This window comes from Bubalus kerabau, chromosome 9 (assembly GCF_029407905.1).
Source record: "Bubalus kerabau isolate K-KA32 ecotype Philippines breed swamp buffalo chromosome 9, PCC_UOA_SB_1v2, whole genome shotgun sequence".
Lineage (NCBI taxonomy): Eukaryota > Metazoa > Chordata > Mammalia > Artiodactyla > Bovidae > Bubalus > Bubalus kerabau.
In genome coordinates this window covers 65330128-65474306 of record NC_073632.1, presented here as the reverse complement: position 1 = coordinate 65474306, position 144179 = coordinate 65330128, and the positions used below count along the sequence as shown (strand labels likewise).

At 36.7% G+C, this 144179-nt stretch overlaps 1 protein-coding gene across 1 annotated transcript; it reads right to left on the bottom strand.

Moving 5' to 3' along the window:
• Positions 1 to 30253: 30253 nt before the first annotated feature.
• Positions 30254 to 143114, bottom strand: LOC129659890 (craniofacial development protein 2-like). Its single transcript, XM_055591419.1, has 4 exons — positions 143109 to 143114; positions 56806 to 57857; positions 31714 to 31799; positions 30254 to 30414 (listed from the first exon to the last, which is right to left on the bottom strand). The coding sequence occupies exons 1-4, from the start codon at positions 143112 to 143114 to the stop codon at positions 30254 to 30256; spliced, it is 1305 nt and encodes a 434-aa protein (XP_055447394.1).
• Positions 143115 to 144179: the final 1065 nt, after the last annotated feature.

Below are 144179 nucleotides of genomic sequence, written 5' to 3'. Positions count from 1 at the left end.
TCAGTTGCCCCTCTGGAAAATGGCATGGAATTAAATAAACACACTCTTCAAAAAGAAAGAAGAGTTTCATGACTAAATAAAGAATTTGGATGGTATAAGCAGAGCCTCTTTAACATCAGAGTCTTGCCAGATTTATCAATGAAAATATGCTAATAATGATTTTAATGTACACTTGAAGTCAAAGTATATATATGCCTAAGTAACAACTTTAAGTTTAATTCTAAAAGAGGAAACAAATACAAACTCAGAAATGGATGCAAGTCTTTTAAATAGACATCACTTGCCCATTAGCTTGTATATTCACAGACAGAGATGTCCAGTGACAACAAGCAGCTTGTGCATCAAATAGCTGGTGTGGTCAAGTGAAAACCATATCCAGTTGAAATTTGGGGAAAATGATTAAACATCTTCTCTCTACAGAGAAGATTAAGAGTCAGATGGCTGAAAGCCAGTCAGTCATTCAATCTGATATTGTCAGAGTGTCTAGACTATTCTGTTGGGTGATCTGAATATTGGACATACCTTTGTTTTCTGGTCACAGATGAAGACTCTATGTGGACTAGAGCTGGGAGTAGGGGCTGTGGGTTTTCTAGCTTCTGCTGGAAGTTAGGCATACCTGCCATGTTGCTCTAGCTCACTTACTTGAGCACTGAAATGATATGTTCCTAATAGTATAAGTTGATTCCACCTCCCTATGCCTACTTTCTTCCCTCCACCTCAAATATTCTGCAAAAGTTGTGGCCTGCTGCAAAGGCTGATGCCATTGACTGGGCAGACCTTTGTGCCAACATTCACTCTCCTGGAATTCTGTTAAGGAAGCACTGGGCTGAGCAAGCCAAGCCAGATAGTTCTGAGAAAACATACAATGTGTATGGAGTTTGTCCTCATTTTGCCACTTTACTGGCTCTGTTACCTAGAGTTATCATTTGACCTTGCTGAACTCAAATTTCATCATCTGTAAAACAAAGATGATAATAGTAACTACCTAATAGTGTTGTGCAGATGAAATAATGTTATGCATATTAAATGCTTGGATCGTGTCTGGAAGAGAGGAAGTTCGCAATAAATTGTAGCTAACATCTTCCAGCAAAATAAAAACCCCTACCTCAGCAGTTCTCTTACATATCTTCTTCTCCAGTCCAATGACCCAGGTACATAATGTTTTCATGTTTTTGCTACAAAATGAGTTGATAAACAAGGAGCAGAGTCCTTATCTGACCTCAGGATAGTTACACCAAGGGAATGTTTTTTAAAATATTGTTAATTTTTGTACATTTCTTTCCAAAGATGAAACATGTTTCTCATTTTCTTTAACCAGAAGAAAACATAAGCTAGAATCAGAGCCTGTCTGGCATTTTTTTTAAAGGCATAAACATGTTTACTATTGTGTAGAACAGCTGTAATTTGACTGCAGTAGACTAATTCTGATTATGTTTGGTTTATGTCCTTCAAGAGCAGTCACAGAGAATTTACTTATTTGCCTTTCTACATCATTTTAAAAATTATCCTCACAAAGCCATTATGTGTGGAAATTTTCCCCTTCCTTTTACCTTCATTATTGTTTAGAAAAGCAATTGTATCATTTAAAGTGGTTATTGAGTCTATAATCTACCAAATTCATGGAGATGATATTATAATGTTTTAGAATATGCCAAAATTCAGAAGTAAATTAACACTTTGAATCATCATTTCATAGCTATTTTAGTGCATTTATAAGGATCTACTAATGTTTCTGATGCTATAAATATATAATGTGACAAATATTATTTCAACATTAAAAGAAAATTAAAGAACTTAGTAAATCAGAATGAGTCAAAAGAGACTGCTAAGAAAAGAATATATACAAGAATCATTTTCAGATTTTTTCCCCTTAATATCTTCTCCCTCATTCTCTTCTCCCTTGGATTTTTTTTATCCCAACATCTTTTTATTTCTTTTTTAAAATCCTTAGAGATCAGTAATTTGAAAAAAAAAAAAAAAGGTAAGCTGACACTTTAGTAGGGCTTTGAGAACAATTAAAATATAAATGCAATTGAGTCATTTGCACTGATGTGGATGAATCTTAAGACTGTTATACAGAGTGAAGTAAGTCAGAAAGAGAAAACAAATACCATATATTAATGCATATATATAGAATCTAGAAAAGTAGCACAGATGAACCTATTTTCAGGGCAGGAGTAGAGACACAGGGGTATAAAACAGACTTGGGGACACAGTGGGGAAAGGAGAGGGTGGGACAAACCAAGAGAGCAGCACTGACATATGTACACTACCATATGTAAAACAGATAGCTAGTGGGAACCTGCTGTATAGCACAGAGAACTCAGCTCAGTGCTCTGTGACAACCTGGAGGAGTGGGATGGGACGCCGTGAGAAGGAGGCTTAAAGGGAGGGGACATATGCATACACACGGCTGATTCACACTGTTGTATAGCAGAAATTAGCACGACATTGTAAAATAATTTTACCTCCATTTTTAAAAAAGATAAATGTACACAATGGTATTTTGATGACTTTTATGATTATTTTCTATTAGAGAAATACGTTTTCATAAAGAATGCATTGTGTTGGTCAGGCTACTGATGAATTCTGGGTGAACTCCTCATGAGGAAAGCAGCAAAGAGAAAGAGAGATTGTGGGGTGTATACCACAACTTAGGGTACACAGGGTCAATTACGAGGGGATAAAAGATGATGCTGCAATGCTACTCATGAAAGGAGGATTCTTGGGTAGCTTTCAAATTAATATGCCTGTCCAGATTTTTTTGGCATAACGAGAACATCTTTTATGTGTCAGAACAGATTTTGATTATAACTAAATAACTGAAAGCTCAGATATATTGATAAGGTGACCTTTATCATAAAGTTTCAGATTAATTGTCTAAAGTACTTTTACAGAAGGCAAAAGCTGAATAGGAATAAAGTGAGTCATAGGGCTACCTGACCATATAATTCACATGTTTATGTCTGAATAAACGTTGTAATTTCAAATAGAAATAAACAATAGTCTACTTAAATGAGATGCTTACATCATAACTTAATGCCTTTTCCCCCTCTACCAAGAATAATCAAAATTACTTTTTGGCTAAGTCAGTCCTTATGCCCACAAATATTTTGCCCAGTAAGAATTTAGGACATTTGGAAACACTCTTGTTAAGATGGCTTATAGCTATCTCAAAGAAAGCACTCTTTCTTTTATTGCTTACTCTTATTTTTATGAAATCACTCTTTTAAACAAAAAGCTATTGTATTTTGCAAAATCCTCATAAGCATGAAATCAAAGTGGGTTTATTTGTATATTTTGGTCAGATTTAGAGGACTGCATTCAGTGTTTGGTGCCATATTTAGTGTGGGGTGTTTCCAAAGTAGGCTGTGTCCCAGAGACGTTGTACTTATGCTCCTTTCAAAGGATAGGAAATGGTCATAGAAAACAGTTCTACTTTAAAGTTTATATACTGAAAACTCCTTTATCTGCCTATTATTGGACATAGTTTTGTGGGTGATATAGTGAAGAATTTGGCATTGGCCTCATAACTTTTGGGGGGAGGACTACATCTACAATTCTTTTTTTCATGTCTTCATGTTTCTGTCTTCCTAGTACATGTTTTTCCTCCGACTTTTCCCTCATCACCTCTTTCCCTTCTCCAAAGTCTGTCATTCTTTAAAGCCAAATTCCAATGTAATCTTTTTCATAAAAACTTATGAACCTACTTCAGCCATATATTTCTTTAAAATTATTCACAGGAATTTTGCCATAACTCTCTTAGAGCACCTATTACTCTCATATGAGCCATCTGAGTGCCTTCTAAGATTGTAAGATCTTATTGAAGTGACAGGTAATGATCTGGTATCTTGATATGGTAATTACTAAAGCAATATGTGATCTAGAGATGTTGCCTGAATATAGCAATTTCCTAATACATAATAATAAAAACCAATTGCATGCATGTATATATATCTGCTGGATAGTTATTTACTTTGGTCACTGCAACTGATAAAATTACTAATTGCCACTATTTGGTCATTTTATTCATACTAATATGAATAGTTTGCATAATGATCAAGTTTGTTTAAGAAGGACAAACATGATCAATAATAAAATCCAGTCTTGCCAAGTTAATGAACATCAGAAAGATGGTGCCAAACAACCTATGACAACTAAACAGTCATCAAGAAGAACCTTACTTTAGGTCTTGTAAGTAGTATGCTATGGGGCCTGACCCAAAATTTGCAAAGGTTTCACGTAAATAGAAGTGGAAAAAGTAAAACAAAAAAGAATGCATGTGAAAGTCACTCAGTCATATCTGATTCTTTGTAACCCCTATACAGCCCATGGAATTCTCCAGGCCAGAATTCTGGAGTGGATAGCCATTCTCCTCTCCAGGAGATCTTTCCAAACCAGGGATCAAACCCAGATCTCCCATACTTCAGGTGGATTCTTTCCCATCTGAGCCACCAGGGAAGCATGTGATGTACCAGAATTTTTAAAATTAATACTCATACACAACCATACTTACTGAGAGTTATGAATCAAGGAAAACCCACTTTAAACTTACATAAAACTTTGGAAATTTCAACATCAAGTCTTCATCATAAATGAGATATTGAGATTCCTTCTTTGGACATAGTCTCTCATTGCTACAGCAATAGTTTAATCATATATAGTCACAGAATATAACTTTATTTCTGTGGGGAAATGACAACTAACTCCATTATGCTTGTATGGGAAATCCCATGGGCAGAGGAGTCTGGTGGGCTACAGTCCATGGGGCTGTAAGAGTCGGGCACGTCTGAACACACACAAGCACACACACATACACACACACACACACACACACACACACACGGGGCTACCTCTTTAATCCATTCTCCATTTTTACCAAGTAATCAAAGAAAATACCAGACCATAATGAGATAAAATTTTAATGAAAGAATATGATGCAAGAATCCAAGAACTATGATTCTCAGAGTTATCTGAAGTCACAGAGTGGTATCAATTCTGTAACACACAGAAGCTGAAATGCTGAGAATGTTTCCTGTTACCAACAGAAAATCTACATCATCTGTGCTCAATAAATGCTGACTTGAATTATTATTTTATTTTTTCCTTATGACAAATATACTTAAGTAATTGGATGTTTCCATCTTATGGAACTGGGGATTTTACTCATACTGAAATTCACAATCATGGATTTTCATATGGAAATGTGTATTCCTCAAGTACACCAGGATAAAAATCTAGCTTTTACTACTTCAAACTTTGTAATGGAAGACCAAATCTTGCTGTTACATAATGTATAATACATAGTTTGTGAGCATTTATCAGATTATAAGGAAGATTTATTTACCACAAATATGATGATGGTTCCTTTGAAAAGAAGTACATTATTTTAAAGTTGAATCATGATGGATCTGAATATTTATAAAGAATATCTTAAGTAATATACTGAGTGCCTAGAGGATATATTGCATATAAATACATATTTAGGCAATAATTTTTGTACTCTGTGGATTTCATATCTTACTAATATTTTTAATTTATCTCTTGACATGTAAGCAAACTTAGGATATCCCTTTATCCTGGATAGCACATTTGCCACACTGTCTCAAAATTCTATTAACTATTTATACTACTGAAGTGAGGAAGTAATAAACAATAAAGAATAGCAAGCTTACCTTTGTAATTGTTTTGTAACTTTGTATTTTCTCATTACACATTGATTCATAAACACTCAACAGAGTAGGAAATGGCAACCCACTGCAGTATTCTTGCTTGGAAAATTTCATGGACAGTGAGCTGGGCAGGCTGTCCATGGAGCTGGCAAAGAGTCAGACACAACTGAATACGCACACACATAAACATTCAAAATCATATCACAGAATTATTGGGATGAAAGGACAATTAAAAGTCATCTAGCCCTGTGAGTTATAACTTTATTTTACCAAGAGAACTCTTTTTTTCCAAATAGCATTGTATGTGGAACCCCAAAATTTGAAACAGATACAAAGTGTAGCAGCTCTGGTTTAAGACAGGTATTCTTGGCCTCAATCCTCTGAAGCAGAGCTCTGAGGTCCCTCAAACCACAGTTTGAGGACAACTGATCTGGGTAATTTGCCCAATTGACTCAAGAGACTTTTTAAAACATTTTTTGCTAGATAATCATAGTGTCACTTCTGTAATACTTCCAGGGACACGATACAATTTCTGGAAATGTATCAATCATCATGAAATAATAGTATCCCCTATATTAAGCCTCCAAGTAACATTTCCCATTATCTAATTCTTGTTGTCTTTGATGATTATTTTATATAATAACCCTTCAGATATTTGAAGACAATATGGATCTATATCAATCTGGGCAAAAATAAACTTGGCTAAAAGTGTTTACATTTCCCATCTAGGGGAATGAAGTACATACTGGCCTCTGCTTTGATCTCCTTGCCCTTTGGTTACAGTCACGAGCAAAAAAAAGGGATCATATAATGAAATCTAGATGGAGTTTGGGTTCTGATTAAAGCAGTCCTTAAAAAATGTAAGGAGTCTAATATTTTCAAGACCTTGGGATCAGGGAGGTATCAAAATTCAGTCTCAAAGCAAAGGGGACTATAATGAGTAATTAGACAAGACAGATGAAAATAGTTTGGGAAATAGAAAATAGATTCAAAGCTGAAACCTTAGGCTGAAGGCAAAGAACATTTTATGGAAGAGTTTATCTCATATGCAGGGAATGCACTAATTAAATATGATAAATGTTTATGTGTTTCACCTACTCTGAGAGCCATCAATCTAACTATAGGAGCTTAATGGAATCTTCCAGGTCCATATTACTGTCAATAGCTATACCTGTCATCCATTTATTAATATTTGGGATAGTAACTCTGACATTTGAATTCCCAATCCAATATTTTTCCATTGTTTTTTTCAATCTGTAGTAGCTACATTGCTGCAAGTTGAATACTACCCATTTATCTCCTTCTGGCCCTCACTTCTTATAGATTTTTCAATCTGTTTAGCAGGTTCAAGTTCTGTTCTATTTATTTTCCATTATGCCATCATTGTTTTTCTCAGGAAGTGGTGTTGGAAGTTTGGGGAGCTAGATTCTCAATGTTTAAGAATGAGTAAACAGAAAAAAAAGTCAACAAGAAAAAATCCAGAAGCATTAAGATTACTGAGAGACACTGAAACATAGGAATACAAACAAAGCACAGAGGAGGGTGTAGAAGAGCACCTCATCATCAGTGTTACCATCAATATCACATGCACAAACATTATGGAGTACCTACACCTGCCTGGTTTGGCCCCAACACTTTGACTTACAATACCTAAAGCAATTATTTAGTATTTTATATATAAATAAATAAGTGAAAAGTTCAGTGTTACATAATTAGCAAGTGTTAAAGCCAAGATTTGAAAATAAACCGTCTGACTTTGGAAGTCAAACTTCTTATTAAATAGCTTTACTGAGGTATATTAATAATTTATACATTTCAATTCAGAGAACTACACTATTTTCTTTCCTACAGCCAGATGAGTCTGGATATATGAATACACTTGTGATATCATCACCACTATCAAGGAAAAAGACATATCCAACATCTCCTAAAGCTTCCTGTGTCTCTTATGTGTGTGTGGTAAGCACACTTAACATGAGATTTATCCTCTTAACAAACTCAGAAGTACACAACATCTTATTGTTAACCACAGGCATTATGGTGCTGGGAAACCTGGATAACCACCTGCAAAATAGTAAATTTGAACTATTAACTGAGACCATACAGAGAATCAACTCAAAGTGGATAAACGCTTAAACTGTGTACCTCCTAGAATAAAACATAAAGAAAAATGTCTGACATTGGTAATGATTTCATGGATATGATAGCAAAAGCACAGGCAACAAACTCCAAAATAGACAAGAGGGACTATATCAAACTAAAAAGTTTCTTCAAAACAAAGGAAAATATCAACATAACGAAAAGGCAATCTACAGAATAGGAGGATACTTGCAAATCATGTATCTGAACTTAGGTTAATTTCCAAAATGTATAAGGAACTCCTTCAATTCAACAGCAAAATGAACAACCCAATCTAAAAAATGGATAAAAGTCTTACATGTTTCTCCAAAGAAGATATCAAATACCAAAAACATACTATATGAAAATAGGTTCAACATTATTAATGATTGCTGCTGCTGCTAAGTCGCTTCAGTGGTGTTCAACTCTTAGTGACCCCATGGACTGCAGGCTCCTCCATCCATGGGATTTCCCAGGCAAGAGTACTGGAGTGGGGTGCCATTGCCTTCTCCGTATTAATGATTAGGAGAATACAAATCAAAACCACAATGAGTTATCACTTCACACTGGCTAGAACAATTATCATCAAAAAGTCAAAAGATAGCAAATTTTGCAAAGGATGTGGAGGAATAAAAAGCCCCTTGTATACCTTTAGCAGCAATGCAAATTGGTATAAGATACTTTGGAAAACAGTATGAAATTTCTCCCAACAATTAAATGCAATACTACGATATGATCTAGCTATTCCATTTCTGGGCATATCCAAAATAATTGAAATTAGGATCCTGGAGAGCTATCTGTACTCCCATGCTCATTGCAGCACTACTCACAATAGCCAAGCTATGGAAACAAAGCAAACAGAGAAAATGGGAGCTGAAGGAGAGGGAGGAAAAAAACAAAATGAAGAGAATATATAAGTACAGGACACACAATTTTTTAAAAAAGCTCAATTACTGACCTGTTGACTACATTCAGTTCAGTTCAGTTGCTCAGCCATGTCCAACTCTTTGAGACCCCATGAACTGCAGCACACCAGGCCTCCCTGTCCATCACCAACCCCCAGAGTTCAAACAACAGACTGGTTCCAAATAGGAAAAGGAGTACGTCAAGGCTGTATACTGTCACCCTGCTTATTTAACTTCTATGCAGAGTACATCATAAGAAACACTGGGCTGGAAGAAGCACAAGCTGGAATCAAGATTGCCAGGAGAAATATCAATAACCTCAGATATGCAGATGACACCACCCTTATGGCAGAAAGTGAAGAGGAACTCAAAAGCCTCTTGATGAAACTGAAAGAGGAGAGTGAAAAAGTTGGCTTAAAGCTCAACATTCAGAAAACTAAGATCATGGCATCTGGTCTCATCACTTCATGGGAAATAGATGGGGAAACAGTGGAAACAATGTCAGACTTTATTTTTGGGGGCTCCAAAATCACTGAAGATGGTGACTGCAGCCATGAAATTAAAAGACGCTTACTCCTTGGAAGGAAAGTTATGACCAACCTAGATAGCATATTCAAAAGCAGAGACATTACTTTGCCAACAAAGGTTCGTCCAGTCAAGGCTATGGTTTTTCCTGTGGTCATGTATGGATGTGAGAGCTGGACTGTGAAGAAGGCTGAGTGCCGAAGAATTGATGCTTTTGAACTGTGGTGTTGGAAAAGACTCGTGAGAGTCCCTTGGACTGCAAGGAGATCCAACCAGTGCATTCTGAAGGAGATCAGCCCTGGGATTTCTTTGGAAGGAATGATGCTAATGCTGAAACTCCAGTACTTTGGCCACCTCATGCAAAGAGTTAACTCATTGGAAAAGACTCTGATGCTGGGAGGGACTGGGGGCAGGAGGAGAAGAGGACGACAGGATGAGATGGCTGGATGGCATCACCAACTTGATGGATGTGAGTTTGAGTGAACTCCGGGAGTTGGTGATGGACAGGGAAGGGATTGTTAAATCAGAATTGACATGCATAAACTTAAATATATGCTGAAGAGAGCTGGGAGGATATCCTAGGGTGTGGAAGATAGGGAAAAGTTGGAAAAAAATCAAAGGTGAAGAGAAGAAGGTACACAGATTAATCAACACTAGTATAATTTCTACACTCGACAAGAGCAAACAGAACAGAAATGATAATCAAGAACATTATGGGAGGGTATTGGGAGGGAGGAGGGAGGAAGATTCAGGATGGGGAACACAGGTATACCTGTGGTGGATTCATTTCAATATTTGGCAAAACTAATACAATATTGTAAAGTTTAAAAATAAAATAAAATTAAAAAAAAAAATAAAAGCAATCTGTTTTTCAAAAAAAAAAAAAAAAAAAAGAACATTATAGGAGGGTTCTCTCCTGAAATGAAAAAAATTAAGTGATCAGATACACATTCTTCATTATATACCATCAAATGAAATTAAATGAGATAGGAATTTAGACATCCCAGAATGAAATATTTCAATCAAGTCATTCAGAAATGTACAAAAATTAGACTTTCATTTAAAAATGAAAAACTTTTGAGGTATATAACAAAGAGTTATATAATAAACACTAATTGTCATTCATATAGGAGAGCAAAGAAAGATAACAGTAGATGGGCAAGAGCTGAAAAAAGTTACCGTTAATCACAGAGGTTTCCTGGAAGGAGTGTTTTTTAGTCAGAACTAAAGTAAAGGCATTAGGAGCAGGTGAGTCACTGCACATAGGATCAATAGCGAGAACCGAAATAATTTAAGGCAAAATTGAAGGTAGTTTATTAAAAAAAAAAAAAAGATGAAAGTAGGATGTCATTTGTCACAAGTATATTTATTGAATAAATAAATGAATAGAATTAGATTATACATTTCCAGATTTGGGCTAAAACATCTGAAATCCAGAAAATCTGTTGTATCCAAAGGACAACTACATTCTCAGATTTGCTAGCAGAAAATAAGTTGATATTACTTATGTTTTGATGCTGATATTTTTAAAAAATATAGATGTAAGTATATGTGTTTTAAACCTCTATTAAGGAAGACGATAATTGAATTAAATAGGTAAGCATGTATACCTCCTTAATCACTAGAAAAAAATTAAAAAAAAGGAAAGGAGGTTGAGAACTAATGCCATGTAATAATAATGATAAAAAATGCATAGAGTCATAAAAATCAAAATAAATGAAAACGAAATTCCATACATTATATTCAAGTTTAAAAAACACAGTCTCACAGCAAAAGAGACACTGATGTGTAGAACAGTCTTTTGGTCTCTGTGGGAGAGGGAAAGGGTGGGATGATTTGGGAGAATGGCATTGAAACATGTATAATGTATATGAAACGAGTCGCCAGTCCAGGTTCGATGCACGATACTGGATGCTTGGGGCTGGTGCACTGGGATGACTCAGAGAGATGGTATGGGGAGGGAGGAGGGAGGAGGGTTCAGGATGGGGAACACATGTATACCTGTGGCGGATTCATTTTGATATATGGCAAAACCAATACAATATTGTAAAATTTAAAAAAAACAAAAAAACACAGTCTCAGACTTGGTAAAAAAAAAAAAAGTAAATTGAAAAGAAAAATAAACTAGAGAGGTTTAACAGCAGAAAGGTGGCTAATAACAAGACAAGTAAATATTTTGTTTTAAAATGGTCATGTCCAATATTGGCCAAAGTGCTCAAAAGTGAACACTGTCATGTAATCTTTGTGTATTGGTTAGGTTTTTCTTGTCTGGGTTTTGGCAACAACATCAAAATGTCAACAGATTACAAAATTCATATTATTTGTGAACTAGGCTTCTCTTCTTCTCCATTTGACTTCTTCATTCTGCAATACAGGATGAAGTAGCAGACATTGTCGGGTACTTGTTCATGTGCTAGAAGGAACAGGTGACAAAAAAGCAAGGTAATAACTCGTAAAGCTTTTGCTCAGCACTTAACGTTCACATTTGACTGACCAAAGTAAGTTATATGTCTAAGTCTGAGGTCAATGAGTTGGAAATTACATACTTTCCACTGGAGGGGACACTGCACATAAAAAAAACAAAAATTAACAAAAATATAAATATCCATTGGTAAGTACAAAAATCATGGTAATATTCAAAACAGAAGCACACATATGCACACTTTTAATAATGGAGATCATGGGACACCTCACTGCATAAGACATGGCAATGTCAAAGGGTATAGAATCCTCTTACCTAAGAGACCAAATAATTTGGGGTAGTCATGAAATCTCCCACACTAGTAAGAATGTAAATAAAGGCAGACTTTATAGAAGTTTAGTTATCAATACAGACTAAAGTCCTTCCAGTGACTTTGTTTCTTCCCCTAATACACAGTTATTTTCTTAGAACTTTATTCTAAAACCATTGCACAGACAGGTCAGATTAAAAAAAAAAAAACAAATTCATCATAATTTACGGATATATGGGGTCTTCCCTGGTGGCTCAGACAGTAAAGAATCTGTGTAATGAAGAAACCTTGGGTTTGATCCCTGGGTCAGGAAGATTCCCTGGAAAAGGAAACGGTTACGCATTCCAGGATTCTTGCCTGGAGAACTCCATAGACAGAGGAGCCTGGTGGGCTATAGTCCATGGGGTTGCAAAAGAGCTGGACACCACTGAGAGACTAACACTTTCACTTATGGATATATTAAATAATATCAATAGTAATAGATCCTTAAGTAAATTACATCTTTATAGGCCTATATGGTCTTTATTTAAAATCATGCAAAATCCTTATATAAATATATGTGATAAAAACCTATAATGTGCCATTATTTCCATGATTAAAGCTTGTGTGTATGTGTATCACCATGATATTAGGGTTTTTCAATGCACAGTTGAATTTTGGGTGATTCTTGTTTTCTCATCAGTGATCTTCTTAGTGGACTATATTTTGCTTTTCAATTTTAGATTTAGCAAATAACAGTCTTATAGTAGTCATTCAATAAGTACTTGAATAAATGAAGGAATGAATAAATGAAAATGTAATGTCACTGTATTGTATTTAAGAATCATCTAAGTTCATGCTTAAAATGCAAAAAACATCTGCTCACTACAAACCATCATGAAACAGAATGCGATTCAGATATCAATAGTTAAAGGACTACACTAGAATACACTAGACTACACTATAGTTTCAGATCATGTAATATAACAACAATTACTGATCTTTATGCTTTCCATTTGCCTGGCATTATGTTAGTATCTTCATAGATAATATCTCATTTAAGCTTCTTACCAATCCTATGTGTTAGGTATTTCTATCATAACTCTCTTAACAGCCAAATTGAGGAAGCTCAGTCTCCCAGAGTTTCACATTTCATGACAAAGTAAGGATTGAAACCCAGGCAGTCTGACACCAAAGAATCACTGTTAATACTACCTTAGAATTTACTCATATTCAAGGGACAACTCCCGATTCACTGAATCTTTGTATTTTTTTTTTTTAACTCTACAGGTACATTTTCTGTGGTAGCTTCTTATGAGTAAGTAATCTCAATTAAATATATTTTTTCTAATTTTATACTTTAAAGATACTTTTAACATTTTAAATTTAAGAGGGCCTTGCTGTCAGACATACATACGTGACTCACACACTATTTCATCAGTTCCCACCTCTCACACCCTACTTTTGATTACTGTTTTATTTTAATTTAAAGATATTCTTCAACCATACTTAGAAATCAAAGAGGAAAGACTAGAGAGAATAAACTAACAGCTTTGTATTTTACCTCGAGATTTCTGTTTCTATGTTCTCTCTTAATTTTAGTGTCTAAGTTTCTGATGATTAACAAATGAAAGAACTGGAAATGAACTCACTAAGGTCTCCATCTCATGGAAACTTAGGCATGGTTTCACAAAACTGTTACTTCTGGGGAACCTGGCTGACTATATGAAAAAACCCACTGTGCCTTCTTTTTTTAATTTAGTTATGCCAGAGGTTGTTGAAATATCTTCATTATGGTATCCAGTGATTTTTTTTTTTCAAAAGCTTTACTTATATAGTGGAAATAAAAGCAATAAGTTGAGTCAACCAATTCGACAGGTAGTTTTGAGTTCATACAGATGGAACAACTAGTTAATTGACTATATCATTCATTTTCATCCAATTGTTTTGGCATTGAAAAGTCATAGCCTAGGCTTTTCGAAAGCAACATATGCTTTCCTATGTTATGAGTGAACTTTTATCTTTCAAATTAGAAACAACAACAACAAAAAGAAAATATTTCTTTCAGTCTACTCCATATGGGCAACTGATATTATCACAGCTAGAGTTGAGCAGTCTAGAATATGCAATTTCTTTTTGTAAAAAATATTTTCATCTTGGGGAAAAGCAGTATTTGGCAATGCATCAATTCCACTGGTTTTGTTCATCATTTGTCTGAACAAAAGTAATTATGCTAACAACAAATAAGCATCAGAATTTTTCTTTGTTTTCGGATAGTGTATTTTACATTTAACTACCAGTTATATCATTAAATATGTCTGGTTTTAATTATTTTCATGAGAAGAGCAACATTCATTTTTAAAAATTTGGTATAGCACATCCAAGTTTTTTATTTATGCTGAAAACTAGTAACTCTTATACTAAAAGAGTCTATACAAATCCCTCAAAAACAAATTATTAAATACTTAAAAATATTGATTTTTAGGTAAATTTTAAATGAGCAAACCTTTAATGAATATTGAGCAAATTTTAATTGAATACATTAAAAGTAGCAAAATTAATTCTTTGCCACCAAACTTTAGCATCAAACTGAACTTAACATTTTCCAAATGATAGATGCCATCTATAAGTGTCTCATGAACCCTGAAAAATTCAAGTGTTTCTCAGGCATGCCTCATGGCCAAAATATGTGATACAGGATGACAAGCTTTTAAAATTCATATTTTGTTGATCAACTGCTACTGATTTTTCCATTGTCACTTTACAACAAACAGATTAAAAATTTCTAAATTTCATTTTGAGAAACAAGTACAAATTCAAATCTAAATGTTGAGGATTAGGTCAATCATAATCTTTTTCTTAAACTTTTACCAAGCTAACAAACACAATGAGACTCATTTTTCATTATGGTATCCATGGGGAACTGGTTCCAGGCCCCCACTCCCTGCAGATACCTAAAGCTATGGGCACTCAAGGTCCTCGTATAAATGACGTAGCATTTGCCTGTAACCCGTGCATGTTCTCCTTTATAAATTAAATTCTCTGGATTACTTGTAATACCTAATACAATGTAAATACTCTGCTGTAAATACAATGTAAATATTTGCTGCCATGTAGCAAATTCAAGTTTTATTCTTTGGAGATTTCTGGAAATTTCTTTTTGAATGTTTTTGACCCTTAGTTGTTTGAACCCATGGATGCAGAGGGCCAAGTGTATTTGACTTATAAAGTCTCAGTTTTATTTACAATGAAATTACCAGCGTTTAAAAGAAGAGGTAATTTTCCCATGTTCAATTATTCTACAGGGCATTATAAAAAGGTAATACATCATGTATCCATTATGAAACTGCTTCACATAAATTATTTACTATATCTCAGTTTTCTTAAGAGATAGAACATAAAATGATAGCACCTTCCTTTATTTAAAGGGGTTCATTTTACTTATTTGTTTGGTGTTGTTTTGTGAGATTTTGTCATTATTTTTATGTGATATGCTCTAGAATCTGATTATGAAGAATAATCTTGGCTGCTAAACTACATAATATATTAAATATAAATATTCTTTAAAAAATTAATTAGGGATTTCAGAGCTACTGAGAAGAAAGTATAGAGCTCTCATCTATAACTTTAGCCCTCATAAATAATCTCCCCAACTATTACCATCTGATACTACAGAAGTACATTTGTTACAGTCAATCTACAGTGATGCATCATTATTGCCCAAAGGTCATAATTGATATTAGGATTAACTTTTGGTGTTGTATACTCTGCTTTTTAACAAATGTATAATGACATGTATCAAATATTGTAGTATCATAAAGAATACTATACTGCCCTAAAAATTCTCAGTGTTCTGACTATTTATGGCTCCCTTCTCTCTAATCCTTGATAACCACTAGTCTTTTTTGGGTCTCCATCAGTTCAGTTCACTCAGTCATGTCTGACTCTTGAGACCCCATGGACTGCAGCATTCCAGGCTTCCCTGTCCATCACCAGTTCCTAGAGTTTGCTCAAATTCATGTCTATCAAGTCAGTGTTGCCATCCAACCATCTCATCCTCCATTGTCTCCTTCTCCTCCTGCCTTCATTCTTTCCCAGCATCAGGGTATTTCCAATGAGTAAGTTCTTCACATCAGGTTGCAAAAGTATGGAGCTTCAGCTTCAGTATCAGTCCTTCCAATGAATATTCAGGACTGATTTCCTTTAGGATTGACTGGTTGGATATCCTTGCAGTCCAAGGGACTCTCAAGAGTCTTCTCAAACACCACAGTTCAAAAGCATCAATTCTTCAGCACTCATCTTCCTTTATGGAACAACTAACATCCATACATGACTACTGGAAAAACCATAGTTTTGACTATATGGACCTTTGTTAGCAAAGTAATGTCTCTGCTTTTTAATATCTTGTTTACATTAGTCATAACTTTTCTTACAAGGAGCAAGCACCTTTCAATTTCATGACTGCAGTCACCATCTGCACTGATTTTGGAGCCCAAGAAAATAAAATTTCCATTGTTTCCCCATTTATTTGCCATGAAGTGATGGGACTGGATGCCATGATCTTAGTTTTCTGAATGTTGAGTTTTAAGCCAACTTTTTCACTCTCCTCTTTCAGTTTCATCAAGAGGTTCTTTGGTTCCTCTTTGCTTTGTGCCATAAGGGTGGTAGTCTCTGTATATCTGAGGTTATTCATATTTCTCCCAGCAATTTTAATTCCAGCTTGAGCTTCATCCAGCTCAGCATTTCACATGAGATACTCCACATGTAAGTTAAATAGGCAAGGTGACAATATACAGCTTTGACATACTCCTTTCCCAATTTGGAACCAGTCTGTTGTTCTATGTCCAGTTCTAATTGTTGCTTCTTGACCTGCATACAGATTTCTCAGGAGGCAGGTAGGTGGTCTTGCCCTGCCATCTCTTTAAGAATTTTCCACAGGTTTTTTTTTTGTGATCCACACAGTCAAAGGCTTTAATGTAGTCAGCAAAGCAGAAATAGATGTCTTTCTGGAACTTTCTTGCTTTTTTGATGATCCACAGATGTTGGCAATTTGATCTCTGGTTCCTCTGCCTTTTCTAAATCCAGCTTGAACACCTGGAAGTTCATGGTTCACGTACTGTTGAAACCTGGCTTGGAGAATTTTGAGCATTACTTTACTAGCATGTGAGATGAGTGCAATTGTGTGGTAGTTTGAGCATTCTTTGGCATTGCCTTTCTTTGGGACTGGAATGAAAACTCACCTTTTCCAGTCCTGTAGCCACTGCTGAGTTTTCCAAATTTGCTGGTATACTGAGTGCAGCACTTTCATAGCATCATCTTTCAGGATTTGAAATAGGTCAACTGGAATTCCATCTCCTCCACTAGCTTTGTTCATAGTGATGCTTCCTGATGCCCACTTGACTTCTCATTCCAGGATGTCTGGCTCTAGGTGAATGATCACACCATCGTGGTTATCTGGGTCATTAAGGCCTTTTTCTGGATAGTTCTTCTGTGTATTCTCACCATCACTAGTTTTTTCTTTTCCAGAATGTCATTTTTTTGGAATAACACAACATGTAGTCATTTTAGACTGGCTTCTTTCATGTTTAATGTACATTTAAGTTTCTTCCAAGTCTTTTCATGGATTCATAGCTCATTTTATTTTAGCACTGAATGATATTACATTATCTGAGTGTACCATAGCTTTATATTCACCTTCTTGAGGACATCTTGGAAGCTTTCAGCTATTGGTAATGATGAATAAAGCTTCTATAAACATCTGTGTGCAGGTTTTTATATATCATACTCTGATATAGTAGAGATGTTGGAATTACCAGACTAGGAATATAAGAAAACTATGTTTAATATGGATAAGAGAGACAGCACAAAGAACACATTGATAACGGAAGCACAGAGATGGAAATTCTAAGATAGAATGAGAAGAAATGCTAAAGATAAAAAACACTGTAGTAGAAACAAAGAATACTTTTGATGGGCTCCTTACTAGAGGAGATGTGGCTGAAAAGAATGTCTACCTTGAGAATATCTCAATAGAAACTTCCAAAATGGGAAAACAAAGAAAAGGAAGATTGAACCCCCTATCACCACCAAAACCCCCAGAATATCCAAGAACTGCAGGATAAATACAAAATTTGTAACATACATATAAGGAGAATACCAGGAGAGAAAGAGAAAGGAATGGAAGCAATATGTGAAGGAATAATGACTGAAAAATTTTCCCAAGTTAATGATACCAAACTACAGGCTCAAGAAGGTCAGAGAACATGTAAGTAAGAGAGCAAACTGAAATATTTAAAATGTGAGAGGAAAAAAAAAAAAACTATTAACCTAGAATTGTGTACCCTATGAAATTAGTCTTCAAAACAGGAGAAGTAAAGTTAGGGAGATAAACTTTAAGATCATTTCTCGCTATTAGACTTGACCTTAAAGAAACATAAAAGATCTTTAGAGAGAAGGAAGCTGATATAGGTAAAGAAAAAATCAGAAAGCAGAAGTGTATTTTGAACTTCCAAACAAATAAACAAGGTCATATTGAAGTTATATATTGGCAGATGTATAAATATTTGTGTGTGTATCTACATGTATATGAGTATCTATATGTATATGTGTGAATCTACATGTATACTTTCATATACCTACATAGATAGATGAATATATAGACACACTTTATATGTAATTATATACACTCAGGCTTCCTGGGTGGCTCAGCTGGTAAAGAATTCACCTACAATGCAAGAGACCACAGTTCAATGCCTGGGTCTTGAAGTTCTCCTGGAGAAGGTAGAGGGTACCCACTCCAGTATTCTTGGGCTTCCCTGGTGGCTCAGAAGGTATCTAACCTGGGTTAGATACTGGGTTGGGAAGATCCCCTGGAGGAGGGCATGGCAATCCACTCCAGTATTCTTACCTGGAGAATCCCCATGGACAGAGGAGCTTGGCAGGGCATAGTACATGGGGTCGTAAAGAATACAGACATGACTGAGCAAGTGCACAGCACATAAATCCAAAGTTGCTTCAGTTGTGTCCGACTCTTTTAGACCCCATGGACTGTAGCCTGCAAAGCCCCTTTGTTTATGGGACTCTCCAGGCAAGAATACTGGAGTGGGTTGCCATTTCCTTTCCAGTGTATCTTCCCAACTCAGGGATTGAACCCGCTTCTCATGTCCCCTGCATTGGCGAGTGGGTTCTTTACCACAAGCACCATACTATACAAATATTTTGGTTATAATATAAGACATTTTCTCCATTTCCCTATATTGCTTGTTATTTGGATGAAAGTATGAGATAGGAGTATATAAAGGGAGAAACTTCAAAAACAAATATCTGTACAAAGACTTTTTGGATTATGAGCCAAAATGTCTTTTTATTAAAAATCAGTTAGCATTTCAATGACAAACAATGCTCACTATGCTAATCAATTCCGATAATTCATAAAATCTAGTGTGGGATAAAAAAAGTATACCACCTACAATCCTGAGTGTGGGTTTTCTCTGTGTAGTTTAAATCACTTCAATAAACAAACATTATACAGGTAATTTTGTAAGTGATATGCCATGTACAACCTAATTTACAAATAATGAGAGCACAACAACCCATCTCAAAGGTGAATTTATTTGTCAGTAGCTGTGTTTCATGGCTTAGATAGAGTCTTACTATGGCAGGCATTACTGGTTCTTTTTGTTGTTAAGAATTCTAAAGCAGAATTGTACTTCATTTTTGTTCTAGTTCAAGAGGGTAACCAATTATGTGCCTTTGGAAGTATCAATTTGTTCGTGATTTCATCAACTTTATATCAATCTTTAAGTCTACGTATACAAATTTAAAAAGATACCACCTTTAACAAGAAATTAAGCATAAATTGCTATACGCACCAAAGTTTGTGAATAAAAAGCAAAAGTTCCTCTCACAATCAATTTAAGCTCTATAAGAGCAAAATATTTATAAACAAAATATCAGAATAAGTACAGAGGGAAATTGTACAAAATGTATTGAAAGTAAATATTTATTAGTGTATCAATTATCCACATGAGTAACTTTTTGTTCCATCTACTATTATAATGTAGCTTAAATCAGACTAACTCTCCTGCAGTGCTATTCAGAAAAAATAAAATAAATAAATAAAAGAGAGAGAGAGAGAAGTTATACATTTTTTAAAGAACACAAGCACATACTTTGAGCTCTGCATTCATCACAGCTTTTTATGTCAGGGTATTTTCCAAATAAAATCAGTAAAATAAAGCCCAAGTAAAAGCAGCAGTCTCAGTAAAAAGAGCATAGTGTTCAGGTCTGGCAAAGGGTCTGGGACTTGATAGGCAAATGCCCCCAACAAACAGACCAGTAGAAAAGAATCCCACAGATATCCCTAAAATCATTGCCGAGAGTCTAAATTGTACTCATGGGACCCAATAGAAAACATTTGTAATATCAGTGAGCTGAGCAATGATTTCAGCCGCTATGCATGTTAAGCAAAGATTCTGGAATTTGAACTCCAACAAGGTGGAGTAAACAGCTGAGGATTTCAGTTGAAATCTTAAAGGGCTCAGAGTTAGGAATAAAGGTTATATATACCCTAGGATGAGGAATAAGAATCCAAAGTAAGGGACATCATGCCTTAGGTGTACAGACAAAAATGAAATAGATCAGTTCTAACAAAGCCTAAAACCAACTCTTCACAGAATCAAGTTGTACTACCAGTATAATATCTGCCAGCCAAAAGGAAAATTAACCATCATCAAGAACCTCTTCAGATTTTATCCATGATGTCCAACAGCCAATAGAAATTTGACAGGTGTGCTAAATATCAGAAATACATAAATGAAATAAAATGAACTAAATTCAATAAAATGAAGTAGAGTGACTAAAATGAAATAAAATAGAAACTGGAAATAGATACTTGAGTTGACAGATAGAAACTTTAACCATGATTAATATGTTTGAGAAAATAAATAGAAAACATTATGTTGATGAAAAGATAATAAATTTCAATGGTATATTTAACTCTATAAAAAAGAATCAAATAGACATTCTAGAAATAAAACATGAAATTTCTGAAGTTAATGATCAGTTAGATGGGCTTAACAAAAGACTGAACACAGTTAAAGAGAGGATTAGTGAAAAGGAAAACCCTAAAAATATACCAACACTAAAATATAGAGGGAAAAGAGAATGGTAATAATAAAAAGAATACATGGAACCCAGTTAATAGTTCTAAAATAATAATCCCCTAGGCCCATGGAAAGAGCAGGAAAGAATGGGAATAAGCAATATCTGAAGAGATAGTAGCTATAAGTTTCCCTCCATTGATGAGATGCATCAGCATATGGAAATTTAAACTCACTGATTTAAGAAACTCTGACTCTAAGCAGAAAATACAAAAAGACAACCATATCTTGCAATTCATATTAAACTTCTGGAAAAAAATTAAGACAATGAAATGGAGACAAGCCAGACCACTTGTCAAAAGAAAAAACATATTACTTTCAAAGGAACAGGAGTAAAATGATCCTTGACTGTTCAATGAAAACTATGGAAACCATAAAACAAGAAACAGCATCTTTTAAATATTTTAAAGAAAAAATAAAAATGTTTTTCTTATCTAAAAGTCTACCCTGCAAACATCCTTCAAAAATGAAGGAAATATAAGGATATTTTCAGAAACACACAATCAGCAAAATTTATTACCAGCAAACTTGCAATCCAATAAATATCAGAGCTAGTTCTTCAAGTTGAAAGAAATGATATTAAACAGAAGCTAGGAATCACTGAAAAGACTTAAGAACACCAAGAAAGGTAATGATATAGGTAAAATAAATGTGTGTGTGTGTGTTTATGTGTGTGTGCGTGCACGCACTCAGTCATGTCTGCCTCTTTGCAACCCATGGACTGTAGCTCTCTAGGCTTCTCTGCCCATGGAATTTTCCAGGCAAGAATACTGGAGTGGGATGCCATTTGCTATTCCAGAGGGTCTTCCCTACCCAGGATTTGAACCCATATCTCTATGTCTCTTCATCGGCAGGTAGATTCTTTATTACTAGAACCACCTGGGAAGCCCAAATAAATACATATTGATGTTTAAAACAAAAATAATAATGTCCTGAGGGGTTTACAATATATATGAAGCAAAATAGGAAAGGATAAAATGTACTTAAATTCTTCTTAAATTAGTAAAGAACTAATTTAAGGTAGACTGTAATAAGTCAAGGATGTATATTGTAATCTCTAAGGTAACCATTAAAAGAATAATAAAAAATGATACCTAAAAGGCTGATAGAGGAGAAAAATGGAATAATTATTCATACTTGATAGTTTTTCAATTTAAATAGATGAACAATGGAAATACTTCATTGGTTTAATTGAGTAATGTATAAAATATAGTTTGTTCTTTTTGCTAATAAAAGAGCATTAAACTTCAGTAAAATTTTATACCAAAATTTTAACTGAAGCTATTTAAACCTTTTAAATGAATTCATTTAAAATATTGTATTTTCTATTAGAGCAAAGAGATTACCCTAATGCACATACTTTTATAATTAAATAGTACATTAAGTGTGCATATTAAATTGTATCTACATGCGTGAAAAAATATCAAACGTAACTAAAAGATCTGGCATCCTCTTTATTTATAGCCTTCTGTGAGGGAAAGTGTATTATAATATCTTTAACAGCAATTTACTTTCTTTTTTGGTGAACTAAAGATGTACCTGAATAAATAGAAGGAGATGACAAGTTAATGATGTTCATCAGGATAGGGGAAAGCAAGGATGAATCCATTAACTATAAAATGGTCAATTAACCCCAGTACTTAGTAATATGAAACCATCATCATACAGGTTTGCAATAACTAAGAAAAACATAAAATACTAAGAAGTAATAGCACAGTTTTGTGAAAAAGATAAAGCAAAATTCACTGCAAGGTTTATTTCAGTGAATTGTGCTCATTAACTTAATATTTCACAATTTATTGGCTTAAAACCAAAGTATACAAATCACAATAGTTTGAATCTTAACCAAAATTCATTTTCCTGAAATAAGTGTTTTCATCCAAAGCTAATGATAAGAAAACAAACAAAAAAAAAAACTCACTTTGGGGATCTAAATAGGAGTCAGGATTTGGGATTTCAACTCCAAACAACTCTAACTTTCTTAAATATTTATTTTTAAAAGATTTTTAAAAATCTTTAAGTCTCTCTAATATCAAAGGCAGTATAATCTTTCAATTCTGAACACAGTAGAGAATTACAGCTAATTGATGAAGCAGAAAAATGTCTATTTAAAAAGTAGGCAAATGAATCTCTTTTTCGAATTGGGATGAATAGGGAAATAAGCAAAGAGTATTAAATTAATATCATGAAAATGAATACTAATAAGGTATAAGTCTTGAAAGCAGGTCATAGGATGTTCAAATGGCCACTTATCATCAGAGAATTTACGCATGCAACGTATACTTGAGATAAACTACAGGGAAAGATTTAAGACACAGGCCAGGAATGGCAATAAGCCTATTTCCATAATTCTCAAAACATTATAGGGTATTTCTACTACCCTCTTTTCTAACTGGGGAAATTGAGCCTTAGAGAGATTCAATTAGTTATTCCAGTTTCCACAGCAAGTGAAAGCTCATGTGGGATCCCACGCAGGCCTTCTGAGGTCTTTCTATTATTCAACAAGGCAGAATTTATTTATTATTATTATTGAATCTATTATTATTCAACTTGGCAGAAATCATCCGGTTTCTTCCCAAATATTCTATTAAAAGAGAAACAATTCTAAGTCCCATGTACTAAGTGAAGTGAGAATAAAAGTACTAAACAGCTATACCCTTGCAACATATAAATATCACCTACATTTTCGGCTCCATCAATTCTGTTTCAGGCCTGTGAACAATACATTCAGTCTTTCCTATTCAGTACCACTGGCTTGCTTCCTTTGTTTACTGCCCAAGTGGTGATCTGTGCTTAGCTTTTTGACTCCGGCATTCAGCAGTGGCCATCCAGAGCAGGAGCTGAGAGTGAAAGTTCATCTCCTTCACCTTCCTACTGCATTGGCCACCTTCTTTTTTCACCAGTATTTTGGCAGAACCATTTGCCTTATTCTGATCATAAACTTTGCGGTGTACTTATTTTGGTTTTCTTGGATGGTGTTCAGAGACATCAGAAGCAATGCCTTTTACTCATCGGGATTCAGCAGACTATCAAAATGAAAAGCATTCATTTCCTGTTTGCTTGTGTTTCTATCCTCTAAGGTTTTCTGGCTGATATTCTTATAGTAGCTCTACACTATTTCTCAGAGCCCATTTTCCCTTTATGCCAGTGTAATTTATAAGCTCAGCCTAGTTCCAGTGTCTTTTCAGGATAATAAATGTGTTAAGAAAAGCATGGTAATTCCAGGATAGTGTATAATTCTGCATAAATATTCTCTCAAGAACCCCTGTGTCATTTACAATGGCCATGTTTGGCATTCTTCATCTCATGGCCAAGAAAATGAGATTGCTATTAGTATAAACAGAAATATAACTGTGATTCACAATTACATCATCTATACAGAAGCATTCTTTCTTTTTACATAATGTATTTGTTTTTTAATTCATTTCCTGATGCTATCACCTTCCTAGTTTATATTTATTCACATTGGCAATGTAGCAGATGCTGAAACAGGAGATTCTAGTCTCCTGGCCCCTGACCAAGTCTCATTATAAATATTGGGAGACATTGTAAGCCCAAATGTGATCAAACCTTTGGGTTTAGTAAACTATAAAAGCAAGTCATCACAGCACTTATTTTTAGTGAAGTACCATTAAAAATGTCTGATTAACCAGCAACTGGATTGTAATAAATTTATCATTATTTCTAAAGGATTATAACTTAAAAATAGTATTTAAGACTATTTCTATTTATCTCGTTGAAAATAACTTTGATTCAAATGTCGATACCATTTAAAATTTCAAGATAATGGACTGAATATATAATAAAAAGTCTGCCTTCCCATAGGAGCTATAGAAATATTAGAAAATATATTAAAGCTAATAAACGCATAACAATGTCAAAAACACTGTATAAGTAATTGAGACGTACTTAAAAGAATGAAGAAGGAAATGGAAAAGGAAATGGCAACCCACTCCAGTATTCTTGCCTGGAGAATCCCATGGACAGAGGAGCTTGGTGGCTACAGTCCACTGGTCGCAAAGAGTCGGACACAACTGAGCGACTTCACTTTCACTTTCACTTTCACTTAAAAGAATGAAGCAAAAGGAAAACCCATAACTGTAAGCCAAAATTAGAAGTATAAGCCAGAAAGCAAAAATTAGGAAAATATCAGGGAATCATTTTACTGAAGATAAAAACAGCATCAAAACTATTTACAGAAACAAAATTACATAAAAGATCTCAAAACCCAGGAAACAAAAAAATTGACTCCCACTAAAAGTTTACTAGAAAATCATAAAAAGGCATTAAAATAACCATTGTAAATATCACTGAGATAAAGGAGGTCACACGAAATGGGAACAACCATGAACATAAATCTGTTAGAGGTTTTGAGAAACATACTATGAATGAACACTCAAATGAATAAACACTCAAATGATGGCATGAAAAGCAGAAAAGACCCTCTTGAAGAACTCATTAGCAAGCTGGACTCTGAACCGAAGAATTTTTATAAGGTTACACGAATAAACAGAGACTAAGAGAAATGCAGAACAGATGTGAAGTTTCCACATCCTTCTCAGAGGGGATACAGAAAAGGAAGATGTAGGTATGAACACAGAGACAAAATTTAAAAAAAAAAAAAATTGACTAGACTTTCCTTGAACTTACCTTTCAGATGAGATGTTTAAGATTGTCTGGGCGAAGGGACGGCAGAAAAGTCCCTCCATCCTCGGCGCGGACCACACGGTAGACACCATTGCGCTGAGCCTCATCAGAGGTGCCAAGGCTGAGGCTCAGCACATGCTGACTAGCGTCCAAGCCTACCTGAACCTCTGCCGCTTTCGGGCTAGGGGCTGTCAGACCACCCACTCCAGCCGAGCAGTGCTGCGGAGCTGTTCTCTTTGCCACCAAGCCCTCATCCTGAGAGCTGGCCTGGTGGACCTGGCTTGGTGGTCACAGCGCGTTTTGATGTCCATGGACTCTGGCTCTCTCTGAGCCCTGGGATTTCGTCCAACCTAACCCTGCGTGGTCAAGGAGGGGGCCGTGGTGAGGGGGTGGGCCAGCCACACTAGGAAAGGTGAGGCCGAGCTCCTGCAGATCCTGCTGGAAGCCTGCAGGCTGTGAAAGAAGATTCCCGAGGCCCTTGGGGAAGTCCACACCAGCCACAGCAGCAATGAGGTAGGCTTTGGGTGCGCCTTTATGGAGGCCTGGCTTTGGCTGAAGCCGTCATTGAGATGAGCGTGCCCAGTGGCCTGGCCCACCGCCCTGCAGCCCAGACCCTGCTGTGGACAGCCAGAAGGCTTCTGCATAAGGGGCAGCACCCGGCTCAGCTATGGAGAGATGTGTGCATGCCATCTGGCAGCACCTCCACCCACAGGCTCCCGTCCACAGGCTCCACGTGTCAAAGCTGGCCGAGGGAGATCAGCACGGGAAATAGGGCGCAGGCCACAGACCCCAAGTGCTATCCCCTCCCCCTCCTCCCTTCCTGGTCCCTCTCTGAGGACTCGGGTTCCCTCCAGCCTGCAGGCTAGTCGGGGAGCTGCTTGAGGTCTGTGAGAATGGGTGGACAGGTCTTGGCCAGTGGGGAACAGGAGCCAACTCTAAGCTGCTAATGGAGCTGGCAGGTAGAGCTGGTCCTAATGACCCTTCCCAGGGTCAAGAGACCTGGAGGGCTCCTTGGCCTAGCCTCTGATTCCAGGATTCAGTTCTTTAGCAAATCCATGAAGGGACCAACAGATCAGGAAAGCTAGGAATGTAGGGCCATAAGCAAGGACCTGGGGCCTTTGGGTTGGTGTAGGCTGCCTGCAGTCCATGGCTCACATGGGCCTCCTCTCCAATGCATCCCTGAGTGTTGGAGCCCCCTCCTTCTACCCACCAGTGGGGGCTTGAGGCAGAGAGATCTCCCATCTGTTAACAGGGCTAAGGCACCAGCATGGCTGCTGCACCATCACTCTCCGCACACCTGCATCCCTGCGCTGCTCTCTCTAGTGGTTGGCCCTCCGTTCACCCACCCACCCAACCCTGAGCACCTCCTCTCTACACAGCTGCTCACACACAAATACAACGTTCATTGCCCAGCTGGCCCTCAGCCAGCCATTGCTTAAATAAAGATGCTGGCCTATTAAAAAGTTAAAAATAAAGGATTCTAGGCATAGAGACACACTTAAAGGGGCAAAATATACCAGTGAAATACTAAAAAAGTTGATATAATAATACAGTACCAGAAAGATGAAATACAAAGTGAAAAATTCTTGAAAGAAATAAGAAAGGTATTTCATATTGATCAAAGGAATATAATTTAAAAGAATATAAAACAATTAACTAGATAACACATCATCAATATAACTTTAAAACTTATGAGACAAAAAGTTTGATACTAGCACAAGAAGAAATTGGCAAGTATACCCTCAGAAGGGAAGATTTTACACACTTCTCTCAGAAACCAAGTGAAGGAATGGAACTCCTCCTAAAATTAGGATACAGAAGAGTTGAATAACAAAGCAACAGCAGTATAGAATTCACTCAACAAAAAGAGCATGCTATTTTCAAGTACCTTTAGAGGATACCAAAAAAAAAAAAAAAATTGATCATAATTTTGCCTTAATGGACAGCTCAACAAATACAACAAAAACAACTAATAGGACACATTCTCCAACCATAATAGAAGACACTTGGAAATTGACAACAAAAATTTAGCCAAGAAACAAAACAAATCACACTTCCCCAACTGGGTAATTTCGAAGATGAAATCACAACAGAAATAACAGAAAAGTGACAAAAATTGTACTAAATATGACAAAACCTATGCATTCCAATTCAAACAACTCACAAAGGGAAATATAGAGTCTTCTTTCACTTTCTCAACATCTCCATTTTACTATAGGCCATTATCTGTCCAAGCCTTGAGGCGCTTATCACAAAATTGTGTTAGAGATGCCTCCATGTGAACCTGCCTAGATGTTAAACTCTCAGTCATTGTGAATGCATTTTGTATAGACTTCATGCATTTAAACAATACTGTGTTTCCTAGGAGACTGTCAATTGTGCATGTATTTATGTGCCTTGAAGCTTCTCTCAATTGACTCTTTTGAAACTTCAGAGAAAATAAATTGTCATCACCTTATCACCCTGTATTAATTCCCTAGGGCTGATGTAATAAATGACCACAGATTGGATGGCTTAAAACAACAGAAGTTTATAGCCTTGGCAATATGGATGCTGAAAGTCTTAAATCAAGGTGTTACAGGATCTCTTTCCCGCTAAAGACTCTCGGGAAGAATCCTCTCTTGCTCTTCCTGCTTCTCATGTCTCCAGGCATCCTGTGGCTTCTGGCTGCATCACTCTTAGTCTTCTTCCATCTGTGCATGACCTTTTTTTTGTGTGTCTCTTATATGGACACTTATCATTGAATTTAGGGTCCATCCATATAGTCCAAGGGCTTCCCTGATGGCTCAGTTGGTAAAGAATCTGCCTGCAATGCAGGCAATCCCAGTTCAATTCCTAGGTCAGGACAATCTACTGGAGAAGGGATAGGCTACCCACTCCAGTATTCTGGCCTGGAGAATTCCATGAACTGTATAGTCCATGGGGTCGCAAAGAGTTGCACACAACTGAGCGACTCTCACATAGAGTCCAGGATGATCTCATCTCCATATCCTTAATTATGTTTGCTAAGACCCTTTTTTCCACATAAGGTAATGTTTGTAGATTCCAGGAGTTAGGATGTGAGAATATCTTTTTGAGGGTCGCAGTTCAACTCACTACACACCCTTACATAACTCTCATTTTCAACACCTTTTATTATTTAATTTTTGAGTTCCAATCACATTAATTTTTTGACAAATTATGGAAACAAGCAGACTCAATTTCAGCATATGAAAGTGAATTATAAAAATATGTCACTCCTTGCATCCAGCCAACTGCCCTAATACGGTGTCGGTCTAGTTCAGTCACACAGTGCACAGGGCCTTAATTATTGTACAATTTCTGGCCCATCTGATTCAGAAATACTCTCTCTGATTTCCTTCAAAAGAACCAAAGTGGTAAATTTAGCCCATGAACCGTGAACCAAGTGAGAGTTGTCATTTAGTTGAGTCATTAGAAGGTACAGTCTCATAGCTTTTCACCAGACTACCCAAGTCAGATTTTCAGAGAAAGCTTGAAAATTAGCTTCAGCTCAATTTTCATTCTCAGAAGAAAAATATCTCTAGTCATTTCTCCCAACATTGCCCATCACTCATGCAAAAATGAGGGAAGATTAGCTAAGAGTGTTATTCTGTTCCTCTAAGATGTTCTTAAAAAACACAGTATTTAATTCTTTCCTGGTGTAGTCACTTACTTCCTGGCTTCTTTCTTTTGGCAACCATTTTTCCCTTTCTTTGGCTCATTCCTGGTTCAGCCACTCTCTCCCATAGTGAGATTTAAGTGAAGCATGGGTTAATAGTGATCCTTTTGCTGCAAAATCTCAGTGGACACTGTGAGGTGCCCTAGCTTACATACAGGGTCTTAGATGATTTAAAGCTATATAAACAGCATTTTGTGCTGAAATAGTCCTGTCAGCTAGGACCTACAAACTCAACCCAGACTCTGGCACTACAGGATTTGGTAACACAAAGGAAAGATTCTTAGAAATGGGAAAGTCAGAGAGTTGCAGCATCACTACCACCACCAAGAAAACTCTTTAAAGAAGATCCCCTCTCATTTACTTTCATGCTCACACCTTCACCGGATTGTGCAGCCAACCTCTTATTTCTTAATTTCATTTAAAGTTTCTTTAAAAATCACCACTGAGTATGATAAACAAAGTTACATTTACAAGCACAGCTGCCTCTTTTTAGCCCATTCCTTTAGAGCAGTCATTAGGAGGTGGGTATCTTGAACCAAGTAAACAGAGGTGAGTGTGCCAAAATGAAATATGACATGTTGTTCTAGTCTAATCATTTAATAATATCTAATCTCTATCAATTGGACTTCCCTGGTCCCTCAGGTGGTAAAGAATCTGCCTGCAATGCAGGAGACCTCGGTTTGATCCCTGGGACAGGAAGATCCCCCGGCCAAGGAAAGGGCAACCCACTCCAGTATTCTTACTTGGAGAATCCCTGAGCCTGGAGGACTACAGTCCATGGGGTCACAAAGCGTCAGACATGACTGAGCGATTAAGCACACATAATCTCTGTTGATTATCCACCTATTTCTCTACCTTTCTGGCCACTTATAACTTGAGCTTTTTCTCTTTGTAGCAATAGAGATACCACATTAAAGAAGAACTTATTTATTCTGGAAACATCTTTATTGTCCCTTTTCAGTTCCATAAATGTAAAACGAGGTAAACAGGGATATTCTGGATAAGAGAGCATAAAGCACAAGCTTTAGAAAAAACATATAAGAAGTGGATAAAAGAAGACAGTTCCATTTTACTCAGCATATTTCTTGTATGTGCACATTTATCTTGGGTGTCTCTGAAAGTATGGTGGAGACTAGTTCCCTTTGAGCTTCAATGCTTTAGACCATTTCTAAAGGAAGACGGAGAAACAGGACAAGAGTTCTCCACTCCCCAAGAAAACTTACCATAAAAGTCTGTTATGGTCTTCCTGATGTGTTCTAGGGTACAGGCTTTTGTAAATGAGAACTCCTTTTTATTAAGACTGAATCACTTTGGAACTTCTCCCAACCAAGCCATCCTGTGTGAGCCTTAGGGTAAATGACTGTGTGTACATGTGGTGCATATGGCAGGGGAGGCCAGCTACATGTCATGTGACCTGACTGTGTACCACACTGAGAAAGGAGGTCAACTCTCCCATTGAATTCCAAGAAACAAGTCTCACATCATTTTTCCAAATAGGCTTTCTTCTAACATCCCAACCTGCTTTTCTTTCCAATTTGTATGTATCTGTGTCTGCATGTACCATGAAACTAAAGAATCATATAGTACATACTTCAACTTAATACACGGAAAGTGTACTTGAGGGCAGAGGATGCATGCTGCTACTGCTGCTGCTGCTAAGTCACTTCAGTCGTGTCTGACTCTGTGCGACCCCATAGACGGCAGCCCACCAGGCTCCCCCATCCCTGGGATTTTCAAGGCAAGAACACTGGAGTGGGTTGCCATTTCCTTCTCCAATGCATGAAAATGAAAAGTGAAAGGGAAGTTGCTCAGTCGAGTCCGACTCTTCGCGACCAAATGGACTGCAGCCTGCCAGGCTCCTCCATCCATGGGATTTTCCAGGCAAGAGTACTGGAGTGGGGTGCCATCGCCTTCTCCAGACGCATGCTAGAAAGTTGTAAAGGAAAAATATGAATATACAGAATGAAGCCAAATGACAGATGACCTTGAAAAGAGAAGAGAAAATCTCAGTTTGGAAGCAGGCAACTGAACGCATCAGAGATGTATGAGGTGTATGAGATATGGCTAAAATCTGTTTAGGGAAGATTCATTTTGTGGTGATGCTAAGATTCTTTGAAAAGAAAATAACTTATCTAATCCCTGTATGCTTTAATGTCCTCATTAAAAAATGATGTATAATAATATCTCCTATTTCTTAAAGTTTGAGTGAGGATTAAGTGAATATTAATTCTAATATATTAATTCTAATATATTTAGAATACAGATATGTAAGGTGCTCAATAACATTATCATCACCATCTGCAACAGCCATCTCCACCATCCTCACCATCTTCAACAGTTTCTTCTCTTTCCCAAAAAGCACATACAGAAAGAAAAGATGCCTATAAAGAGAGAGATAATCCAGATTTAATGTTCTTAAAAAGCTTAAAAAATTGAGGCCAATTCCTGTATCCAGGAGTAGGGTGTGTTGGACAAGACAACATAGTGATGCCAACTATAATTTCACACACACAAAAATTGTCTTATATCTATCTTTCACATAGATACATATACAAATATAAAGCATTAAAATACAATATGAAGTTAAATCCTTTTACCTTTATGAGGCATTTTTTTCATATTACTTCTACCACCATGTCCTATAGAAACTTTATTTTTCCCTTTAAAATACAGACTTTTGGAAAAATATATTAATACTTAAGTCACTGTTAATTAATATAGTATGTATTTTATTTTTAATGACATTTAATGTTTTCTTTCTAGTATTCCAAGTAATTCATGTTCATTGCCGATAACTAGAAATACATAAATGTAAAAAGCAACAATTAATCACCCATTATCCCGAAACCTAAGAGACAACCGTCATTGCTATCGATGGTTAATATATCATTTTAAAACCTGATTCCTTCTAGGCTTTTCAAATTTAATTCCCAAATTCAAATCCTATCCTATCTCTTAACTGAAAATAAAAAAAGAAAACACTTGAGAACTAATCTTAAATGAAAATATGAATGGATGCGGAATTTTAGTTTTTTAAAATCAAAATAATATTCAGATACTCAGCTGGAAAGCCTCATGAGTGTGTGTGTGTGTGTGTGTGTATACCATACTCACTCCCAATTTCTTAAATTATAATGCAAATGTTACTTTGCCATAAAATACTTCAAATGTTGAAAAATATTTAAGAAAGACTTTATTGTATATCACTTGTATTTATAGCAGGAGTTTCAGAGATTTTTATCTTTCTAAATATCCATTTACTTGAATTAATAAAATTACTCTCCTTCAATTGTATCCACATTCTTTACACAAAATAAATCCATAATTCTGCTTTTATAACTACTTAGTGTACAGTAAAAGAAATTAAAATACACTATCACATATCCAAACTCTTTTTCTAATTAACTGCCTAGCATACATATATCAGAAAAATTCATTATCAGGGTCACAGAACTCAGCTCCATCAGCCAATACCATTCTTCAGTCAAGCTCAACCGACCTTATTACCTAGATCTGGCTCTGTACCCTCAGACATATTATGAACCACATGAGCAGATGATTGAATGGGAAAAAAATATCTCCATTAAGAAAAAAATTGAGATTTTGGATTCGACTGCCTGTCCATTAGTGACATAAAGTGCTGACAAGCAGAACAAACAGTGAGCAATGTAATGTCAGGGCCTCTAGTGAAATGAAGTTTCATAACTTCACTAGGGTTGATGGATGGGTAATAATGACATTTTCAAGTATAGGAATATACTCTATTAGAAACATCATAGAATTTTTCTGCACAAAGTAGTTGTTACAGCTTGGTTGCTCAGGGAAGATGACTCTATAGAGTAAGAAAACAGTCAAGTGCTTATAAATGTTTAATCAGGTTAATACTCTGTTGCTCTTCACCATGCGGGGGAACGTCACTTATTTGAAGTGTAATAGTTTCAAATAGAAGTCTCTAAGACAGTCAAAGGATGGTAGAGAATTCTACAACATCAAATACTCAAATATTTGACATTAACAATGTTGTAAATCTGACATGAGCAATTTATCAATTTACTGGGAAACCGCAAAAATGCATTACTGAGTGTGTTATCTGAATAGTAAATAATCTTTTATGTCTTTGCAAAATGCACCTTATTCTTCATAGATTAAATCACAAATACAACTATCATCTTTCAGCCAGTCAACTGCAAAGGAACTGTATGTCACTAATTTATGTCTTATCCTCAAACTGGTTGCAGTAACATGAGGAATAAAATTGAATGATTTTTGTAGCTGTATTCACATTGATACCATTTGTTCTTTAAAAGTAAACCAGGGAATCTTCTTCTTCTTCAAAAGGAAGTCTTGCTGTCATCAAAACTCACTTCAGGATTCACAGAATCACATTTAAGTAAAAAAACAAAACAAAACAAAAAAACTCTTTCTAAAAAGCATAGAGTGCCTATATTTGAATTTGAATGTTTCTTTTTGTTGTTGTTGTTATTTATTTTTTTAAAATTTTATTTTATTTTTAAACTTTACATAATTGTATTAGTTTTGCCAAATATCAAAATGAATCCGCCACAGGTATACATGCGTTCCCCATTATTCAGATCTCCCTTGGATTATGAGTTCCAGGATCTTTAAAGACAATTTGGCCCTACCCAAATAATAAGGATAATTTGATAGGGAATTTCATTACAGTCTTAAATTTTACAAGTTAAGTGATGATTTTACTCTTAAACTTTCAGCAGATAATATTATGAAAATCATATATTATAGAAACTAAACAACTCAGTAAAATTCTGTTGCCACAAAATAACGTGTTCTAATTTATGTGCTTTTATTTTCTAAATAATTTAATTTTAAATTTAAAATAATCTTGTTTTAAATGTAAAGTGAGATTGTTCAACCACTTCACTTAGTTTATTTTTCAGCTAAAGAAAGAATAAACTCCAAAGCTGAAGAACTGAAGCAACCTAGGGCAGATAAGAGGGAAAGAAAGGAAGGAAGGAAGGATATGGTAAACAAAGAATCATGAGCTTAGAGAAAGATTTGCCTAAAGGCTTTTTGTAATCACACTTTTAGAGATGAGGATATTATGATGGAAACAATGACATTTTCCAAATATTTAACATGTGCCATGTACTGTACTAAATGGATGTGCCCTCAGTTGTGTTAGTCGTGTTCAACTCTTTGCAGCCCCATGGACTGTAGCCTGCCAGGTTCCTCTGTCTGTGGGTTTCTCCAGGCAAGAATTCTCCAGTGGGTAGCCATTCCTTCTCCAAGGGATCTTCCTGATCCAGGGATCGAACCTGGGTTTCCTGCACTGCAGTTAGATTCTTCACCACCTGAGCCACCAGGGAAGTCCTGTACTAAATATATACCCATATAAGCATCATAATAATTTCTAGAATGTGGATACTACTATTATATCCTTTGCATTGGAAAGAAGCAAGCAAGAGACAAAGGAAGGGGGGAGGGGCGCAGAGGGAGGGAGAGAGGAAACTCAAGAACTAGAACATTCTTTTCTTTCCACCTCATTTTCTTCTTTAATCCTGCTACTAACCTTCCTTCCTTCCTTCTTCAGTTTTTCGTTCATTCCTTTCTATTATGGGTACAATGTTCATTAGATAATGCCCTTAATGACACCACTACCCTGTAACAACAACAACAAAAAAGCTATCAATAGTATTTTGAGTTTTACTTGCACTATTCTATTTTGTATTTATGAAAGGCAGCTTCAGATTAAAGTCCAGTATCTTCTGCAATTTAAATTCATATTACATATTGATCCAGTGATGCTGTCTGACTCTGGTATGTATTTTTCCATATTACTGAACATGCCGACAATGCAGCATTTCTCAGCCTGAGCTGTATTCTCAGGAGGAATTCAGGGCAGGAATTGCCTGGAGTATTGCAGGCAAAGCATTCATTGAGAGGGAAATGAAGCAAAAACAGCTCCATTGCCTAAATAAATTAATTGATTTTAAGACATGAGAAGGAAGGCGGGGGCCAGGGGGTGGGGTAGAGGGCCTGGAGTGGAGAGGGGCGTTTTGTTTACTACCCATTATTTAATTCTATCTTGAAGAGTTAGGGTGGAGGTGGCAAGAAGCAAGTGTCTGAGCATTTTTATCGCATTTTGTTCATACCCCTACCCAGACCGATTAGTGTGAACTGCTCTGAGGTACACAGCTGGTTTCTCCCTGCTCAAGCAATCACATATGTTACAACATTTATTGCTGAAACTTCAAACTCTATTTCCTTAGCAGGATCCCTGGACTAACTTAGTGTTAGCTGTCCAGGCACTTCTATAGAAATAGCAATTGGATCTAGAGTTGGTTTTTGATATGACACGAAAATCACAAGGCATACCTTGGGGAAATATATCTTCTAAAAAATCTACAGGTATTGACCACATGTCTGCAGATGTCTTTTATGCTATTAGCTGCTTTTATATGTCTCTTATGAAATATTTTCAAACATTTTGAGCTATTCAGAGAAGGGGTAGGTTTAAATTGCCAGGAATTGCATGGTACTGGTGAAAATCTCTCCCTGTGAAAAGCTGGATGCAAAAATACAATGTCCCAGAACTGTCTTATACATGTCTGTGTATATACATACATACTTTAACATTCCTCATTCAAGCATTTAGTTCACTATGACAGTAAATTTTCATGATAATCATTGTTTTCTATATGTAAACAGGATACATGAAGATAACATATGCAAATAAAATCCTATATTTTCCAAAATAAGCCTTCATGTCTGTCTAAACTCTAAGTTGCATTGAAAGAAAGTTCAAATTCGTTCAACCTGGAAATGGAATATAACAACTTGCATAACTAAAAAGTACAGAAGTGACTATTTGGCATCAAGCATAGATGTTCATTTCTTTTCCATGGGGATGGTCTTGATTCCTGTCTCCTGTACAATGCACGAACCTCATTCCATAGTTCATCAGGCACTCTATCTATCAGATCTAGGCCCTTAAATCTATTTCTCACTTCCACTGTATAATCATAAGGGATTTGATTTAGGTCATACCTGAATGGTCTAGTGGTTTTCCCTACTTTCTTCAATTAGTCAGCTTCTGGTCTTGTTTTTGTTGACTGTATAGAGCTTCTCAATCTTTGGCTGCAAAGAATATAATCAATCTGATTTTGGTGTTGACTATCTGGTGATGTCCATGTGTAGAGTCTTCTCTTGTGTTGTTGGAAGAGGGTGTTTGCTATGACCAGTGCATTTTCTTGGCAAAACTCTATTAGCCTTTGCCCTGCTTCATTCCATATTCCAAGGCCAAATTTGCCTGTAAGTCCAGGTGTTTCTTGACTTCCTACTTTTGCATTCCAGTCCCCTATAATGAAAAGGACATCTTTTTTGGGTGTTAGTTCTAAAAGGTCTTGTAGGTCCTCATAGAACCATTCAACTTCAGCTTCTTCAGCATTATTGGTTGGGGCATAGACTTGGATTACTGTGATACGCATCTGAATGCAGAGTTCCAAAGAATAGCAAGAAGAGATAAGAAAGCCTTCCTCAGCGATCAATGCAAAGAAATAGAGGAAAACAACAGAATGGGAAAGACTAGAGATCTCTTCAAGAAAATTAGAGATACCAAGGGGATATTTCATGCAAAGATGGGCTTGATAAAGGACAGAAATGGTATGGACCTAACAGAAGCAGAAGATATTAAGAAGAGGTGGCAAGAATACACAGAAGAACTGTACAAAAAAGATCTTCACGACCCAGATAATCACAATGGTGTGATCACTGACCTAGAGCCAGACATCCTGGAATGTGAAGTCAAGTGGGCCTTAGAAAGCATCACTATGAACAAAGCTAATTCCAGTTGAGCTATTTCAAATCCTGAAAGATGATGCTGTGAAAGTGCTGCACTCAATATGCCAGCAAATTTGGAAAACTCAGTAGTGGCCACAGGACTGGAAAAGGTCAGTTTTCATTCCAATCTCAAAGAACGGCAATGCCAAAGAATGCTCTAACTACCACATAATTGTACTCATCTCACACGCTGGTAAAGTAATGTTCAAAATTCTCCAAGCCAGGCTTCAGCAAAATGTGAACCGTGAACTTCCTGATGTTCAAGCTGGTTTCAGAAAAGGCAGAGGAACCAGAGATCAAATTGCCAACATCCGCTGGATCATGGAAAAAGCAAGAGAGTTCCAGAAAAACATCTATTTCTGCCTTTATTGACTATGCCAAAGACTTCGACTGTGTGGATCACAATAAACTGTGGAAAATTCTGAAAGAGATGGGAATACCAGAACACCTGACCTGCCTATTGAGAAATCTAAATGCAGGTCAGGAAGCAACAGTTAGAACTGGACATGGAACAACAGACTGGTTCCAAATAGGAAAAGGAGTACGTCAAGGCTGTATATTATCACTCTGCTTATTTAACTTCTATGCAGAGTACATCATGAGAAATGCTGGACTGGAAGACACACAAGCTGGAATCAAGATTGCTGGGAGAAATATCAATAACCTCAGATATGCAGATGACACCACCCTTAGGGCAGAAAGTGAAAAGGAACTAAAAAGCCTCTTGATGAAAGTGAAAGTGGAGAGTGGAAAAGTTGGCTTAAAGCTCAACATTCAGAAAACAAAGATCATGGCACCTGGTCCCATCACTCCATGGGAAATAGATGGGGAAACAGTGGAAACAGTGTCAGACTTTATTTTTCTGGGCTCCAAAATCACTGCAGATGGTGACTGCAGCCATGAAATTAAAAGATGCTTACTCCTTGGAAGGAAAGTTATGACCAACCTAGATAGCATATTCAAAAGCAGAGACATTACTTTGCCAACAAAGGTTCGTCTAGTCAAGGCTATGTTTTTTCCTATGGTCATGTATGGATGTGAGAGTTGGACTGTGAAGAAAGCTGAGCGCTGAAGAATTGATGCTTTTGAACTGTGGTGTTGGAGAAGACTCTTGAGAGTCTCTTGGACTGCAAGGAGATCCAACCAGTCCATTCTGAAGGAGATCAGCCCTGGGATTTCTTTGGAAGGAATGGTACTGAAGCCTAAACTCCAGTCCTTTGGCCACCTCATGTGAAGAGTTGACTCATTGGAAAAGACTCTGATGCTGGGAGGGATTGGGGGCAGGAGGAGAAGGGGACGACAGAGGATGAGATGGCTGGATGGGATCACTGACTCGATGGACGTGAGTTTGAGGGAACTCCGGGAGTTGGTGATGGACAGGGAGGCCTGGCGTGCTGCGATTCATGGGGTCGCGAAGAGTCAGACACGACTGAACGACTGAATTGAATTGAACTGAACTGATAGATGTTCATTGGTAAACGTATCCTAATTCTCTTTTTGGAATCTCTCCCAAAACTCACAGAATTTTATTTATTTAATGTTTTAGAGTCAGCTATGATTGTTTAATATTATAGAAGAGGCATCCATTTCCTTCAGTTTTTTAAACTTATTTTCCTAAAAGTATAAATTTGATTTTGTGATTTTTTCACTTGCTGTGTTTCAAAGGTCACTATCTCCCTTTATTTCTCTCTCTTTTTTTTTTTTTTTTTGGTTTGTGTATTTCTCCTCTTATTTCTTACCAATTACTTTAATCAGTGGTTTTCTTATTTTGCTTGTTTTTCTAAAACTCAGCTTTTTAATTTATTTAATTTTTTCTGTTTTCGACCTGTTTAATCTCAGACTTTAAATCCTGACTCCTACTTACTTGGCTTTTTTCCTATCTTTTTGAGTTATATTTAATTTGTTATATTTAATCTGTTTATTTAAGTCTTATGTCTTTATTAATTACTTAAAATTCTATACATTTTCCTGTGAGCATTGCTCTAGCTGTTCCATGAAGGAGTGCACATGTAAATGAGTGCATGACAATTATTTTCAAGCAATTTTGGAAGTTTGACTTGTATTCTTCCTTGACCTACCAATGTTTAACAGATACTAGTTTTTTTTAAATTGTCAGATGAAAATATCTTTTTTAAATTTTGTTGTTAATTTCTAGTTTGAATTGCAATTAATGTTGCTTGTATGACTTCTGTACTGTAGACCTTATTGAAGTATTCTTTTTGTTATGACATAGATGTAGGTATATAGAACATTAAATAAGATTGATTTTCACAAATACTTCATGAAAACTTGAAAGATGTGTGTTCTCCAATAGTAGTAGTATATATGTGCTCATAAAAATCTTTCTCACTCATTGTGTTATTTAGGTCATTATGCTACTAGTTCTCCCATATGCCCCATCACGTTCACACACTTGTTTTACCTTAGATTGGGCTTCCCTGGTGGATCAGCTGGTAAAGAATCCGCCTGCAATGTGGGAGACCTGGGTTCTATCCCTGGGTTGGGAAGATACCCTGGAGAAGGGATGGGCTACCCACTCCAGTATTCTGGCCTGGAGAATTCCATGGACTAGTCTATGGGGTCACAAAGAGTCAGACACTACTGAGTGACTTTCACTTTTAACTTAGATTGAGAGAGGTATTTCAAAATTCTGTCTTAGTTTGTTTCCATTTTTCCTTGTCTCTCCTTTGGTTTCATTATTATTAATGTGACACCAAAAATCTATGTTATTTGTTGCATGGATAAGTCTTACATCTTCATGTTGAAATGAAGCTTTTTTCACATTATAAATAATCCTTTATCTTTTTTATTGCTCTTAGTGCTGCATTCTGCTATGTCAGATGTGAAGATCACAAGCCTTGGTTTCATTTCATCTCATTGTGAGTTCACTTCGACTCATTGATTCATTTCTAGGCTTTCGAAATCACTGTTAGATGTATTTATGGTATAAATCATACAGCTGTGTTCTGCTTTTTGACCCAATCTGAAATCCTTTACTTATTAGGTGTTTTAAGCCAGTTAAATCATTTATTTATTTATATTTATTTTTTTAAACTTTACAAAATTGTATTAGTTTTGCCTAATATCAAAATGAATCCACCACAGGTATACATGTGTTCCCCATCCTGAACCCTCCTCCCTCCTCCCTCCCCATACCATCCCTCTGGGTCGTCCCAGTGTACCAGCCCCAAGCATCCAATATCGTGCATCGAACCTGGACTGGCAACTCGTTTCATACATGATATTTTACATGTTTAAATGCCATTCTCCCAAATCTTCCCAACCTCTCCCTCTCCAACAGAGTCCATAAGGCTGTTCTATACATCAGTGTCTCTTTTGTTGTCTCGTACACAGGGTTATTGTTTCCATCTTTCTTAATTCCATATATATGCGTTAGTATACTGTATTGATGTTTTTCTTTCTGGTTTACTTCACTCTGTATAATAGGCTCCAGTTTCATCCACCTCATTAGAACTGATTCAAATGTATTCTTTTTAATGGCTGAATAATACTCCATTGTGTATATGTACCACTGCTTTCTTATCCATTCATCTGCTGATGGACATCTAGGTTGCTTCCATGTCCTGGCTATTATAAACAGTGCTGCGATGAACATTGGGGTACACGTGTCTCTTTCCCTTCTGGTTTCCTCAGTGTGTATGCCCAGCAGTGGGATTGCTGGATCATAAGGCAGGTCTATTTCCAGTTTTTTAAGGAATCTCCACACTGTTCTCCATAGTGGCTGTACTAGTTTGCATTCCCACCAACAGTGTAAGAGGGTTCCCTTTTCTCCACACGCTCTCCAGCATTTATTGCTTGTAGACTTTTGGATCGCAGCCATCCTGACTGGTGTGAAATGGTACCTCATAGTGGTTTTGATTTGCATTTCTCTGATAATGAGTGATGTTGAGCATCTTTTCATGTGTTTGTTAGCCATCTGTGTGTCTTCTTTGGAGAAATGTCTATTTAGTTCTTTGGCCCATTTTTTGATTGGGTCGTTTATTTTTCTGGAGTTGAGCTATAGGAGTCGCTTGTATATTTTTGAGATTAGTTGTTTGTCAGTTGCTTCATTTGCTATTATTCTCTCCCATTTATTTATTTATATAATGCATATGCTCAGCCTCAAGTTTTATTTTGCTCTTTCACACAATATTTACTTTGGTTCTCTGACTATGGGCTTATTTTCTCTGTTTTTTTGTTTCTTTTTTCTTTTTGATAAATGCCTTTAGTTTTCTTTGCATTTCTTTTGATTTTAAGAAAGTTAATATTTTGATTTTAATGTTACCTTTATATAATGTCATTACATAGAGCTTGTTGACCTCTTTACTTAGGCTTCTACTTCTTTTCTCAACTTTAAACTATTTCCTTTAATTTTCATCTTTTATCTCAGAGACAATATAGTTAATTCTGCTTTCCATTTCTTCTCTCTCCTCTTCCTTTTTTTTTTTTAATTGCAATATTTTTCTTAGATTATACAACTAATGGTCTTCCCTGGTGGCTCAGTGGGTAAAGAGTCTGCCTGCATTGCGGTAGACCTGGGTTCAGTCCCTGGGTCGGGAAGATCCCCTGGAGAAGGAAACGGCAACTCAATCCAGTATTCTTGCATGGAGAATTCCACAGACAGAGAAGCCTGGTGGGCTACAGTCCATGGGGTCACAAAGAGTCAGACACAACTGAGTGACTAACACTTTATACAACAAATTACATATTACTCTCCCATCCCCATACCAATGTTTATTTTAGTCTTAGATTCTCAACTAAACATTATTAATGCTTACTGCCAGCTTTTTTGTTGAAGTTGCCTCAACCATATCTTCATTGGATGAAGTTCATTCTGTATTCTGACATCCCTTCATATTTTGACATTTTGCTTTGTATTTGGGGTAGGGGCTGGGAGCACTAGGTTTTGTGTGTGTGTGTGTGTGTGTGTGTGTGTGTGTGTGTGTGTTTTACTTGCCAGTACTCACTTCTCTGTTCCATTGGGCCTCAAATGTGTTCCTCATACCTCTGCTCAAAATTGGGTCTTTCCTTCAGGGGTAGATTTAAATGAATATTATCTATGTTCTACCAACACTCAGATTCTGCTACAAGCTCTGGGGCAGTCCCTAAGGAGGAAGATTATTTTAAAAGATCATCTTTTTAGTCTCCTAAATTTCAGGCTGCTATAACCTATAAAACTCCCAACTTAAATATAAAAGTAATCTGTTATAAAGGCTTCCTTTTACCATAATGATTTTACAAAAATCTTAATTAACACAAGAAGAAAAATAGAAAGCACTAAAACTGCAATCACTTAAATTCAAAATGGTATAAATATGGTTGCTTTACAATATAAAATTTGATACTTTCAACAATTATTTATTTCCAAAGCACTCTTAGTGTTTCTGGCACCATCTGCTTACCTCAGGGAAGAAAAGTCCACAGTTTCTTGTGTTTAAATGCACAGTACACCAATTTAAAATGTGTGTCACAAAAATGACACTGGAGCATCCCAATTTATATTTACAGATACCTTACTCCCAAGTGTTTTTTAAATAAGTGTGAAGGGGGAAAGGCCAAAACTCAAGAAAAATAACCTCAGTGCTTCTTAATATAGACATGAGTCAGAATGATTTCAGTTCCTTAAGTTTTCAAGTTTTAGCTTAATTTTCTATTATACCCATTTTTCCTTTAAATATTAAAATTATTCCGAACACTTAAGATTCATATATCCACTAGGCATCTCCAGATTTGAAATGAAATAACAAAAATAATTCTGAAATCAGTGATGCTTAAAGTTGCCTAGTGACTCGGGAACAAAAAAAAAAACTCATTTATGTTAATGTTGGCAACTAGAAACCACTCCTTTCTTTTTACAATTTACATTTCATTCTTTAACATGGATATTAAGGAAATATGCACGTGTTGGGGGCTTCCTTGGTAGCATTAGCGGTAAAGAATCCACGTGCAATCAGGAAACATGGGTTCAGTCCCTGGGTCAGGAAGATCCCCTGAAGAAACAAATGGCAACTCACCCCAGTATTCTTGCTTGGAAAATTCCATGGACAGAAGAGCCTGGTGGACTACAGTCCATAGGGTTGCAAAAGTGTTAGACTCAACTTAGTGACTAAACACACACAAGTACACACATATGTGTCCAGAGTGTGTTTTCCTTTTGTTTGGAAGCTCAAAGTGAAGAGAAAACTATCAGCTTTGCTTTCCCCCTCTAAACTTAATAAATGAAACAAACAAAATATAAATACAAATAAAGTGGTTAAATATGCAGATGTCTAGTTTTTATTTTAATTTTGTAAAAGTAATTGCCGGCAAAGTGAATGCTGACATCTCAGTTAGTGACCCAGGTAGAATAGGTAATGTACAGGAAGAAGAACCCTGTACATTTCCCTTAATTCTACTGAGTTCTTAGCTGAGACCACCATAATTAAGGATATTCAGTTCAGTTCAGTTCAGTTGCTCAGTCGTGTCCAACTCTTTGCAATCCCGTGAACCGCAGCACAACAGGCCTCCCTGTCCATCACCAACTCCCCGAGTTTACCCAAACCCATGTCCACTGAGTTGGTGATACCATCCAACCATCCCATCCTCAACAAGAGGAAAACAAACAGAACTTTATTAACAAATACCCTGATCTGTACATGGGAGATAGGGAAAAATGAATAAATCTTTGAGGGACTTAGAATTCAGGATTAAGTACCAGTTTAAGAGGAAATATTGGGGTGACTGCATGCTTTTTAGGAAAATCAATGATTTTTAAGAAAGATGAAGGGGCCCTTAGAAGGTAGAAGGTAGGACAGTTTGTAATGAAGTTTGTCTAGATGTGATGTCAACTTGTAATCTCCTCTTCTCTGATCAGACTCTGTTGATACAACTCCCAAAGAGGGGAATAAAGACAACCAGTTCTTTTTAGAGGATCTGTCTTCAGGCCAATAAATAGAGTTCAGAAAAGGCCTTTTCCCTCATTTATTATTTTTCAAGAGCCTATAGCTCCAAATAATTAGTAAGTTAAAATATTATGGGGTGGCAGAGTCTGCTACTCTTCATATTCTAAAGACACGTTCCATGTGGGAGCGTGATCCATCAATCAGAATACTGTCTGATCCCAGATCAGCCCTTTGCCTTGCTGCAGGACCATAGGCCAGCCACCAAGTTCTCATGTCTGTTTCATCATCTCTGTTTTTATGACAGTACTGAGGCTGCCACATATTCTGCATGTCATAGTAAAATGTAAATAGAATGGCTGCTCTGAAAGTAATTTGAAAATTCAAAAGCCCTGCACAGATGCTCAGTCACGTATGCAGAGTCTTTGGTTTTATCTCTCAGTAGGAATTAATGGATAACACTATCCAGCCCCAGGACCTCTTTCTATATTTTGTTCTTTAAGTTTTTATATACAAAGGGATGCTTGGAATAATGTTCATATAATGTTAATGATAATTATCTCTGGATGGTGGGTTTATGGAATTTTTTGTTGTTGTTTTTCTTTCCTTTACATTTTCCTATAGAGTTTGAGTGGCTTTATATGAAAGCATAAATTATTTTACAAATATATATTTTTCTGAGGCAAAACTTAAGCACAAATTAAACACAAATGGGAAATTTCCAACATATTGCTATATCTATGATAAATTTTAATCATCGTAAAATATTCCTACATAGCAAAAACTTAAAGGGTATGCAAATTATCATAGAAATTATAAAATGCTTGCTTTTCTAGTAATCAAATAAATGCAAATCTTTTTTGAAAAAAAAATTGAAAACCAAAGTAAAAATGAAGATCTTCAGGCATTGGGGCTGTGTTGAGAGAGCATATTAACTCCAAAGTAGCAACAATAACAGAGCTGATTTCTCAACATAAACAGTAAAAGTCATAATAAGCTGATTCTAAAAGTCACCTAAAATATATAGAGACAACAATTACCAAGGCAATAGTGAAGAAAAAAGAACAAAACTTGAAGAATTATGCCCTAGGCATTCAGAATGATTTCCAGGATATATTAATTAGGACAGTAGAGTGCTAGTGCAAGGAGATAAAATAGACTAATGAAAAAGATAAAATAAGATAAAATAAAATAAGATCCATGTAAACAGTCTCCTTAGTTTCATTTTGTTCTTTGTTTTTTTTTTTTATTGAGTGCAGCTGTGATTCAGTAAGAAATGAATGGAACTTTATATAAATGATGCCAGTCCAACTTTAACATTTTAATCCCCACAATATCCTCCCTTATATAAAAAAAAAAATTAATCTTAAGCTACTCCATACAGTACAAAAAAAATAAGTTACATATAAATTAAATCTAACAAATTATATATAAACTACATTTAAAACTACCATGATTTTTTGAAGAAAACATAATGAATATATTTATGTACTGAAGTAGGTTAAGGTTTCTTAAGAGGGATCAAAAAAAAAAAAAAAGCAAGTCATAAAAAGTGACAGATATTTGCAAAACATAACTCACCTGATTCATATCTAGAGCATTTAATATGTTCCTATAAATCAATTTTAAAAGATAGGTAATCCAGTAGAGAAATGTGTTTGAACAGATGGTTCATACAAAAGAATATCCAAGTGTCCAATAAATACATTGAAATGTAGCTCACTTTCATTAATTATGGGATAGCTACATTAAAAAACACAAGGAGATGCCACATCACATGTGTGCCAGAATGTTTATATTGAATGTAATAACAATATTAGGTGATGACAAAGATATAGAACATGTGGAATCCTCATATACTGCTTATAGCTCTTTGAGAAACTGTTTGGCATTATTTAGTTTATCTGAATATACATGTAAACCATCACCCAGCAATCCTACTCTAAATATATACTAGTAGAAATGTATACATATGTTCATCAAATGACAAATATATGAGAGCACTCACAGAATCACAATTCTTTATAGACAGAATCTAGAAACAACACAAATGTCCAATAACAGATAAACTGTGTATTTTAATGCAAAGCAATTCTCTATGACTACATGTAACAATGTGGATGAATTTCTTAATTATAATGCTAGGTGAAATAAGCCAGACACCAATGAAAACACACTGTATGATTTCATCTTATATGACTTTTGATTCAACAGCAGTGGAGACTAATGGAGTTAGAAGTCAGAATAACCATTAGCTTTCAGGGGAGTAACTAGGAAATGGCAGCAAGAGACATCGGGATGCTAGCAATATTCTAACTCTTGATGTCCATAGAGGTTACACAGGTGTATTCACTTTATAAAACCCATGGAGTTATAAGCATATCATATACCATTTAAATTTAAAAAAGGAAAAACATTCAATGGAATACAATTTTCTAGCTATCAACTTAATTTTTTTAGGACAATATATGTAGTTAGAAATGAGAAAATATTTTATAATTTCACTTAAAGGAACAGAAATCGATGCTAATTTTCTGGAAACAATTGGATAATATCTATTAAAAAAGCTTTAAAAAGGAAATAAAATGTAAGTCACTCAGTCATATCCAACTCTTTGTGACCCCATGGGCTGTAGACTGTCAGGCTTCTTCTTTCATGGAATTCTATAGGCAAGAATACTGGAGTGGGTAGCCATTCCCTTCTCCAGGGGATTTTCCCTGGTGGCTCAGATAGTAAAGAATATGCCTGCAATGCAGGAGACTTGGGTTAGACCCTTGGATTGGGAAGATCCTCTAGAGAAGGGAATGTGCTGTGCTTAGTCGCTCAGTCGTGTCTGACTCTTTGTGACCCCATGGACTGCAGTCCACCAGGCTCCTCTGTCCATGGAGATTCTCCAGGCAAGAACACTGGTGTGGGTTGCCATGCCCTCCTCCAGGGGATCTTCCCAACCCAGGAACCTAACCCAGGTCTCCTGCATTGCAGGCAGATTCTTTACCACTTGAGCCAACTGGGAACTCCAAAGAAGGGAATGGCTATCAAGTATTCTTGCCTGGAACATCCCATGGACAGAGGAGCCTGGAGGGTTATAGTCTATTGGGTCTCAAAGAGTCCAACATGACTGAATAACTAACACACACATATAAAAAAGGATAACCTTTTATCAAATATTGCAGTTTCCAGGGTTTTCTCCTATAAAACTAATCAGAGATATGAAAATAACCTTATGTGAAAGAGCATTTCACGTAGCAATATTTCTTTATCTAGACATTAGAAACAAACTATTTAGGGATTAATTGTGTATATCATGATATTTTGAATTTTGATGGAGGGTTCAAAGCCATTTAAATTCAAACATTCATACAAAATTTTCTGACCAGTACAACCTTAAAATACTAAATGATAAGCTGGTTGCAAAGCAGTATACAAAGTCATTAAAATCATATTTCACATAAGAATGCATTTACTATACATGAAGGTAAACACCTCTTTCTCTGAGTAAGGAGTTGATTTTATGTATTATTTTTTCATGTATTCTTTTATTTTCCATTTCTAAAATTAGCATATATTAATTTAATAATGGAACACATCAGGTATATTTCCAAAAAAGCAAACTAGCAATACAAAAATAAAAGTCTAAAGAAGGCATCTACAAATATCTACAACACTTCCGCATCACATATTTTTTCCACTTTAAATGAACATATGCCTTCAAATTTTCAATCTGTTTTCATATTGTTGTACCATAAATTTACTAAGCTTTTCTTTATATCATTTGTTTTTCAAATTGTTTCCAATTTATTTTTGCAATTTCAGATAATACTGCAGTGAACATATTCCAGATAAAGCTTTTTGCTACTGTTAAATTAATTCCCTACTATAAAATCCTCAGTGTGATAATCCTAGGTCAAAAAATATAAACAAAATAGGCAGCAAAATTTAATTTACTAAACAATATATTTTTATTTATATACTATATAAATATATTTTATATAATATAAATATATATTATATTTATATTTTATAATTTACTAAACTATATATACTAAACTAACTACTTAAGAAAGTATTCAAGTCTCTCTTAGGCATACAGGGGAATTGAATATCTGGATGTTCACAATAATTCAAAGTTATCAGGGAGGGCTATGATCAAATTTCACCATGAATAGGTAAAACATACTTAGTGGAAGAGAATCCGATATTTGAAAGGGGAAAAAAAAGTGAACCTTTAATGAGTGTCATGTGATTAAGGCCCAGTCACAGCCACATGGCCCGTTGCTAGATCAAGCCCTAAATTATTGTTCTATACCTCTTGGATTCTACACACTTATTCCATATTTGTCTCGGTTGTTGGCTGAGACCTAATTCAGGTCAACACTTCAGACGCTGTGTACAGAAAGCTATTATCTTTAAATCTTGGTAGGATGTGCCTGCCTTTTGTAGCTCCAAATTGCACTGCCTTTATTGTCACCGTGCATCATGTTTGTATCAAATTTGGTATCTACTATTTTCACTGCTTCATCTATATCATCATGTATCTCCAGATTCAAGCCCCATTTGAGCTCTTTCTTGAGATTAGTTTTCCCCAAGTGTATTACCTTGTGTTTTCCAGGCTGTGTCTAATTTGGTTATGTTCTTTTATATCTCACACTTGCTGATTGCTCAATAAGTGTAACATAATTGTTTGAAATCTGTTGCTATACTTTGTTTTGGAATAGTTTCCTGAACTCTAAATACTTGAGCATGAAAATAATTAAGGTGAAGTATTGAATACAATTGAATTTTTTTGTAGAAACAAAATATTCAATATGCTCCTCAGATTTAGGGCACTTAAAAGGCTTCCCCTGGATGATATTAAAACTCATTTTGTTGTTTATGCACATCTGTAAATCGTACTGCTTACACATTTATTTCCATTGACAATAGTACAAATATATTCTGCTTACTATCCAAAATTCTATTTTTTTAAATTTTTAATTGGAGGATAATTGCTTTACAATATTGTGCTGGCTTCTGCCATCAAACTCTTTTAGATTACAACTAGTTTACCATTGTTTTTGCATAGTGAGTTTTGCTGAACACAATAGGGAGGAATTGGGAGGAAGAATAATATTTAACTGTATCACTGCAGAGGAAATCGGTATTTTCAGGGTCTATTCATGTAGCTGTCAAGGAGATCAATGTAACTCAACCAAAATTGATGGACTTATGATCCTGGACCAATTTATCTATCTTACACAAGGATGAGCAATTCAATTTTTGATACTGAAAAAAACAAGTAACATATCTGCCAGTTCTAAAACAATAGCATGATATTCCATATCAATTTATGATAAGCACAAATAACATATTTTTATAACATAACATTTTATTCAGTCTTAATAAAGTATCTGTTCTTTAGAGATACAGTCTTAATTTGAGACCAAATATTTTAATAGTTTAGATAAAATGGGACATTGTAATATAATGAACATTGTGATGAGCACTCCTCTCAAATCTCTCCTTCCAGAAATGTTCACATTATCTGTACCCATGATAAATACCTCCAATACTGTCTCACATTTCCCACAGCCAAAGAAACCTCCGACAAGAGAAAAAGGAAAAAGCAATTACTAGGAAAGGAGATCCTTGACCATGAAGAGAATTCTCACAGAGAACCCAACACTGTGCTCAAGCTATTTAAACTACATCTGCATATTTAACTTCAAAGTACAAATGAAATGGAGGAATTGAGCAACTCCTGTATGTTTATTTTTTATTCTTTTTAGGAACAAATGAGAGGCAAAAATTTTCTTAAATTAAAATCTTTTGGTTTTCTTTATTTGCATAATACCATAGAATTTGTTGTAAGACAGATATGTTTTCATATAAAGAAGGAAAGAAAATGATAAAATAAAATTAAAAAAACATATAATAATTAAGTGATTTCACCCAGAGCATCATTCCATATAAAGAAATATTAGGAAAAATATTTCAACATTCACTTTCAACAGAATAATTTCAAAAAGCTTTGCTATAATACTCTAATTTGAATTAAATATGTCAATCATCATAATTAATATAAGTGGTTTCTCTATTTGGAGCATCTGATGCCACAGAATTGCTGGTGTATTTAACTACATGTTTTATGCTCCTGAGATAGACAATATATTCACAGTTATTGCCTCATGTTTCATAAAGGTATAAGAAAAGTTAGGAATTGAAAATGGACAAAATTAATTTGGGTGAAGTTGTTGTTCAGTTGCTCAGTTGAGTCTGACTCTTTGAGACCCCATGGACTGCAGCTCACCAGGCTTTCCTCTCCTTCACTATCTCCCTGAGTTTGCTCAAATTCAGTGTCCATTCAGTCAGTGAGGCCATTCAACTATCTCATCCTCTGTTCCTTCCCTCAATCCTTCCCAGCATCATGGTCTTTTCCTAATAAGTCAGGTCTTCACATCAGGTGACCAAAGCATTGGAGCTTCAAATTCAGTGTCAGTCTATCAGTCCTACAGTGAATATTCAGGGTTGATTTTCTTTAGGATTGACTGGTTAGATCTCCTTGCACTCCAAGGGACTCTCAAGAGTCTTCTCCAACACCACCGTTCAAAAGCATCAATTCTTTGGTGCTCATTCTTTTTTTGGTCCAACTCTAACATCCCTGCATGACTACTGGAAAAACCATAGCTTTGACTATATGGACCTTTATCATGAAAGTGATGTCTCTGCTTTTTAATACATTGTATATGTTTGTCATAACTTTTCTTCCAAGGAGCAAATGTCTTTTAATTTCGTGGCTGCAATCACCATCTGCAGAGATTTTGGAGCCTGAGAAAATAAAGTCTGTCACTGTTTCCATTGTTTCCCCATATATTTGCCATGAAGTGATGGGACTGGATGCCATGATCTTAGTTTTCTGAATGTTGAATTTTAAGCCAGGCTTTTCACTCTCATCTTTCACCTTCATCAAGAGGTTTTTTAGTTCCTATTTCTGCCATAAGGGTGGTGTCATCTGCATATCTGAGTAATTTGATACAGATGAAGTAGTTTGATCTAAATGAAAGGTCATGCTTCACAGAGTGAAAAACACCACACTTTCTGCAGCTGTATATTTTTGATGGTCATTTAGACTGATCCTAAATTAACTACAGAGGATACCACATTAATGGCAGAAAGCAAAGAGAAACTAAAGAGCCTTTTGATGAGGGTTAAAGAGGACAATGAAAACAACTGGATTAAAACTCAACATTCAAAAAACTAAGATCTTGGCATCTGGTCCCATCACTTCACAGAAAATACATGAGAAAAAGTGGAAACAGTGACATATTTCATTTTCTTGGGCTCCAAAGGCACTGCAGATGGTTACTGCAGCCATGAAATTAACAGATGCTTACCCCTTGGAAGAAAAGCTATGACAAACCTAGACAGTGTATTAAAAAGCAGAGACATAACTTTGATGTCTATATATGTCTATATGATGTATAGTGAAAGCTATGGTTTTCCAGTAGTCATGTATGAATGTAAGAGTTGGACCATAAAGAAGGCTGAGCACCAAAGAATTGATGCTTTTGAACTGTGGTGCTAGAGAAGACTCCTAAGAGTCCCTTGAACTGCAAGGATATCAAACCAGTCAATCCTATAGGAAATCAACCCCTGAATACTCATTGGAATGATTGATGCTAAATTTGGAGCTCCAATACTTTGACCACCTGATGTGAAAAGTTGCATCATTAGGAAAATACCCTGATGCTGGGAAAGATTGAGGGAAGTAGGAGAAGGAGGCAACAGAAGACGAGATGGTTGGAGGGCATCACTGACTCAATGGTCATGAATTTGAGCAAACTCAGGGAGATAGTGAAGGACAGGGAAGCCTGGAGTGCTGCAGTTCAGGGGTCACAAAGAATCAGACATGACTTGGCAACTGAAAAACAACTACAGTAACGACTAACTTTTAGGGTAGGGTTGCTTCTATTTTTATAAAATTTTTGTATTCTGAGTATACTGTGCTCAGCAATATCAACATGAACTTGCTAGAAGCCTGATCAGCTTCTACTTCACACATGCCTTCAACCAGTGATTGTTTTACAACTCACTCTCCTGGCAGCCTTCTTGCATCTCTCCAGCACGGCATGGGTCATAGAATTATCGGTCAGTATTTCAAGTGACTGACAGGGACAGCAGTGTCTAATGCTTCTCCCATCATCATCTGCATTAGAGCTGACTCTCTGTAACCGCTGCTGTTCAAGGGCCACTCATTTTATCAGTGTACACTTTACAGTGCTGTCATTGAAGGGAAAAGTTAGATATACTACATTTGGAAAGTACTGGAGAGAAACTGGCTAATGCTAATTGTCTTTCAGATTTAATCATGTGTCAGAGTAAGCATTCGATTTTTGCACATGTGTTTGCATATGTTAATAGAAATGACCACATCAGAAACTGAAAATATAAAATACCAGACCAATTTTGATACACCTCCATAAAGCTATTAATAAATTTAAAAACATGAAAAATCTAGACCAAAGATAAAAAAATAGGAAACCTTAACTATAAACACAAAATGAGACTGCCCTGGGAAAATAAGACCTATGTTTACCAATGCTGATGAAGCTTAGGGTTTAAGTAAATATTGATCTTCCTCTAAGACACGTTCTATCTAATATGACCTCCATTCTGCTTTCCCAGTCACCTGTGATCACTGGCCCCTGAAATTTTTTTCCCCATCTTCTACACATCTTCATTCTCCAAAACTATTGTCCTGTGCTCTTTGAAATGTACAGTTAATACTTAAACTCTTCCCTGTTTATTTCACATTGTTGCCATGACATAAACCTGGCTGCTTCCCAGTGAGATTATTTCCCTTGAAATCTCCCAGAGTAAGGCTCTTTTACTCCTCCTTTCCCAAACAGAGAAATTAAAAATCTGCAGTGGAAAGTACTGTCTTTTGCTTCTTTCAAACCATTTTCCAGCAACTTTCCTCAAAAAAAAAAAAAAAAACCCTTCAAATTTTCAAAGTCCATGACATCAAACCACTTACTTTCTTTTCTTGTGGTCTTGGATGTACCTCCTTCACTGGTGACTTGATATTGAATCAACACCAACCTAAGAGCCCTGAAAGAATCATGCATGCATCTGTAAAGGATAACTTGACCCAGACATCCCAAATACCTTTGCTTAAAAACAGAATAAGAAATTGGGATAAAGAATTTTGCACTTTAATTTCTTTGAACTTTAACTCATAAGAACAACAGTGTATGATTTCAGACTTTAATACCTTTGATTTTAAGGTTTTTGGATGTTAACTGAAAAGAATTTAATTTCTGAACTTTATTTTCTTTCTGGAATTAATTTGAGGACATTACATTTGAATTTGAAGCAATCTACTTTGTTAGCACTTTATTATTGAAGACCCTTTATACATTTGGACTGTATTAATGTTGTCATTTAATTTCACTTTAGTATCTCTGAGAGGTTCTATCAGTTAACATGACTGGGTACAATTTGTGATGAGACATATAATAGGGAATGGATTTTCAGCCTTGGGTAATTTAATTAACACTATATTTTTGACCCATAGAGAAGCCTCCTAAGGCCAAAATCCATACAGCCTCAATATCACTGAACAAGAAATAGTTGGTATTAGGGAAGCACTTTGTGGAAGTGGAAAAATGGCTTCCCCTGCACTTTGTTGATTTTCTCCTTTCAGAATGAGGACACACAGCTGTCATTGTCCTCAACTTAGTGGTGAAGTTCAAGTTGATAAGACAATATAAAGCTGGAAATGTTTGCAAACACTTAATCTTCTTTCTTCATAATTCCTTTTGTGGGTAGGGATATGCATGTCACAACATCCCTGGACTCTTCCTACCCTTCTATTCACTAAGGTTTAGTGAGTGTTATATGCCAGGGACTATTCTGAGTGCTTTACATGAATTAACCCATGTGAAACCCATGAGGTACTTAGATGTCAACAATATTTTGTGTCAATAACAGAACATTATTGCTTCTATACTACAGTGGGTCAATGAGACACAGAGAGGTTAATAATGTGTCCAAGGTCACTAGTGACTATTATATTGCCAAATCAAATATCAAATTCTCAGTCTCCTCTACAGTCAGTGTTTCAAGAGCCTGCAAAACTAGTTGTACACTATCTGCTTCTGGAAACTTTATATCACAGATTTCTGTTACATGCCCAACTTCTGATTGGCCTATTTTCCCAGTGGCCAGTCCCTTTAGGCCCCCTTTAGTAGGTTTTACTTCTCTGCCTGATCTATTTATATTGAAGTTCACTGGAGCTCTGTCATGCATCTCACTCTTGTCTGTATCTACATTCCTTCTCAGAGTAAACGCATCTGAGACCAGGGCTTTATATAGCATCCAAATGCTAATAATGTAAATATTTATATCACTGCTCCTCATCTTTACCTTTAAAGCTAAAAGTTTATATCCAAATACTTTCTTTCAATTTCAAATATTTCTAAAAGGCATTCCAAGCATAATATGTTTAAATTGAACTACTGCATTCACATCACACACTCAATCCTGCTCATATCACAGCAATCTAAGAATCATCTGTGATTTCTCCCTTTCCATCATGTAAATGCATGAAAAGCACAGAAAAATAAAATACATATTAAAGCAACAATGTTATTGCCTCTAGAATGTGCACTTATGGGAAGAGAAGGGAAGGTTATATATATGTGTGTTCAGTCAGTCATGACTGACTCTTTGTGACCCCATGGACTGCAACATACCAGGCCTCCCTGTCCATTACCTATTCCTGGAGTTTATTTAAACTCATGTCCACTAAGTCGGTGATGCCATCCAACCATCTCATCCTCTGTCGTGCCCTTGTCCTCCTGCCTTCAATCTTTCCCAGCATCAGGATTTTTTCAAATGAGTCAGTTCTTCGAATCAGGATGCCAAAGTATTGGAGTTTCAGCTTCAACATGAGTCCTTCCAATGAATATTCAGGACTGATTTCCCTCAGGACGGACTGGTTGAATCTCCTTGCAGTCCAAGGGATTCTCAAGAGTCTCCTCCAACAACACAGTTCAAAAGCATCAATTCTTCAGCCCTCAGCTTTCTTTATAGTCCAACTCTCACATCCATACATGACTACTGGAAAAACCATAGCTTTGCTAACACAGGTGAGGACCTGTGTTGGCAAAGTAATGCCTCTGCTTTTAATATGCTGTCTAGGTTGGTCATAACTTTTCTTCCAACAATCAAATGTCTTTTAATTTCATGGCTGCAGTCACTATTTGCAGTGATTTTGGAGCCCCCCAAAATAAAATCTGTCACTGCTTCCCCATCTATTTGCCATGAAGTGATGGGACCAGATGCCATGATATTAGTATTCTGGATGTAGAGTTTTAAGCGAACTTTTTCACTTCCTTCTTTCACTTTCTTCAAGAAGCTCTTTAGTTCTTCACTTTCTGCCAGAAGAGGGGTGTCAACTGCGTATCTGAGATTATTGATATTTCTCCTGGCAATCTTGATTCCAGCTTGCACTTCCTCCATTCCAGCATTTCTCATGATGTACTCTGTACATAAGTTAAATGAGCAGAGTGACAATATACAGCCTTGACATACTCCGTTCCTGATTTGAAGTCAGTCTGTTATTCCATGTTCAGTTCTAAGTGTTGCTTCCTGACCTGCATGGAGATTTCTCAAGAGGCAGATCAGGTGGTCTGGTATTCCCATCTCTTTCAAAATCTTCCACAGTTTGTTGTGATCCACACAGTCGAGGCTTTGGCATAGTCAATAAAGCAGAAATAGATGTTTCCTGGAACTCTTTTGCTTTTTTGATGATCCAAAGTGAAGTGAAGTGAAGTAGCTCAGTAGTGTCTGACTCTTAGCAAGCCCGTGGACTGTAGCCCACCAGGCTCCTCTGTCCGTGGGATTCTCCAGGCAAGAATACTGGCGTGAGTTACCATTTCCTTCTCCAGGGGATCTTCCTGAGCCAGGGATCAAACCCGGGTCTCCCATATTGGAGGCAGATGCTTTAGCAATTTGATCTCTGGTTCCTCTGCCTTTTCTAAAACCAGCTTGAACATCTGGAAGTTCCTGGTTCACGTACTGTGGAAGCCTGGCTTGAAGAATTTTGAGCATTACTTTGCTACCGTGTTAGATGAGCACAACTGTGTGGTAGTTTGAGCATTCTTTGGCATTGCCTTTCTTTGGAACTGTATTGACAACTGACCTTTTCCAGTCCTCTGGCCACTGCTGAGTTTTCCAAATTTGCTGGCATATTGAGTACAGCACTTTCACAGCATCATCTTTCAGGATTTGAAATAGCTCAACTGGAATTCCATCACCTCCACTAGCTTTGTTCATGGTGATGTTTTCAAAGGCCCACTTGACTTCACATTCCAGGATGTTTAGCTCTAAGTGGCTTCTGTTAGGTCCATATCATTTCTGTCCTTTATCGAGCCCTTCTTGGCATGAAATGTTCCCTTGGTGTCTCTAATTTTCTTGAAGAGATCTCTAGTCTTTCCCATTCTGTTGTTTTCCTCTATTTCTTTTGCATTGATCGCTGAGGAAGGCTTTCTTATCTCTTCTTGCTATTCTTTGGAACTCTGCATTCAGATGCTTATATCTTTCCTTTTCTCCTTTGCTTTTTGCTTCCCTTTTTTTCACAGCTATTTGTAAGGCCTCCTCAGACAGCCATTTTGCTTTTTTGCATTTCTTTTCTATGGGGACGGTCTTGATCCCTGTCTCCTGTACAATGTCACAAACCTCAGTCCATAATTCATCAGGCACTCTATCTATCAGATCTAGGCCCTTAAATCTATTTCTCACTTCCACTGTATAATCATAAGGGATTTGATTTAGGTCATACCTGAATGGTCTAGTGGTTTTCCCTACTTTCTTCAATTTGAGTCTGAATTTGGCAATAAGGAGTTCATGATCTGAGCCACAGTCAGCTCCTGGTCTTGTTTTTGCTGACTGTATAGAGCTTCTCCATCTTTGGCTGCAAAGAATATAATCAGTCTGATTTTGGTGTTGACCACCTGGTGATGTCCATGTGTAGAGTCTTCTCTTGTGTTGTTGGAAGAGGGTATTTGTTATGACCAGTGCATTTTCTTGGCAAAACTCTGTTAGTCTTTGCCCTGCTTCATTCAGTATTCCAAGGCCAAATTTGCCTGTGAGTCCAGGTGTTTGTTGACTTCCTACTTTTGCATTCCAGTCCCCTATAATGAAAAGGACATCTTTTTTGGGTGTTAGTTCTAAAAGGTCTTGTAGGTCTTCATAGAACCGTTCAACTTCAGCTTCTTCAGCATTACTGGTTGGGGCATAGACTTGGATTACTGTGATATTGAATGGCTTGCCTTGGAAACGAACAGAGATCATTCCGTCATTTTTGAGATTGCATCCAAGTACTGCATTTCGGACTCTTCTGTTGACCATGATGGCTACTCCATTTCTTCTGAGGGATTCCTGCCCGCAGTAGTAGATATAATGGTCATCTGAGTTAAATTCACCCATTCCAGTCCATTTTAGTTCGCTGATTCCTAGAATGTCGACATTCACTCTTGCCATCTCTTGTTTGACGACTTCCAATTTGCCTTGATTCATGGACCTGACATTCCAGGTTCCTATGCAATGTTGCTCTTTACAGCATCGGACCTTGCTTCTATCACCAGTCACATCCACAGCTGGGTATTGTTTTTGCTTTGGCTCTGTCCCTTCATTCTTTCTGGAGTTATTTCTCCACTGATCTCCAGTAGCATATTGGGCACCTACTGACCTGGAGAGTTCCTCTTTCAGTATCCTATCATTTTGCCTTTTCTACTGCTCATGGGGTTCTCAAGGCAAGAATACTGAAGTGGTTTGCCATTCCCTTCTCCAGTGGAACACATTCTGTCAGACCTCTCCACCATGACCCGCCCATTTGGGTGGCCCCACGGGCATGGCTTAGTCTCATTGGGTTAGACAAGGCTGTGATTAGATTGACTAGTTTTCTGTGATTATTGTTTCATGTCTGCCCTCTGATGCCCTCTTGCAACACCTACCATCTTACTTGGGTTTCTCTTACCTTGGATATGGGCTATGTCTTCACGGCTGCTCCAGCTAAGCGCAGCCAATGCTCCTTACCTTGGACGAGCGGTATCTCTTCACAGCCACCCCTCCTGACCCCTCCTCTAGGCCCTCCTACGCCCATGCAGCCACTGCTCCTTGGACATGAGGTTGCTCCTCCCGGCCGCCGCCCCTGACCTCAGACGTGGGGTAGCTCCCCTCGGCTGTTTCTTCCCCTTTGCAACCTGGCACTCTTGGCTGCCACCCCTGACCTCAGACGTGGTGTAACTCCTCTTGGCCACCGCCCCTCGGGCATGGGGTCCTCCTGGCTTCTGACCCTGACCTTGGACGTAGGGTAGCTCCTCTTGGAGGCACTATGTGCACTGGTCACAGCCACCCGCGAAATAGACTCTGGGAGGGTGCAAACAGAACCTTGTGTGCACCAGGACCCAGAAGAAAGGAGGAGTGACCCCACAAGAGACTGATCCAGACTTACCTGTAAGTGACCAGGAGTCTCAGGTGGAGGCGTGGGTGGTGGCCTGCTGCAGGGTTGGCAGCTACACTGAATGTAGCAGTGCCTGCATGGGACCTTTTGAAGGTTACTATTATCTTCACTACCTCCACCATAGTTTGAAACTCGCTCAGTCGTTTCTGACTCTTTGCGACCCTGTGGACTGTAGTCCACGGGACTCTTCAGGCCAGAATACTGGAGTGGGTAGCCTTTCCTTTCTCTAGGGGATCTTCCCAACCCAGGGATTGAACCCAGGTCTCCCACATTGTAGGCAGATTCTTTACCAGCTGAGCCACAAGGGAAGTCTACCACAGTTTGGCCCCAGGTAAATAACAGGGAGGGAACACAGCCCCACCCATCAACAGAATATTGGTTTAAAGATTTACTGAACATGGCCCCACCCATCAGAACAAGACCCAGTTTCCCCCTCAGTCAGTCTCTCCCATCAGGAAGCTTCCATAAGCCTCTTCCCCTTCTTCATCAGAGGGCAGAGAGAAAGAAAAGCATGTGTTTTAGATGCAAGAAAAATGGGTAAAATTGGGCTTTTACTTTCTTCTCAATATGCATTTTTATTACTTATCATTTAAAATGTATTTATATATTACTTTTTAAGGTAAAATATTTTTACATGTCAAATTACATTTTCAGTCAACTCCAGAACCCAGGCTCTTTACTAATTCAAAATCTACATTTGCTTATTGTAAAATGCGTATGCTGATAATTTACAGTGTTCTTCTGAACTGAGAAATAATGCACATAAATGGTCTGTGATAGTAACTGACTCATATTAGTTGTTTCATAAATGCTAACTGAGCTTCCCAGGTGGTGCTAGTGGTAAAGAACCTGCCTGTCAATGCAGGAGACCTAAGAGATGTGGGTTCGATCCCTGGCTCAGGAAGATCCCCTGGAGTAGGAAATGGCAACCCACTCCAGTATTCTTGCCTGGAGAATTTCTTGGACAGAGGAGCCTGGCGGGTTACAGAGCATAGGGTCGCAAAATGTCAGACACGACTGAAGCAACTTAGCATGCACACAAAGCTAGCTATTATTACGGTACTGCTATGCTCATTCTTTCTGAGTTAACATTAATCTTTATACTGTGAATTTCACCTCCTCTGAGTCATCACAAAACCTTCATTCTCATCACTGATGTCTCCTAAGTTCTGGTTCAATATTTCCACCTGTCTCCTTCATGCTATGCTATGCTATGCTAAGTCACTTCAGTCGTGTCCGACTCTGTGCGACCCCATAAACGGCAGCCCACCAGGCTCCCCGTCCCTGGGATTCTCCAGGCAAGAACACTGGAGTGGGTTGCCATTTCCCTCTCCAGTGCATGAAAGTGAAAAGTGAAAGTGAAGTCGCTCAGTCGTGTCCAACTCTTAGCGACCCCATGGACTGCAGCCTACCAGGCTCCTCCATCCATGGGATTTTCCAGGCAAGAGTACTGGAGTGGGGTGCCACTGTCTCCTTCATAGTTCCACTCAAATCTTTTGGCTTTTAACCTACTCTTGCCCTTGGGAAATATTTCAGTGTAATGAAACTAACTCTAAGACAGAATCAAAAGATTGTGTGAGGGCTTCCCTGATGGTCTAGTGGTTAAGAACCCACCTTGCAATACAGGGTACATGGGTTCCCTCCCTGATCCAGGAAGATCCCACATGCCACGGAAAAACTAAACCTGCATGCCACAAGTACTAAAGCCCACGCACCTACAGCCAGTGCTCCAAAAAAGAAGTCACTGCAATAAGAAGCCCATACACAGCAACAATGCCATGAGAGATAGTCTGCATGCAGCAATGAAGACAGAGCAAAGCTGAATAAATAAGTAAATAAATCTTTAAAAAAAAAAAAAAAGATTGTGTTAAAAAATAAGACTGTGTTCAAATCTACCTTTAGCATAAGTTGTGTGATTCTGGAATGCAGTTCAATTTCTTTCTTTTTAGTTATTTGAATGGGAAAATTAGAGATTTTAACTCAAGGAGGTATAGAGTGCTTTCTAATCTAATTCTGCAACCAGATTACAGATTTATGAATCATTTATGCTCCTTTCTAACCCCTTCTTCAGACAAAACGCAAAAAAAGAATGGCAATTGAGCTTCTACACTCACGAACATTTTATGATTAATTTCTTTTTATTCTTCCTTACTCTAGCTTAGCTTTCTCTGGTATTGCTTAATATCTGGGCTACTACAGTATGGCCCTGACTGACCTCTCTGACTGAAGGCTTCTTCCCGTCCAATTAATACTACATGATGCTACCTGCTTGGTTTTCTAAAGCATACTTTTGATTTTCTTATTCCCCTCCTCAAAAACTTTTGTGACTCACTATAACTTTCAGGAACAATAGAACTCATAGTTGACATCCAAGGACAAACATGGCAGATCTAACTTTTAGGCTGTTTTTCTGACAGTTTCTCATTCCAAACAAGCTATTTGCCAACCTCAAACATGGTTTGTGTGTGTTTTTAAACCTCCTTGTCTTTCTTCATACTAGTTTTCTTTCTTTCTTTCTTTCTTTTTTAAATTTCTGCAACACTACACTCCCCACACAATACTCTGAATATAAATCCCACACATTTTTCAAAGTCCAGACAAAGTGCCTCCTCACTCTGAAGGGTTCATAGATTGTTTTCTTTTACCTGCTTATGAAGTTATTTCAGTATAATGAATACATCATTTTAATCATATTACTCTACTTTATAATTATTTGCATATACATCTTAAGACCTCTACTTGATTTCAAGGTTTTTGATGAAATAAATCATTACCACAGCAACTAGCATGACAACTGGCATGCTGAATGTCCTATAAATATATATGACATGAATTGATGCATTTTTCCTTGAACAAAACAAATAAGGCTCCTTTCTTTCACTTTAAGTGTTATCAAAGAGTATATGATGAGGCCATTGACATTTTGCAGTATAGATTTACCATTAAAATATATTTTGTTGAGAAATAGCAATAATGGTGAGATGTATTCACATTTATAAATCTCAGTGTGCATGATAGAATGAAAACACTGCTGTTCAAAGATGCCTCCTCAGAGAAATAAAAACTAAGTAAGCAAGTATTGGTCAGCCATTTCTGATGAGAATTTTTTAAAATACCCAGTGATTAAATAATTACATAAACCTTGAATTTTTCTGCAAGCTTGAAAAGCACAAGGTGACAATTGCATTCCCTTTAGTATTAAGTCAGATAATAAAAATTCTTAAGCATAATATAGTAAATCCTCTGGAATAATCACATTAAAATAAACTTTTTGCTTGCAATTCTAGCCCTGCAACAAATGCTACTATGGTACATAAAGTGATATATAAATATAATAAACTTTCAGTTCAGTTGCTCAGTCGTGTCTGACTCTCTGTGACCCCACGGACTGCAGCACGCCAGGCTTCCCTGTCCATCACCAACTCCCGGAGCTTACTCAAAGTCATGTCCATCAAGTCGGTGATGTCATCCAACCAGCTCATCATCTGTTGTCCCCTTCTCCTCCTGCCTTCAGTCTTTCCCAGCGTCAGGGTCTGTTCCAATGAGTCAGATCTTCGCATCAGGTGGCCAAAGTAATGGAGTTTCAGCTTCAGCATCAGTCCTTCTAATGAATATTGAGGAACGATCTCCTTCAGAATGGACTGGTTGGATCTCCTTGCAGTCCAAGGGACTCTCAAGAGTCTTCTCCAACACCACAGTTCAAAAGCATCAATTATTCAGTGCTCAGCTGTCTTCACAGTCCAACTCTCACATCCATACATGACCACTGAAAAAACCATAGCCTTGACTAGACGGACCTTTGTTGACAAAGTAATGTCTCTGCTTTTGAATATGCTGTCTAGGTTGGTCATAACTTTCCTTCCAAGGAGTAAGCATCTTCTAATTTCATGGCTGCAGTCACCATCTGCAGTGATTTTGGAGCCCCCCAAAATAAAGTCTGACACTGTTTCCACTGTTTACCCATCTATTTGCCATGAAGTGATGGGACCAGATGCCATGATCTTAGTTTTCTGAATGTTGAGTTGACCTATAAAGATAAAATTATTATCTACTTTCAGTAAAATGTAGTTTCTGTTTATACATATTCTGATTGTGAATAATGATATTGACTAATGAAATATTTGTTTGATTTCAGATGACAAACATTAGCCAAAGAAGTTTTTCTATTAAAAAGATCTGGGCCTAGGAAGTACTTGCTGGCATTTAAATGTATGTTTCTTCTTCACCGAATGTGGAATAAAACAGACATTCAATTACATTTATTTGAAAAGCTGGATGATTGATATTTATCCTCTTAATGGTGCTATTTTTCCCAATCACAATTTCTCCCAGCATTCATGAAAATTTCTGGTTGATATACTTCTGTGACATGGAATTCTCAGGCTATTAGAACATACTTGTTGCTTACTGATGACGTTGCTTTCCTTAAGGGTAATGATTTCAGAAATATTTAAAAGATTCATTGACAAATAACTAAAATGAAATAAAAGTATTAGGGCTAAAAGTATTTTCAAACATTATAAGACATATTGGAAGATTATGCATGTGATATGAGAACTAAAAATAGTACAAAATTGAGAAGAACACTTTATATAAATGGTAGAGAAGGGAAATGACTGGCTTCTAATTAAATCTGAAAATATGATATTTCAAATTCTTAGACATTGCTGTAATGTTCCTGGCATTTAAGGCCACAAACATTGAGTGTTTTCTTGACAAATGAGTTTATTGAAGATACAAAAGTGATTTTTCTTATTAACCAAGCTGACTTTGTTTTATGTCTCCCAAGCCACTCAGAGAATGTTTTACATAAGCAGTTCAAGAAGTATCATCTGCTATTTTAGTAAATTTCAGAATCCAACAGAAGTAAAGCTTAAAATTTTACATCAGAATATAATTTGAAAGAAAACACAAGCTTAAAAGATATTTACTACATTCATATTAAAGTCGATTTTTCACATACAGGCTATAAACACCTTTAAACTTAGAACCAAGAACTTTAGAAAACTGCATCAAATATAAATAGTATGTCATGGAGGGGGAGGAGCTAAGATGGGAGGAATAGGATGGGGAGAACACTTTCTCCCCCACAAATTCATCAAAAGAACATTTAAACACCGAGTAAATTCCATAAAACAACTTCTGAATGCCGGCAGAGGACATCAGGCACCAACAAAAGCAACCCATTGTCTTCGAAAGGAGGTAGGAAAAAACATAAAAGACAAAAAAAGAGACAAAAGAGGGAGGGAAGGAGCTCCATCCTGGGAAGGGAGTCTTAAAAAGAGAGAAGTTTCCAAACACCAGGAAACATTCTCACTGCAGAGTCTGTGCCGAACCTTGGAAGCACAGAGGGCAACATAACAGGGAGGAAAAATAAACAAACAATTAAAACCCACAGATTATGAGCCCTACAGTAACTCCCCCAGCGGAGAAGCAGCGCAGACGCCTGCATCGGCCATTAGCAAGCAGGGCTGGGCAGGGAGGCGTGGCATGGGCTGCATCGCTTAGAGTAAGGATCTGGCCTGAATATCCCAAGCGCTACCTGAGCGAAATAATTTGGGCTAGCAAACCAGACTGTGGGATATCTACCTCGCGAAAAGCCAGCCCTAACCTAAGACACCGCCAGACCCACGCATGGAACAAAGGACTGTACAGAGATAGCCGGCTGCACACCGTCCCCCTCTGGTGACAGGCAGCCAGAGCCAGAAGGGGGCAATCACAGCCCCAGAGAGACATTATCTACAAAACTGTAAGCAGGCTTCTTTGCTAACTAAAACTTACTGGGGTTCTGGACAGTCAACATCCACCTGAGAAAGTGCGCCAGTTGTACACCCATATAACTGAGCGGATGGGAGGCGATAAGTCGCAGCAACCACGCTCGCCAAACACCTCATTATTGAAAGACAAGTATATGTCTTGTCTTTCTTGTCTGAGCTGCTTGGACCTGGGAAGGGCACAAAACGCAGACCCAACTGAGTCTGTGCCTCTGAGGACTACCCGAGTGCCTGAACCTGAGCGGCTTAGACCTGGGAGGTGCAAGCAGCCCAGGGCCAGCCGTGGATGGTTCCCAGTGGAGCAATCTAGAGCCTGAGCAGTGTGGGCAGGGAGGATACATGAGCCGTGAGCGGGGGCAGGCCCAATGTGGCTGAGGTAGTGCGAGCACATGCCAGTCATTTATTTGAAGCGTCCCTCCCTCCCCACAGCACGACTGAATAAGTGAGCCTTAAAAAAAAAAAAAAAAAAAAAAAAAAGGTGTCCACCATCGCCCCCTTTGTATCAGGGCAGAAATCAGACACTGAGATCAGACCAGATCAGATAAGATCAGTCACTCAGTCATGTCCGACTCTTTGCGACCCCATGAATTGCAGCACACCAGGCCTCCCTGTCCATCACCAACTCACGGAGTTCACTCAGAAGCACGTCCATCGAGTCAGTGATGCCATCCAGCCATCTCATCCTCTGTCATCCCCTTCTCCTCCTGCCCCCAATCCCTCCCAGCATCAGAGTCTTTTCCAATGAGTCAACTCTTCACATGAGGTGGCCAAAGGACTGGAGTTTCAGCTTTAGCATCATTCCTTCCAAAGAAATCCCAGGGCTGATCTCCTTCAGAATGGACTGGTTGGATCTCCTTGCAGTCCAAGGGACTCTCAAGAGTCTTCTCCAACACCACAGTTCAAAAGCATCAATTCTTCGGCACTCAGCCTTCTTCATAGTCCAACTCTCACATCCATACATGACCACAGGAAAAACCATAGCCTTGACTAGATGAACCTTTGTTGGCAAAGTAATGTCTCTGCTTTTGAATACACTATCTAGGTTGGTCATAACTTTCCTTCCAAGGAGTAAGCGTCTTTTAATTTCATGGCTGCAGTCACCATCTGCAGTGATTTTGGAGCCCTGAAAAATTAAATCTGACACTGTTTCCACTGTTTGCCCATCTATTTCCCATGAAGTGGTGGGACCGGATGCCATGATCTTCATTTTCTGAATGTTGAGCTTTAAGCCAACTTTTTCACTCTCCACTTTCACTTTCATCAAGAGGCTTTTGAGTTCCTCTTCACTTTCTGCCATAAGGGTGGTGTCATCTGCATATCTGAGGTGATTGATATTTCTCCCGGCAATCTTGATTCCAGCTTGTGTTTCTTCCAGTCCAGCGTTTCTCATGATGTACTCTGCATAGAAGTTAAATAAACAGGGTGACAATATACCACCTTGATGAACTCCTTTTCCTATTTGGAACCAGTCTGTTGTTCCAAGTCCAGTTCTAACTGTTGCTTCCTGACCTGCATACAAATTTCTCAAGAGGCAGATCAGGTGGTCTGGTATTCCCATCTCTTTCAGAAATTTACACAGTTTATTGTGAGCCACACAGTCAAAGGCTTTGGCATAGTCAATAAAGCAGAAATAGATGTTTTTCTGGAACTCTCTTGCTTTTTCTATGATCCAGCGGATGTTGGCAATTTGATCTCTGGTTCCTCTGCCTTTTCTAAAACCAGCTTGAACATATGGAAGTTCCTGGTTCACATACTGTGGAAGCCTGGCTTGAAGAATTTTGAGCATTACTTTACTAGCGTGTGAGATGCGTGCAATTGTGCAGTAGTTTGAGCATTCTTTGGCTTTGCCTTTCTTTGGGATTGGAATGAAAACTGACCTTTTCCAGTCCTGTGGCCACTGCTGAGTTTTCCAAATTTGCTGGCATACTGAGTGCAGCACTTTTACAGCATCATCTTTCAATATTTGGAATAACTCAACTGGAATTCCATCACCTCCACTAGCTTTGTTCATAGTGATGCTTTCTAAGACCCACTTGACTTCACATTCCAGGATGTCTGGCTCTAGGTCACTGATCACATCATTGTGATTATCTGGGTCATGAAGATCTTTTTTTGTACAGTTCTTTTTTTTCAGACACTGAAGAGGCCAGCAAACAGAAGAAGCTATAACAGAGGGAACCGCCTTGGAAGCAACAGGCAATAGATTAAAACCCGTGGTTAGTACCAACTACATAAAAAGGGGCCTATAGATCTTGAGAAATATAAGCCGGAAAAAGGAACTAGCCAAAAATGAACTGAACCCACAATACCCACAACAACATCAGAGAAAGTCCTATATATTTTTTTTTACTATTTTTACGATCATTCTTTCTTTCTATTTTTTTAAATTTTTTTAAAATTTTTAAGTCCTCTATTACTCCTTTAATTTTCACTTTTATAACCTACTATTACTTTGCAAAAAAAAAAAAGACCCTTTTTTTAAAAAAAGCAGACTTCATATATTTATTTTTTATAACTTTTGTGACCTTGTTTTTTTTTTTTTTTCTTCTTTTCTTTAACATTGTATTTTTGAAATTCCAAACTCTGCTCTAGATTTTTAATTTTAGCTTTTTGGTATTTGTTATCAATTTTGTACCTATATTTTTTTTTTTATAACTTTTGTGACTTTTTTTTTCTCTCTCTGTCTTTCTCTTCATCTTTTCTTTAACATTGTATTCCTGAAATTGCAAACTCTACTCTATATTTTTAATTTATGCTTTTTGGTATTTGTTATCAATTTTGTACCTATATCTTATTTATAATTTTTGTGACTTTTTTTTCCCCTCTTTCTTTTCCTTCTTCTTTTCTTTAACATTGTATTTGTGAAATTTCAAACTCTACTCTAGATTTTTAATTTTTGCTTTTAGGTATTTGTTACCAATTTTGTACCTTTAAGAACCTAATCTTCAGTACCCATTTTTTACTAGAGAGCAAGATTACTGGCTTGACTGCTCTCTCCCCCTTCAGACTCTCCTTTTTTTCCACCAGGTTGCCTGTGTCTTCTCCCTAACCCTGCTCTACTCTACCCAACTCTGTGAATTTCTGTGTGTTTCAGTTGGTGGAGAACACTTAGGGAACTGATTACTGGCTGGATCAGTCTCTCTCCTTTTCATTCCCTCCTTTTATCCTCCTGGCCACATCTGTCTCCTTCCTCCCTCTTCTCTTCTCTGTATAACTCTGTGAACATCTCTGAGCGGTCCAGTTGTGGAGTGCACATAAGGAAGTGATTACTGGTTAGCCCGCTCTCTACTCCATTGATTCCACCTCATCTCATTCGGGTCACCTCTAACTCCCTCCTCACTCTTCTCTTCTCCATGTAACGCTGTGAACCTCTCTGGGTGACCCTCACTGTAGAGAAACTTTTCATCTTTAACCTAGATGTTTTATCAATGGTGCTGTATAGAAGGAGAAGTTTTGAGACTACTGTAAAAATAAGACCAATAACTGGAAGCAGGAAGCTTAAGTCCAAACTCTGACTCCAGGGAACATTAATTGACAGGAGCTCATCAAATGCCTCCATACCTACACTGAAACCAAGCACCACACAAGGGCCAACAAGTTCCAGGGCAAGACATACCAAGCAAATTCTCCAGCAACACAGGAACACAGCCCTGAGCTCCAAGATACAGGCTGCCAAAAGTCATCCCCAAACCATAGATATCTCATAACTCATTACTGGACACTTCATTGCACTCCAGAGAGAAGAAATCCAGCTCCACCCATCAGAATACCAACACAAGCTTCCCTAAACAAGAAACCTTTACAAGCCACCTGTACAAACCCACACACAGTGAGGAAACACTACAATAAAGAGAACTCCACAAACTGCCAGAATACAGAAAGGACACCCCAAACTCAGCAATTTAAACAAGATGAAGAGACAGAATAATACCCAGCAGGTAAAGGAACAGGATAAATGCCCACCAAACCAAACAGAAGAGGAAGAGATAGGGAATCTACCTGATAAAGAATTCTGAATAATGATAGTGAAATTGATCCAAAATCTTGAAATTAAAATGGAATCACAGATAAATAGCCTGGAGACAAGGATTGAGAAGATGCAAGAAAGGTTTAACAAGGACCTAGAAGAAATAAAAAAGAGTCAATATATAATGAACAATGCAATAAATGAGATCAAAAACACTCTGGAGGCAACAAATAGTAGAATAACAGAGGCAGAAGATAGGATTAGTGAATTAGAAAATAGAATGGTAGAAATAAATGAATCAGAGAGGAAAAAAGAAAAACGAATTAAAAAAAATGAGGACAATCTCAGAGACCTCCAGGACAATATTAAATGCTACAACATTCGAATCATAGGGGTTCCAGAAGAAGAAGACAAAAAGAAAGACCATGAGAAAATACTTGAGGAGATAATAGTTGAAAACTTCCCTAAAATGGGGAAGGAAATAATCACCCAAGTCCAAGAAACCCAGAGAGTCCCAAATAGGATAAACCCAAGGCAAAACACCCCAAGACACATATTAATCAAATTAACAAAGATCAAACACAAAGAACAAATATTAAAAGCAGCAAGGGAAAAACAACAAATAACACACAAGGGAATTCCCATAAGGATAACAGCTGAGCTTTCAATAGAAACTCTCCAAGCCAGGAGGGAATGACAAGACATACTTAAAGTGATGAAAGAAAATAACCTACAGCCCAGATGATTGTACCCAGCAAGGATCTCATTCAAATATGAAGGAGAAATCAAAAGTTTTACAGACAAGCAAAAGCTGAGAGAATTCAGCACCAGCAAACCAGCTCTCCAACAAATACTAAAGGATATTCTCTAGACAGGAAACACAAAAACAGTGTATAAATTCAAACACAAAACAATAAAGTAAATGGCAAGGGGATCATACTTATCAATAATTACCTTAAACGTAAATGGGTTGAATGCCCCAACCAAAAGACAAAGACTGGCTGAATGGATACAAAAACAAGACCCCTACATATGTTGTCTACAAAAGACCCACCTGAAAACAAGGGACACATACAGACTGAAAGTGAAGGGCTGGGAAAAGATTTTCCATGCAAATAGGGACCAAAAGAAAGCAGGAGTAGCAATACTCATATCAGATGAAATAGACTTCAAAACAAAGGCTGTGAAAAGAGACAAAGAAGGTCACTACATAATGATCAAAGGATCAATCCAAGAAGAAGATATAACAATTATAAACATATATGCACCCAACATAGGAGCACCGCAATATGTAAGACAAATACTAACAAGTATGAAAGGAGAAATTAACAATAACACAATAATAGTGGGAGACTTTAATACCCCACTCACACCTATGGACAGATCAACTAAACAGAAAATCAACAAGGAAACACAAACTTTAAATGATACAATAGACCAGTTAGACCTAATTAATATCTATAGGACATTTCATCCCAAAACAATGAATTTCACCTTTTTCTCAAGCACACACGGAACCTTCTCCAAGATAGATCACATCCTGGGCCATAAATCTAGCCTTGGTAAATTCAGAAAAATTGAAATCATTCCAAGCATCTTTTCTGACCACAATGCAGTAAGATTAGATCTCAATTACAGGAGAAAAACTATTAAAAATTCCAACATATGGAGGCTGAACAACACGCTGCTGAATAACCAACAAATCACAGAAGAAATCAAAAAAGAAGTCAAAATTTGCATAGAAATGAATGAAAATGAAAACACAACAACCCAAAACCTGTGGGACACTGTAAAAGCAGTCCTAAGGGGAAAGTTCATAGCAATACAGGCATACCTCAAGAAACAAGAAAAAAGTCAAATAAATAACCTAACTCTATGCCTAAAGCAACTAGAAAAGGAAGAAATGAAGAACCCCAGTAGAAGGAAAGTTAGTAGAAGGAAAGAAATCTTGAAAATTATGGCAGAAATAAATGCAAAAGAAACAAAAGAGACCATAGCAAAAATCAAAAAAGCCAAAAGCTAGTTCTTTGAAAGGATAAATAAAATTGACAAACCATTAGCCAGACTCATCAAGAAACAAAGGGAGAAAAATCAAATCAATAAAATTAGAAATGAAAATGGAGAGATCACAACAGACAACACAGAAATACAAAGGATCAGAAGAGACTACTATCAGCAGTTATATGGCTATAAAATGGACAATGTGGAAGAAATGGACAAATTCTTAGAAAAGTACAACTTTCCAAAACTGGACCAGGAAGAAATAGAAAATCTTAACAGACCCATCACAAGCATGGAAATTGAAACTGTAATCAAAAATCTTCCAGCAAACAAAAGCCCAGGTCCAGACGGCTTCACAGCTGAATTCTGCCAAAAATTTAGAGAAGAGCTGACACCTATCCTGCTCAAACTCTTCCAGAAAATTGCAGACGAAGGTAAACTTCCAAACTCATTCTTGAGGCCACCATTACCCTAATACCAAAACCTGACAAAGATCCCACAAAAAAAGGAAACCACAGGCCAATATCACTGATGAACATAGATGCAAAAATCCTTAACAAAATTCTAGCAATCAGAATCCAACAACACATTAAAAAGATCATACACCATGACCAAGTGGGCTTTATCCCAGGGATGCAAGGATTCTTCAATGTCTGCAAATCAATCAATGTAATACACCACATTAACAAATTGAAAAATAACCATATGATTATCTCAATAGATGCAGAGAAAGCCTTTGACAAAATTCAACATCCATTTATGATAAGAATTCTCCAGAAAGCAGGAATAGAAGGAACATATCTCAACATAATAAAAGCTATATATGACAAACCCACAGCAAACATTATCCTCAATGGTGAAAAATTGAAGCATTTCCTCTAAAGTCAGGAACAAGACAAGGGTGCCCACTTTCACCATTACTATTGAACAGAGTTTTGGAAGTTTTGGCCACAGCAGTCAGAGCAGAAAAAGAAATAAAAGGAATCCAAATTGGAAAAGAAGAAGTAAAACTCTCACTGTTTGCAGATAACATGATCCTCTACATAGAAAACCCTAAAGACTCCACCAGAAAATTACTAGAACTAATCAATGACTATAGTAAAGTTGCAGGATATAAAATCAACACACAGAAATCCCTTGCATTCCTATACACTAATAATGAGAAAACAGAAAGAGAAATTAAGGAAACAATTCCATTCACCATTGCAACGAAAAGAATAAAATACTTAGGAATATATCTACCTAAAGAAACTAAAGACCTATATTTAGAAAACTATAAAACACTGGTGAAAGAAATCAAAGAGGACACTAATAGATGGAGAAATATACCATGTTCATGGATTGGAAGAATCAATATAGTGAAAATGAGTATACTACCCAAAGCAATTTATAGAGTCAATGCAATCCCTATCAAGCTACCAACGGTATTCTTCACAGAGCTAGAACAAATAATTTCACAACTTGTATGGAAATTCAAAAAACCTCGAATAGCCAAAGCTATCTTGAGAAAGAAGAGCAGAACTGGAGGAATCAACCTGCCTGACTTCAGGCTCTTACTACAAAGCCACAGTCATCAAGACAGTATGGTACTGGCACAAAGACAGAAATATAGATCAATGGAACAAAATAGAAAGCCCAGAGATAAATCTATGCACACATGTACACATTATCTTTGACAAAGGAGGCAAGAATATACAATGGATTAAAGACAGTCTCTTTAACAAGTTATGCTGGGAAAACTGGTCAACCACTTGTAAAAGAATGAAACTAGAGCACTTTCTAACACCATACACAAAAATAAACTCAAAATGGATTAAAGATCTAAATGTAAGACCAGAAACTATAAAACTCCTAGAGGTGAACATAGGCAAAACACTCTCCGACATACATCACAGCAGGATCCTCTATGACCCACCTCCCAGAATACTAGAAATAAAAGCAAAAATAAACAAATGGGACACTTAAAAGCTTCTGCACAACAAAGGAAACTATAAGCAAGGTGAAAAGACAGCCTTCAGAATGGGAGAAAATAATAGCAAATGAAGCAACTGACAAACAACTAATCTCAAAAATATACAAGCAACTCCTACACCTCAATTCCAGAAAAATAAATGACCCAATCAAAAAATGGGCCAAAGAACTAAATAGACATTTCTCCAAAGAAGACATACAGATGGCTAACAATCACATGAAAAGATGCTCAACATCACTCATTATCAGAGAAATGCAAATCAAAACCACTATGAGGTACCATTTCACACCAGTCAGAATGGCTGCGATCCAAAAGTCTACAAATAATAAATGCTGGAGAGGGTGTGGAGAAAAGGGAACCCTCTTCCACTGTTGGTGGGAATGCAAACTAGTACAGCCACTATGGAGAACAGTGTGGAGATTCCTTAAAAAACTGGAAATAGACCTGCCTTATGATCCAGCAATCCCACTGCTGGGCATACACATTGAGGAAACCAGAAGGGAAAGAGACACGTGTACCCCAATGTTCATCGCAGCACTGTTTATAATAGCCAGGACATGGAAGCAACCTAGATGTCCATCAGCAGATGAATGGATAAGAAAGCAGTGGTACATATACACAATGGAGTATTACTCAGCCATTAAAAAGAATACATTTGAATCAATTCTAATGAGGTGGATGAAACTGGAGCCTATTATGCAGAGTGAAGTAAGCCAGAAAGAAAAACACCAATACAGTATACTAACACATATATATGGAATTTAGAAAGATGGTAACAATAACCCTGTATACAAGACAGCAAAAGAGACACTGATGTATAGAGCAGTCTTTTGGACTCTGTGGGAGAGGGAGAGGGTGGGATGATTTGGGAGAATGGCATTGAAATATGTAAAATATCATATATGAAACGAGTCACCAGTCCAGTTTCGATGCACGATACTGGATGCTTGAGGCTGGTGCACTGGGACGACCCAGAGGGATGGTATGGGGAGGGAGGAGGGTTCAGTATGGGGAACACATGTATACCTGTGGCAGATTCATTTTGATATATGGCAAAACCAATACAGTATTGTAAAGTTAAATAAAATAAAAATAAAAAATTTAAAAAAATAATATGTCATGGTTATATAAGAATATATATATCATTTTCTTATCCATCAGAATTCATTCTTAAACCCATAGGATAAAATGGCATAATTTTAGACATAGGGTTGAATTATTAGGTTGGACTACAAAACAGTAGGAGAATAATTGTCTTTTTTTTTTTTTCTAGAAAACTGTAAGCATTGTATTAATGAAATTTTACAAGTTTTGCTCCCCCCTTTATAGTGGTATTACTCAAGGTGTCATGGAAAAGTGAGGGAATCTTCTCCAGACAAAGGCGCATTGGCTGATATAAGAATTCCTAAGAAGTTAGATCTGCTCCCTATCTTTCAGGGTACCTGTGGCATTCCAGAAGCATTGTGGGCCAGATGAAAGAGACATAAATGAAAGATGCTCACACCTCAGGTGGAGGAGAGGATGATTCCCTTGTTACATTCTACTTGTAACAATCAATTCATCATGTGTGAATTCCAGCGATCGCTTTCTGACGACTGGAGAACTTAGCTACAGATAAATATGAATTTCTTCAAAGTCTCATGTTATTTGACTAAGAGAAGATGAAAAAAAAAAAAAAAGTGAACATGTTAGTCACTCAGTCCTTTCTGACTCTAGCCCACCAGGTTTCTCTGTCCATGAGATTCTCCAGGCAAGATTTCTGGAGTGGGTAGCCATTCCTTTCACCAGAGGATCTTTCCCACCCAGGGATCAAACTCAGGTCTCTTGCATTATTGCAGGCAGATTCTTTACTGTCTGAGATACTAGAGAAGCCCTTGATTAAGCGAGCAATGAAATTAAGGTTGATCTTTTTCTGATAACTGATAATATAAAATCATCATTATATGTGGAATAGCATAAAGAAAAAGTTGTAACCCAACTAACTATAAAAGCTGCGTGCATGTGTGCTCAGTTGCTAAGTCGTGTCAAACCCTTTGCAACCCCATGGTCTGAAATCCACTGGGTTTCTCTTTCCATGGGATTCTCCAGGCAAGAATACTGGAGTAGGTTGCCGTGCCCTCCTCTAGGGGATCTTCCCAACACAGGGATCAAACCCACATCTCCTGTGTCTCCTGCATTGCAGGCAGATTCTTTTACCACTGAACCACAAGCGAAGCCAAAGAATACATAAAATTATGCTTGTATCATAAAATACCTGACTTCCAGTTTATCTAGCCATCTCTAATACCTATCTATCTATGTATCTATCCTCTCTCCATCCATCTATCTATCTATTAAAGAGATTACACAAAGCTAGCATTATGGAGATATATGTGACATTCAGAATTCCATTACTGACTGTGCCTGTAATTCTAAAGAAACCATGTTCTCCTTGCAATGAGTAAAAAGTGATGATTAGAATTATGCTCAGATAGATTTTCTTTGACATTCAGCTCCAAGCTTTATATCCACTTCTCCAATCTGTATTAATATTAATGTAGTAACCCTACCTGACCCAGAGCTGCAGGCATTCTAACTGAATCTGCATCTTCTTTGCACAATACTACCAGTTATAGGGATGTGAAATTAGTAACAGTTGAACTGAAATGAAGATCTGCATCCCTCACTTCATTCCCTGAGCTTTTGTCACTGAAGCAAGAAAAAGGTCAGGAGAGTGAAAGTCCTTTCTGAGAGTCATAGTCAGAAGATGTGGATATAAAAGAAAAGGAAAGAACCAAGGTAGTTCACACCAGGTAAGCTAAGGTACCATTAGATGGGATCTAAAGTTAAGCAAGAGGTCATATAAATACTGCACATTCATATTTAAATTTTTATTGTATAACTTGAAAATGAGTATGGTTACCCATAAAGAACAAGAAATATTCACCTAGGAAAGTATCAGTCTCTGTATCTATTCAGATAGAAATGTATCTACATATTGCTATAGACATTTGTAGAGAGGACTATGTGTATAATCTTTGCTGGTTTGTTCAGTTGGGCTTTTAGTTTGACCTATTGTGTCTGTGTATCTGGATTCACATTTATTTTTTTCAAATTTTTTCCTCATCCTTCTAGGTTTCTCAACACTGAGAAAAGATATGTATAAAATACTGATTTTTATCCCTTTATTCTGTAGAACATTTCAAGAACAACAACCTTTCTGCTGGTGTTCATCTGTCATAAACCTCATAGGAGAAACTTTTCCTCACATTGTAGAAATAGCTTCTTTGCTTGCTATACACAAATAAAGTTGTAGAAAAAGTGAACATATTAAAGTCTAACTTATTCCCAGGAGGCCAAATAACAATTTTTGAAACGAAGAAAATCAAAAGGAAAGTACAAGCATTCATGTTACTATGCAAAATTTTAAAAGGAGAAAAAAAGTATTTTTCATAAGCAACTTACTATATTCCTAAGGATATAAAGCAAACCTTAATTACTGAAAAAAAAAGTATAAGAAGTATACAAATATTCAGACTTTGGAGATTGTTAAAATGTGGATATTTTAGAAATAAATCTCCATTCCTAGTTCCCTTTATGTATAGGGGATAAAAACACTCAATATTATAAGAAATTTTGAAACAGAAGGAAAGAAAGAATTACTGTCCTCATAGCCAACATACTTTCCCCATCATGTCACATAGTGGTGTTCTAGTTTATCTGCCAACTCTCCCGCTGTCTACCGTAGGCAAGATTTCCTCTCCCTGTGCTCCATTCAGTCGAGAATTTGGACTGCCAGCTATCTTGGCTGCAGATCTGTAGCCTGCCTGTTCTGGTCTTGAACCTTGCCTCTACTGGGCATGCTTGATTTCTGAAAGCTTCCAGAGATCTCTGTTTACAACAGACTCACATTTGCATGTTTAATTCCTTATTGTTTGTCAAACAAGGAAGAAAATACTAAATCTACTGGTAGATACATTTTTTTCTAAAGAAAGAAGCAAGGGCTCCTGCATAAGAAAACTATATGAGTAGAACTGATGCTCTAACCTACATTCAGTGATCCAAAACAACTCAAAAAACAAAACAAAAAAATTCTCTTCACTCCAGGTTTGAATGTTTCAACTATGAATCTTCATCTCATCTCCACAATTCATCAAAACACGTGAAGACATTCCATGAAATTCAGAAGAAAATTCTCCAGTTTCATGAATCAGATATAGAGGCAGATGTAGCTTTTAGTAGAATTTTAACTCTACTCCATATATTTGAGGATCATAATATATTCAATTTGTATATCTGTGCTATTATTTGCCCTTGATACAATGAGTAAAGCTGACTAACTAGAGAAGTATCATCATATTATCTACTATATCATTCCTAAATTCTCAACCCTGGTGACAAATTTTAATCACTTAAGAAATTAAGCCCCATTCCCAGAAATTCTATCTTAATTTGACTGAGATTTGCAATACTTAGAGTTGACCTGATACAGTTGAATCATAAAACAAATAAACTAGAGAGTTTATTCATAAAAGGACCAAAACTAAAATAAATAATAAATTAAAAATAAACTAAAAATAAAACAAATTCCCACAGAATCATGGGTTGCTACAGAGAGGCTACTTCCTGACTCACCTATGTTCCTCAAGTGGGCTTTTCTATTCAGTTACTGTGGTAAGCAAAATAATGCCACTCCTCCCAAGATGATCATATCCTAATCCTTGGAAACTACATAGTTTTCAAAGCAAAGGAGAATTAAAATTGCTAAGCAGCAGATCTAAAAATAGAGAAATTATACTAGATTATGGAGAAGGCAATGGCACCCCACTCCAGTACTCTTGCCTGGAAAATCCCATGGATGGAGGAGCCTGGTAGGCTGCAGTCCATGGGGTTGCTAAGAGTCAGACACGACTGAGCGACTTCATTTTCCCTTTTCACTTTCATGCATTGGAGAAGGAAATGGCAACCTACTCCAGTGTTCTTGCCTGGAGAATTCCAGGGATGGTGGATCCTGGTGGGCTGCCGTCTATGGGGTCGCACAGAGTCGGACACGACTGAAGCGACTTAGCAGCAGCAGCAGCAGCAGCATACTAGATTATGCAGATGGGCACAGCATAATCACAAGGGTCCTGAGAAGTGGAAGACTGAGGCAGAAAAGAGTCAGAGAAAAAGATGTGATGACAGAAACTGGGTCAACGTTATTGGTTTTGAAGATGAAGGAAGGGTGCTATGAGTCAAGGAATGTGATGGCCTCTAAAAGGTAGAAAAGGTAAAGAAAGAGATTTGTTCCTAAGACTTCAAGAAAGGAACACAGCCCTTCTAAAACATTATTTTATCCCAGTAAGATTTGAGTCCTGTAAATTTTGGATTAACAACTTTTGTTCTTCTGTGACTTTTTCACAGAAGTTGTTTCTGATTCTTTGTGACCTCAAGGACTGCAGAATGCCAGACTTCCCTGTCCTTCATTATCTCACATGAAATTTTCTCAAATTCTTGTACATTTAGTCAGTGATGCTATTTAACCATCTCATCCTCTGCTGCCTGCTTCTCCCCTTGCCCTCAATCTTTACCAGCATCAGGGTCTTTTCCAATGAGTCAGTTCTCCATCAGGTGGCCAAAGTATTGGAACTTCAGCTTCAGCATCAGTCCTTCCAATGAATATTTAGGGTTGATTTTCTTTAGGATTGACTGGTTTGATCTCCTTGAAGTCCAAGGGTCTCTCAAGAAGTCTCCAGCACGACAATTCAAAAGAATCAATTATTTGGCACTAGACCTTCTTTATAGTCCAACTCTGACATTCACAAATGACTACAAGGAAAACCATAGCTTTGACTACATGGACTTTTGTTGGCAAAGTGATGCCTCTGCTTTTGAATACACTGTCTAGGTTTACCATAGCTTTCTTTCCAAGGAGAAAGAATCTTTTAATTTCATGACTGCAGGATAATAACCTACAAAACTATTAAAAACCTACAACAACTTACATCACACTTTTGTGTTCTCGATATGCAGATGACACCACCTTATGGCAGAAAGTGAAGAGGAACTAAAAAACCTCTTGATGAAAGTAAAAGAGGAGAGTGAAAAAGTTGGCTTAAAGCTCAACATTCAGAAAACTAAGATATTGGCATCTGATCCCATCACTTTATGGGAAATAAATGGGGAAACAGTGGAAACAGTGTCAGACTTTATTTTCTGGGGCTCCAAAATCACTGTAGATGGTGACTGCAGCCATGAAATTACAAGACGCTTACTCCTTGGAAGGAAAGTTATGACCAACCTAGATAGCATATTCAAAAGCAGAGACATTACTTTGCCAACAAAGGTCCGTCTAGTCAAGGCTATGTTTTTTCCAGTAGTCATGTATGGATGTGAGAGTTGGACTGTGAAGAAAGCTGAGCACTGAAGAATTGATGCTTTTGAGCTGTGGTGTTGGAAGACTCTTGAGAGTCCCTTGGACTGCAAGGAGATTCAACCAGTCCATCCTAAAGGAGATCAGTCCTGGGTGTTCACTGGAAGGACTGATGTTAAAGCTGAAACTCCAGTACTTGGGCCACCTCATGCGAAGAGTTGACTCATTGGAAAAGACTCTGATGCTGGAGGGGTTGGGGGCAGGAGGAGAATGGGATGACAGAGGATGAGATGGTTGGATGGCATCGCTGACTTGATGGACGTGAGTCTGAGTGAACTCCAGGAGTTGGTGATGGACAGGGAGGCCTGGCGTGCTGCGATTCATAGGGTTACAAAGAGTCAGACATGACTGAGTGACTGAACTGAACTGAAGCCACTGAAGTTGTGATAATTTTTTATAGCAACATTAGAAACCTAATGTAACATTTTTATCATAGACCTTTAAAATTTGTTTTGTGGACATTAAAATAACAGTGTAATATAATTATAATAAACAATTTAGAGCATAAATTGTCATAAACCTGATATTAATATACTCATGCCAGTTGGTAATCTAATCAGTAAATTCAATTTCACATAAAAAATAGGAATCTTTATAATTGTGGATTACTTAATAGAAACAAAATTTTGGAATTGTAAATGAGTCAAATAACATTTATGAACTTAATATTGTATTTAAAATAGAGACATACAACACGTAAATCATAACCCAGATTTCCACACAACAAAGATTAAGGCACTAGGCTTGCCAGTTAAGTGAAAAAGTGCTGCATACTAGTGTTGCTGAAACAAAGAAGAGATATAATTTTCTACCTATACTGGAAACATTAAGTACTCAGCAGGGAGCAGAATGATTTATGATAGAGGCAGCATAATGTTCTGGAAAAGAAATTAAGATAAAATTAGGCTGGATATCAGAAACTCTCTCAACAAAATGCAGTAATCTCCCAAATAAATTGGTGGGATCTATACCATCTGAAAGCTTTATACAATAATGATTTTCAAAAATGAAATACTCTATAAAATATTAAGGGGCTTCCCTGGTAGCTCAGCTGGTAAAGAATCCACCTGCAATGCAAGAGACCAGAGTTTGATTCCTGGGTTAGGAAGATCCCCTGGAGAAAGGATAGGCTACCTACTTCAGTATTCTTGGGCTTCCCTGGTCACTCAAATGTTAAAGAAGCCACTAGTAATGTGGGAGACCTGGGTTTGATCCCTGGGTTGGGAAGATCCCCTGGAGAAGGGAAAGGCTACCCACTCTAGAATTCTGGCCTGGAGAATTCCACAGACTGTATAGTCCATGGGGTCACAAAGAGTCAAACATGACTTTCACTTTCACTTTAAAATGTTACCAAAGATTTGGGAAAAAAATTTTAAAAATAATAAAAAAATAAAAACCTTGCTTAGACATATGAAACCACAAACTTATGTCTCATTTTCTGAATGAAGGTTCCCCTCTAAATATTTACTTACATGGAAATATACAAGAATATTGAATCCCTGGTGGCTCCAGCAATAAAGAATCTGCCTGAAATATAGCAGACCCAGTTCAATCCCTGGGTCGGGAAGATCTCCTGGAGGAGGACATGGCAACCCACTCTAATATTCTTGCCTGGAGAATCCCATGAACAGAGGATTCTGGCAGGCTATGGTCCCTGGGGCTGCAGAGAGTCACACAAAACTTAAGGACTGAGCAAACATACATATAACATACAAGAATACACACACACACACACACACACACACACGAACACAGAAATGAAAATAGGTTCAACATTTTAAAAGACACAAATTAAGTAAAGTATGTAAGACACACCTATCAGAATGATTATAGACAACTATGGATCATTACAAGTGTTGGCAAAGATTTGGAGGGACTAAAACTCTCATACATTGCTGTTAAAATGATACAATCACTTTGGAATAGTTTGGTATTTTCTTAAAAAGTTAAACATTCACCCTTCATTTGATCTAACCATTTCACTGCTAGGTATTTACCCAAGAGAAATAAGAGCATATGTTCATACAAAGACTTGTACCTAATGTTGATAGTAGCTTTATTTATAATAGCCTAAAGCTGGAATGAACTAAAATGCTCAGCAACACCTGAACAAATAAACAGAGTGATGCATCCATGCAATACCTCTCAGCAATAAAAAGAAATAAATTATTATTGCATGCTACAATGGCTAAATCTCAAAATAGTTATGCTGAGTGAAAGAAATCAGGAAAAAATACAGAAAATATTGTAAATATTTAAATGGAAAATGATGTGCTTCCATTTATGTAAAACTAGAAAATGTCAGTTAGTATATAGCAATAGAATGGAAATTAGGAGATTACAAAGAAGTATTAAAAAAACATCTGAGGGTGATGGCTATGTTCATTATTTTGATTCTGGTCATGGTTTCACAGGTACATAGCAACATTAAAACTTAAAGAATCGTACACTTTGTGTAGGTATTACGTGCCAATTATGCTTCAACAGAAATGTTAATAAAAAGGCAAAATCACAGAATAATAAAGGAGAAAAAGTATACATATTGGAAAAAGATAAAGAATATTTTTGTTACTCCATACATAAATTGATTTTGGTAACAAGTCATGGGAAATATATAATAATTATTTACAGATATCAAATGAAAATAGTCATATAAATTATAAATATTAATAATAATGGAAAATTTATGTGTCTTCTTATGGAAGTATACACTTACTAATCAAACCTGAATCTGATCAATCCTCTAGGACTAACTAAACTACCCATGTAAGGAACGTACAGATGACAGATAAATATGATAAGCAATACCAAGATTTATAAGCAGGTATATGCAGTCTATGGCAGTCTCTACACTGAAAACAATTATTTTGATGTAACAGTTCAGTTCAGTTCAGTCGCTCAGTTGTGTCTGACTCTTTGCGACCCCATGTACCATAGCATGCCAGGCCTCCCTGTCCATCACCAACTGCTGGAGTCCACCCAAACCCATATCCATTGAGTCAGTGATAACAAAATAATGCAAAATAGAAACGTGATGAATGTAAACCTTTAGTTTAAGAGATATGCTAAATGACTCCTAATATATGAACCTAAATTTTAACTTGAATTAAATAAAATATAAAAATATATATATGACAGTGGGGAAATATGAACATTGAATCTCTATGGATCATGTTAGGAATTATTGGTATAGGTAATATGGTATATTAAAATGATGTTATAATTATGTTAAAAGAAAAAACTAAGAGTCCTTGTTACTTAGAGATAGAAACCAAATATATTTATGGGACAATGATTAATGATGTGATATTTTGAATTTGAAATAATATTGAAAGGGCTCATACAGGAGAATATATAAAAAACAAATTTAGGATAGGTTAATAAGTTTTATGAAACATAGTAGTACATTAATTACACCATTAATGCAATACAACACAATGCATTATTTTTTTATGCTTGAAATTTCTCCATAATAAAATTTTCTTTAAAAAATAAAGATTTTGATCCTGAATGAAATAGATTATGTAACCAAGTGTAAAAATTGATTATTAAAAAAAATGTGTCCATCTGAAAGAATATGTTCCTAGAGGCTTTCTTTAATAAAATGTAATTTTCCAAACATTAAGAAATTATAAGGAAAGCTCAGTATAAAAATGAGCAAAGAAAACAAAGAGGAGTAACTACTAATATATAATAAATGTGTAAAGATTATAATTTAATTAAAACTAAGAAATCTGAAACAGAATGGAGATATCACTTCTTACAGTTCTGTAGTCTAGAAGTCTAAGGTCATGGTACCAGTTTCATCAGGGTCACCAGAGAGTACTCTTCAGGCTACATTTCATGGCTGATTTGTTGTATCCTAATGTAATGGAAGAGAGAAAAAGGAAGTAAGCTCTCTCCTCACTCTCAAAAGGGCACCAACCCTATTCATGAGGGTCAGTCCTCCTCACATCTAATCCTATTACCTCTTGATGTCATCACACTGAAGGGTAGATTTTCAACAAATGAGTTTTAGGGAGAGGACAAACATTCAGGCCATAAAGTTACTTTTCATCCATCAAATTGGGCAAGAGTGGGAAAAAAACAAACAAACATAGCATTATGTACTGACAACTAAAATTTTTGTATGTTGAGAGAATGCTGATTTTTAGTTTTATGAATCTTACTAATTGCTCGCTACACTTACCATTCCAATTTACATTTCACCAGCACTGTGAATGGTCTTCTCTTCCCAAATGGTTATCAAAATTTGGCACTATACAAGCTGGAATCAAGATTGCTGGAAAAAATGTCAATAACCTCAGATGTGCAGATGACACCACCCTTATGGAAGAAAGTGAAGAACTAAAGAGCCCCTTGATGAAAGTGAAAGTGGAGAGTGAAAAAGTTGGCTTAAAGCTCAACATTCAGAAAACTAAGATCATGGCATCTAGTCCCATCACTTCATGGTAAATAGGTGGTGAAACAGTGGAAACAGTGACAGACTTCATTTTGGGGGGCTCCAGAATCACTGTGGATGGTGACTGCAGCCATGAAATTAAAAGACACTTACTCCTTGGAAGGATAGTTATGACCAACCTAGATAGCATATTAAAAAGCAGAGACATTACTTTGTCAACAAAGGTCCATCTAGTCAAGGCTATGGTTTTTCCAGTAGTCATGTATGGATGGCAGAGTTGGACTATAAAGAAAGCTGAGTACTGAAGAATTGATGCTTTTGAACTGTGGTATAGGAGAAGACTCCTGAGAGTCCCTGGGACTGCAAGGAGATCCAACCAGTCCATCCTAATGGAGAACAGTCCTGAGTGTTCATTGGAAGGACTGATGCTGAAGCTGAATCTCCAGTACTTTGGCCACTTGATTCGAAGAACTTTCTCATTTGAAAAGAACCTGATCCTGGGAAAGATTGAAGACGTGAGAAGGGGATGACAGAGGATGAGATGGTTGGATGGAATCACCAAGTCAATGGACATGAGTTTGGGTAAACTCTGGGAGTTGGTGATGGACAGGGAGGCCTGGCAATATGCAGTCCATGGGATATGAAGAGTCGGACACGACTGAGCAAATGAACTGAACTGCACTGAGATATATATTTATATATATTTGCATATTAAAAGTCTAATAAGTAAAAGCATTCCCTTAATTTATTTTATATTTCCTTTATAACCCATGGGGTTGAGCAACTTTTTATATGGTGTCTCCTTTTGGACACATCTAAACTTTTAAATACTACTTCATTTGTTACATTAAGCAAAAGCTAATTTGTTAATCTCAGTAGTATGGATCTTGTACTGATTAATCCTTACAAATATTTTCTAAACAATAAAATTATTAACAATGCAACAGGTATTAATGTGAACATTTGCACTGAAGCATCTATCATTCATCAGGTAAGCATGTATAGATTAAATAATTTCTAATCCTTGCCTTTGAATGTGGCCTTGTCATAGCACTTGAAAAATATTTGGAAATTACATTTGACATATACTTTATGAAATTTTTAGCATGATATAATATTTTCATACAAAAAATAAAACTCTATTCTTTTGGTTTAAAATGAATATTTAAACTCATATTCTAACATTAAGAAATGCTCCTTGAACTGGTAGTACATGGCAGTTAGACACCTATCAAAAATTACAGTTAACATGGGACCTCTTAATTGCAGAATTTCTGGTACCAAGTGTTTACATATGATCATCATGTTAACACTTGAGAACAAAAGGAATTTGTACTATGAATTCTTGAAAATGCAAATATAATTTTAAAAAGCTGAAATATAAAGAATACCAATGAAAATCTGTCTTCATGTGGTAGACTTTTTTTATTAGAAGTCTATTTGCATCATTTAACATTGTTGGCCATTTAACATTACTTACTTTCATTTTACACTCTCTTGTGTGACTAATGAGAAGAGCAAGGAAATGAGCAGGATGATTGTAAGGTAAGCTATAGTCCTTTCCAATTTTCTTTTCTGCAGTTGCACAGGCCACTGATATTCAGTATAATTCATATATGTATTAAAAATTCCCCAGAGCACAGCATTCCCTTGTTTATCTCTAGGAGTTCTGATGATCCTTTTCATTAATACCAAATTCAATTTACAGAAAGCTTTAGAAATGTAAAGGTATGGTTTCAATTTCTCCAGATATTATTTATGGAAAACCTTGTATAATCTCTGCTAAAATATCAAGTCTCACCTTTGACAGGTAATTCATGACCAAGGTCAAAGAGAGAGCAGTGCTCCCTGAGGGACCACCCACCTCGGTCTGACTAGAGTGAGACGTGGTAAAAAATGATTTGAATTATGCATACAGCAGTACAGGCATGACACTGTCATTTGGTTGGGTCTAAAAAAAAGATTTGGTGCACAGTAAATACAACTGATTTCTATGTATCTTGGAAAATGACACTTTATTATAAAGTATGTCACAATCATCCTCTGACTGTTAAGACATCTAAAGTCATGTTGGTTTTACAACCTTCCCTCCCAATTACAATTCTGAAGGGTGGTTAGTGACAAGTGTGCAGTGTTTTGTCAAGCTATTCAGTTTACACAGACAGAATGCTGTTTCACTCACCAAATCCATTACAAGTGCAAATATGTGACTAAATGGACCAGCGTTTGTATTAGACGTGAGTGCAGCCAGTAAGCAGAAAGCTTTAAAGAGCATCTCCTCTAACCTTATTGAATACAACGTTCCACATTTCTTTCCAGTAATCATATTCTTTTACTAATCCCTTTGTATTTCATGTTATTTTTAGCATGGCACAGAAATAACTAATTCCCCTAGAAACTCTTTTAGAGATACAAACACATTTGGTTACATCTACTGAAGGCTAGAATGGGTCTAGCATTTTAGTTTAGGGCTAGCCTCATTTTTTCCCGTTGAGATTAGAGGCTAATTTAGAGATTACCAAAGATCAAGTTTATAACTCAGGATAAGGAGACATATTCTTAAAAATCCTAGTGACTAGAAATTGTTTTACTCCTTTCAAGGGAAATTTGTTTTGCTAGACATCAGTCATGAAGGAAAAATGGTAGTCTCATCAGCTATTTGAAATTCCAACTAAATCAAGAAGCAGAGAGTAATGCAAAAGGGAAAACAAATAGTTTGTGCCTTAATATAGAAAAGGCACAGCAAGCACCATGCTGGCGGTTTCTTGTGTCATTAATCTTTTCCTACAGTGCCAAACTGTCACCATCAGGGCTCTAGTGGACACACATGTTCCCAGGTCCACAATAAAGATGAAGAACCACTTTGCAATGTTTTGAAATCTGTCTAGCTTCATGGATAGACTGGCTTTCCTCTACTAGATAAAAAATCAAAACATTCATGATAATAGATCATAGATTTGAATAGAAAAATATTTCTTGATTTTTTAAAGCTATATAGCCCCATTTACGTCTTTCTGAGGCACAGCTAAGGTCCCTTTGTATTAAAGGAAACTTACATTAAAGCTTGGCAGGGTATCAAGTAATGATATTCAAGAAAACTAGAAAATGATCTTGCAGATGTTTTATCTTTACACCATGTAAATACACTCTATCTTCTAAAGTTGTGGTCTGGTTGTTTTTTCTTCCCATAATGATAATGCCAAAGATTTTTCAAAATACTCAAAGTATTTTCCAACTGAAAGCACATTTCAAAGATCTTTTTTTTACTAGTAAAATGTTTTTAATTGACTGATAATAAATATGAAAGTATCATAATCATAAAACTTTTGTACAGAGTTCTGCAATTCTTTTTTTCTAGTTATCCATTTCTGTCTCCATTTCAATATTCTATATCATCTGAAAACCATAAGGTGATGGAGACCATACTGAGTGAGGGTGATGAATCACAAAAGCCTCAGAAACTCCTGCCAAAGAATATGCCATTTCTCACAGGATGACCAGTGAGTGTAGTCTTAGCTAAAATGGCCAGTCTTGCTCCAAAGCACAGTTGCATAAATCCATCACATTTATTTGTCCAGGAAGTTAACTGTGGAAAATAATATGACAATAAAGTGGTGAGAAAACAGAACAGTCGTGGAAAGAAACTGCATTGAAAAATGATGACGATAACAAAACATTTATTATAATATTTTGAATTTCCCCAATATGAATTTCCCCAATATGAAATTCATTGGGGCTATCAACAGCAGAAGTTAAAGACCTAAGTCCCAGATTTGTTCATGCAGCAAGTATGGAGACTTTAGGTCTGTATCTTGAAGTCAACTTAGAATTTTCTCACTGAGAGATAAACCTGAGGACAAGATGATTGGATGGCATCACTGACTCAATGGACATGAGTTTGAGCAAGCTCTGGGAGATAGTGAAGGACAGGAAAGCCTGGCATGCTGCAGTCCAAGGGGCCACAAAGAGTCAGACATGACTGAGTGACTGAACAACAACAACAAGGCTAAACAAGTAGACAACATTTATTTAATTGAATTAGATAAAATTCTCCAAAATATGTGTACTTTTCTGTGTATTTCTAAATCTAAACCAATCATCAAATCTAGGAAGAATATTTTCTGTTTCCCTCTGACGTGGGTTGACTAGGATGAAAGTTCCTTGCATAATGTGAAAGTATGCTTGCATAATATAAGAACAAAACAATTTTATGAAAAAGATTTCTAAAGGCTTTAATCTAAGAAAAGTAAGAAAATAAAGTAAACTTAATCTTTAAGAAAAGTAAGATAGGAAAATAAAGATCTAAGTGTAGAAGGGAAAAAAAGCAAGGAATTGTAGAGCAAAGAAATATGATGTCAGTATCTTAGGGCTTCCCCCGTGGTGCAGCGGTAAAGAATCCTCCTGCAATGCAAGAGATGCAGGAGACATGGGTTCGATCCCTGGGTTGGGGGGATCCCCGGGAGGAGGGCGTGGAAACCCATTCCAGTATTCTTGCCAGGAAAATTCCATGGACAGAGAAACCTGCAGGCTATGGTTCATGAGGTCACAAAGAGTTGGACACAACTGACGCTACTGAGTCCACACCCACACATAACATCTTCAGGTTGAGCTTAAATTGTTTGAAAGATTCTTTCTCATTGCCTCACAGAATTACTATCAGATATAACACATGGAATGGGCAAAGAAAACATGGCCTTTAATGCAGTTCAGTTGGTCTGTGACCCTTGGAGTTGTGAGTTCAAAGGGAAAAAAAAGAAAATATCAGGTACATAGGAGAGAAATGCTAGTTACAAGAGGGAAAAGTCATTAGGAGAAAACTACTTTAACAGATTCAGGGCAGAAAGGACTTCGCAGTAATATGAAAGGGCAAACAAGCCACAGTTACTTAACTGAGTTTTGGTTATTAAAAAAAAGTCAGGTAGAGGATAAATAAAACACAGGGCATGTTCATGAATATCCACAAACACAGAATATAAACAAGAGCATTCTTCCATACCTAAATAGTAAATTTAAAAAGGAAAGAGAGAAAATGTTATTTTCCCGCAAATCCAAATGAGTTACACATCAATAAATGTGAGCAGGTGCTCTACAGAAACTGGCACCACAAAAATTAATTTTATGTTAAGAAAACCATACAAACAGCATTGCTATCTCTATATCTACCAATCATACATGGCATATCTAGTTTTGATAAATCTGGTGCAAGACAGATTACCCAGAAAAGATGTGGTTTTCCTAGGCATGCCAAATCTGCCTTTGTTCAGCCCTTTTCTTGTGCAATTTGCTCCTTTAACTGCTCTTTCTGTGACCCTTTATCTTAAGCATTTTTTTTTCCAGCAGGATGCAGAATTGCATTACAAAAGAAAATGGGCTTTCCAAGTTTTAAAAACATTCAAAATGCATTGAATTTTCTTCCTGAATCTGATGTTCTTCAGAATGCAGCACTCACTGGAACCCCAACTCCCAGGTCCTTACTGTGCTTAGAAGACTGCCTTTGTTGAACTCAATTATTCCTTAATAAGTGCCCACATTTTACTAATTTTACTACTAACATATGCCTTTTCCTTGTAACAAATGCATATCATGGCATCTTTAGTCTTTTGTCTTTACATATCTCTTTGGCAAGTGCTGCCTTCAGCTTCTGAACAGTTTTGAACAGTAATGCACTGATCTGTAGATTGACAAATGGGAATAAGAAGGATGACATGGGTGGCATTAAACCAAATCCTCTAACTGAAGTCCAAAATTTTAAGAATACCTAACCCACTCCAGTGTTCTTGCCTGGAGAATCCCAGGGACGAAGGAGCCTGGTGGGCTGCCATCTATGGGGTCGCACAGAGTCGGACACGACTGAAGTGACTTAGCAGCATATTTCAGTTTTCCCAAACATGCTGCCAAAGAAAGCACAAAAAACTTTTTAAGAGTAATGTTTTTATATCTATTCACGTTCACACATATAATTAACAGAATCTGAGTCGACTGGATCAAAAATATTACAAGCCTGTAGTTACATATGGCTTCCCTGGTGGTTCAGTGGTAAAGAATCTGCCTGTCAATACAAGAATGCAGGTTCAATTCCTGGGTTGGGAAGACCCTCTGAAGAAGGAAATGGCAACCCACTCCAGTAGCAGGCTGACTGGCAGGCTGCAGTCAGTGGGGTAGCACAAGAGTTGTACATGACTTAGCAACTAAATAACAACAACAGAATTATATACAAACCAGTGAACAGTGTTTCTTGAACTCTGCTGAAGTTACATTAAACTACAGAAAATTACCTTTAGGGGCATTTCACTTGTTCAACACAATATCCAATTGTTTTCTAATTTACCCCACTTACCTGAAAATCTACCTCCTAATGCCAAACACCTGTGGATATCTCTACCTGGATTTACTGCCAGAATCAGTTTTGAGGTGAAAAGGAAAAGTGGCCTTGATCTTTGTAAATTAAACCTGCTCATTCTCCTAGAATCTCTGTCTGGATTATAGGCATAGCCACTCTCCTTTTCGCCTGACTGGACAAGATTGTAATCTGTGTCTCTTGTGCAACCCTTGATGAACATTCTGGGGATTATCTTGGTGGTTTCCCTGAGGTCTTCTATCTCATTTCAATCCCTAGAGTCATTTTCTGTCTTCAATAGAACAGTGTTTCACTGGACAGATTCTAAAACCTCTCTCTAGTCTAAGTCATCATTCTCTAAATACAATGATAGTTAAATCTTCACATATTCTCAGAACCCTGACTCCATGGTAGGGCTGAACTAAATATTGAACTAACCAGACAAAGATGTTTTCTGTATTTATGGAGCTATACATCTTGTGAGAGAGACAGGAAAGCAATGAATCTGTCAATCAGCTAATTAATCAATAAGTGAATGAGTACTTAGGAGGACAATAAATGGTGGCAGGTGCCTTGAAAGTGATTTAACCCTTTTTCTGAGGAGGTTAAGGTTAAGCTGAACAATGAAAACTAAACAATAGAGAAAACCAAACACAGAGCCGGGGGTAGAGTATTACAAAGAAAGAAAATATACAAAGCTCTTATGTTAGAGGAAATGAAAGAGTCTGGGTGTGGTTGGAGTACAGAGAAAGAGGAAGGCTGCAAGCAGGAAGGGGAGGTTGGGAAGAGCTGAATCATTTAGGGTCTTATTGTCTAGAGAATTTTACTACAAGGATTAGAGCAGCCCACTGAAGTGCTATGGGAAAGAACACAATCTCATTGCTGTTTAAAGTTATTCTGTCTGATGTAGAGGATGTGTACAAGTCTACAAGTAAACACCAAGCAGATCCATGAAGCCGTTCAATGTTTCAAACTGCACTGTGGCCTCCAATGCACTTGCTTGAAACACTCAATATTCCTATCTATGCCTCTAAAATTAAACCTGTTTTTCATAAGACAGTCCATAAAAGTCACCTGACCACTAAACTGTAATCAACATTTACATTTTTGTTTGCATTTCAATTATTGCACCTATTGCCTTCTATATAAGTATAAAAACGTTTCTTCTGATATTTAATTCTATCTTTTTAAAAGACTCTAAGAACGAGTTTAAAATGAGCTAGGAAGTAGAAAACTTATACTTCCAAAATGTTTTTTTTGTAGAAAAATGTGCCATTTCTCATGCAGATGAAAGAGCCCCAATATATGGATTTCAATTAAATTTATAAATAATAAAACACTATACACTTAAAACAGTGAAAGAAATTATGTTGTGATTTAATTTTCATTCTATGGCATCTTATGTGTACAAAAATTGTGTTGGTGAAAGGATTGGGTAAAAATCTAATTTTCATCAGCCTGCACTAATTTTTTTCACTTTCTTGCCTCAAGGGGAAAAAAACATTATTAGCATGGTTCTTCATTCACTACAGCATTTTTAATTGTCTAGTAAATGAAGTCTCATCTCTTGATATACCTTCAAAAACTCAGCAGCATCTTTCTATTTCTTTGGAAATAAATGAAACTTAAGCTTTTATTATTATTATTAAAACAAAAGAGAATTTAGATTTAGACAGTTAATTTCATACATAATTTTTTCAATACCTGAGTGCTCTTTTCTCTCTGCTTTGTAATATATCTGCTCTTAATAAGGGAGAGGTGGATTAGTCTAAACTAATTGCAACATGAGTGATAAAGACAATTACAAAGGAAGGCAGTTACCATTTTTTGTACTCTAAAGTGGAATTGAAGGGTAATGTTTTCTATCCTTCAATTAAATTAATTTTGACAGAGGACCAACTATATGTAATTTTTCTAGAAAAAAAAATCTTCCCAGCAGCATTTACTCATGTTTTGATAGAAAAACTCATTTTCTTGGGTATGTGTTTGATGAGTCATTTACTTACAGTAATTTACCAAAAGTGTGCTCACACAAGTAACCACTTCTACTCTGCCCTGCTTTCTAACTGCACAAGCCTTGCCACTCCCCTGGAGAAGCAATGAAACTAACAAGCAAGAAAAATCTTGGGCAAATCTGTGTTTCAAGTACAAGAGTAGGAAAGAGGCACATGCCTATAAGCCAGGAAAGCCAAAAATAATTTAGACAAACAACTGAAGACAAAGAAGATACCAAATGGAGCTAATGTGTCTTCTTATTAACACTGCTGTACCCACAATATCTTCTGACACTTATCTTTAACTGTCTGCATCCTTTTCATATACTGCTATATTTTTAAAGCTTGGGGATTCATTTGGTGTAGTGAATCTTTCTTTCGAAAATAATATGTCTGGGAGGAGTATAGGTTTTTTTCAGCCATTCAAACATATATATAATTTGTTTAATTAGATTGCTTTTCTTCCCATACTTAGCCTACATAGATGCACAGAAAAAAAGTGGGGTGGAGATTAACATAGAAAAGGGTAGCAGGCACATTTAGTTATTACGTACATTGAATAGTTGAGGGGGGATGTGTGCGTGTGTTTTGTCAAGTCCAACTCTTTGCAACCCTTTGGACTGTAGCCCATACGGCTCCTTTGTCAATGGGATTTTCAGGCAAGAATATTGGAGTGGGTAACCATTGCTATCCCAGGGGATGTTACCTACTCAAAGATCAACCCATGTTTCCTGTGTCTACTGCACTGCAGGTGAATTCTTTACCCATTGATCCATCAGGGAAGCTTAAATGGGGGATAGTAAAACACAAATTGAGTTTCACATAATATGATAAGATATTGAAATGAGGCATAAAAAGAAGTTGTTAAACAAGGAGGCCACAGGAGTCAGGTGTCTCTAATGCCATGACACCCAAACCAAAATCCAAGCCTGTAAATGCCTCAAGGTTATGAAATTGAAACCTAAAGACAATCAATCACAAAGAGCCAGCAAGGGTTTAAACTACAGCCAGTCAATAGTCCTTTTTTTTTTACTTTTTTTTTCTTTATAAAAATTTTCCCGCAGTTCCCATGGGCAGAGTGAACTGCCTGATTCAAATCAACTTTTGCTCAAATAACTTCTAAAAATATTAATATGCCTCAATTTATCTTTTAAGAAAGTGATGGAGGAACACAGAAAAAGAAACAGCAGTACACCATGACAAACTTCCACTTTTCTTACTCTCAAGTTTGGTTTTGTGCCGGGGAGTAAGAAGGAGAGTGTCCTTATTACCAGGCCATTGTAGCATTAACCTCTCCTGTTAGGAACCAGAATACTAGCTATTGATATAATTCATTCAAGTTGTAGATTACATCATCTTTGTGTTGGCCTATGATCCAATCAATTGATTATGTTCTCATTTGTAAGTGAAAAATGTGCCCAATATTCCAGACCATTTAATGCTGTTTTTTTATGAGGTAATGGTATAATGAAATTACCTGTAATCTGTTATTTTGTATTTTAACTACTTAAGTAATTAACTATATTTTGTGAGATACATAATTAGTTTTATTTATTGGGATGGTCAAAAAGTTCATTCAGGTTTTCCATAAGATGTTACAGAAAAACCCAAATGAACATTTTGGCCAACCCAATACTTATTCACTCAGACAGAAAAGAATCTACCTGCAACGTGGCTGCTACTGATAAGTCGCTTTAGTCGTGTCTGACTCTGTGCGACCCCATGGACTGCAGCCCACCAGGCTCCTCCATCCATGGGATTTTCCAGGCAAGAGTACTGGAGTGGGGTGCCGTTACCTTCTCCATGCAATGTGGAGACCTGGGTTCAATCTCTGAGTTTGAAAGATCCCCTAGAGAAGGGCAAGGCAACTCGCTCCAGTAATCTTGCCAAGAGAGTGCCATGGACAGAGAAGCCTGGTGGGCTACAGTCCAATGGGTCCCAAAGAGTTGAACATGACTGAGCACATATTCTTTAAGAATTTGTATGGGTAAAAATGCAAATTAAAAACAACAGGCTTAATCCTCTGTTGAAAATAAGGAAAGACTTTCCTCCCTTCCTTTTTTTAGAAAATGCTTAAGACTACATAGGGTTTTGTTGGCTTTTGTCTTTGTTCAGTGGCTCAGTTCAACTCTGTGACCCCATGGACTGCAGGACACCAGGCTTCCCTGTCTTTCACCGTCTCCCGGAGTTTGCTCAAACTCCTGCCCATTGAATCAGTAACGCCATCCACCATCTCATCCTCTGTCATCCCCTTCTTCTTCTGCCTTGTCAGCTTTGGGACTCAGAAATGTCTTTCTCAAGAACCTAGGATCCATTTCTTTGAAATGCAAACATCAAGGAAGATAGTGCCCTTATCTTCCAGTTTGTGAAGAACCTTAAGAACCTAACTATGCAAAACTGATTGGATCTCCAACCAGTCCACCTTAAAGAAGATCAGTTCTGAGTGTTCATTGGAAGGACTGATATTGAAGCTGAAATTCCAATACTTTGGCCACCTGATGCAAAGAACTGACTCATTTGAAAAGACTCTGATGCTGGGAACGATTGAAGGTGGCAGGAGAAAGGGATGACAGAGGCTGAGATGGTTGGATGGAATCACTGAATCAATGAGACATGAGTTTGGGTAAACTCCGGGAGTTAGTGATGGACAGGGAGGCCTGGCATGCTGCAGTCCATGGGGTTGCAAAGAGTCGGACACGAATGAGTGACTGAACTGAACTGAACTGATGCAAAACTACCTCCTGTCATAAACATTTGAGAAGCTTGTTTTTCCTCTGATTAAAACCAACTAACAGATTTTACTCCAGTTACCAGGTAAAATCAGGATAAACTATATGCTATCAGTGGTGCCATTAAGTCCTCTTACCTGAGGACTGGTTACTGTTATTTGAAAACATGTATGAAATGGGTTGTATCTTCTTGTCTATGTAAGGAAGTGTCTCTGTAATCTTTTGGTTTGACAATCTCTTCTTATATTGTCTGTGATATACATCACATTCTGGTTTAATGTTTATTCAATAATAAATGTGTGTTATTTTTGTTTACTCTCTTTATGGAGAGGAATTTCAGGTTGAGGGGAGATATTGTTTTTGATTATAATTCCCCAACAATCTCAAATTTGTGATATTATATGATGCCAATATTTTATTTACAATTATTCTACTTTATGCAGTATTTGAAGTCATTTATAAGCATAAAATATTTTAAATATTGGTATTGAAAGTGTTAGTCATGTCAGACTCTTTGCAACACCATGTACTATAGCCCATCAGTCTCCCCTGTCCATGGAATTCTCCAGTCAAGAATACTGGAGTGGGTTGCCATGCCCTCCTCTAGGGGATCTTCCCAACCCAGGGATTGAACCCAGGTTTCCTGCATTGCAGGCAGATCCCTTACCACCTGAGCCACCAGGGAAGCCCTAAATATTATATTAATAATTAATAAACTAATAAGTAAAAGATGTATTTATAATATGACAAATATATTTTTATAATGTGTAAATGCATTCATAAGGCCTAAAAAGCTAAACAAGTTGTACTTCCATATAGGTAAAGAATAAGGAAAACATGATCACTTTTAAGATTCACTGTGTCCATGAAATAACAACAATCAAATTGCTCAGCAAAAGTGATCTTATGGAAAATAACCTCAATATCCTGCCTATAATACCAAAAATAAAGATTTCCATGCATTCATTAATAGCATCCATTGATACAATTGAGGAGTGAGATATAAAAATCAAATGTCCTAAAAGTTGAAACAAGAATTTTGAATTTGTACTCCCTGATGATCTGATTTGAACTGTGGTTAAAGTTTTTAATTTTGAGAGCACTGAATTACTTTTCTTGGACTCATCCTCAAATGCTGTTTCTCCCAGGCAGGCAAAAGTGATTCAAAGTTATATGCTCTTGCAAGAACCTGGATTGCAGGCATTCTGTGCTGATACTCAAGGCAGATCCTCAAACTTTAAAATAGTAAAGTAGAGGTTAGGTTCTTATGGAAATGATGAGGACCAAACCAGCATGAGTTACATTCAAATAGATGGTTGAGAAAAATGGTCAAAACTCTCCATATGCTCTGACAATAATAGTGAAAAGATTACCTACAAATCTTTGTGATAGAAAAATAAAAAGAACAAATAAAACAGAATAAAAACTTAGAAAAGCTGCCTAAAATGTAACAAAGCATCCTTAAAAGACATAGACGATCTCTCCGAAAGAAAAGTCCCAGATCAGATCAGTCGCTCAGTCGTGTCCGACTCTTTGCGACCCCATGAATCGCAGCACGCCAGGTCTCCCTGTCCATCACCAACTCCCGGAGTTCACCCAGACTCACGTCCATCGAGTCAGTGATGCCATCCAGCCATCTCATCCTCTGTCGTCCCCTTCTCCTCTTGCCCCCAAATCCCTCCCAGCATCAGAGTCTTTTCAAATGAGTCAACTCTTCGCATGAGGTGGCCAAAGGACTGGAGTTTCAGCTTTAGCATCATTCCTTCCAAAGAAATCCCAGGACTGGTCTCCTTCAGAATGGACTGGTTGCATCTCCTTGCAGTCCAAGGGACTCGCAAGAGTCTTCTCCAACACCACAGTTCAAAAGCGTCAATTCTTCGGCGCTCAGCCTTCTTCACAGTCCAACTCTCACATCCATACATGACCACAGGAAAAACCATAGCCTTGACTAGATGAACCTTTGTTGGCAAAGTAATGTCTCTGCTTTTGAATATGCTATCTAGGTTGGTCATAACTTTCTTTCCAAGGAGTAAGCGTCTTTTAATTTCATGGCTGCAGTCACCATCTGCAGTGATTTTGGAGCCCCCAAAAATAAAGTCTGACACTGTTTCCACTGTTTCCCCATCTATTTCCCATGAAGTGATGGGACCAGATGCCATGTGTAATTACTATTAAAATTTAGAAAAATACTAATTTATTCTATTTTAATTATTAAGAAAATTATTAATATTTTCTATTTTTCAAACTTCATGAGTATTGGTAATCAAGCTTGTAAACTCTTTCATAGCAAGTGCTCAGCCTATGATTTTTTTTATTATCTTTGAGAATTACTGCAGGAAAAATGACAATGTGTAGAACTCAAAACTAGCACTGGGCCAACTATCAGACGTAAAGAACATCTCATTGACTATTTGGAAAATAGTCCTTGCACTTTAAAAACAAGAAAAATATAAAACGTGTGTTTATGATTCTATATTTATTCTCCGGGTCATGGAAGAACTTATAAGTATAATGTCATTAAAAATTTTACAAATTTGACTAAAAAGCAATCTATAACATTTATTCTTACATTATGAGCAAAATCTAAAAAACAACACTTGAAAATATTCTTTGGGTTAATTTCTGATAAGTCTAATACCATGCACTTTAATAAAATTTTAATTACAATGAGCAAAGCCACAAATACAGGAATTAGAGGTGAAGATATGCAAAGCTAATAAACGTAAAAAATTCACAACTTCTACCAATAGTCATCAAGAAAAGGCTTTGTTGTTTTGCTTTTTATCCTTCAGGTTGAAGCAAACAGGACAAAACTATAATAAATATTCTTGCAAGAGTTCAGTGAGATAAGCTCACACATATTATTGGCAGGAGTGAAGATAAGAACTTTTTTGAACTATTTCAGCAAAGCGGGCATACTCTGTTTAATATGGGACCTTAACATATGAATCTGTAAAGGTATCTGTTTCTAAGGTAATTTCCTTGGAAAGATGAGAGAAAGAGAAATAGATATAACTATGAATAGAAGTAGATATGAAACCGATAGGTGTCATTTCAGTGGGGCTCCAAAGAGCTTTGGCACCACAGTCCTTTATGTCTCAATGCACAGAATTCAGTGAGAGCAAAGTTGTAGATAAGTGATTTATTATTGTAGAATAGGACACTTGTAAGCTTTACAAGGGGCCAAGTGAGAAATGCCACACTGAGAACTTAGTGGGCTACAGTTTTATAATGAAAGGAAAAGTGGGGAGTATGGGAAGGCCTTCTTTGTCTTTCCTGGGTACACGTCACATTTCCACCATCGGTTCCTCCTCCAGATAAGGCAAGAAAATTTGCTTGTCCCTCTCTCTATGGTTAGCCAGGACCATCATCATATCAGATCAGATCGGATCAGTCGCTCAGTCGTGTCCGACTCTTTGCGACCCCATGAATCCCTTGAGTGACTGATCTGATATATATATATATATATATATATATAGTGTGTGTGTGTGTGTGTGTGTGTGTTCTGGATGATATTTAATGCTTTGAGACAATGAGAGTTAGCAAGGCAGACACTAATATATGCTTTTTTTCCAATTAGTATTCTGTTCATTTCAGTTCAGTCACTCAGTCGTGTCCGACTCTGTATGACCCCATGAATCGCAGCACGCCAGGCCTCCCTCTCAATCACCATCTCCCAGAGTTCACTCAAATTCATGTCCATTGAGTCGGTGATGCCATTCAGCCATCTCATCCTCTATCGTCCCCTTTTCCTTCCGCCCCCAATCCCTCCCAGCATGAGAGTCTTTTCCAATGAGTCAACTCTTTGCATGAGGTGGCCAAAGTATTGGAGTTTCAGCTTTAGCATCAGTCCTTCCAATGAACATGCAGGGCTGATCTCCTTTAGAATGGACTGGTTGGATCTCCTTGCAGTCCAAGGGACTCTCAAGAGTCTTCTCCAACACCACAGTTCAAAATTAGTATTAGAGCATCACAAACACTATTACTCACAAAAGCTCTGCATTATTCTATCTGGAGTTGCATGTGATTTGAAATTTGCAATGTATACCTTACTATGACTTTTCGTTCCAATATTTACTTCCTTTTATCCCATATTGATTGGTAAAACTATCAGAGAGATCAGATCAGTCACTCAGTCGTGTCTGACTCTTTGCGACTCCATGAATGGCAGCATGCCAGGCCTCCCTGTCCATCACAAACTACTGGAGTTCACCCAGACTCACGTCCATCGAGTCAGTGATGCCATCCAGCCATCTCATCCTCTGTCATCCCCTTCTCCTCCTGCCCCCAATCCCTCCCAGCATCAGAGTCTTTTCCAATGAGTCAACTCTTCACATGAGGTGGCCAAAGGACTGGAGTTTCAGCTTTAGCATCATTCCTTCCAAAGAAATCCCAGGGCTGATCTCCTTCAGAATGGACTGGTGGAGATCAGCCCTAGGATTTCTTTGGTAAAACTATAAAAGTAGGTAATACAAAACAGCAAAGAAAGTGTATAAATCTACAAATATTTATGTTAATTAACCTAAGTACTAAGTCTGATATCTTTTAGAATATGGAGGAGGAAATAGAAGATACAGATTAGCAAGCAATTAGGATAGGTGAGGATTCTTTAACATTTTGAAGCACATCACATCTGAGCTCAGAATGGGAGGACTTATCAGCAATCATATGAAGAAAAGTTGGGAAATTATAACCTGAGGCATGTAGAATGAGAGATCAATTGACAACATAGGATATCAAGAAAGGTTTTCAATGGTGTCTATGCAATAAGGACCTATGTAGCTCTGATTCATTTGAAGAAAGCCCCACATCCAAGAACACATATGCTGAGTAACATGAGAACATTAGGTATATTTCAAAGTCCTTAAAAATATATTCATCTCAAAATAGCTATTTTCATTGTTAGAAGTCTACCTTAAGAAAACAATATCTAAATGTTAGAATGCTTATAAAACTTTACAATAAAAACTAATTATTTATAAAATAAATATTTAACAATATATGTAGAGTTGAATAAAGTAAAGATGTGCATATTATCAATTATTGCAGCTTGTAATGTGGTATTTGGGGACATAATCACATGAGGCAGTACATAGAATGTATAATATTATTGAACAAATAATAAAAATCAAAGCAAGTTTTGTGAAGTGAAAGTCACTCAGTCGTGTCCAACTCTTTGCGATCCCACAGACTACACAGTCCATGGAATTCTCTAGGCTAGAATACTAGAGTGGGTAGCCTTTCCCTTCTTATGGGGATCTTCCCAACCTAGAGATCAAACCCAGGTCTCCGGCATTGCAGGTGGATTCCTTACCAGCTGAGCCATAAGGGAAGGCTAAGCAAGTTTTAGGTAGTGTATTATTCCAATTTTGTCAATAACTCATATACTTGTAAAATTACATTTTCTATATATATTAGAGTAAAACCACAAAAATGTTAAGTGATCATTAGAAGCAGATGAAAGTATTAATAATTTTTATATTCCTTATTTGTGTTGAAATTTCACAAACACTGCATGATTATCACTGCTCTATTTTAGAGTAAAACAAAAGTGTTACAAATGTTTGGTCAATTATCCTAGTGGTGAATTTAATATTTTCTTTTGATTATTGTAATCAATCTAATCAAGTATAATAATATTCTAATGTGTGTTTATTACAGTATATTTAATGATATATGTCAAGACAGTGGTTGCTCAGTATCCAGTCTTTACGTAATACATTTGGCCAATAATTTAAATGTATTTTTGTGTCTAAGCTATGTGCTATATGCTAAGCCACCATTACTACTGGTGAATGTACCATCTTTTTGAAAAGCTGAAATGTTAAATTTATAGAACGATCACAAGCCAACATACATGTTAGCAAACTTTATAGTACTGTTAGCACTTGGAGAGACTCTTTGATTCTCTTAGAAAGAGTGGACATTCAGAAACGTACCAGTATCTAAATAATTAACAACTATTTCTGACTTTCCAATTCAACAAAATAGAACTGCTACTATCCTACAGCTCCAAGGATTATTCAAAAGTTTGAAGATATTTGTGGGTGAAGATTTCTTCCCTTTATCTTTTGGTTACATTCTGAAGCTGTCTGACCATTTCACCTGAAAACAGCTGTCCCTGCCAGCTGAAATTCTCATAAGATCTGTACCATGATGTTTACCTTGCTGCTTGTTGTTCTGTAAATTTCACATTTCATCATTTCCTAAGATAGTAAATTCACCAAAGGCAGTGGCAGTAGTTGTGTTGTTGTGGTGTGGTGGAGGTGATGATTCTATATTTATAATGAGTTTTTTAGATTAAAAGAAAATTAAAACTTTTTTAAAAGCTCAGTGTTTCAAAATAGGAAGCGATCCTCAGTGATTTTCTCCTAAATTCATGTGCAGGTAGAAAACAGCTATATTATTTATCCTGTCATAGTTGACTATTACTGAATAATCATTGCCTTATCTATACCTTTTCCTGCAAATAAGCATCACTATAAACCAACTTTGTTTTATTCCAGGTTAACTGCAATAAAGTTTTCTGCCAATTGATTTGCTTCATCTTACTACTCAGTAAATCTTTTCCACACCATTTTTTACCTACCTCCCACCATCCCCAGCTTAGGACAGAAAATAACATCTGGACAATTTTATGTCATTTTTGCCTGGCAGAGTCTGTTCCTTAAACTGCCCTAAGCAACAATAACAATATCCACAATAAAAACCCTTCAATAATTGCAAATTACATACAAGCGGTAATAAGTGCAATTAAACACAATTCACTATGACCATTAGGTCACTGTCTTTTCAGTAAGTAACATTAGGGCCAGAGGGATGACTGGAATTCATTTAACATAATCAAGGCATGCTAATATAGATCACACTTAGAAAATGCACTCAAACACAGCCTCAACTGGGGTTATACAGGGCAAATGTCCTTTTCCTGAATACTTGTACAGACATAAAGAACTCAAAACGCTTTCCTTGGGAGTTTGGCAAAGACCAAGGCTCTTGCTGTGTGTTTTCCATTATTCTGGAATAATTCATTAGCAAACATTATGAGTTGGCAGTATCACAGATACGCATTAGAATAAAATTATTTTTCTCCTTTGAGTCCATAAATAAAATACAGTTAGTCAGTGACTTCTGCAAAAGGAAATAGCCACTTTTTAAAACAGTGTGTTATTCACTAATAAAGTAAAATTTAGTCAGAAGTAAATTAACTGAATGGTTTCCAAAGCAGGACATATAAAAAGATCTCAGGACTTTTACCTGCGAAGAGTAATTAATGTTTATGATACTTATTATATGTTAGGTACTATTCAAAGTATGTTTAATGAATTAATTCACTTAACAGTCCCAAAAGTAAGTACTATTATTATCTCTAATTTACAGGCTTTTAAAACCTGAAATGGAGGGGTTAAGCAATCCCAGCTCACACAAATCAGAGCTGTATTTCAAATTTAGGTACTCTGGTTCCAAAGTGCAAAATTTTAATTACAAAGTTACTCTTTCTCCCAAGTATTCATGTGTATGTGTCTGGGAGAGAAAGGGTGCCATCTATACTCATTTCTTCATAAGAGGCATTTAGGTGCAAAATATATCAAACTGAAAAAAAAAATCCAGGATGGAATAGATTTTTGTTCAAGAATATGTTTTTATATTGTAAATTTAATCATAAAACCTAGTAAGAATAATGACTTGAGGTACTAAATTATTTTTGCCAAATAACAATTGCTTAAGTGCCAGCATAGTATAATATTTAGTATGTCCCAGCCACAAAGTGTTTTTTGTACATATCTCAGGTCTCACAAACACCCCTTCTATGAGAACTATTATATCTCCTACATATAAGGCAAGGAAGTATCAAAGACACACAAAATCTCCTGTCTACCCAACTAAGTGTCTTATGCCATTCAAATACTCACATGCAGAATGCCCAGTCTTCAAAAATATAAATTTAAAATGGGATAAAGAACATTTAGAAAGAAGAAATGATGGCTCCAAGAATGAGAAGTGTGGTCTAAATTCCATGTAGCTCTCTCTGTTTGTATTAGTCAGCTTGGTGCCGTAATAACATACCATGTTGTGCTTAGACAAGAGATTTTTTTTTTTTTTTACAGTTCTGGAGGTTAGAAGTCTCAGATTGAGGTGACAGCTGATTCAGTTCCTTGTGAAGCCTCTCTTTCTGGTTTGTGGACAGTCACCTTCTCTCTGCATCTTCATATGCCTTTCCTCTGTGTGCTTTTGAAGAGAGAGAGAGTGCAAGGGAACTCTGGTGACTCTGCTTACAAGGACACCAGCCTGATAAAACTTGGGCCTCATCCTTATGACCACTGAACTTTACCTCCCTAAAGACCCTATCTCCAAATTCAGTCACACTGGGATTAGGGCTCCAACATATGACTTTGGTGGGGACACAATTCAGTCCATTACATCATCCAAGTACTTAACATATAAGAATAATAGGAGGAGATGTGCCATGATCCTTGTCTGGCAAAGAAAATCTGTAAGCTCCTCTTTAAAAATCGATCTTTTCATAGGTATTTAAGGGATGTGTCATGCAGAAGATCACTGAGTAACCCAATGGACTATGTCCTTGACTCTAGTTTTATTGAAGACAAGAAAACTTCTTATTCTTTATAATAGAAAATCACAATTTTAGGAAGCTAAACAATTATGATTCAGATAAGGGAAGATCTACGACTTCTAGACCATATCTTGAGAGTTATAAGAAACATTTTTTTTAACTCATACCACTAAATAGGTTATAATATTGCTAAAGTTCACTGAGGACATCAACAAATAAATGAGTATGTTATGATGTAGAACGAGAGGAAAACTAGGAACATGCATTTCGAGTATTAATGCTCTGCCATTAGCTCTACTTTTAAAGTATTTTCATCTCTTTTTTTCCCCTTGTTTTTCATTGTTATTGGAGTATAGTTACTTTACATTGTTGTGTTACTTTTTGCTGTATAGAAAAGTGAATCAGCCAAATGTATGCATATACCCCCTCTTCCTTGGATATCCTTCCCATTTAGTCACCATAGAGCGTTAGGTAGAGTTCCCTATGCTATACAGTAGGGTCTCATTATGTATCTATTTTATAGATAGCATATATATATATATATTATATATATATATGTATATATGTCAATCCCAACCTCCCAATTTCTTGTTTTTCTTTAAAGCTCATAACATACATCTGAGAAAATTAAAATCAGGATATTATTATATTTTATCACTAATCTGAAAGTAAAAGTTAATATTATCAGTCTATAATACAAAAGTCATTATTTCCTAGAAGATAATTATTCTTTCAATACTAATTTTTAAAAATTAGTACCTGTTATGTGCCAGATGTTATCTGAGGCATTGTATTAGACCCTAATTGATTCAGCACATATTAACCAACTACTATTTAGTAATCACATACACTTATACATATATTATCTCCTGCAACGTACTTGGCTTTTGTTGAATAAAATTATATTTTGGTTTTCTGAATTTGAATCAAGAATAAATTAAAAACAAAAAAGCAATCATTAACATTTACTAAGCAGGTCAGGAAGCAACAGTTAGAACTGGACATGGAACAACAGACTGGTTCCAAATAGGAAAAGGAGTTCGTCAAGGCTCTATATTGTCACCCTGTTTATTTAACTTATATGCAGAGTACATCATGAGAAACGCTGGACTGGAAGAAACACAAGCTGGAATCAAGATTGCCAGGAGAAATATCAATCACCTCAGATATGCAGATGACACCACCCTTATGGCAGAAAGTGAAGAGGAACTCAAAAGCCTCTTGATGAAAGTGAAAGTGGAGAGTGAAAAAGTTGGCTTAAAGCTCAACATTCAGAAAACGAAGATCATGTCATCAGGTCCCACCATTTCATGGGAAATAGATGGGCAAACAGTGGAAACTGTGTCAGACTTTATTTTTCTGGGCTCCAAAATCACTGCAGATGGTGACTGCAGCCATGAAATTAAAAGACACTTACTCCTTGGAAGAAAAGTTATGACCAACCTAGATAGCATATTCAAAAGCAGAGACATTACTTTGCCAACAAAGGTTCATCTAGTCAAGGCTATGGTTTTTCCTGTGGTCATGTATGGATGTGAGAGTTGGACTGTGAAGAAGGCTGAGCACCGAAGAATTGATGATTTTGAACTGTGGTGTTGGAGAAGACTCTTGAGAGTCCCTTGGACTGCAAGGAGATCCAACCAGTCCATTCTGAAGGAGATCATTCCTCAATATTCATTAGAAGGACTGATGCTGAAGCTGAAACTCCATTACTTTGGCCACCTCATGCGAAGAGTTGACTCATTGGAAAAGACTCTGATGCTGGGAGGGACTGGGGGCAGGAGGAGAAGGGGACGACAGAGGATGAGATGGCTGGATGGCATCACTGATTTGATGGACGTGGGTCTGAGTGAACTCCGGGAGTTGGTGATGGACAGGGAGGCCTGGCATGCTGCGATTCATGGGGTCGCAAAGAGTCAGACACGACTGAGCGACTGATCTGATCTGATCTGAAGCATGTATTTTGTGCAAGGCACAAAAGTTTTTAACACATGCACGCTCAGTCACTTCAGTCATGTCCAATACTTTGTGCTGCTATGGACTAAAGCCATCCACGCTCCTCTGTCCATGAGGATTCTCCAGGCAAGAATACTGGAGTGGGTTGCTGTGCCCTCCTCCAAGGGATCCTTCTGACCCAGAGATTGAACCCACATCTCCTATATCTCCTGCATTGGCAAGTGGGTTCTTTACCACTTGCACTAACTTGGAAACCCTTTATCGATTTATAGACTGTTTATATGAAATTTTGATCAACCATTATCTGTAGGCTATATTTCATGGTCAGAGAACCACTTCATTTACACATAAATATGAAAATATTGCCACAACGTCTTCCTCACAGTATGCACTTATCAGTGCCCAGGAGTGTCAGAGGTAGTGATGAGGATGACATGCGAAGCATCTAGTGATGGCCACATGGTCTGGTGAACGTTAAACAACAGCAGAAAAACTGTCTGGAATCTATCATTCCCTTGAGGTTCTCAACCAGTTACCTTGGTTTTGCTCAGTGTCTTCATTGATAAGGCATTTGTCTGACCAATTTAACATGCAGCTAGCAATTCAATCCACCTGCTAATTCAGGAGAGGCAAGAGACCTGGGTTCCATCCCTGGGTTGGGAAGATCCCATGGAGAAGGAAATGGCAACCCACCCCAGTATTCTTGCTTGGAAAATTCCATGGGCAGAGGAGCCTAGTGGGCTACAGTCCATGGGGTCGCAAAGAGACACGACTGAGCACACACACACAATTCTACAAAGGCTATAAATGACAAACAATTACCTTCTTAGCTCTTTGAAAAGTGCTTTAAACATTGAGATCAATCTCATTACTATGAATGAAGGACAAAAGAATTCAATTCAAATGATAGAAGTAAAGGAGTAAGGAGTAATCTATTGTCAAATCATTATCACAGGCGAAGTTTATCACTATATGCAAAATTTGTTCTAGATATAATCCAGGTGGTGCAAGGGGTAAAGTATCTGCCTATCAATGCAAGAGACACAAGAGATACAAGTTTGATCCGTGGGTTGGGAAGACCCCCTGGGGGAGGAAAATGGCAACACACACCAGTATTATAGCCTGGAAACTTCCATAGACAGAGGAGCCTGGTGGGCCAAAGACCACTGGGTTGCAAAGAGTCAAACATGTCTGAGCACACACAGTTTACAGTTTAAGAGCTTTGACTTTATTTCTGCTTAATATGTAACAAAAAATCTCAAATAGTGGTAGATGCCAGGAACAAAACAAAACAGGTTCTAGTTGAGAGACTGTCTAGGGAGGAGTTTCATTTTGTAGAGTGATCACCCAGGGCCTTTCCAAAGGACATATGAGATGAGGCCTAAATAAAAATAGGCAGGAACATATGAGATGAGCATTCCAGGTAGAAAAAGCCCTGAGATGGAAGTGATCATAGAGTATTCAAGAAATAGACAAAAAAACAGTGGCTGGAATGAACAGAGGAGAGAGGTGGTATGAGTTTAAAGACATAAGCAAAGACCAGATCTAAGTTCAATGTAAAGCCAGGGTAGTATTTTATAAATGATCAATGTATTAACCTATGACAGAAAAAAATTTTGATCACTGTGATGAAAACAATGGACTGGAAGAGGTTCAAGAGTGCTGACAGTGAAATCTAGGCTTACTCTATCCAATATACATGTGGTTAGTTAAATTTAAATACTTAATAATAAATTTTTTAAAATTTCAGAATCTTGGTCACATTGACCACCTTTCAAGTTCCCAGTGACCACCTGTAGCTAACACTTAGTTGGGCAACAATGATATAGAACGTTTCCATCATCATTATCCTTCTAGAGAGGTGAGGGATAATGTATGTGGAATACGGCTTAAAGATAATGTTTAATTCTATCAACGAACACACCGCTGTTAAAATTAAATGTAGAAAGAACTCTTCTCCCAGGATAACATTTGGTTGTGTCCAATTAAATTATTAAGAAAAATAAAAGTTTTTAAATAAAAATTATTTAAAAATGAATGTTTATTTTATTAAAAAGAGAAGATAAATTATGTCATTAAGAAAAAAAACTATCACACCTATGACTTAAGAATAAATATCATTCAAGTTATCAGGAGTAGAAAGCTGTCAATCTAAAATGACAAAGGGCTTTGGTCCAAAGAGGATTTCTACATTACTCCAGTCTTGTTGTCTGGAATTAAAGCTCAATAGATTTTTGATGACTTGCCCTAGTATTGCATTGTTAAGCCCTGGAAATTGAGAGTAGAAAACAGCTCTCCTGAATTCCACTCAATGCTATTACAATTATATGTTTCTATCTCTATTAGTTGTGTGATCTGGCTACCTTCCTTAGAGACACAGACAACCTCATTTCTATATCCCCATAACCTATTACAGTATTTAATAACATCTAATAGAATTTAATTATGAGTATCTAGTTTCCAAAGATGAAGAAAGAAGAAAAGAAGAACCCATTACAAAGTTTTTACATTTGTGTGTCTCTCTGGAATAGATTGGAAGTCTATGTACTCCCAAAACTCATATGTTGACAACTAATGCCCAAGGTTAGGAATGAGGAGGTAGGAACTTTGGGAATGATTAGTCATGAGGACAGAGCCCTCATGGATGGAATTAGTGCTTATATTAAAGAGATTCAAGAGAAAATGGATCTACCTTTGGAAAATACAAGGAAAAATCTGCTTCTACAATTGGAAAATACAAGAAGAAATCTGCCATCTAGAAAATGGCCCTCACCCACCATGCTAGCACCCTGATCTTGGCCCTCCCAGGCTCCAGAACTGTGAGAAATGAATTATAGTCACTCAGTCTATAATATTTTGTGATATTATGTTATTCACTCAGTCTGAATGGGCCATGACAGATATCAAGAAATTGATAGTGATTAGAATTAAACCCATTACATACAAAAAATTTCATTTATTTTTATATATTTCACTAAAAAGTATGAGGCTTATGATATTTATATAAGATATATGATGGATTTCCCTGGTGAAGAATCTGCCTGCCAATGCAGGAGACATGGGTTCAATCCCTGGGTTGGGAAGATCCCCTGGAAAAGAAAATGACAACTCATTCCAGTATTCTTGCCTGGGAAATCCCATGGACAGAGGAGCCTCATGGGCTACAGTCCATGGGATTGTAAAGAGGCAGATATGACTTAGTGACTGAACAAAAACAAAGCAATATGTGATAGCAATATCACAAGGTCAGGAGGAGAGAAAGGGAAGTTTGCTATTGTAGGTCTCCTACCCCATATGAGAAGTGTTATAATCTCTCTCTTTTTTTTAGAAGTACTTTATTAATAAATAATTCACATACCATACAAATCACCCTCTTAAAGTGTACACTTACATCAGTGTGCAATAATCACCACAAGGCCTCATACTCATTCCTGGTCACTCTCTCCTCACCCCCCACCTCCTTTCTCTGGCAAACACTAATCTACTTTCTGTCTCTATGGATATGCTGTTTGTGGATATTTTGCAAAAATGGAATTATATAATATCTAGTTTAGTGATGACTTCTATCATTTAGTATGATTTTCAAGGTCTGTCCATGGCCTGTCAGGTATCAGTACTGAAATCCTTTTTTATTGCTAAATAATAGTCCATTATTTGGATAGGCTATATTTTATTTATCCATTCACTAGTTGACATTTGGATTGTTTCTACTTTTGGCCATTATGAATGATGCCATTATGTTTGTATAATAATTAAAGAAAACAAGACATATGTCCACATTTTTCTTAGATGTATATCTAGCAGTAGAATTACTGGATGATATAGCAACCCTGTTTAACCTTTTGATGAACTGCTAGACATTCCCTAAGTAGCTTTACCATTTTATATTTTCACCAGTGGTATATGTGGATTTCAATTTCTGCCCATTCTCATCTTGTTGATTACAACCATCCCAATGGGGATGGGAAGTTTGACTTTTTGATGGCTAATGATGCTGAACACTTCTCTGGGTACTGATGATTTCTCCCCAATATTAAATGAAATCCATTCCCTTGGTTATAGAAAGCAGGCAAGAAGAAAAACAGAGGATATTGGGAGCACTATTTGATGACACCAAAACCAGAACTATATGCCTATCAGTTACATATACTGTACACTTCTTGACTGTGAGTGCAGTAGTTGGTAAAGTTTGAAAAGGTAACAGAGAAAGACAATAAATAAAATTACCCATTCTCAGTTTTGTTCTGAGGCAATCTCCTTAATGATGTCCTCTGCTTGAGAGCTATCTTTTTGTGCTTAAAACACAGAAGCAAATGCTGAGATGCATACTAGCCCAGCTGTGGGTGCCACATACCATCCTCCACAGAGGCCAATTATTCTGGGAAATGGAATAAGTAAGACTTTTATTATCATTCACAGGACAGGAACAAGACTATATATAGCATAGGCAGTATATTCAGAAGTTCAAGATCTGAGACTAGTGATTCCATGACAACTTGGTGCCAAGATTCTGAATAGGACAATGTGCTTGAGCCCTTACCCATGTCCAGTAGGTGAGGTGCAGACTTGAATGCCAGTCAAAGCAAAAGCAAATAAGAACACAAGGAAGATCTCAGCGCTACATGCTCCAACACAGAAACATACAGAAGTCCAGGGAAGGCAGAGTAAGAACTGTATATGTAGCAATAACAATCAAGGCTGGTGCTTTTTTGTGGTCAGGGTAGTAATCAGACACAAAGAATGCAGAAGCAGCCCAGACATATCAATGGTAAACCAGCAAAGTTCTTAGTGTGGTCCAAGAAACAGATAACTTAGGGCTAAGACACAGGAAAACATATGCACATTTAAAAAAAGTCAGGCAAGATGATTTGTCTCCAATTATCCCTGGTTAAAACATTTGCTAATGAGAAGAGAGTATGATGATTAAAGAAGACCACAACTGTGGTATACAACTTCTAATTGTTAAGTAAACACATCTATTCCCTTTCTGTACTGTGTTTTAAATATAATTTTAAAATATATTTAAGATATTTACATTAGTCCAACATATTACCCTTTTGGTGTCCAGAATGTGACCAGTCTTCAAAAAATTTCTGGGAGTGAGTCACAGACATGTTTATAAAAGTAATTATTCTGAATCTGAATAACAAGCAGCAGGGTCCACTTGTACAAGATTGCATCCATTCTACTACTCATGGTTTCTTCTTCCTATTAGAGTACCTGGCTCTCAAAAACTGCATATTTTATGACCTGCTGCTGTTGCTGCGCAGTCGCTTCGGTCGTGTCCGACTCTGTGCGACCCCACAGAGGGCAGCCTACGAGGCTCCCCGGTCCCTGGGATTCTCCAGGCAAGAACACTGGAGTGGGTTGCCATTTCCTTCTCCAATTTTTTTTTTTTATGACCAGAACTGATAAAATGTCAGGCACATATTTTGTGTGGATGAGCTAGACCTTTTAAATTCACAAATACACATGCATTTTCATCATACATTCACAATAATACAGCATGAGTGTATAGATGCATACTGCTATAGGTGTTTCAAGAACATCATTATTACTGTAGAGATGTTCAGAATATATCAAACATGTCACATGTTTGAAAAGATAATCTACAACTTATCATATTAGGATCATTTTATGCATCAACTTGTCTGGGCGATGATACCTGGTAGGTTGATCAAGCATTGAAAAAAAATTTTTTTTCTTTGATAAAGTCTAGATGTTACTGTGAAGGTATTTTTTAGATGTGATTAATATTTAAATTAGTAGAGTGTGAGTAAAGTAGATTGTCTTCCATAATATGGGTGAGCCTCATCCAATGAGTTAAAGGCCTTTCGAGCAGATACTGAGGTTTTCAGAAGAAGGAATCTTCCTCAAGACTGAAACATAGAAACCCTGCCTGAGATTCTAGCCTGCTGCCTGGCAGAACCAGATCCAAGACTGCAACAACTCTTAGCTCAGCTTCCAGCCTGTCAGAATATCCTACCTCATTTGGATTTGTCAACTTCCACAGTCTTGTGAATCAATTCCTTAAATGAATTTCTCTCTCTTTCTGTCTCTCTCTTTCTTTATCTCTGTCATATTACATATAGAGAAAGAGAAAGAAAGAGATCACCCATGGGTTGTATTTCTCCAGAGAACTCTAATGCACATTTTATATTCTCAGTTAACTGTCATCACCAAAACCCCTTATTTTCAATCCTCAGACTTGCCTGTATAGAGTTAGTCATTTTGTTTCTGTACACAAGAATAGTAATAATAAGTTCTGTATTTCCCAATCAATAAAGATAATAAAAATTAGTCCCTAACATCTATGAGATGCTGTGAGGATAAATGAAAAAACATAGAAATTCATTCTGCAGTCTCCAGGGGGAAATTATTTAATATAAATAAAAAGTATTACCACATTACTCAAATACATATAAATGATCTAATACTTCATATCAAATAAAAATCAAATATTTCCATAATACTAGTATGCTGGAAATTGTACTGGTAGGAAAGGTGGGAAAGAAACTGAATATCCTGAATTTTTCATCTGTGGTATTTAGATGATTTGTTAAAGGAATATGACTTAAGCTGTTTGTTTTCTATATCTAAGAAGAACCTTAAGAATAATATAAATAAAAGTAAAGGGACAATGGTGGCTGTAAATGTTAATTAAGGCATTTAAGAATTAGGAAAAGTTACTAACTTGATAATGATTAGAAACAATTGTTCCTCATGAGGCTAGAGTTAAAATTCAACTCTGTAGATTAATGTGCATCCCAATATTACTTTTTTTTTTCCCCCTGAAAATGAGTGTTAGTAATCCAATAAATTGGGTTCTCATTCACTTAGCTTTCTACTGTGGCTATGGATCAGAACCATCAAAATTCTTCAAACTTATCAGTCCATAATTACATTGCAAAGAAATCACACACACACACACACACACACACACACACTCTTTCTCCTCCATGAAAGGATATCTGATAGATTCCTCATAGAAAACATTCTAATTAAAAAAACAAATAAACATAAAACACTCCCATATCTCCTGAAAATTGAAGCACATCTTTATTATTCTATTAGACAGTTGAAATGGCAAATTTATGAATGTAATATATACCGGAAAAATACTTTCACTACTTGGTAAGGGCAGGTAAATTTAAAGTACATAATTGCATAAATACCTATAGCATCAGAAACAACATGAGCTTTTTTCTTTTTTTTTTCCCAAAGCAAAGATACTGAGAAATGTGTCCTGTTAGAATGTACAATGAGAATTATTGACAAATCAGGGGTGAATGACATGGGAAACCAACAATTATTTTGGACTGAAATATCAGTAAGAGAGATGGATTATTTTGAAATCAAACAAATAATAAATATTCTGTGCTAAAGACATCAACTTACATGAATTCACAAGGGTAAATAAAATATCTAAAACTAGGGGAGCTTATGGAGTACTGAGCAGAGACTTACTTGCAAGTAGGTCTCAGTAAATGTGAGTAGATGGAAATGCTGGAAATGGTCTGTCCCTCACGATAGTCATTTGAGAGATGGGCTAAGTGAAGCCCAGAGAATCAAAGAGGGAAATAACATTTATACCAAACCCATCTTCAACATTGTCAATATGAATACTAAAATCACCTAAGATTAATAGGCTGTGTAATTCCATGGAGAGTTGAGAAAGAAAATCTATAAGTTCATTAAGAAAACTTGCAGTTTCTCAGAGGTCTGTAAATTAAAAGTGTTTCTAAAGTTGTATATTAAAGCAAATAGGTACGTGGAGAGAGAAAAATGGGGATGTTTTGGTTTTATAGAAAAATGCATTTTTAAAAGATTTAATTCTAACCTCCACAGCATAAAACGAATTTCTATGTAAGTTAGGGATATAACAAGATTTATGAAGCCTGAAACAAGATTTTAATTGCACAGTAGCCTTATTACCCAAGTTAATCCAGGCCATTTTTACAATGTTGAATTTACCACTGATTCTGCAATTTTGGTAGTAATTATTCATTAGCTATATCATTATAGTATATTATAAAAGACTCACTCTACAGTATACAATTTAATATACAAAAGATTTGAAAAAGTATGTATTTTAAGTTGTACTCCATTTAATATATAAATGCATACAATATGAGTCAATAAAAGTAATTGCATATTTTATGAAATAACTCTATCTTTCTTTTTTCTACTAATACATTTTCAAATGTTATCCTTGCATCACTAATTTCATTTAGCAAAAGTGTTGGAATACTCTGTCTAGAAGTGACATAGAGAACAGACAATTCTCAATCTATCATAGTACAGCTAAAGAAACTAAAGTTTAAAATATATGAAATGCTGCTGCTAAGTCACTTCAGTTGTGTCCAACTCTGTGCGACCCCAAAGACGACGACCCACCAGGCTACCCCGTCCCTGGGATTCTCCAGGCAAGAACACTGGAGTGGGTTGCCATTTCCTTCTCCAATGCATGAAAAGGAAAAGTGAAAGTGAAGTCACTCAGTCCTGTCCAACTCTTAGTGACCCCATGGTCTGCAGCCTACCAGACTCCTCTGTCCATGGGATTTTCCAGGCAAGAGTACTGGAGTGGGGTGCCATTGCCTTCTTCAAAACATATGAAATACGTTTACTCAAATTTTCATAGATTTTTTTTTTTTTAGTTTCTATCTAGGATTAGATAATAGATCCATGGAATTTCACTGCAGTGTACTTTTTTTTTTTGCAATTTTAAAAATGTTGTCATTTCCATAAAGTGAGGAGAATTCTGCTTGTCTTCAAATGTAGCCCATACTGACTAGCTGTGTGACAATGAGAGAAGTTTACTTCTCTAAGAATCAATTATCTGTCAAGTTGAATAATCCTAGTACTTAATCCAGGTGGTTGTTCTAAGTAAAAAGTACTTCAGCAAAAGCTGAGCATCATGCCTGTCACATGCTAAGTGCTCATTGCCTACTAGATGCCATCATCATTATTATCATCAAATCCTCCTGACAAAGAGCCACACAAAAAGTATTTGTTGACTGTTGGGTGAAAATAAGAGAAGTGATTTTAGAGTGTATGAAAAAGTGTGCTTGAAAAAATCCATATATAACTGAACAAAATGTGAAGGAAAATTCCCTACTTACTTTGCCTTCATAAATAATTATTTTCTCATTTTAAATTTTTCTAGAAAGCTTATTTTTGTGCCTTTAAACATATGGCATTAAAATATCTGTGGGTTCTATTTATATTCATGTATTTCCCCACTGGAACTTATGTCCAATATTTTAACCAAACTAATGGGGTAAAAAGGTTAGCCATTCAGAAATTTATATCAGGGGAAGGCTCCCTGTGTCATCTCCAGTTTATGATGCAAGGTAATCTGTAGTACCATCAGAATTGCTACATTTTCCTCCAAAAGCGGCCAAAGACTTGACTTTCTGCATGAATCATTTTAACAGGAGAACATTCAAGTATTTCTATATTTCTTTCAGAGGTACTCTCATCCATTTTAATTTTTTCAGTGATAGAGTAGAATCAAAAGCCATAAAGCTTAGACAATCCAGTTTAAATGTCAAGCCAAATAGACAAAATTAAGATATTGAAAGTGCCATCAACAAAAAGAAAAGACAACCTATAAAATGGAAAAAAAAAAAACCCTGCAAATCATATATAGGATATGTGGCTAATATGGGCTTCACTGGTGGCTTTGGCAGAGGGACTTGGGTTCAATCCATTGGGTCAGAAAGATCCCATGGAGAAGGAAATGGCAACCCATCCAGTATTCATGCCTGGGAAATCCCATGGACAAAGGAGCCTGGTGGGCTACAGTCCATAGGGGCACAAAAGAGTCAGACACAACTTAGTGACAAAGCAACAACAACCCAAAATATATAAAGAAATCATACCATGCAAGAGAAAAAAAAATAAAAAAGCAAAGATTCAAATTTAAAAATGGGCAGAGGATCTAAACAGACATTTTCCCAGATGGCCAGCAGGTACATGAAATGGTGCTCAGTGTTACTAATCATTAAGGAAATGCAACACAAAACCATAGTGAGACATTATCTCACACCTGTTAGAATGACTGTTATCAAAAAGACAAGAAAAAACAACTACTGGTGAAGATGTAGAGGAAAGACAATCTTTGTGCATTGTCAGTGAGAACCAATTTACAGCATGGAAGTTTTTCAAAAAGTTGATAATAAAACTACCATCAGTTCAGTTCAGTTCAGTTCAGTCACGCAGTCACGTCCAACTCTTTGTGACCCCATGAATCGCAGCACACCAGGCCTCCCTGTCCATCACCAACACCCAGAGTTCACTCAAATTCATGTTCATTGAGTCAGTGATGCCATCTACCCATCTCATCCTCTGTTGTCCCCTTCTCTTCCTGCCCCAATCCCTCCCAGCATCAGGGTCTTTTCCAATGAGTCAACTCTTTGCATGAAGTGGCCAAATTACTGGAGTTTCAGCTTTAGCATCATTCCTTCCAAAGAAATCCCAGGGCTGATCTCCTTCACAATGGGCTGGTTGGATCTCCTTGCAGTCCAAGGGACACTCAAGAGTCTTCTCCAACACCACCGTTCAAAAGCATCAATTCTTCAGTGCTCAGCTTTCTTCACAGTCCAACTCTCATATCCATGCATGACCACTGGAGAAACCATAGCCTTGACTAGACGGACCTTTGTTGGCAAAGTAATATCTCTGCTTTTCAATATACTATCTAGGTTGATCCATATGATTCAGCAATTCCATTTCTGTGCATTAATATATATCTGAAGGAAACAATATCACTATGTTAAAGAGGTATCTGCATGCCCATGTTCATTGCAGTGTTGTTTTCCAATAACCAAGATATGGAAACAACCCAAGTGTCCATCAACAGATGAATGAAGAAAGAATGTGCCTTTTGGGACAACATGAATGAATATCAAGGGCATTATGCTTGATATAGTGAAATAAGTCAGACAGAAAAAGACAAATGCTATATGATCTCACTTATATGTGGAATCAAAAAGCAAAAAACAAAACTCATAAATATTAGAGATCAGATTTGTGGTTATCAATGGTGGAGGGTGGTAATTAAATGAAGGTTATCAAAAAACATAAATTTTCAGTTATAAAATAAATAAGTAGTGGAGATATAATATACAATGTGAGGACTATAGATTTAACATTGATGTATAATATATTTGAAAGTTACTAAGAAGAATTGATGCTTTTGAACTGTGGTGTTGGAGAAGACTCTTGAGAGTCCCTTGGACTGCAAGGAGATCCAACCAGTCCATTCTAAAGGAGATCAGCCCTGGGTGTTCTTTGGAAGGACTGATGCTAAAGCTGAAACTCCAGTATTTTGGCCACCTCATGCGAAGAGTTGACTCATTGGAAAAGACTCTGATGCTGGGAGGGATTGGGGGCAAGAGGAGAAGGGGACGACAGAGGATGAGATGGCTGGATGGCATCACTGACTCGAAGGATGTGAGTCTGAGTGAACTCCTGGAGTTGGTGATGGACAGGGAGGCCTGGTGTGCTGCGATTCATGGGGTCACAAAGATTTGGACACAACTGAGTGACTGAACTGAACTGAACTGAAGAGAGTAAATCCTAAAATTTCTTGGCACAAGGAAAAGAATATTTTATTCTTTTTTTGGTTAATTATATAAGATGGTGGATATTAATTAAACTTATTGTAGTACTCACTTATAATCTATATAAGTGAACTTTTTATGTTGTACACCTTAAACTGATACAGTACTATGTATTAATTATATCTCAATAAAACCAAAAGGAAAAAATTAATGCACACTATATGCATTTCATATTATTTTTCTGTTTATTTGTTTATCTTTGACTATGCTGGGTCTTCATTTCTGCCTGGACTTTTCTCTAGTTGTGGCAAGTGAGGGCTACTCTTCCTTGCAGTGTGTGGGCTTCACTGTGGTGGCTTCTCTTGTTACAGAGCATGGACTCTAGAGTTCTCACCCTTCAGTATTGTGGAACATGGGCTCGATAGTTGCGGTTTCCAGGCTAGATAGAGCACAGGCTTAGTAGTTGTGGTGCTCAGGCTTAGTTGATCTGAGGCATGTGGGATCTTCCTGGACCAGGGATTAAACTTGTGTCTTCTGCATTGGCAGAATGACTCTTTACTATTAAGCCACCAGGGATGATCATTCTCTATTATTTTAGTTATTTTCATATTTCCAGAGTTTTGTCTTTTCTTTTTCTTCTAACTATAATGTCCTAATTTTTTTTTTTTTTTTTTTTGTCTATTCAGAGAGGTACTAAACCTGTATAAACTTTCTGGGGTGACATTTTTTGAGTTTATAATTTCAAAACATTTCTTTCTATTCCCTTTCAGCTGTTTGATGCTTTAAAAACTCATATTCAACATAAAGAATAGCACCTTCCTCTTTCAGCATCAACATAAAAGACCTGTCATTTCAATTATTTCAAGTAATTGATTCTTCCTGCATAAAGAAACTTCATATATATATCACAGAAATTTCCATGTCACTAGATATTTCCACATTTTTTAATCTAGAAAATGGATATGTAAGAGAAAATCCAAACACATTTAACACTCATCAAATACCTTTTAAAAAATATATTCTGTGCCCTTGCACATTTTCTTTGGCAAAACATCTTTGGACTTATGCTGCTAATTTTAATTAAAGTAAATAAAATACCCACAAGGATTAATACAATTATTCTTACTATAAGATCAATATAGCAAAATGTTAAGGAATTTCTCCTTGTTTATTGTAGGCTCAGAATTTTGTGAAAACATTAAAAAAATTTAAATATTATGAGGGAATTTATATTAAAAAAATGTAAAGATCATAATTTTAAAAAAATCGTTGCATTCCAATTATGTAGGAGATTTTGCCAGACTTTAGGTCCGGTTCTGAGTAATTTTTTAGATATCATATTTTTCTTTGTATAAAAACACTACCTATGCAGCATACATTCATAACATCTTAGGTACTTTATTAAAAGTACAAATATACATATATATTTTTAAATTTTGGTTATGGTTATCTAAATCACAAAGTTCACAGATTTACAAAAGCAACATAGAAACTAGTAAATATCGGCACTCAAATTCATCATGGCAGTAATTGAACACATTCATTTTTTTATCTTCTAAAATAAAAGTTTCTTAAACTCAAACAAGGAAAACAAAATAAGATTTCTATTCCTTCTAAAATATTACAGTTAGTGTTAGTCCTTGGAGACCTGCACTAATCTATAAAGCACGTGGTTTCAATAGTACCTCTACTTGAGAATAAATTTTCAATATATAATGAACAGATGCAAATTTCAAAACTTCAATAGAAGTTTACCTTCATCTCCTTTGTAGTCTACAGTCATTGCTCCTGGCATTTGTAAAGAACTAAGGCTTATTTTAAAAGTTTCAGCACAGAATACATTTGGAACCTAACAAATTAAAACAGCAACTAGTAACTGTGGGCTTATGACTTTTAAGAATGAACTATGCTGTGTGTGTTTTGAGAATGAGAAGACTCATTTGAAAAACAGATTCTCAGAGTTTGTGGAGCTGACCTCAGGCCCAACTAACCTATAAGAAAAAGAAAAGAACATTTATTTTAGCTAAATTTATCTTTGCCCAGTAAAATCTTTTAGGATAAGAAGAAAATTATACTATCTTTTATTTCTACCATCACCAAAACATCATTTTTATTAACATAATATGGAACTGGTGTGTGCACAACTAAAAAAAAAGAAAGTAAGTAAAAAAGAACACTGGAACTTCAAGGGAGCAGATGCATAAGAAATTTATAAACAACTTTAGGAAATTATACGTCTATATGGAAGACTTTCAATAAAATATTTGGGAATCAAGAAGCTCTTTTTTGTGTGTGATTTCATGGAGTTCCAAATTCTGGGAAGAAAGAGAAGTTAAAAGACATCAAGTCCTAATTGTATTTAGTTAATATATACAACAAAATAAACATTTGGCTTTTGGCATTCTTTAATTATGTTTTAAATTATATATTTTAGGAACTTGTAAATATTGAATCCCTTAGAGCAATAGTAAATATTTTCAAACCTCCAAAAAATATATCAGATCTCACCATCTGGTAAGATGTAGTGATACATATATATTTATTATTTATTTAAAAGTTAATTTGCTGGTTTCATTTTATTTTCTTCTAGAAAGATTATATCTACTAGTGTGCATGTTTAGGTATTAATATATCCAAGTTATATTAATATCTTGGATCCTCACATTTAGTAATAAGCTGTTTTCTTTGTTTCTGTGAAACATCAAAGGTATAAGTGAATAATCTATGATTCTTCTAATAGCATTCCCATTGCTAACAGAAGCTTAGACACTGTTAAATTATCATTGGATTCATAGTTTAACATTTACTTAAAAAGCAAAGTTGAGCCTGACAAATATGGAGGATTATAGGAAAATTTTGCCATCTGATTTGAAAAACAAACAAAAATTTTCTCCACTAGTCTCAAAACAAAAAGCTCTTTATTCATTAACAATTGAAGCCTGGTTCTTCAATAATCATCTGGACTTAGAGAAACGTCAGCAGAACTGATACTATTAAGGAAAATGACTCAATTTGGAGAATGCTGAGTGGATAACACTCTAAGATCTGCTTGATAGTTATGAATTAGATGAGAGGAAAATGTGAAATAGAGTGTCATCCACTGCCCTCAACTTTTCTTGTCCACTTCTCGATAATCACAACTAATCGGAATTCATCCCACTTGTCAAAATACCTCTGCATTTAGGATGACAGGCGATGGAAAGTAGAAACAAAGACAATGATAGGTGGAGATGGCTGCATGGAGAGCAGCTGAGTGGGCTCAAACATCTCATAAGAGAGGGATCAAGAAGGCCAAACAGAGAGAACTGACAGATCGCCAAGCAGTAATTTCCTGTTACTCTTACATAGCAGGTAAATTGCAGGAAGTCGGAGTGGCAGGCACTGTTCTGTTGGAGCACCAGTGAATGCAGAAAATGCAAAGAATTTACACAGATTTCTTCCAAGGGGCTGTAGTCAGGCAATGAGCCATAGCAGAAAAGAACATCACTAGTCTATGCCACTCCAGAAGGTTATCCAAGTCTTGGATGGGATGAATTTCAGTCTTCAAGTTCTATAATCCAATATGTGCTCCAATATACTCCTAAAGTATCATATCCTTAAGATGTCACTTCTCTTAGAACAATGATGAGAAAGAAAAGTCTCTTTCATTCAGAAAAGATTTTGGGGTTTTTGTTTTTAGGGTAACAACACTAATACAGTTTCTTGTTCATAAAAAGAACTACCGGAAAAACCAGAGAACTAGACTAGAGAGAGTTTTAAGTTCATAATTTTGAAGCCATTTGCATGAATTTTAAGTTCAATCCCTAATTACATTTCTCTGTGACTATCAACAGTGTTTACTATCATATTTTTTGTTTAGCTGCAAAGTTGTGTCTGACTCTTTTGCAACCCATGGACTGTAGCCTGCCAGTCTTCTCTGTGCATGGGATTTTCTTAGTATTGCTGTTATTTTTAAATTTACATTTGATCTTTTCAGTGAAGAGAATGGAATAGTAAGGCTTTCTGACTTGGGACTTTTAAAACATGAAAAAGTACAAAACAAAGAAGAAACATAATTGGTCATATGGAAAACTAGCCAAAGCACACTGTTAGTGTATCTTCAAGTTTATCTGTATTAGTTTTATTTAGACTTACTCATCAATCATCAGATCAGATCAGTCACTCAGTCGTCTCCGACTGTTTGCGACCCCATGAATCGCAGCACGCCAGGCCTCCCTGTCCATCACCAACTCCCAGAGTTCACTCAGACTCACGTCCATCGAGTCAGTGATGCCATCCAGCCATCTCATCCTCTGTCGTCCCCTTCTCCTCCTGCCCCCAATCCCTCCCAGCATCAGAGTCTTTTCCAATGAGTCAACTCTTCACATGAGGTGGCCAAAGTACTGGAGTTTCAGCTTTAGCATCATTCCTTCCAAAGAAATCCCGGGGCTGATCTCCTTCAGAATGGACTGGTTGGATCTCCTTGCAGTCCAAGGGACTCTCAAGAGCCTTCTCCGACACCACAGTTCAACATCAATTCTTCAGCACTCAAGCCTTCTTCACAGACCAACTCTCACATCCGTACGTGACCACAGGAAAAACCATAGCCTTGACTAGACATCATCAATCATACTATACTTTATTTTCTCAATTAAAAAAATTTTTTTTTCAATCCACTAAGGGTACCACTGCTTCTAAATTAGGCCATGATATAAAAAGTAGTTCTAGAGTACTTGACTTAACTTTAGATTGTGTTCTTTTACATTTATACTCAGACTCAAATTCAGATCAAGCCAATAGACCTTTCATCTGATGAGAGAAGTGTGGAAAGTATCTAGTTATCAGGGAGTTTAACATGATATACAGGGCATGGAAGCTCTTGAGAGTCTTGTGTTTTTGTTGTTTTTCTTTCCCCCCATTTTCATGCACAATAACAATACCTGACAAGATTTAGACTGGCACAAGCATATTGTCTGTCAAAGGTGCTTCAAGATTTATTTGGCTCTTCATTGACTCACATTATTACAAGTTCTTTGATACACAGAGCACAAAGCTGCTTAACACTGTTGATATTAGTGTTCAAACCACACTAAAAACACTTCATTAAACAGCCTACTGCAGTGTAATTGTTTAATAATATTTTGATTAGGTTGTTTAGTAGACAATCCATGCTGTAAAGCATTCTCTTTTTTTCATGATGTCAAGTGAATTACTGGTAAAAAGGCTACTGCAGAAGACTTAGAGTCTCTGAGAAAAGAAATTTAAGTGGGGAAAAACAAACCAAAGTCACTCTGCTATTATTAGCCACTGCATTCATTTCTCTAGCTCTTGTAACAAATTGTTACAAACTTAGGACTCAAAACTACATGAATTTATTAACTAACAGTGCTAGAGGTCGGAAGTCTGACACACATCTCACTGGGCTAAAATCCTTGTCAGCAGGTCTACATTCCTTTCTGGAGGCTCTAAAGAAGGATCCATTGCCTTGTGTTTTCCATCTTCTAAAGAGTCCCACATTTCTTGGCTCCTGGCTTTCTTGCTTCAAAGCCACAATGGCCAGTGGGGTATTTATCAAATTGCATCCTGGCCCTGACTCTTCTGCTTCTCTTTTTCACTTGTAATGACATTTGAATCCACTCAAATAATCAAGGATAATCTCTTTGAGCTGAAGCTCCAATACTTTGGCCACCCGATGCCAAGAGCCAACTCATTGGAAAAGACCCTGATGCTGGGAAAGATTGAATGCAGGAAAAGTGGGCAACAGAGGATGAGTTGGATGGCATCATCAACTCAGTGGACATGAGTTTGAGCAAACTCTGGGATATAGTGAAGGATAAAGAAGTGTGGCATGCTGCAGTCCAAGAGTTGGACAGGACTGAATGACTGAACAACAACAATCTCTTGAAGGTTATCAGATTGATAAACTTAATTCCATCTGAGATCTTAATTGCCCCTTACCAGGTAACATGCATATTTCCAGGTTCTAGGAATTGCTATAAGGACGTCTTTCCTAGGGTAAGGAGAGGAGTACTTATCTGCCTACCACCCATCATCATGCCTCATGAAAATTATATAAAACTTATATTTCACACAGAAACACTTCTTTGGGTGTGTAGAGTGGAATTTTATAAGGAATGTTGTACCTTTCATATGTATATATTCCTTGTTCAATTTCATCTTAGCACAGAATCTAATCAAGGGTTAATGTCAAGAGTGTGCATGTTCTGAACAATTTTATTCATAAAATACCATTTTGGTCCATAGCATTTGGGAGATATGATTCTACAAGTCTTAGTTACAATGGTAAGAAGGACTTACTGTGCTCAAGAGAAATTGCTGGGTTATTTTTCCCTTTCCTTTACAACATTATCTCTACTTGATGCAAATAAGCTGTAGCTTTCAAGAATGAGGATATAGGATTATACCATTTTCATCAGTTCTTCTTTTATGGCAATGATAATATTTGGACATTTTTGTGATGAGAATTTTGCTTACTCCTGGCTTCAAAAGGCAGTATTCTTTAGTGTCAAACAAAACAGTGATCATTTTCCCAAATATTTCTTAATGGCAATGCATATTTGCTGAAAAAGTATGTATAATTTCACTGAATGATAAAATTTTGATGTCATTTTGCTCAATAAATAAGGGAAAAGTTCCCTAATTCATTGAGGTTATAGGCAAAAATACATAAACATTTAAATGAAATAAAATATTCTCATTATAGTATCATAAAATTCAGAATAAAAAAATAAATTGCTTTAAATATTATGTACAATAGCTTTCTAAATTCACCTATTTTCAAGATGGGGGAACCCAATATTTCTGAAAACTTGTCCAATCTTCATTAAATTCTGAATGTTAAAAATATCTTCTTTATACAGGCCAGTTTTTTTTTCACCTTGCATGATATTTTAATTTGCTTGGGTAAAGTCCAGCTCCTTCTAAGTTATATAGAATGATTTTAATTTCTGTCTTTATGTCAACTCTGAGAATATTTAAAGACAGCTACAATCTATGCCCTGGGATAGAATAAACACCCCAAATTCTATTATGGCTTAGTGTCTGATCCCTTCACCAGCCTGGCTGTGTAAAGAGTCCTTTTTATATCAGTATTTTGCTTAAAATCTTGTTGCTGAAAAGAAATACTATCTTCTAGGTATGATCCGATCCAATTTTTCCCATCACCATGCTTAGATACTACATGTCTATTGATAGAAAAGATCCTGTCTGTAGTATAAACCATCACAATTCACTTTTAATTTTTACAGTATATTTTCAATGAAAATTGCTTTTTTTTTCTTTTTCTTTTTACTTCAATTTATAGTTGACCCCTAAATAACACATGGTTATGGCACTGACCTTCATGCTGTCAAAAATCTATGTATAAATTTTGACTGTCTAAAAACTTAACTGCTTACCAGTTCAATTCAGTTCAGTCACTCACTCATGTCCGTCCCTTTGCAACCCCATGGACTGCAGCATGCCAGGCTGCCCTGTGCATCACCAATCCCTGGAGCTTACTCAGACTCATGTCCATGGAGTCGGTGATGCCATCCCACCATCTCATCCTCTGCTTGTCCCCTGCTTCTCCTGCCTTCAATCTTTCCCAGCATCAGGGTCTTCTCAAATGAGTCAGTTCTTTGCCTCAGGTAGCCAAAGTATTGGAGTTTCAGCTTCAGCATCAGTCCTTCCAATGAATATTCAGGACTGATTTCCTTTAGGATGGACTGGTTTGATATCCTTGCAGTCCAAAGGACTCTCAGGAGTCTTCTCCACACCACAGTTCAAAAGAATCAATTCTTCCATGCTCAGCTTTCTTTATAGTCCAACTCTCATATCCATACATGACTACTGGAAAAATCATAGCTTTGACTAGATGGACCTTTGATGGCAAACTAATGTCTCTGTTTTTTAATATGTTGTCTAGGTTGGTAATAACTTTTCTTCCAACAAGCAAGTGTCTTTTAATTTCATGGCTGCAGTCACCATCCACAATGATTTTGGAGCCCCCCACAATAAAGTCTGTCACTGTTTCCCTTGTTTCCCCATCTATTTGCCATGAAGTGATGGGACCGGTTGCCAAGATCTTCATCTTCTGAATGTTGAGCTTTAAGCCAACTTTTTCACTCTTCTTTTTCACTTCATCAAGAGGCTCTTTAGTTCATTTTCTGTCACAAGGGTGGTGTCATCTGCATATATGAGGTTATTGATATTTCTCACAGAAATCTCAATTCCAGCTTGTGCTTCATCCAGCCTGGCAGTTCACAAGATGTACTCTGCATAGAAGTTAAATAAGCAGGGTGATAATATACAGCCTTGATGTACCCCTTTCCTGATTTGGAACCAGTCTGTTGTTCCATGTTCAGTTCTAACTGTTGCTTCTTGGCCTGCATAGAGATTTCTCAGGAGACAGGTCAGGTGGTCTGGTATTCCCATCTCCTGAAGAATTTTCCAGTTTGTTGTGATCCACACAGTCAAAAGCTTTGGCATAGTCGATAAAGCAGAAATAGAGGATTTTCTAGAACTCTCTTGCTTTTTTGATGACCCAATAGATGTTGGCAAACAGCTTATAGCCATACTATATTCTTACAATTTAATGAATTATATAAAGAATACAAGGTAAATAAAAAAATATTAAAAAAACATAAGGAAGAGAATACACAGTAACAGCACTGTATACAGAGTTGAACATGACTGAAGTGACTAGGCACACACTGTATCTATACCATTTGTGTAATCTGTTTACAAGATGAATTATCTGTCAGTACTTACCTCAATATTGTCTTATATGATACAAAACACTGTACACTTTATATATAATTACTAATACTAGACATAGGGTACTGTGAAAAATAACTTCACATGTATTTACAGGTATAATGATTCACAGTAGACTAGCCTATACACTAGTAAATTGAATTGCTGCAAACTTCTTGTGGTATAGAATCATTTTTCATTTATTTTTAATTGGTGGATAATTGCTTTACAATGTTGTGTTGTTTTTTCTATGAATAAAACTCTATAGCATAGAATCTTACCCATAATGTAATTTTGAAAACATTGCTACATTTTAAAAAACACCTGTGATAATAGGATGATAGTCCCTTCAATTACAAGAGAGAGGTATACTCTATAATATTTTAATTCTTTGAAAGAAAAGTTATAAACAGTAAGAAAGCTAAAACATTATTTATTTATGTGAAATGGCACTAACCTTACGCCTATAAAAATAGGCTATCCACTTCAATATAAATATTTGCACAAGATCTTCTACAGGATGAATACTTAGACAATGACAATGACACAGTAATGTCTCACACAGTTCTTGACATACAGTTATTAGATTTTCATAGGAAAACTCACACACATACACAACAGATACGTTTATAAACTGTAGGACATGATTATTATCATTAAATAGAGGTGGGCCATCCTAAAGATCTTCATCCTCATAGACTTCATCTTGAGAATGCTGTGAATGAGGAGGATGAGGAAGACCTGATCTTGCTGTTTCATGGGTAGAAGAGGTGGAAGAGTTAAATGGGGAGATAGGAGAGTAGGCACACTTGGTAAAACTTTAAATAAATACATTATAATTTCTGCCTGAACTTTTTGCTTTTTCATTTCTCTAAAAATGTTTCTACATGAAACAAGAAAAATGTTTCTCCTTCCACTATTTGCTTTAGTTTCAGTGCTCATTTCACAGGAAGATCTATATCATAAAAGAAATTAATTTTCTAGTGTCGGGTTTTTTTTTACTTTCTGGCCCTGTTTTCTCTATGTCTTTTTCCTCCTCATCTGGCATTGGTTTGGAAGCACTCATCTTCACCAACCTATCTTATGTAAATTCCTGTGATGTGATGTCTACCAGCTCTTGAATTTCTCCCAGATTCATATCTTGAAACCCTTCAGCCTCCATATATATATATATATATATATATATATATACTTACATATTCACAATCTCGTTCATGATTTCCTTGATGGGCTGTGTCCTAAATCCAGTAGAGTTATGCACATCTGGACACAGTTTTCTTCAGCAAGAATTTATTGTTTTGGGTTAATGACATTCATGGCTTTTTCTAAAACAACAACACTTTCAATGGTGTCATCATTTCAGATTTTTCATGATGCTCTATCAGGGTTCTCTCCCATAATGTTGATAATCTTTTCCATAGAGCATTGTGTGTAATGAATCTTAAAGGTCCTTGTGGCCCCCTGACCTAGAGGCTGAATCAGAGAACTATGTTTGGGGCAAGAAGAGGATTTCAACCCCTTTGATATTAAACTCAAGAAGTGCTGGCTGGCTAGAGGCATTGACTAATTAAAGCAAAACAAACAAACAAATGAAAAACAACAAAACTTTAAAAGGAATCCCCTTACTGGCAAGAGACTTGCTGACTTCAGGGAAAAAGCATGGATGGAATCAATCCAGAAAAAGAGTTCTGCCTGCTCAGGTCTTCTTGATGGACAACCAAAAGACTTTCAGGTAGTGTTTATCTTTTCCCCTCAGAGCTCAAGTGTTAGCAGCTCTATGGCTAAGATCAGTCCTGGAGTTTGCTTTGCTGCTGCTAAGTCACTTCAGTCATGTCAGATTCTGTGTGACCCCATAGAAGGCAGCCCACCAGGCTCCCCCGTTCCTGGGATTCTCTGGGCAAGAACACTGCTTTAGTTTGCTTTAGTAGTACCGCCATTGTCTCTTTCATAGTCTACTGGTAGTGTACTGTTTAACTGCTAGGTCATGTCCAACTCTTTCTGACCCCATGAATTGTAGCATCACAGGCTCCTATGTCCATGGGATTTTCTAGACAAGAATACTGGAGTGGGGTTGCCATTTCCTCCTTCAGGGGATCTTCCTGACCCAGGGATCGAACTGGCATCTCTTGTATCTTCTGCATTAGCACGCAGATTCTTTACTACTGAACCATCTGGAAAGCCCATTGGTACTATTAAGTTCTCTTATTAATCTATGCTTCAATCTTTTGTTTTTAATTTGAAAAACAAAATTTTAAATATGGCATGTGGCTTCATTAAACTCCACCTTAATAGATGTAATCCAAGCTTACAGAAAGCTTTTGGGATATTGATTTCCTAACTAAATTGATGCAATTCCTTCCTAGAGCTATGTATGCTGCACAGTTGAATAAACACCCTGGACATCTTAAATAAAGTCATGGTTAAAAGGTGAATAAAATGAAAGGGCTTTCCAGGTGGCACAGTGGTAAAGAATCTGCCTGGCAATGCAGGAGACACAGGTTGATCTCTGGGTCAGGAAGATGCCCTAGAGGAGGAAATGGCAACCCACTCCAGTATTCTTGCCTGGAAAGTCCCATGGACAGAGGAGTTTGGTGGGTTGCAGTCCATAGGATTGCAAAAGTCAGACATAACTGAGCAACTGAGCATACAAAAGGTAATAAAACTTGTCCAAAGAATGCCAACAAGAGTGGTCACCAATGTGTGAAACAATACATTCACAGAAAAATCTTTCTCACTCACCTGACTGGAATATTGGCTACTGCAAGAATTTCTAAATATCAATTCATTTTTTACTTAGGATCCCTAGCACTTTTTGTTGTTCAGTTGCTAAGCTGTGTCCAACTTTTTGCAAACCCATGGGCTGCAGCATACCAGGCTTCCCTGTCCTTTACTATCTCTGGAGTTTGTGCAAACTCATGTGCATTGAGTCAGCATCTCATCCTCTGTCGCCCCCTTCTCCTCCTGCCCTCAATATTTTCCAGCATCAGAGTCTTTTCCAAGACTGGTTTTTACATAACTCTGGTTTTTACATAAAACCAAATGCAAAATGCTGTTTTGAAGAACAAATAAAATGGAGATTCTCTTATTGTTGTTTAGTCGCTAAGCTGTATCCAATTGCTCTGCAACTGCATGGACTATAGCCTGGCAGGCTCCTCTGTCCATGGGATTTCCCTAGCAAGAATATGGGAGTGGGTTGCTGTTTCCTTCTTCAGAAGATTTTTCCTACCCAGGGATCAAACTCACATCTCCTGCAGGGGCAGGCTGATTCTTACCACTGAGCCACCTGGGAAACCTCTCTTGTTATAACTGGGTGGAAACCCAGAACTTATTTTCCAGTCTGGGCTATACTGGGTAAGGCAGGCCTAGAATCCCTCTGCTGAACTTGAGGGCCTGAAGGCATGAAAATTATCAGTTCAAGTTGTTTGCAAAACAACAGAAACTTTGGTTCAAACTGTAAGTCATGTTCACAATCAAGTCTGCTCTTTTTTTAGTTAGTAATTTACATTTGTCCTTTCAAAATGTCAACTACTAGAAATCACTTAACTGTTTCTTGATGCCAAATTTCATGCTGGAATATGAAACGATGATATTATCATTATACATTAAACAAAATTTCTAGTCCTTAGTCCAGTTGAACATTACAGAGAACCAAAATTTAGAATTAGACGATTATTTCAGCCAGAAGAGATTTTAGAAACTGTTGAGCATGCATTTCTCATTTTACAGATGAAAACACTATGGCCTGGGGAAGCTAGAGAACATTGTTAACAGCACACAGTGAAGTGTTAACAGAACAAAACCCTCATTTAAATCCAGTGATATGTCTTATGTTTTTCAGACTGATATGGTTTAAAAAAATATGTGTACTAGACATGTGAAGAAATGAAACCTAAATACATTTGAAAGCAGATAGTTCTGTTTGTTGCTTTACAAACCATATATGCATGTTAGTCTCCATACTTTGAGAAAATTACAAATTTCAACAATGAATTTGATGAAGGATTACAAGTCTTTGTGATAAGAATTTGCTATCCCTATATAATTTTAAATTATATAGGAATAAAGCTGTGACTAATACAGCATTATATCTATATAATTTGCCTTTCAATGTAAAATGTTTCTGAGGAAAGAAGGGGCATAAAAAGGGAAGATATGCTATCAATTTATATGAAAATTTGCCAGTCTCCTGGGAGTACCAAGATGTTACCTGTCATTGAGCTATGCTAGGAGCAGAATATTTTTTAAAGATCTGAACACAAAACTACTTACTGACTTCCTATAATGGCAATCATTTACATACCATGCATATATTAACATACATCTTGATGTGGCAATTGGACAAAAGGGCACTCCAGGCGCTGTGAGTTGATAATCTTGATAGCGACCGTATTTGTGCCAACATTCTATGTCTATAAGAAACAAAAATTATTAGAGTACCTGCTGAAATATATAATCACCAGTTATTAAAAAGAAAGAGATGATCTAATAAAATGGTACCTTCAATGCTGTAGTCAGCATTAGTTTAATAGCAAAATTAAACTAGTTAAATAGCAAAATTAATTTCAACATTTTTCCCATTGTTTAATGCTTTTATCTTGTTTCAAAATGTTGGACTCAATCTAAAAAGCACCTTCTAGGAAAAAGAATCTTCATCAAAGTTTTCTCTTTACCTTATTATCTTTAGTGCATCAAAAGCACTCTGAAGAACAAGGCACTTTTTAAAGGGTGGAATTTAATTTTTATTTATAGGACACTGCAAGATATAAAATTCCACACAGAAATAAGAAACTCATTGAGAGGAGAGGCTTCATATAGGATGTACAGTTTGGAGCTGTTCAAGTATAGTTTCATCATAAAAAAAAGTTACAATAAGAAACCACATTTTAAAATGGTTCTTAGTAGAGAAACATGCAGTATGTGGGTCAAATGAGGAAAGTTTTGCTGCTAGGAACAGCCCTACATTTGGAATTTAGGAAGTTAAGAGAATCTGCACTGGTTTGATAAAGGTTTAAAAAAGATTTCTTTTCCTGAAAATTTAGGATAGCAAGCTAAGATATAAGAAACATCACACACTCTGAGTCATGTAATTTATCTCCTCATTTAAGCTTTATTATTTATACCCTAATTTATTTAGGAATAGTTTCATGTTAGACATATTGGTGAAAGAAGGATACACTAGTCATACGTTATATTTGGAAGCTTGCCTATTTAATGAACTTGATTTCATACAGTGCTGTGCTGCATTTAGTCACTCAGTTGTGTCCAACTCTGGGACCCCGTGGACTGTAGCCCTCCAGACTCCTCTGTCCATGGGATTGATTCTCCAGGCAAGAATACTAGACTGGGTTGCCATGCCCTTCTCCAGGGGATCTTCCCAACCTAGAGATCGAACCCAGGTCTCCCACATTTCAGATGGATTCTTTACTGTCTGAGCCACCAGGGAAGCCCTATTTCATACACCCTCTTACATAAACATAACATACAGTTCTAAAAGCTTTGAAATATAGGTTTTCTTGATTAAATTCTCTTCTTTTTCTTTACATGATGAACACCACATATCATGTTCTACAAAGTAAACAAAAACCAATGTACTTCTTCTGTTACCATGGAAAAATATCTTGCAGAAGAAACTTGAAGAATTAAATGATTATCCAAGTCATTACCTGACATTAAAAAAGTGATGAATTGTATAGAACAATTATCAGGCTGACATAGTTCCAGCAAAACAAATAAGCCCAAGATATGCAATCATCCTCACATGCTCATGAGCTGAACCATAACTACTCCCAAACAGGAATCTTCAAATGATTGTGGGTCCTATTCATGATCTAATCAAAATGATAAAAAATTTTTGTTGTTCTTTTAGAATCATAAACTAGTATGGAAAAATATGCTGCAGTGTTTGGTTTGCTTTCTGGTTTACTAGCTTGTCAGTTAATCATGTTTAGAAATCATTATTTAACTTTTACCTGGTGGTCTCAAGTTTTAGGAAGCTTCCCAGGTTGCACAGTGGTAAAGAATCTGCTTGCCAATGCAGGAGATGCAAGAGTCACAGTTTCAATCCCTGGGTCGGAAAGATTGCCTGGAGGAGGAAACTGCAGCTCACTCCAGTGTTCTTGCCTGGAAAATTTCATGGACAGAGGAGCCTGGCAGGCTACAACCAATGGGGTCACAAAGAGTGTGACACAGCTGAGCATGCATGCATGGACTCAAGCCTTAGAGTGCTTCACAAAATACGTTCAGTCAAAATCTAAATCCAATTGCAGAAGCTTATCAAACTAAAATAGAACAGGGGAAAGTCTTGGTGTTAATGTCCCTCTTTCCAGTGAAATACATACATCACTAATCCATATTTTAGTTAGACCTGTGAACATCATTTAGCAAATATAACAAATCAAATATACCTTTTAATATGGGACAAAGTTACTCCAGCTTTGGAAACTTCTCAGAACATCAATACTGTAAGCAATTCGGCACATTCTTATTGGAGGTAAGATAGTGCTTTCATTTTTAAAAAGACATTATTAGAAAGACATTCGGAGAAGGCAATGGCAAGCCACTTCAGTACTCTTGCATAGAAAATCCCATGGATGGAGGAGCCTGGTGGGCTGCAGTCCATAGGGTCGCTACAAGTCAGACGCGACTGAGCGACTTCACTTTCACTTTTCACTTTCACACAATGGAGAGGGCAATGGCAACCCACTCCAGTGTTCTTGCCTGGAGAATCCCAGGGACAGCAGAGCCTGGTGGGCTGCCGTCTATGGGGTCACACAGAGTCGGACACGACTGAAGCAATTTAGCCACAGCAGCAGCAGCAGAAAGACATTATTAGATTATTCATTATTACAAAGGTTTTTCCTTATTCATTGCATTTGGATTTCCATCTAAAAATCATGTAATATATATTTTTTTAAATAGTCATGCTTTCATCATTACTTTGCTCACAGAAGAACTTCTAAAAAAAAAAAAAAACAAAAAAATGTTTAATATTCTTAGAAAGCAGACCAAAATTAGCATAATCTAAAATGTCTAAGTTTAGTCTGAACTTAAGAATTGGGCTAATAATGTGTGTTAAAGAATTTGGAATATTTTCCAAGAAAACTATTTTAAGTTGTTAGTCAATGAGTAGCTCTTCAGCTACTATCATAAAGATGCAGGGTCTTCCCCTCAACTTAAGTAAATATATGTCCAACTCTCTGCAGCCCCATGGGCTGTAGCCCACCAGGCTCCTCTGTCCATTGGACTTCCCAGGCAAGAATACTGGAGTGGGTTGCCATTCCCTACTCCAGGGGATCTTCCTGTACCAGGGATTGAACCTGCATCTCCTGTGTCTCCTACATTGGCAGGGAAATTCTTTACCAGGGAACCACCTGGGAAGCCCTAAGTAAATGCACAGTGTAGTGTAAAATCTTTACCTCATCTCCATCTTCCATTGTTCCTACCCAAACATTGCTGACGGCTGCTGATGATACAGTTAGCAATTCATATAACAATGGCTATTTCTTATGACATATTTTACTTTTACTTTATAACATCTATCTCCAAAATTAGTTTTCCCTGAAACATAACCCCAACGCTTCTCCATAACCATTTTTCCCCAATGACATGTGACAATGTTAAGCCAAGCTATACCCACTGGGCTAGTCATAAATTCAATCTATTGAAAGTGAAATTTAGTTTTGATTACCTGCAAAACCAGGGGGTTAAAAAGAAAAGCTGAGCATGACAGACAGTATTACTATCAGCAATAAAGAGTTTTTGTTGCTTTGATGTATTTGGAGACACAGAGCAAATAGGGTTCCATATCAAGTGCTCTTCATGGATAAATGATTCCAGGCAAGAATACTGAAGTGGGTTGCCATTCCCTTTTCCAGGGGGATCTTCCTGACCCAAGGGTCAAATGCAGGAATCGAACCCAGGTCTCCTGCATTGTAGGAAGATTCTTTACCATCTGAGCCATTGGGGAAGCCTATAAGTAATGAAAGGAATAGTTACAGGAAAAGTTGCTAACATGGAAGGTTTTCCACTCCCCCAAGGCTCCTAAAGAAAGAAGCGAAAATAATGCTTGGTACCATGGGAGCCTCTCTTTCACTGCCTAGGCTCAGAATTCAATTTACTTGCTTGTTTTCAGTTGGGTTAAGTTAGAAAAAAAGACAGATAGATGTGTCTTCAGTGTCGATGTAATATATTTACCTGATCTATGGGAAAATTCAAAATTGATTTTCACCATGCTTTTGAAGTCAAATAAATTTTCCACATTCTAGAATTCATGAAGAAGTCAAGTCATTGATTCCTGTTAAAATTAAACAGGTGAGTAGCCTGGTTGAGAGATTAGAACAAATAAAGCCCAGTCTTTTTACTAGGACCCAGTCGTGTTTCTTGTGTCAGTCTATTAGTTTGAGAGCATTTGAAAATTATTCTATAATTATAAACAATGTTGTTCATCATCTAGTATTTATCACAGATGCCTAAAAGATAGAAAAATAAAATGCACTTTGAAAGTACCAGGAAAGCTGATCCTATGCTATATCAACTCATTTAGTCCAGCCCTTATCAAATTTTTAAAAAGAGATTCAAAAAATGAATATTCCAAGTTTACATATTGCCATCAAGACTTGAATCATTCTTTCCCTAGATTGAATTACTTTAGAAAGTATAAATAGCTCATGTAGACAACTGGAGTATTATTGATTGTGTTGAAGTTTCTAATGCTCTACTGCTAAGGTCTCTGAGGTTTTGTTATCTCAAGCTGCCATGACATTTCTTCATGTCAGAGGCAATTTATGAATGAGAGATAAAACCATGGAGCAATGAAATAGGGTGCTAAGAATTTTTTAGAAGATACATATGATTTTTTTCTTTTAAAAATTGTAGTTAGTGAATGCCCAGTTGATAAAAGTATCTGAATGTGTATGCGTTTGTCTGTGTGTAGCCAATGGGGAAGCCCCAGACATATATCAAATGCAATCAAAAGCCATTGTCCCATCACACTGTTTAAGAAAAAAGATATCATCATCACTTTTTTTTTAAATTTTATTTTATTTTTAAACTTTACATAATTGTATTAGTTTTGCCAAATATCAAAATGAATCTGCCACAGGTATACATGTGTTCCCCATCCTGAACCCGCCTCCCTCCTTCGCCATACATCTCATGTGTCCCTCTCCTAATTGATACCCATATTCTCCCTCCTCTAAGTATGCATATTCTCAACCTTTGTGTAAATCATTTCTATGTTTTTCTTTCTAGTTTTTCCATCTATATTTTAATATTATTATTAAAGTACTACTTAAATATTAATGATATTAACTTTAAATATCATTCAAGTATTATTCAATATATACTCTTTACTTGTGCATAGCTTTTTTCCTTCATATAAATGGAGTCATGCTGCTTATTGACTGGCTTTCTATGCTCAACATTATGGTACAAAGTTTCATATACATTGTTTCTTATAGTTGATTTTTTTTTTTTTTTTTTTACTGACTAGTAAATCACTCTGTTTACTAGTCAGTAAAAAAAAAAAACATAATCACTCCATGAGTATACCACAGCTTTTTCTTTCTTTCCTTCCTTCCTACTCCTTTTCTTTATCTTTCTTTCTTTCTAACATACCAAAATGTAGCAGAGGGAGATCACCAAGATGGTGTCAATAGCTTACATGCCTTGAGAGCAGCTCCATACCCACCAGATGTTTGTCAACCCCTAGCCTGCCCCTCAGGCTGAATCTCCAGACAAGCAAAAAAGACTTCCCAGAAAGACTGGACAGTATGTTCCAGTCAACTGTCTGTGCAGTACCCTGGGAGTTAGTTTTCTTTGCCAGTCACTAAGTCATAGCCAACTCTTTTGTGACCCCAGGGACTGTAGCCCTCCAGGCTCTTCTGTCAGTGGGACTTCCCAGGCAAGAATATTGGAGTGGGTTGTAATTTCATTTTCCAGGGGTTCTTTCTGACCCAGGGATTGAACCCAGGTCTCCTACATTGGCAGGTAGACATTTTATTGCTGAGCCACCTTGGAAGCCCTAGGAACTTACAAAGTACTCTTTCTCTCTGATTTTCACAGTCCTCTGGGACCCAGAAATCCAAGTCTTCTCAGCCACCAAAGCAAGGCAATCAAGGAGCATTTACTGGGCAGCAACAACAAAAAACAGCACCAGACCGAAAAATCAGGATACCTGATACATACAAAGTTCCCCCTACTGACGCTCAGGAAGATGGCAAAGGGTGAGCTTGTAGATGCCTCCTGCCCTCTATGGTCTCTACAAAGGATTACCCTCAGCCACTAGATGAATGTTTAATTGTAAACCAGCCCCTCAGGCCTCGCCATGAAAGTGAAAGTGAAGTCGCTCAGTCGTGTCCGATTCTTTGAGACCCCATGGACTGTAGCCTACCAGGCTCCTCAGTCCATGGAATTTTCCAGGCAAGAATACTGGAGTGGGCTGCCATTTCCTTCTCCAGAGGATCTTCCCAACCCAGGGATTGAACCCAGGCCTCGCCATGATGATTAGCTAATGGCCTCCCTCACAGAAAAACCAACCTCTTGTTCGGTTTCCTCTACGTGCCCCAGGAGTGGCAACTGTTTAAGAATTCTTTCCCCGCTGGTTACAGTCATATGAGACCCACAAGCATAAGCCCCACTGGTCACCAGAGTGAGGTGATGTAGAAGTGACCTGTGGCACAAAATCTGGGGCACCAGGCAGTGGTAGGAACTCCTTTCAGGTGATTCTGATTATTTCTTCCTTTTACTATTGATGAGCTGTTGAATGTTCAGTTTTGATCTGTGTTATTTTGCTATTAAAAGTTTTGCTATGAATATTCTTACTCATGCCATCTGGTTCATGTTTGAAAGAGTTTCTTTAGGTCTCTAATTGGGAGTGGAAATGCTTGCTTTAGGGTTAGTTCATCTTCATGTTTATTAAGTAATGTACAACTGTTCTAAAGTGTTGGTACTAATTTGTACCTTATGAGTATCAAATTAGAGTTTGTCATCATGCTACACTTTTTCCAGTGTTTGATATTGTCGTATATAATATTTTTGCAAATCTAGTGGGCACGAAACTATGTCTCATTATAGACTTATTTTACATATTCTTAAGTACTAACGATATTAAGCATATTTTATAGGTTTATGTGCCATTTAAGTTTTATCCTGTTTGAATTGAATACTCAAGATTTTTTACTGGGTTCTTTTTTTTTATTATAATGATTTGTAAGAGTTCTGCATTCTAATCCTTTGTCAGTTATATAGATTGCAAATATGTTCTCACTTTATTGTATATTATTAATTTTATGGTCTCTTTAGATGGAAAGAATTCTTAGTTTTACTGAAGTAAATTTTATCAATTTCTCCTTAATGGTTTGTGTGTTGTCTTGTAAATATTTTCCTACTCAGAAAATATGAAGATGTTCTCCCACATTTTATTCAAGAAGTTTTATAATTTCTACTTCCTATTTAAATTTTAATCTATGGTATGAAATAAGAATCTCCTTTAATGTATTTATATATGATTAATCAATTTTCTTGTCAGTATATATTGACCAAAAAGGCAGAAAGGTTTGGATTTATTCACCTTTTGATTTTATGCTTTCTTTTTTAACTTTTACCTTACTGTGGTAAGAAAAGTGAACATGAGATCTACCCTCTCAATAGAATTATAACTATATAATACAGTATTATTTAGTATAAGCAGTATATTCTACAGAAGATATCTAGAGCTTATTCATCTTCCTAACTGAAATATTGTGCCCCTTGGTAAATATCTTCTCATTTCCTTTTTCCTCTAACCCTTGGTGACCAACATTTCAGTTTTTGATTCTAAGAATTTTACTATATTATATATACCATATTAGTGGAATCAAACAGTATTTATCCTTCTGTGAAAGACATTTCACTTAGCATCGTATCCTGAAGTATCATCCATGTTGTTGCATATAGTAAAATTTCCTTCTCTCTTGAGGCTGAAAAACACTCCATTGTATTTATACACCATATTTTCTTTATCCATTCATCTGTCAATGGATATTTATATTGGTTCCACATCCTGGGTATTGTGAACAGTTCTGCAATGAAATGGGAATTCTAATATCTCTTTGTGAACCTGAATTTAATTCTTTTGGATAAATACTCAGGAGTCAGACTGATGGATCAATGGGAGGTTTTTATTTTCTTTTCCCCTGATCATGATATAAAATTTATGGGATCTTAGTTCCACAATCAAGGATTGAACCAATGCCCCATGCAGTGGAAGCACAGAGCCCTGACCACTGGACTGCCAGGGAATTTCCATGGCAATCCTGTTTCTAATTTTTTATTACTCAAGGGCTTCCCTGGTGGCTCAGCTGGTAAAGAATCTGCCTGCTAGTGTAGGAGACACAAGAGATACGAGTTAGATCTTTGGGTTGGGAAGATCCCCTGGAGAAGGGAATGGCAACCCTCTCCAATATTCTTCTGGAATATTCTATGGACAGAGGAGCCTGGCAGGTTACAGTCCATGTGTTTGCAAAGAGTCGGACATGACTGAGTATGCACATAAACACACCATATTGCTTTTCATAACAATTTACTTACTGTTAAATTTATTGGGTCTTTATAGCCATTTAGTTTGTAAGTAAGCCAGTTCCAAATCTCCTGCTGAAGGTCCAGATTTTAGGGTTACTTTCAGTACAACCTGGATTCCCCAAAATCAAAGTCTCAGAGAAAGCTATACTTATGAGCAGTTTAAATAGAAGTGTGACTGAGGAAAAGGAAAAATGGAAAGAGAGATTGAAGCAAAATAAATAAATGAAAAATAATGTATTATCAATTTGGCTATAGTAGCAGGTTACAAATTTTTTGCAAAGTCTTTTGAAAAACATCTTAGGATCATCAGGCAGGAAAGACAGAGGAAACATTTATCAGTAGGTGTCTATCTTCTACTAGTGATTAGATTGTGAGTTCCAGGATAGTAGAGAGAGATTTGTATCTGTATTATTCACTCATATAGCCAGTACTACGGTTGAGAGAATAAATATTTATGGAATGAATGAATAAATTTCTTTGTAATTATAATCCATTATCCCCTCAAGTATTGTTTCTGCCCCATTCTCTCTCTCCTCTGATCAGAGAATTATAATTATATGTAAGTTAGACCTTCTCATTCCTCTCATATCTTTGTGTATTTAATAACCCTTTAATATTTATCATACTTCCTTCCCACTACATAAAAGAAGATTTTCTCAGATTTTTTTTTTTAGTTCACTAATGTACTATTCAGCTACATCATAACTGAAATTTTTGTTTTGTTTTTATTTATTTAAATAAAATAAATTTATTTGCCATACATTGACGTGAATCTGCCATGGGTGTACATGTGTTCCACATCCTGAACTCCCTTCCCACCTTCCTCTTCATCGCATCCCTCTGGGTCATCCCAGTGCACCAGTCCCAAGCATCCTGTATCATGCATAGAACTTGGACTTGCGATTCGTTTCACATATGATAATATACATGTTTCAATGCCATTCTCCCAAATCATCCTACCCTTGCCCTCTCCCACAGAGTCCAAAAGACTGTTCTATACATCTGTGTCTCTTTTGCTGTCTTGCATACAGGGTTTTCGTTACCATCTTTCTAAATTCCATATATATGCATTAGTATACTGTATTGGTGTTTTTCTTTCTGGCTTACTTTACTCTGTAATGGAGAAGGCAATAGCACCCCACTCCAGTACTCTTGCCTGGAAAATCCCATGGACAGAGGAGCCTGGTAGGCTGCAGTCCATGGGATCGCTAAGAGTCAGACACAACTGAGCGACTTCACTTTCACTTTTCACTTTCATGCATTGGAGAAGGAAATGGCAACCCACTCCAGTATTCTTGCCTGGAGAATCCCAGGGATGGGGGAGCCTGGTGGGCTTCCGCCTATGGGGTCTCACAGAGTCAGACACGACTGAAGTGACTTAGCAGTTACTCTGTGTAATAGGCTCCAGTTTCATCCACCTCATTAGAACTGAGTCAAATGTATTCTTTTTAGTGGCTGAGTAATTTTCCATTGTGTATATGTACCACAGCTTTCTTATCCATTCGTCTGCTGATGGACATCTAGGTTGCTTCCATGTCCTGGCTATTATAAACAGTGCTGTGATGAACATTGGGGTACATGTGTCTCTTTCAATTCTGAAATTTTTTAATAATTATATTTCACTAATAGAGTCTGTGCCTTTTCTTCAAACCCACATGGTTATAATATATCATTTTGGGGGGAGTTGCTTATGGTTTAAATTTATTTCCTTAAACTAATCCAATTATATTTTCTATCTGCTAATTCTAAAATTAGTTGTCAGTTCTGAATGTTCTATTTTCTCTGCTGGCTAAAACTCATTATATCTTATTTTGTTGGCAATTTTTGCTTTTTGACTAGGTCCGTCTAGTTCACATAACACCTTCCACTGAAATAATTTGAGAATTTTATGAAGGCAAATTTTTGCAAAACCAGATTTGCATTTGCTTCTACATGTCTGCTGGTAACATTACACAGGAATAACTAGTTCAACTAAATTAAAAGATTTTCAATTTGGAGTCTATGACTACAGGCTAGAGGTCATGTTAAGGTTATATGAGCTTTGGTATTCATAGAGGAGAATTCTTTTTTTGCAACTCATTGCTAAGGTTTTAAATAAGCAATTTTCTGTTCTATGCTTTTGGAAGGTTAAGTTTAGTCAAGTTTACTCTTAAATTGGTGAAGATGTCATTTTGGTTCTCAGATTTATGCAACATCTTCAATTAGATTCTAAAATTTTAATCATTTCTAGTCTTTGAGTTCTATACTCCATTTTCCATATATGGTCAGAAAAGGAAAGCTCAAGTTTACCTGATAAAAAATTCAGATTCAGTGGTTGTTTACCACTTCAGGATATGAAATTCACTTAATTTTTTGGCTTCTTAATATTCTTTGATTTCTAATAAGCTCACTGATGCATCTAAAATAATTAAAATTTTGTTCATTATATTTAAATGTTTTCAAGGAGAGATTTAAGTGATGTTATCTAGTTTGACCCACTGCTAGAAATAAAAGATGAATACATAATTCTCTGCTGCTTCTGTTGCTAAGTCGCTTCAGTCATGTCCAACTCTGTGCGACCCCATAGACAGCAGCCCACCAGGCTCTGCCATCCCTGGGATTCTCCAGGCAAGAACACTGGAGTGAGTTGACATAATTCTCTATGAACTGCTAAAAATAAATTACTTAATAAGTAAAATTTAACAATTAATATTTATTAAATATAATCTATATACCTGGCCTATGGTGCTTAGTCACTCAGTCGTGTTAGACTCTTTGTGACCCCATAAACAGCAGCCCACTAGGCTCCTCTGTCAATGGGATTCTCCAGGCAGGAATACTGGAGTGGGTTGCCATTTCCTTCTCCACCTGGCCTGTAGCAGGCCCTTAATATGTACCATCTCTAGAAATGCCACTAACAACATTAGAAGAGAGGTTTTTGTGAAGATTCTCAGCTTAGAAAGGTATGTAATAAAATGCTGAATATCCCATAGATTGCAAATAATGAAGTCTGCCTACAAGCTTGACTTCAGAAATGGAACTGTAACTGAAGATTTATTCTTTCGGAAATGATTTATCCTTTCAAGAATACTGTTAAATATTTTCTAGGAAATATGAATTTATAGGCCACCAATAAAGAGCAGAGGCCAATTTTAGATGGACAATGAGCACATTTCACTTTAACGCTGTTGTCCAATTGTCCTAATCACTACTAAGCAATATATGACACCAGAAATCCAATTACATTTCATTTTGCATCAATCAATATGACAAATACATTACCCTGAGAAGTAACTCCTCAAATCTTGTTTCCTAAACCAAGTTGTAGTGAACATCAGTGACACCAAACTATTATACAAATCTAGGAAAGTAATAACCAAATGATATTTCAAAGGAAAAATGAAAATAAAGAGAATAACAAATAAAATCCATAATCAGTTTTCTAAAAATTTTTTTTAAATATCAAAGCAAAATTGTTTATACTTTGTAATAATTTACTATTTTTTGTAAAGATAAATTGCCTGACATCATAGAAATAATTTAATTGGTCTTTACTACATATCTGAAGTATATTGTCAACAGAAATTCAACAAAAATGTTAACCCCTCTAGAAAAAAAATATTTTGAGGTACAAAATTTATTTTATAAAAGACATATATCATTCATTCAGACACTAAATGTGCTTATTTTAAAACTTCAAAATAGCCACTGAAAGTGTCACTGGAAGCATAAAATATTGACATATTTTTGACAGCCAGTAAGAAAGCAATGTTTAAAAAAATCAGGTACAAAAACAGTGAATTTTAAAGAAGAAGGAAAACAACTTAATTCTCTCTGAAAATCACTTCTATACCTTTTGACTAAGATCAAGTTAGTATCTATTCTTAGCAGTTTACTATTTCCTGAATATACCAGTAAAATTAAAAAAGAAAATGTTTCCCATCACATCCAAAGTCACTACAGATTTTTTAAAAAGAAGACTTATAATGGTTGAATTCCATTTAGAGGACAGCATAGCAACCCACTCCAGTATTCTTGCCTGGACAAGAATCCCCATGGACAGAGGAGGCTGGCAGGTTACAACCCATGGGGTTGCAGAGTCAGACATGACTGGATGACTAAGCACAGAACAGCACAGCAAGCTCCATTTAATTGAAAAATTCACAAAGAATCTTATTCTTAATCTTGAAAAATTAAAACATTGTGCTCAACATCAACCATTCTACAGTCATTTGGCATTTGAAGCAAACTGAAAAAATGAAAAAGTTTGATAAGTGGTTGCCTCATGAGCTGACCACAAATCAAAAAAATTGTTTCTTTGAAGAGTTACTTCTCTTATCTTATGCAACAACAAAGAACCATTTCTCAATCGGATTGTAACATGTGACAAAAAGTGGATTTTATAGGACAACCAGTGATGACCAGCTCAGTGGTTGGATCAAGTGAAAATGAAAAATGAGAGTCGCTCAGTCATGTCCGACTCTTTGCAATCCCATGGACTATACAGTCCATGGAATTCTCCAGGCCAGAATACTGGAGTGGGTGGCCTTTCCCTTCTCCAGGGGATCTTCCCAACCTAGGGATTTACCCAGGTCTCCTACATTGCTGGTGGATTATTTACCAGCTGAGCCACAAGGGATCGAGAAGAAGCTTCAAAGTACTTTCCAAAGCCAAAGTTGCACCCAGAAAACATCATGGTCACTGTTTGGTTGTCTGCTGCTGGTCTGATCCACTATAGCTTTCTGAATCCTGGTTAAACTATTACAGCGGAGAAGTATGATCAGCAAATTGATGAGATGCACCAAAAACTGCAACACCTGCAACCAGCACTGGTCAACAGAAAGGGCCAAATTTTTCTCTATAGCAACGCCTGACCACACGTCGCACAACCAATGCTTCAAAACTTGAATGAATTGGGATACAAAGTTTTGCCTCATCTGCCATATTCACCTGACCAATCTCTCACCAGCTAACTACTACTTCTTCAAGCATCTCAAAAACTTTTTGCAGGGAAAATGCTTCCATAACCAGCAAGATGCAGAAAATACTTCCTCAAATCCTAAAGCATAGATTTTTATGCTACAGGAGTAAACTTATTTTGCATTGGCAAACATGTGTTGATTGCAATGGTTCCTATTTTGATTAATAAAGATATGTTTGGGTCTAGTTATAATAGTTTAAAATTCACGGTCCAAAACCCCAATTATGTTTGCACCAACCTAATATCAGTTGCTCTAGAAATATGCCCTTTAGCTTTATTAGCATGTCTGCCTTTTTTAGAAAAGTATTTCATTTCATCTGAATATTGCTTCCTTCTTTCACTCTAGATTTAATCATTGACTTGCCATGGAACTTCTCGTCAACAACAGTGACTACTAGAAGATAACTGTAATATCTTTCAAAATATAAAATAACAAGATTTTTTTCAACACAAACACTATAGCAACCCAATGATCAATTAAATCTCACCATTTCTCCCTCTATCTTCCAGTTCCCTACCATCCTTTCTCATTCCCGCTACTGAGATTTCTTCCTAACTCTTCTACTTACCTCCATTGTAGCTCCTGTACAGTTTGTCCTTCACAAAAGAGCCAGAGTAATTTTTTTAGAGTTTTAATTTTGAAATCCAAATCCAAATATGACCATTCCCTGCTGAACATAATTTAATGGCTTCTCATTGTACTAAGGATAAAGAGAAAATTCATTCCTACTCTCCATACTCTACAATGATTTGGCACCAACTTATTTCACTTAATCTCAGTCTCTCCCTCCCTTCCTTTATGCCACAGGTGTGCTGCCCTCAAACCGTTAACTTTATCATGTGTATTCATGTTCCAAGAGTTTACACTATGTTATTCAAGGAACAAATTCTTCACTTCCTTCTTCAAATAGTAAATTTACATTTATCCTTCAGTTTCAGCTCAATGATCTCTTTCTCAAAAACAGCTTCCTCAGTCTTATGTACTAGGCAACTGCTCCCCCATTGTACAGCTTAATGGTATTGAGAATCTCAGATATGAAGCTCTTAAACACAGCTGCAATTTTATATTGTTTTGTGTGTAACTAATTGGATTTTTTTGATATAGTATAATAAGTGCCATGAGAATAGAGGCCTTATTAATTGTCATATTTTCAATGCTGCTGCTGCTGCCAAGTCACTTCAGTCATGTCTGACTCTGTGTGACCCCATGGACTGCAGCCTACCAGGCTTCTCTGTCCATGGGATTCTCCAGGCAAGAACACTGGAGTGGGTTGCCATTTCCTTCTCCAATGTATGAAAGTGGAAAGTGAAAGTGAAGTCACTCAGTCATGTCTACCTCTTAGCGACCCCATGGACTGCAGCCCACCAGGCTCCTCCATCCATGGGATTTTCAGGGCAACAGTACTGGAGTGGGGTGCCATTGCCTTCTCCCCATATTTTCAATACATAGCAGAAAAACTGAATAGACATTTTTTTAGAAGAAGTCATACAAACGGTCAATAGGTACGTGAAAAGGTGCTCAACATCACTAATAATTACGGAAATGCAAATCAAAACTACAATAAGAGGCCACATCTACACTGTTAGAATGGCCATCATTAACAAGTCAAGAGACGGCAAACATTAGTGAGGGTACAGAA

What these genes read in the sequence shown, in the direction of transcription:
- LOC129659890 (XM_055591419.1), bottom strand. An exon ending in ATTGTACAGGAGACAGGGAT is followed by an intron (nt 31,800 to 56,805) that starts CAAGACCGTCCC and finishes CTCTCTTTATAG; the next exon opens with GCATCTTTTCTTTCTGTATG. An exon ending in GGAGATGGCTGTTGCAGATG is followed by an intron (nt 30,415 to 31,713) that starts GTGATGATAATG and finishes TCTCTTATCCAG; the next exon opens with AATATCCCTGTTTACCTCGT.